This window comes from Prenolepis imparis, unplaced genomic scaffold (assembly GCF_030444845.1).
Source record: "Prenolepis imparis isolate NDT839.2.m4 unplaced genomic scaffold, iyPreImpa1.0 SCAF_2, whole genome shotgun sequence".
Lineage (NCBI taxonomy): Eukaryota > Metazoa > Arthropoda > Insecta > Hymenoptera > Formicidae > Prenolepis > Prenolepis imparis.
Window position 1 is genome coordinate 6408813 of NW_028141160.1, and position 144179 is coordinate 6552991.

Below are 144179 nucleotides of genomic sequence, written 5' to 3' on the forward strand. Positions count from 1 at the left end.
CAACATACTTTGTAGCTTAATAATCAATGCGATCTATTCGAGAAGTGGATGACGTAACTTGGCGTTCAAACATTTTATCGAGATTATTACAATGACATATCCTCCACTTCTTGAAGACAAACCTCTTTCATTTACCAAGAGGAATCGAAGAGAGGAGCGTATGTATGTATGTATGTATGTATATATGATACAACAGCTGTCCGACAATACACAAAGAAGACGTTTTCGTTGAGAAACGTCCGTGATGTCTGATGATTATTACGATCGAGACATAATTCGAGTAACGTCAAGGGCCGTCTTCTGCCAGAGGCTTCGAGGCTGATGCGAGAAGATACGTATATACTTCCCTCGTCGTTAGGAACATCGCATACTACGTCTCCAAAGTCGTTCTCTCTCGTCGCCTCGTCGTTCGTCGCCGCTTAGGTGCCAGCACGCGTTAATGACGCGTGTATTAAAAACGCGGGCGACTTAAAATAAACGGTCCCGTGGACGCGGTGATTGATGAGAGTACTACTCCTCGCCCCTTACTTCACCCCCCATTTGGCTGAGGCGGAGCCGGGAAGAACAGCTCGAACTTGGTGCGCGAACAACGAACGAGGCAGAAGTACACCTCGACGATTTGTGCCGCGCTATTTGCACAAGCATGCTGGCACGGAGCTTTCAACGGCGAGAAATTTAATGTTATATAACAGAAAGCGAAGAGTTTTATTAGCTTAGGACTAAACATCTTGAGACAGCCACGAATGTCGCTGCATCAAAGCAGTAATACAAGGTTTTATCAAATCAGTGTTTCACTGATCTTCGATAAAAGAATTCACGCTCTGTTACTCCGTCTTATGTTCTGTAGTAAATTATTAGGTAAGTATAAAATATGAGGTAAATATAAAGTATAAAATAAGGTTTAATTTTTATATTCAGATTTATTGTTTTTTATCTTTTTGTTATTTTTTTCAATATTTTACATATATTATTAATTAGTTTAAAATTTAAAATAAATTAATAATATAAATAATTATAATTTCTTAACCTAAATAGCTTATTGTAGTTAACACATAATAGTAAAAAAATATTTATATTTATATTTAGAATAAAAAATATATTTAATTTATTTTTAGATTTATTTTAATTTATTTTTAATCTATTTTTAGATTTTTAATTTATAAATAAGAAAGTATTATTTGTTTAATGAAAATAAGATATTTTAAATAAACTATATAAATTTTGTAAATTAATATTATATAGATAATTTAAAATAAAATAAATCATTTTTTTTTTATTTATGTTGAATTAGAAGATCAATTTACTTCATTAATATTTTAAATTATTTAAATAATTATGTTTAAATGAAAAAATAAAATTATTTAAATAAAAACCAAGTAATTCAAGTTGATCGTATGTATTTGCAAGATGTAATTTTCAAATCTTTATTTTGGATTGCTATTTTTTTTAGGAGAAGCCTCCACATATACATATACATATCTAAAATAAAGCAAATATTATTATTATTCAAATTCAGATTTATATGGATATTACATTCTTTTAAAATAAACTTTTTTATTAATTAAAGAAGTTTTAAAATAAACTCAAAAAATGAACAAGACTCTTAATCAAATACTCAGATTTTTCCTTTAATAGAAAATGTATTGATATAAATTTATATCTCATACATAATATTATAATGTAAAATTTTTAATTATAAAAATTTAAAATTATAATGTAAAACAGCCACTGGTATTTTTTCAATGTGATTTCATTGCCTTGCAATACTACTATTTATAACTGAGGTCTTCAGTGACTATTCATTGCTTTTCAATGATAATACACTGATTCCATTTAACAGAATATTAAAAACACAAATATACAGGGTGTCCCAAAACTCATAATTAATCTTCCAGGGGCAGATTCCTGGGATCATTTGGAGACGATTTTTCCTCAGCGAAAATGTCGAGGCACCAATAATTTTCGAGTTATAAGCGATTAAAAATAAAGGGTTTTTCGTAAACTAAGCCCTCTAGAAATAAAATATTAACAAAACCACATTCTTCAATTAATTTCAAGTAAAGTTTCTTTTAATAGAATTTTAATTTAAGGCTTAGTTACAAAGATACATAATGACAAAAATTGGGAACATGCAAAAAATGATGGTCTCTCTCGACATTTTCGCTGAGGAAAAATCGTCTCCAAATGATCCCAGGAATCTGCCCCTGGAAGATTAATTATGAGTTTTGGGACACCCTGTATACAAAATGTGTATATGAAATTTAGATTAGAAAATCATGAATGCATGAAACGTCGTGCAAATGTGATTCGATAACTATATACATACAGTGTTGTGGTTAGATGATTTTAAAATTAACTAAAGATAAGATAAAAATATGTAAATTCATCTTGGACAAGATTTTGTTTTAAATATATCTAGATAAAAAAAAATTATATGGCGATTCATCTAGATAACTTCCAGATAATATTATTTTTAAGACCGCTTATAAACACAGCTATAAAAAAATGTAAATTATAAAAGGGATATAAAAATATATTTATACTTTTATTTATAAGTTTCTATCGCTTACTGCTTAAATTTTACTAAGTATTTATACTTAAGTATTTTTATGTGCTATGACTCTAAACCAAATTATCTGAACACATTATTCTAGATAATTTAGTAAAGATTAGAACACTTTTTTCATCTAAGATAAAAATGTAGATACTACGTATTTTTATTGTCTGTATAAAGATAAGATGACGCCAAAATTTCATCTAAATGACCATCTATATAATTTTATTTAGATAACAGCAAACACACTGTATACATGCTTATAGAATAAAAGTAACTAAATTCGAAGAGAAGAAAAGGATCCCGAAATTCACGAGACGTATCTTATTTTCAGACAATTCCAAGAGCATCGCGTCTCGCGACATTTTTATTTTTACGCGCGACACACTTCACCTATCTCTTTCTCTTTCCAAGTGCACGAAAAAGAATTTTGTCGAGCCTCGAATATCATCTGGCCGGGATTTGTAAGGCGCCTCCGTGCATTGCTTCCGGCGCTCGCAGAAGGCACGGATCCGTCAACGTAACGATCTTGGTGACGCGCCGCTTCCTCTTCCCGTGACTGCTGAGGAAAATGACAGGAGGGAGGGCTCGTAAATAAGCTCATGCAACCCGTAATTACCTTTGGATATTTTAACGAATCGCGTGCCTAATTATTTATTATTAATCGCTGCTTGACGAAATCCACTGATCCGCCGTCGATTACTCAAAATTCTGAACAAGTCGTTTGCCTAAAGCGTGTTTGTCTTACTAATTTGTAATATTAATCATTCTCGTGTGAGTGATATTAATCTTCTTGCTCCTGCGCGTTATAATTTATTTATTATTATAATTTATTTATTTATAACTTTTTATTTACTTATTATTATATAATAATTTATCCTTAGATTTGTTATTTATTTATTATTATTATTATTATGATTGTGATGTCTGTCGAGATTGATTTATATTTCTCTTAAAAATTCTTCAATTTTTGCGATAAAGATAGATAAGTTTTGCAACTATGAGAACAAAAATTGCCAAACTTTTAGAAATTGTCAAAGTACCCCACACTAATCTTATGTGAAATGGATAAATAGCTTCAAAGCCAAATAATGGACAGTTAGGAGCTACTAGGATTTCATATAAGTTCAAAAACTACACGACTTCTATATAAAATTGAATCTTGATAAAATCAGCTGGTTTTCTCGTATGTTACAGCTTATAACCTGCTGCACAAAAAATGTAATAGGCTCAAAGCTAAATAATATATAGTTACTGATTTTTTACAGCCAGTCAAACACGAAAAACTCGGGTTCTGCTAGTTGTTTGACTGGCTATAGCTCATTTATCAGTAACTATCTATTATTTAGCTTCGAGGCTATATTACATTTAGCAGGTCATGAGCTACAACATATGAGGAAACCAGCTGATTTAACCGAAATCCTCTTCATATAAGATTAGTGTTGGGTACTTAAAAAATTTCTTTTTCTTCTCAGATACTTATCCTTAACTTTGTTGCAATTTGCCATCTGTTATAAATCAAGGGATCCAGGGAGAGTCTCGCCGGGGAGAGATAGGTCCTCCCGATTAATCTGCGCGCGGCAAAGAAGTCGACGATTTGTTTAAAGGTACCGGAGCAAGACGCGTGTTGTCGAGAACGGCGATGCATCATGCGTAGGGCGCCTAAGAAGCGCCGACATCAAAGGCGGGAGACTGCTTTTGCGCTCGCTCGTCGTTTTTAGGCAAAGTATCGTGCGTACGAGAGAGATAGGAAGAGATGAGAGTGGCACTAGAAAAATATCATAAATCCACTTTGACGCTTCGCGCCTCGACGCTGTTGTGACACACGCCGCGAGTCAGTTCTCTCCTCCCTCCCCCTCTTTGCGAGAGGGTGAGATTCTCTCTCTCTCTCTTTCTCTCTCATGATAAACTCTCATTTATTTATACACCGATCGCGGCCAAGTACTTCAAGAGCGCGCTGGAGGGAGGGGGATGGAAACAAGATCGACGGTTACACGTGGAAAGATGTGATACCGTAAATCTCTCTCCTTCTCTCCGAAATGTATGTATACGTGGAAAACAAACATTAATAGAACGACCGTCAGTCACATCCTCCCCCCGCTCCCCTTCTCCTCGCACCCCCAGCGCTACTAATTACGTTACAATATGTAGGGACTTAGGGACCCGGATTGTGTCACAACAAACTTCTCGGAGCAAACGATCTTTCGCTCTTTCGGGGTTATAAAACTTCAAGTATAAAATCTCTCCGTTATATATTCTCCAGAAAATCAGACCGCTTACAGATAATTAAAATTTTAATTTTGACGGTGAAATACGCATAAAAAGTTGGCGAAAATTAATTTCGACGCGAATGTATCTCGAATATACGAAAGAAAGATCTGTCAGAAAATAATTGCTCTCCTGTCTCTCTCGCTCCAATATTTATCTAAAAATAAATAAATTAAATATTTTTTTATATTAATTAAATATATTTTTTAAATCTAAATATAAATAATATTTATTATATTTACGTATTTATATAATAATATTTATTATATAATTTTATGATTTAATTTTTTAAATATAAATATAAATAATATTTATTTATATTATATTTATATATCTATACATATAATAATTTTTAAATATATAATATTTATATATTTATATAATCTTTTATATATATAAAATGCGCATAACCGGCGAGCGCGAGATTCGAACGAAGACTTTTTCGCCCGGATACTGCCGCCGAAACCCCGCTGGCGTAATTAACATTCGGCACGTTTAGCCAAAGAGTTGGGGTGGGGAGGGAAGAGGGGGGGGGGGAAGAGACCGACAAGCTTCTTGCCCCGGTGGGCCCACTGGAAGTCCAGACACTGATTAAGACGTGACCGCGGTGTGACAGACATCGAAACTGCGCGGTTCTATAGCCGTCCTCGTGTATATATCCTCGGGAGGATGTCTCTTTCCTATTGAAAGGGGTCGATGACACAAGTGAAAACGACTGCGCGAGAGGCCAATATCCCTTTGCGTATACGCAACTTTGATGTTACTGGAAATCAAAGCGTCGACTGTAAAAAGGCTCGAAAAAGCAGTCTGCTGCCGAAGAGAGATGAAAATAGAAAGAGAGAAAGAGAGAGAAAAAATGCAGTGAAAAATTTAATATATTTTTTTAAACAATTTTCTTTTTTAAATTAATAATGTAAGCAACATGGGTGAAACATGATACGTTTCTCTTGCTTCAATTTATTTTTACTCTTCTACGAGTTATAATCAAGCCTCAAAAGATTTTATAAAGAGAGGGGCCTGCAATCCCCCCCCCCTCCCTCTTTCTCTCTCGCATTAACTGTACGTTTCGCGCTTGGAGGAAAAAGCGCGGTCGCATTTCGCCCGGCAATTTTATAAGCATTCTCGCACCGGCATCAATCATAACCCTTACGAGCGCGTTTTTGCCACCCTTCTTCCCCCCTCGTATTCGTCCACTAAAAAGTCCGTCATCGGGCGGACACTGGAACGCCGGCGCGTCCAGTCGATTCTCGATTGACTCGTCATCCATCGATGTTCCCGACGAGATGCGCGTTCGCGAACGAAGAACTCGGTTTTTTGCTCGACGATCCCGTCCGAACTAGCGCGATTCGTGATCGCCATTCTGCATGTCGTACTCCTCATCGCCATTGGTCCCCTAATTAAATACAGTTTTTCATCCGGCCGCTTCCGAATCCGCGACGTCCCGCTGCGCGAACTGAATAAATCGGCAAATAAATAAATTCAGGGGTGGATATATCTCGAGAAAAATCGGAAGTTGTTATTGTTTGTATAAGGGTCTTTCATATAAACATATAATTTTATATCCCTTCCTGAAGAATTACACTTTTCCAAAGAGGGAAATAAAAATTAGATTTCAATTTTTTTTTAACTTTTGGGCAAGTTAAAAAAATAAAATTAAATAAACACTTTCTACTAAAAAATAAAAAGGATACTTATTAATATTTTTTTAATTTTCTTATTATTATAAGGAAATGAAGCTAGCAACCCCTATTCAGTTTTCTATTAGAACTTCTTAACCGGAATATGATCATCTAAAAATATATGCGTTAGAAAGCTTAATTCCTTTAGAAATTTTTTTATTTCTTTTATTTTTTTCGTAAAAGTAATAATTTTCAAAAAAAAAAAAAATAAAACACATTATCATGCACAGCACGGTGCTAAAAATAGACAATAGGTTTTGAATTACGAAAAGTTGAATTTTAGAATAAAAAAAGCAAGCAAAGTAAGATGTCTTAAAACTTGTCCAAACTTGAGAAAAAAATAAAAACTTAATTTTTATCTTCCCCTTTGGAGAAAAAACTCTTAGGATATAGAAGTATATGTTTATATGAAAAACCCCTCCCTTTTAAGTTTTGACAAAAAATCATCTCATAAAATTTTTCGCACTAATTTAGAACCACCCTGCATAATAATCTTCGTGTGATTTCGCGGGAATGCAATCGAGGAAGAAACTATCAAAGAGAGTCACGTTCAGCCCCTTGAAAGGGGGCCCTTTTGATATGAATATTAATTTTAGAAAATGTTAATAAGCAAGATCGTTTTACTTCGGTTCTGATCGATGATATCGCAGATTGGTTTGTATATATAAGTTCGATTTCGATATAGATCCGTCCCTGATTAAAAGGGAAAGAAGAACGATCGACGTTGTTCCGCCGAGCACGTCGCCTTCTCGGAAGGCAAACACAAGTCGTCGATATAATTAGTAGCGCGCGTGTCCACTTTGCCGAAACTCTCGCTCTAAGCTACACACGCTTCTGTTACATGAACCGAAGGACCACTCGCGTCGAAAGAGTGGAGAAGGGGTCGCCGCCCTCCCTTTCGAGGAAAAGTAGCCGATATTAATCCGATACTCTGGCTGGGGAGATTGAAATTATAGAATATTGAGCACTTAATTTTTCAATGTCCGAATAATATTGCACTCTGGATCCAATTTTTTTCTCTACAAATATCAATTTTTAATCTAAGATTTACTTTGATATTTTAAGTGATCAAATTATAGAATATTGAATTCTTAATTTTTTAGTGTTCTAATAATATTGCATCCTAAATCGAACTTTTTTTTTCTCTACGGATGTCAATTTTTAATCTAACATTTACTTTGATATTTTAAGTGCTCAAATTATAAAATATTAAATTCTTAATTTTTTAATGTTCTAATAATATTGCATCCTGAATTGTAATTTTTTTTTCTCTATTAATGTCAATTTCAATCTAACATTTATTTTCATATTTTAAATAATCAAATTATAGAATATTGATAACTAATACTTTAGACTCTCGATTTAAATATCATATTTAAATTTAACGAGGGAAATTTAAGTAGGGGGGATTTAGGGGAGACAGAATGGTTTATCAAAAATAAAATCTCGAATTAGAGATTTATTTAATTTCTTGATATCGTACTAAAAAAAATTGTGCACAACGAATTAGTTTCAACGAAAAAATTAATTCCTTGAAACTGAGCACTGACATTTACATCTGGCTTTTATTTATCTATTGATAAATCATTTATATATATCATTATATATATCATTTATAAATATACATATATAAATATGATTTTATAGAATATTAAGGTTTCTTAAATTTTTAGCATCCAAATAATATTGCATCTTAAATTAATTTTTTTTCTATCAAAGTCAATTCTCAATCTAACATTTACTTCGATATTTTATTTAAGTGATCGAATTTAAGTTCTAATATTGCATTCTGAATCAAAGATTATTTTCTCTATTGATATTAATTTTTAATCTAACATTTACTTTGATATTTTAAGTGAACATGTTACCCATTTTTAAAACTATTTAATTTAACTACAGTTTTACTTCTCTTTCAAATCTCTACATGGACAACTATTCCTTTACTGTTCATTTGAAATACAAAGCAAGAGCTCGATTTCTATAATTAAACCTGTCGAAATCCTCTAAACATATAATAAAATTGAAATAAAAGAGGAATAAAATATTTCAAAATGCGACATATAAACAATGAAAAGAATTCTCTCCCGATCCTTAATAAGGAAATAAATAATTATCCATAAACACGTTTGGCGAAGAGGTTTCAATGTCTCTCGACGACGAAACACTTACAAGTAACACTACTCAAGTGCCATTCGCCGATATTCTTGAAACTTTGCACACACGTAGTACATCGAAAAACATTAAACACGTGTTTTTTTATTTTGGCTAACAAGGCGTTTTAAGGTCGGGTATAGTACCACTATCTTGCCTTCACTGATCGGGTACAGTACCACTATCTTGCCTTCACTGGCTGGGTAGACCTTCCCATTGCCTTCAGTTTCCGCCATTTGGATGCGTCATATTGAATTTTTCATCCGCCATCTCTAGATTGATATAACTGTTGTCAAAATCGTAATCATGTATCTAATAAACTTCGCAAGTGGCGTTAAATAAAGTTTTTGAAACTTCTGCGATTTTGTCCACCATTTTGTATTTGCCATTCTGAATCTCGTTAAACTAATGTCAAAATCGTCATTAGCGATCTCAAAAACACGCAGACAATGGGAAGGTCTACCCAGCCAGTGAAGGCAAGATAGTGGTACTATACCCGATCAGTGAAGGCAAGATAGTGGTACTATACCCGATCTTAAAACGCCTTGTTAGCCAAAATAAAAAAACACGTGTTTAATGTTTTTCGATGTACTACGTGTGTGCAAAGTTTCAAGAATATCGGCGAATGGCACTTGAGTAGTGTTACTTGTTAGTAACATCTCTAACGTCTTACATTTTCGCGTTATGCTCCAATTTCGCGCCTCTCACCCCGTCGTCTTTCTCGTATCGCCGCGCATTGAACTTACGACTGTCGTAAATCGCGCGGCCAACGCCCCGTCGACGAGCGACGGGACGTAATCCCCCAAAACATTCGCGCGAGCGAGCCTCATAGAGGGACATTAACGTTCAGCCCGGGCGATTAAATAAGTCATATCGTCGCGTCTCTCTTAACGAAGCGCCGCGAAGCAGCAGCCAGTTGTCGACTGCCAGAAGCACTTCTTTTTACCTCCCTCACCCCCATCGCGTCGTTCCACCCCCTTCCCCCCTTTCTCTTTCTCTCTAGCTTTCTACCATTTCCTCGGGTTCGTTCTTTTATTCCTTTCCTTGCGCGAGATGCAGTATTTATATAAGCAGGGACGACCGAGAGAGAAAGAGAGGGAAGAAGGATTTCTTCGCTGTCAGTGCAATGATAAGCACACATGCTCCGTCCTTTTCTTCTTCTTTGCCTTCGGGTGAGAAGCAGCGACTCGTCATCGCTCTCTCTCTCTCTCTTCCTCTCTTTCTCTCTCTCTCTCTCTCTCTTTCTCACGCTGTGACAGCCGCTTTGACAGACCGGCGGTTGGCGTGAAAACGCTCGCCAATTAAGCAGCGGTGAATTATGCACCTCCCCGTTACTTAGCCGCGAGTTTAGTAGGTGAGTTACGTGGTACTTGCTAGCCGACAAGCCGCGGACGAATTCGAGCATCTCGGCGAGAAGGATCTCTCCTTCTCTATCCTTCAGCGTCTTCTATCTTCGTTCCCTGGTGTCGTCTCTCTGATGCCTCCTTTCCTCCCTCCCTTCTGCAGGGGTTGGTGCACAAAACGGGTACGGTGTCGCAAGCATAGCCGGACATCCGGTAACGTCGCAGAGGTCCCTTTGATGTCTTTGAGAACGCGAAATTCGCGGGATCGTACGCCGAATGAAATATCGCGATGTGCATATCTTGTCTCTCTCTCTCTGTCTCGCTCTCTCTTTGTCCTCGTCTTCGTTCGCAACACATTGCGCGATACGCAAACGTTAAAGTGGAAAGGATTACGAAGTGCTGAGGAAAAATTTCTACCAGGAAACTGAAAAATTATGGGCTCGCCTCTTTTTTATTTCTTTGCGAGAAATACTTACATCTTTTTTTGCCAAGATCAACTCGCAAAGCTTCCATAAAGACTATTCGTCACTTTGCATGTGTCATAACATATATCGGCACCGAAAAGATTGTATTCTCGAAGTAAGAGGACTGTATGCTATAAAATCCATTTTAACAGATATTTTTAAGTGTTTTCTAGAACATCCTCTAAACTAAGAATATATTCTTTGTTGACGAAGGATCTCATATGTTTTGTCTTATGCAGATCCTTCATTTGGCTTTATATAATCATATTGTTGTAGCAACGTATACAGTTAGTGTTGCAATTTGCAGTGTTTGTCACTAAATGATTTTAGTTTATTAGAAGAATATGGAGTGTATTAATAAGTAGCTCGAAAAAGAAGATTCGAGCGACTTGAGAGAAGATTTCACAAATAAAAAACGTGTAACACAATCTAATTTACTCAGGTCTTGTACCTTATTCTTGGTCTACATATGTTTTTCTTCATGATCTGTTCTTTGTAAAATAATATACTTTTTTGTTAATGTAAAAATCCCATTTTATCTACATTTTTATAAATTAGGAATATCTAATACTATCTTTAGAGGATTGCCATAAGATAAGAGGCTCTTTGATGCCTATCTTAGAATTTTTAGGATATTCTAAAAATAAGAGAAAAATTGTTAAAATAAGAATACAATTTTTTTCAGAAATAATAAATTGAAAAGGCTCTGACATATATCTGTACTTGGTTTTTATCAACTCTTTTCATATCTCAATTTTTTTCAGTACACATTCTGATCGAGAAAGTGCAATTTTGAGAGAGTTCAAGCGCACGGATAATGTCAGCCTCGGTGAGACTGAATTACTATGACTATCATATACCACATATCTTCTCTTCCCCCCCCCCCCTCCTCTTTTGCGAATTGAAGATGAAATATCGTTGTACATTTCAATCTACGTCATTGACCGAAATTACCTTTGTATACATCTGACACACGGTGTGATAAATCTCCGTGAAAAAAAAATACTTACCCAACGAGAATGCTGGAGGACGGACTCTGCTCGTTTGCGGACTTGAGCTGACAATACCCAACGTTGAGGTGTCCCTCGTAAAATTCGAATTTGTCCGCCGGTCGTTAGGTCGGAATCCAAAACCATCTTTCGCTCCCTTCCTTCTCTCTCTCTCTCTCTCTCTCTTTCACTCGGCGCTTTTTCTCTCTCTTTCTCTCTCTCTCACCGCGTCGCGTACGGAATATAATCTACCGCGGCCGTAGAACAATCTATCACTCTCGTACAACGAAAGTTTGACGCAGTGTCAAAACGCGGGGCCCGTTAATTTTTCATGTCGTTTCACCCGGAACTCGTGCTATATAACTGCGCGTCTCCAACCCCCTCCCTCCCACCCCTCTCAACTCTGCTCCTCTCCTCTCCCTCGGTCGTACGTACGCACAACGGATCGACCTGATCCGGCGTCTCGTCGACGCTGGTCCAGCAAGTTGTCTCTCGACGTTGCCATTCATTATTCACCACCTACACCGATACGCTACCTTTCGACAACGCGGGACGTACTTGCGTGGCGATGCGCCAAAAAGAGGAAAAAAGAAGAGAGAGAACGTTGCCACATATCTGTTTTACAGATTGTGTCCAGATGAGTGCAACTCGCTTCATATATTATCGCGTGGTTACTCGAGAGATGAAAAAATCATATTTTCGCGAAATATATCATCTCGCGGCGAAACAGATTGTTTTCACGAAATATTGCGGATTACACGACCGATATATGTATTTTTAAAAATCCTGTTAACAAAAAAAATTATATAACGATATTAAAAGTGTATGTGTTAAACATTGTTGCGTAATATTGATTTAATTTATAAAAATGCGACAGCTAGAGCACTAAAATACAAAATAAAATTTCGATTTTTTTTTTGGCAAAATTGATTGCTTTGAAGTTGAAGTAAATCGTAGAATTAATTAAATGTTTACATACGAATTAATTCAATATTTACTACTATATTACATTTATAATATAGTATATTTTATATAATATATTATATTTTTCTTCTTATATTTATTATTAAAGAATCTTCGTGAAACTAATCAATGTCCATTTATCTGGAAACTTAATAAACTAAATAAATAGTGTTAGCATGAAACACTACGTAAAAATAATATTGCACATCAAAGTATTTTAATTAATTAAATTTAATATGAATGATGAAAATTACATTGGCTATGCGAGCCAAACGTGGATGTCAGTACGTATGCTTCCAATGAAATTAATTTTTTCGTTGAAATTTAATTCATTGTGCACGAGGCACGAATTTTGCTTGATACTTATGCCAAGACTTTATTTGGGAATAATCTCAATTCGAGATTTAATTTCCCGAATCCCATATTAAATTTAATTATATTTTTTTTTAAATATCAAAATCACATTTATTAAATAATGTACATGTATTACATGACGCGTGAAGCTACTTATTTTCTTTCTTTTTCCTCCCCTCTCTCCCTTGCGACGTCTATTTACGAGGCCAACTTTGCTTTAGCACACAGCCCCCGTCAATGTTTCAACTTTATCGCGACCAAAGTATGATTTTACGAGAAGCCGCCGGGCTAAATATGCCCGTGTCGTAAAATTAACGGCGTTTCCATAAAGGAATCCGAGGGTGCTTGCGTTAAAACTCGATAAAAGCCAATAAAGCATCGCGCAGTTTAGTCGAGTTTATCGTCGTCCATTCCTCCTCTTGGAGGTCTCCTCGCAAGGTGTTGGCCTTCTAGTGCTCGTGATTATTCCCCATTTGAGGTGTCTCTCTTCCTAGGATAGGACGCTTTCGCTGGAAAATCCTCGTCATTGTATAAAAAAAGGATTTTAAAAAATTTTGTGCTCGCCCAAGTACAGCATCCCCGCGCAATAAATATATACACACATAGTTAAAACTATTTAATTTTTTAAATTATTTTATTATTATTTTATTATACATAAATATAAATTATTATTTTATTATTAATCGTAACAACGTTGAAAGAGCGCCTATATAAAGAAACGTCCTGATTTATATATACTATAATATATATTTTACTTATGATCTTTCTCTCTTATGAATATTGATACATTTCTCTCTCTAGCAATTTTCCCCCTCTTTCTCGCGACACGTTGTTTTACACAATGACGATAAATTGCCGTGGAAATTGATAAAATCGCAATAAAATCCAGTAGCTGTAGTATGTATTTATAATGGGCGATATTCTAGTATTTCTCGAGCACTAAGAGCTCTCGCTGCTAAGGGGCAAACGAAGGTCGTCAGTTTGTCGTTATTACATCGTGGAAACCTATAACACTAAAAATGACCGTATAACATTTGTGGGCGTTTGTGGAATAAACTAGCTAGTTATTGTTCTTTTCTCCCTCTTCCTCTTTTTCTCAAGATATATACGTCATCCAATAGCCTTGTTGTCCTTAACATGATCATTTCAAAACTATGGATCGGTGTTTATCTGCGACGGAAATCTGCTTACGAAGTTTACCTACTATACATATAACGTTGCCTCTTGCGAACCGATATTTTTTTATCCATCGATATCTTTATACTTTATAGCAACATAAAACAAGTTTTTATATCACGCGATTTAATTGCTATTCAGAGTATCTGCGACAGATTCTAAAGCTTAAATTTTTCATTATTAAGATAATTCGAGTCATTTTGATGGAAGTAATTTTTCGTCTGCTGAAAAAATTGCATGTTTCTTTGCTCTATATTATATTAAATTGAAGAAACATCACTCACGTATTCCCGAAAACATCTTGGCAAATTTGTCTTGATTATTTGTAACAATTTCTCTTCGCTTTTCTAGTCTTCCCAGTGATCTTTCGAAGACACCGGATCACCGGGTAGAAAGCAAAGGGACACTGGTGCCCGCATAACTCTGACGGACCTAGTCGGGGGGAATGCCCCCCTCAGCACAACCCTTTGAAGGTTTATGCCGATTCAGAAACAAGTTGATTCATGAAGACGGCGTGGACCTCCAGTCGATGCAAGCCCAGGCCGTAGCGGGTGGTCCCGCAAGTTGATTTCTTGTTTCCTCTACCGCAAACGCCGGAGAAAGGCGCAGAAAGAAAGGAAGGAAGGAAGGAAGGTAGAGGAGACGGCATTCTCTCTCTCCCCCTCGCTGTCCGCATTGCTATAGCGATTGTCGATTTAAATGTTTACTAATAACCAGGCTTGTCCAGCAACCACCCAGAAGTCCGGTCGCTTTGCATTTTTATAAGTACATCCCGGCCCGGTTCCGAGAATGAGAAACGTTTCATATTCATTCGCTGGATCTCTGAAGGGACGACGATCCCCTACGTCGATTAGAGCTTCCGTGCCACGTGCGCATATTATTGTCTCTGCTGAATCGCGCACGATGCACAATTATTAGGATTGGGATCAGTGTGTGCTTAAAAATCCGAATCAAATCCAATGATCAAGTTTCATTTTCTAAAGGATTCGAATTATATTCATAAAAAATCATATTTCATATTCATACTCTTAGATTACGTACCTGCAAGATTCGAAATAATATTTACACTCCCCATCCAATCCATTCAACCTACCCCCACTTTCAATAAGTACTCAAAAAATTCGAACATACTTGATCCAGATTCGAATGTACTTGGAGATACTTACAGAGAGTTCGAATCTATATCTCGTCCAGGTTCGAGTCTACTTAAAAGTACTATTTTTTTAAGCAATCATAGAGTTTGAAACTAAACTCAAACTTACTTGTAAGATACTTATTATTAATTCCATCGCTAACAATTATGATATATCTCTGAAAGGAAACAACGATTCCTCGTGAAAAGAAAAGAAAAAAAATTGAAATTGCGATTGATGGTGAGAAGCAGCTGGGTGAGAAATGATAACTCGTTTGTTTTCCGTAATGATTCGTTTATTGCGAAAGGAGACACAGGATGCCAATACGACATCAGCGAGTTCGCGCAAAATTTTGGACACGAATGACTAAAAGGTAATGGCGATCGTTCACTCTCGACGTGACATGACATGATATGTTGCAAGCCGTCCGTTGGTGTCCTTCGTACACACAATTTGGAGAATGTTTTCCCTCTTTGCAAGTTCCCTATACGCAACAACACGGTGATAGCAAGACGACGCGACGGAATTATTATACGTTTGCGGTAGATTGCGAAGCGCGTCGGTTCCAATTCGCGATTAAATTATTACGAGCCAATCTTCACAGCGCAATAAATAAGTAAGTAGGGTACACTTATACGAAGAAGAGAAGATTCGAGAACGAATCAACCGTATATTTTCGAGAACCAACGCGCGTCCCTCGCAATCTGTCGTCGCGATTAACGATCCATACCTCGTCATGTTCGCGACGATCTGAATCGACGATGTGAATCGATAATATTATAAACATTGCAATAACAATAATAATCATAATAATCATAATAATCATAATAGTCATAATAATCGTCATTAATATGAATTATGATCTCAGGTATACTCTAGTAATATTATATCTACTCTACATACAATACATACACTGGCCGGACGATTTCTCTTCTACTGGGCCTCTTCCTACTATTTACAAACGCATAAATAATATTAATTATTAATTATTAATTAATTATTAAAGATATATGATAATAATACGAATTATTATCCTATATCTTTATATATTTATAGCATTTTTTTTTATATGTATAATAGTACTGTCACAAGTTGACGTTAACTGTGATTATACCGCGGTTAGAGCCACTATGGGTAGTTGGGTAGTTGGTATACTACGAGTTTCCATTTTTATTCGGAGCAAAATTAGGTATAGAAAATAAACTTTCAAGATCGGATGGTCTCGAGGGCCTGGAGAAGGGGGAGAATGATTAAAAAAATGAATATTTGCGACGATATAGAAAATGAAATAGAAAATAAAGACTAGGAACGAGAAGCGGGTTGAGGGGCAGTATATCTCATCATCACCTTTTTTGTTTTACTGTACACTAATTACAAGATTGTAGTCTCTGATTATTGTCAGCCACACCACACGAAACGCCGCCCGTCGATGCACAGCGAACGCGATAAACGTCTTTTTTTTCAACGATCGGTCGCGTCTTTGAGTCACACTCGTCCGGGAGATTTAAGTTCCTGAGTCGCCGGAAGACCGCCGGCCGCCGGATGGGGCGATTGATCGGATCCGCCCGACGACGTCGTCGACGACGACGACGGTGACAGTCCGGAGGACGCGGTAGTTAATAAAACAGCTCGTCCACCTGCGGCGGCGCCACCGCCGCCCCCCGCGCTGGTGGCCCCGTTGATCGAGAAAGGCTTCACGGTCCCAGCAACAGAGAAGGACGAGGACGAGGACGTCAGTATGCTCGGCGCCGTGGACGGCGGTGGTATCACCCCACCAAGTCCACCCAGGGTCCTCGAGTACGTCTCCAGTAGGGATATGTCGCCGGAGCCGAGATGAGAGGCGCCGTACAGATTCCTGTAAAAGTCCGGATGCGGTCTTACGAATTGCGTGCCCGGATGTATCGCCGGGTGCAGGGGATGATGAGGCGGAAGTCGACTGGCCAGAGGACTGACGAGTTTGCCCCCTGCACCACCGCCACCGCCACCTCCGCCTCCGGTTCCGCCATAGGGTGACGCGAGACCCGTCATAATGGTCGGGTTCGAGTTCTGCTGATCGCCGTCCTTGCTCGCCATGTCCGCCAGCGACCAGATCCGCGGCTTCGTGGTCACCGCGCTGGCCGTGGATGACGCGCTGGTGCTCGGCGGGAGATGATGGTGGTGCTGGCTGCCTGGAGACGTGCTCTCCGGCGACGGGTGACGTAACAGTCGACCATGACTCGGCGCGAGATACGCCGGATGCTGCAGTTGCAGCGGATGCCTCGGCTCCCTCTGATCGTACAGGCACTCCGGACTGTCCGGGCCGCTATCAGCTCGCGATTCGCTCCATTCGCTCTCAGCTCTACCTTGAACACCGGCCGAGCCGCCGTTGCCGCCGTGCAAAAGGTCCATACGATGCGCCGGTCGTTCCCCGTCTTCGCTGGAACCTGTACCCGAGTCTTTCGAATCTGGACCGAGAAGAAGATGATCGAGCTTCGTGATTCGGGACAATATATTCGATTCTTGGAATCTTCAGTCTCATTTAAACTTGCAAATTTGTCCAAAAGTTTTACCTAACGATTTTTAAGCGAAAAAATCTTCGGAAATGTAATATTCAAAGTGAAATGTAATATTCAAGTATTGACTAATGATTCACGCGATGTAGAAATGACTGATTAGCAATGTAATTAGGAAAAGAAGCGGATTATTCAAGGAGAAGCAGGACTCACCTAACCGATCTTTCTCGTCGACGCTCTTTCTCCCGCTATCATCGTCCTCGTTATTGTTATCTTCGTCCTCGACACGGTTCCTCGGTTCCCACGTCATTTTATTTTCCTTTTTCAAGCGCCTTCGCGCATTCGCGAACCACGTCGACACTTGTGTCAGTGTCATTTTCGTAATAATAGCCAGCATGATCTTTTCGCCTTTCGTAGGGTACGGATTCTTCTTGTGCTCGTTTAACCACGCCTTCAACGTACTCGTCGTTTCCCGTGTCGCGTTTTTTCGCCTCGCACCGTTCAGATCCATGCCATAACTACAACAGATCCAAGTAAGAAATATTATATGTAAAATAATCCTCGATACAAGGACCAAGACAGTTTCTCTTATTTCCTGTGTAGAAGACGAGAATATTTTTGTAAACGACATATTAGGGCGAAAGAAATACAAATTAACAAGAAATAGATATGAAAGTTTGCGAGTAAAGAATCATCTACTCTTAAATAACAATTTATGTCTTGCAATCGGAGCAGATGGCCACAATTATGGCCACAGTTATGGCCCATCGTTTATTATCCCGTAACTGATAAGATCAGGAGAGATAGCCCACTGACAGAGACCAGTCGTGTGAGGATTAATTCTACGCCGAGAATGCGTCTTCTTCGCCCGAAGAATACGCGTGACCCAGATAAACGCGAATGTACTTTAAACCGGAGCAAAAATAAACAAGACATCCTCAAAAAAATAGAAAAGAGGGGGTTGTTGCTGTTGCCAGCAGAGCTTTGCGTCGGAAAACTTATCCCATCGCGAGGCTCGTTATGTCTTCCCCAGCGTCGAATATAAAAGTCCGGAGTCCTGCTCGGTTTGAGGAGCGATATAAACGGGTAGGTAGCTACTACTTCCATCCCGAGAGTAGATCTCTATCTAACGGTATAAGCTCCTACCTCCCATCTCTTGGCCAGAGGAATGAAGCGGAAGGAGAGGATGGGGGCGAGGAAGGGAATGGAGAAGAGGAGGCAGGCGACCTCCTCTCTTTGCCTTCCGCCTCGCTCCGTCGGACCGGAGCGACCGACCCTCTGGGATCCCATTACTAAAAGACTAACCCTTATCAAAGATTAAACTTCGGTATAACTGCTGAATCGACGGGATCGAAATTAAATTTTCCACCACCGAGAGGCAACCGGGTAGGATATCTCTCTTCTCTTCTTTCCATTCTCCCTGTCTTTCCTCTCTTGAAGTTATTTCTTTTTTTTTTTTTATTTGTCTTTCGGTTCTTCTCTTCGCGTGTACAATCCGGGCGAGATGTCGCGACTCGATCCGAAGCTCCTGGATATCCAGGGAGGATTTATCGGCGAAATCGCCGATTTAATCGAAACAGTTTTCTTAATGGCATGCATCAGCCATGATTGCAGATGTCGTTGAATTCTATCGCAAAACGTAAATGAGATCGATGGAGTCAATGTAACTCTTCTCGTTAGAAATTATAATATATACCAAAATATAACAGTTGTAAAGAGCCCACATAAAAGTCTTTGTAAAAACAGCGGATAACGCGCGCACTGAAGGACGAATATCGGTTGATTCGAATCTCCAATCGAACCTAATCTTCACCCCGCCTTCTGGGTCCCGTCACGGCGCGCCATTATTGAGCTTTATATTTTCGCCCTCGCACCTCAAACCTTATCCGACGACTAGGAGGATGAGGGCGAAGGGAAGGACGTGTATGGACGCGCGACTGACGTCCCTGATGTTGCATGGCGTCGGGTGGGTAGGTAGGTAGATAGGTAGATAGGTAGAGGTTAGACAGGGATAGAGAGGTAGGTTAGACAGAGAGTGGAAGCGTGGCGGCGGGAGAGATGGGAAATTAATAAAACTGTCACTTATCTACCCTTCTCCCCGAGGCAGGCCTACACGCGGCATTTCTCGCTCCTCTATCTTCGTTTCTCACCCTCTGCCGTCGGCAACCGTCCCCGTTCGTCACCACCCTCTCTATCTATCTCTCTCTTTCTCTCCCTTCCCCCCCCCCTCACTCTTCTCGCTATCTATCCGTCCCGCTTTTTCCGCTTCCATTTGTCTCGCTCTGATTCCGCACGCGGGATTTGAAACAGCTGAAACATTTGAAGCGCTAAACATTTCAATTTGGCATCAGGCACTTCCACGCCGCGCGCGCGCGTGCTTGATACACATCTCTCTGTTGCCTCGTCCTCCGACCTAATCTCTCCTCTGTTCTTGTGTGCTCTCTCTTATTCGTCGCAGACGCCGAGAGAAAGAGAGAGAGAGAGAGAGAGAGAGAGAGAGAGAGAGAGTGATAACAGTGAAGAGGTTCAGGCAAGAGAGAACAGAACGAGCCGAAGGGTGGAGATGAAGGGAGGGTCGTGCGAGATGGACCGACATCGATGGAAAGCAGGGGCAGGAAAAGCGAGAAAGAAGAAGACAGAGAAGAGCCAAGAGGAGGAAGAGGAGGCCGGCGGGGACGGCTTAACCCCCCCGGTCTGTTTGCGAGGAGCAAATGGCGTTCTGCAGTTATTTTAAAATTCAGCCAGTGGCAGGGGGCGCGGATCGGATTAAAAAATCAGAGTGGAAGCTTGTTTCTCATGATAACAGCCAGCCGCCCCGAGAGCGGCAACTGCTACCGCTCTGCTGCTGCTTTCTCCCGATTCTGCACCACCTCCCTGCCACCTCCGCCATCTCTCTATCTTTCTGTTTCCTCCATCCACGTTCCCAACATTCCGTGTTTTCCGTCTCTTTTCTTGGTTCGCATGATTCCACTGTCCCCTCGTGTCGCTCTTTCTCTCTCTCTATCCTCGCCTCCACTCTGCAATTCTCCCAATCTATCTCCCGCACAGCCGCTACCTTTGCTATCACCACCACCGACCATCGCTATCGCCATCAACCGCTTTAAATACGACAGATATATATTGTATATGTGTATGTATGGGGCAGGTAGAATACATGGACGAGCGTTCTGTGTGCACTTGTCGGAGATATGAATATATATGCAAATGTGCATGTAAGTGTACGTTGATACATATACGTACATACGTACGCGTGGCATAGCGCGCATCCTCTCCTCCCATTCTCTCCGACTGATAGCATCAAGTGCTTGTTACCATGGTGATTGCTAATCGGGTCACGCCTCGTATTCTATACTACGCCGTTTCCGTCTTGTAACATCGTTTGCTCTTTTTTTGCGAAAAATATTGGATTTCCCTCATCGATTCGATATATATTTTGCAACTTTTAATGACAGGATTATTTCGCCTCCGTCTCTAGCAAGAATGTTATTTGCGGGATCTCTCAATTTGACAGGTCATTTTTATAGAAGTTTTTATCAGAAGAAGAATACCGCAAACCACAATGCGCTATGATCCATGGTTTTCGAGACATCGATTTTTAAAGGTAGCAATAATGGCAATACTTTCGCCACAACAATTCATGATAGAATATGTACATTTAAGAAAAAATATATTTGGTGAAATAATTTAATATTGTGTGTGTGTATTATATTATATATTTTAAAAAAATAGATGGGAAAGATCACCTCGAAAAAATACTAAACTTATTGTTAATCCAAATCAATTTCTGATTAAATTAACATTAAATTTGTTATATTAAAAAATTTGATGAAAAATCTCTTTGAAAATGACATCGTGTCAAAAATTTCGAAATCTCAACATAAAAAAACAAAATTAAAATTTTGAAATATATAAAAAATCGCATTTCATTCAAAAATCTGTGAATCGGAGTCTTGTCGTAAGGATTTCTTATAAAAGCCTCTGCTCTTATTACATCTCGAAGGCGAATCTTTATTTAGGAATGTACCTTCAATAATGTCACATTCCCAAAGATATTTCCGCTAGTTGAAATGCAATTTTTTCTTTATTTATTCTATAATATATGCGTAATATTTCTATTTCTTACAAGATGTCAATTATAGATATTAAAGAGGAGAAGAGAATATAATCACTTTAATATATCCTCCTAATACACGTAAATTAATTTCCGGAAAGCATAAGTATCGAAGATATATAATACTTGTGAGTAATAAACGCGTGACTCGGCAAGATTATCAATTAGCAGATTATCAGCTGTGAAAGTTATTATTCAACAAGCTCACCGCTGGTCTGCGATTTTAAGAAATATATACGGGTGTATTGATCGGGCAAATGTAAAGCAAATTTGAATACAAACGCGTAACGACGCGTATATATTATCATTAAACGTCCGTCGTACAATGTTTCAAGCATGCTAACGCAACGTGTGTACGAGGTACCGTGTGAATTAATGCCGTCAGGCAATCTGATTAATGCAAGTCGTAAAGGTATTATCGCCGATACGCGTACAACACATTTTCACTGACATAAACTGCATTAATTCTGTCAACATGAATTTTCAACATTTTTTTGCTAAATGATTATAATTTTCGTCTTTTTCTGTCTCTGTCTCTTAAAATATATTATTGTGGGGATTAAAATTGACAATAGATATAAACTACTCCTTTACAGACCTCCAAACTTTGGCTTTCTTTATGATTTTAAGGCAGAATATATCAATTTGTTAATTATATGAAAATGGATAATTATAAGTATAATTTGACGGCTATATATATCAATTAGGTAATTATAAGAATTCCTTAATATTCGATGATTTTAACACATATGTTAAAAAATACTTATGTAGGCAACTCGGTGCATTTATCAAATTTTCCGGCTTACATTTAATATTATGTGGCACTACTCATTATTTTAAAGATTCCAACATTTTTATATAGATCTTTGCATTATGAATGATATGGACATATTTATTAATTTTTAGGAGGGTCAGAGGGGAATATAGGAATTAAAATTCTCGAATTGAGAATTAATTTCAAAAATAAATCTTGGCAACGTACCAAGCAAAATTTTCGTTCCCCGTGCACATTATCAAAGTTGTAGCGAAAAAATTAATTTTCGCTATAACGCACCAACATCCGCGTACGGCTCTCATAGCCAATTTATTTCCTAATATAATATTTAATATAGAGAGCCTATAAACTCTCTTAATCTTATTAATTTTGGTTAATGTGATGTAATTTTTTATCTGCGCACTGTCTCATTAACATATAGATTAATTATTAGCACCTTATTAATTTTTCTTTGATGATGACATGAAACACATGATGAATAATAGGTAGCTTACAGTCTCTATATATTTTTTTAAAGACTTCTTTAAGGCCTTTGATAGAGTACAACACAGCATTTTTATAGAAAAATTAAGAAACAAAAACTTTTCTTCTCTGGATTTTTAACTGGATTAATTCGTATCTAATGAATCGTTCTCAAGCGATCCGAGATCCTTTGAATAGTAATATTTCATCCTTTAGATATTTGAGAAACAGTGTCTCACAAGGCTCTGTTTTGGGACCATTATTTTTATTTACTATGAATCAGACTTCCATAATGTTTTGATGCATTTTAAGTATAATTTTTATGCAAATGATCTACATGCAATGCAAATTTAAAGACATGCAAAACTGCATTATAATAATCAAGGAAGACATAAATTGTACATCGGAATGAGCTTTGCGTAATAAATTTATTCTGAAACTTATTTAACAAAAACACAGGCTATTATGATTAAAATTGTAAGATATATATGTACTGTGGACACAGGTACTATGAAAAAAATATGTTCGACACTTGACTAGCTTAAATTGTGTAGGGAGATTTCGTCGGATACACTCAAACGAAGACTTACTTGTATTGTGTTACTGAGTAATCCATACATAAATAACTGTTGTACTGTTTTTACGGATATATAAATGCGGAACAGAATCTGAGATTATACAGGATTATGAATAAAGAATGTGTGAGAGATTTATTTTCGGAATAAAAAAAGATGACACGCTTTACTACAATGTATTGGGGTCTCTTAAACCGGATGTCAAAAGATATTATTTTGTGAGTTGCTTTGCTATTTAATATATTATTAATATTATTATTTAATATATTATTTAATGTTATTAGTATTATTAAACTAGAATGTTTGACACATTTGTTTGAAAATTTTACTTTCCGAATCACTACCGATAGGAAGACAAGAGCTGCACCTGACGTACTTGTTCTGTCTCGATGTCTTTATTATCATCTTCATTATTATTTTTATTTGCATTATGTGTATGTATACTGAGTGACTGTATTATTCTTAACCTATTATTTATATATATTCTTGCGCTTTAGAGGCTAATATCCCAAAGCTCCTAATAAAAGACGCTTTCTCTCTCTCTTCCTTTATTACTCTCATGTAAATGCACTCAAATTAACATACGTATCGATTATCGTTCTCAGATGTATGAAACGTCGCGTCGTCGCATAATCACTTGTGTTCCGATTACAAATTCGTGTAAGACGATTTGCATATCCCGGACTACGTTATAACGCGACTACTATTTTCGATCCGCGCGATATTTATCCATCAAAAACCGGACGACAACCGCGGCTGACACAGGATGAACCCCTCGCTCTATCGCGAATGTATATTTCTCTCTAGATAAAGAGCAACCGGTTTCGCGTGTGCTTCCAGAACGAAACTTCAAGGTCCGGGTTACGCTTTATTCGCAACGAATTCTCTCGAGTCGACCATTAAAAAGCCGGCCATTTCTTTCGCCCTTTTCCATCAAGATGCAGCCTACGAAGAGGGTGGAAACCGGGGGGTGACCAAGGCCAGTCCACCTCGGGGCAGGTGTGCGGTGACATGACTCCGCCCCTCGTCACCAGTCGTAACTAGGGATGATATCTACTAACTCACCATACATGCACACTCTCATGCATACACACACATACACACACACACACTCTCTCTCTCTCTCTCTCTCTCTCTCTCTAGGACCTACTTGACTAGGACTCCTTTTCAACAGGTATGGTCGTCATACCTTATATTTTACCAGACACGTTACCGCGGCCATTTCGGTGCGGTAGACGCCATCTTTCCGCGGACCGACACGCACGAGAGAGGGTTGCGCGCATCTTTCCATCCAGTTTGTCCCGCACAGCCTCTGCGCACCATCAGAACACACCACTTCCACCGTCGTCTCTCTGTCTCTCGTTCGTGGCCGCGCTTGAGTTTAATCAGCCGCGAAGCCGCGGCTAGACTGGTTTGCGGTTCCCTTTGATCCACCCGCTTTCCATAGCGGCGACCTTGCGAGTCTCCTCGTGAGACAGGTTGAAAGCAACGAAACCGGAGGTTCGTTCAGGTAGAAAAATCGATGTCGCAGACATGTCGAAGACATCAACATCGTTCAGTTACAGTTCATGTGTTTCGCTTATTTATAGAAAAGTGTAAGAAACTTTTCTTCACAAGAGAGAGACTCTGTAAAATTCATTATTTCTTATTCCTTATTAAATCGAGTTCTCCTGTGGTCTGGATCTAGATTGCATCGGGAAGCCGGAGCTTACCATTGGAAAGTAATATTATACGCGAAATTTTTCGGGGCAAAAGTTTTTTCGGACAACGATGAAAAACTTTTCCAAAGTTTCCACGTGTAGTTTTGGCTGGTGCTCGTAAATCAAGCACGCAGGAAAGGGGTTGGGGAGACAGAGAATGGGACTCGCAAAAGGATGATGGGCCAGTTTAACGACTCAGCAACGACGTGCTTCATAAGTTGGAGCACGTATAAATATTTGCGTTGATTAGAGGAATAGAGAGAAAGATGAAAGCATGGGAAGCTAATGAGAGAAAGAGAGTCGACGCTTATTAGCGTCGAGTTACCGCAAAAAGAGAGAGAGAGAGAGAGATGAAGGACACACGATTTTCACTCCCACAGTTTACACGACGGGCGTTTAAGTGTATATGTATATATACCCGATGTCGTCACGTTAAGCTCTTAGAAGCGCTTAGAAGCGCGTCTCCTCGCTTTGCTTCCCGCCCGGGAGGAGGAAGTTTTGTCACCGCGTTGTGTTACACTCGGTTGTTCCGTATCCAACTTTATTACCAGTTGGTCGCAGCGTGACAGATCGATCGTAAACTTCACCGGATACGTATGTGCGTCTCACCGGAAGAGAGTCTCTCTTTCTCTCTCTTCGATGTGTCGTGTAGGTATGTGTACGACGAATATCACCGAGTTTATACAAAATGATACACGATGACTACTTTGTCATACGATCGCTTAAATCCATCCGTGAAATGCACTCTGACTCCGGTCCTCCGATTAAAGTCACGCTGAATTATCGCTTAACCGAGATTATATTATTGCTCTCTCCTCGCTCTTCTCTCGTTATCGTTGAACCCATGAAATTTATTGAACCGGACGAATTCCTTCGTCCCGCAGAGAGATATGCGCGAGTGAGAGAAACGGATCGGCGATCTACAGTTACTACAGCTACTAATTAGTCTGTGCATGTGTTCATTTTCCTGTTTGCTAAATTGCGTGCCAACAGAAGGCATGCGAATGTGTTTCGACGGAGTTTAATATTCTTAGATTGGCACCTCAGGTGCATGTTTATCGCGTGGAGGAATATCACATTTTTTTTTTGTGTGTGACCTAAGTAAAAATATTTACAAAGTTCAAACAAATAAAAACAAGTACCACTTCATTTTTTAGATATTAATTAAAAAATTTATCCACATTTCAACGTTGATGATGCATATATTTCTTTTTCAATTAACCGAAAGTAATGAAAAATATATAATTTACAAGAGATTTCGCTATAATGTATAAATAATTTTAGAAATAATTTTATAAATAAATTTTAAAAATAAGTACCGTTTAATATTATTATTTTATAGTTTAAAAATTCATCTACATTTCCACGTTAAATCTTAGTTTATTTATTTTTTTCAATTAATCAAAAGTAATAAAAAGAATTGGAATAGAATTCACAAGATTTCGCTATAATAATTTTATGAATAAATTTCTTGCTTATATAATTCATTAAATTATTGTTATTTTGATAAAGTATGGAGTACCATAATTTTTTTCATATTACTGTTTATTTTTCTTATATTCTACTCAAATATATTTAATTATAATACATATATACTCGTATGCAATACGACAATATTTCACAAAACTTTAATCGATTATTGCGGGGAATAGTGATAACACAAAAGTACTACTCGATTCGTGATCCATGGAGGGATTATTGGAATAACATCATTCACAAAAAATGTTTATCTTCAATGAGAGAATTCGAAAGCCCTTAGACTGTATTTCGCGCGACTAATCTAATTATAAGACTTGATACGTAAGAAATGTTCTGTGGAGAATGAAACGTGCGAGAAATAATTTATCGCATACACATTAAAATTTTCATCTATCGACATCGACAATTTTTCTACTCGATATTCCTGAATTCGTTTAATCGAGACACCAGGTTCTGATGAATTATTCACTTGATCTGACCGAAATAACTCGTCGTATTAACAGTCTCGCGTTAAATAGACTCTCTCCCTGACATTTTTCTCTAAAATTGACAGACGAGAACCGAACAGCACTAATCTTTCGATCTGCCTGCGATCAGAGTGCAAGATCGCACTATTCGCGACAATTTCGTGTCCGGCCGTAGTCGAAGGCCCAAGGTATCGACGGGAAGAGGGGCGCGGCCGAGTCATTAAATCCCGGCACGCCTATGTAACCCCCGGGCAAGGACTAATCTACGTCCATTAAGCCTAATGGGAAAAGAACGGCGCGCATTCCGCGGGGGCCCCGGGCCTGTCACGTGGTTCGACGAAACGCTGTCATCTGCATGTTTCGTCTGCGAAAGGAGAGCGATCCCTCCGACGAAAAACGACGAGCGTCAAACTGACTTTTCCGCCCGATACGTCCTCTCTCAACCCTTACCGGGCCGAGCAAAAACCATCCCCCCTGGGACCTAAACCGGGTCATTAAACGGCCGTACATCATCCACGCGAGACGTATCTCACGGGAGGGGGCGCCGAAGAAAGGGGGGCGCGCGAGACACCGGTTCCGCCTCGTCTCATTAGCCGCGAATATCTCGAGTCCTATCGGCAGGAGACGCTCTAATAATTTCCAAATAATCACGCCGAACCGGCCTGTGCTTCCAAAGATTATTCCGCCCATCGATCGCGAGACGTTAACACGCCTTTCTTTGTAAAATTATCAATTTTCTTTCTGTTATACAAGGTTATCCGAAATGATTCATCCGATTTCGAATGACTATATTTTTAAAGTTTACAGATACACATAGTAATTAGTGTGATGCTAGAATTAGTGATGATTAGATCAGCTAAAGAAATCTGTCCAAGTTGTGTCTCTCACTTTATATATACTTGATGATACTCGATGGGCTTCTTTTACAAGGGAACATCGCAGATGAGAATTCTAATTTTGATGAAATTTTTACACACATGGAGGGATAAATAAATAAAATTAGAAATTTTCAATTGCTGCTTAAAAAATGATTCTAAATAGTGAAACCACTCCTCATATGTAGAGCGGGTTTTTGCTTATCTCGATATATCTCGAAAAACATTTGAGATATCAAAAAATGTTTCATACAAAAAGTTTATGATAAAATTACCTCTATTTAATAAAATTTTGAAAAATAATTTTTCTTAAGATTTTAAAACAAATTTTTTCAAAATTTTACTAATGTGGTTAAATAGAGGTATTATTATCATGAAAATTTTATATAAAATATTTTTTGATATCTCGATTACTTTTCGAGAAAAGCAAAAAGCCATTTATATAAAAAGTGGTTTCCCCCTTAAAATCATTTATGGGCAGCAACTGAAAATCCCTAAATTTATCTTTTTATCACCCCTAAATGTGTATAAAGTTTCATAAAAATCAGAAATTTCGGATTCGCGAGATTCCCTAATTACACGAGCAACATCGAGAGACGATTGTCAAATTTAATTTAAAAAATGTAATAAAATAAAATAACATAAGTAAATTTCTGAATGAGTCATTTTGAATAACCCTGTGTACTGAAACAAGGAAAAACGACTAATTATCGAGAAATATTGTAGTCGATTTCGCAGCTCCTCAAAGAAGGTATCATTGATACCCGATGACTGATGCGTATCATCTAACTGAATTTCGTTTATCGTTACATTAGGATGCACGTGTCGTAAACATCGCGGCGTGTCGTTGCACAAACACCGTACTTAATATAAAATACGTACGATACCGGACATAGAGAGCTCTCGCGGGGCCTCCTGCCGATATAACAAGAGAATGAGATAGAAAAAGAGAGAAAGAGAGCGAGGGGCCCCGCGCGATATCGCCGCCTTCTTATTGTCTACCCTATATGTCTCCGGAAGCGGGGCCAATCCGCCGGAAAGACGGGACCGTTAACCCGCACGATCCCGAGACCTCGCGGCCGTGCATGCCAACGCTGCATTATTGGCTTTTTGTATGCTCATGTTAAGTGGTCGTCGGGCACGCTCGCGCATAATGTCGGGGATCCTTTGCACCTCCGGGTTCCGATTCGGGCGATAGTTCCGGGCTCGGCGAGACGTTACCGAAATTCTGCGTCGTGAATATGTATTTTTCCCCCCCTCTCCCACACGATGTGTTCACTCACGGGATTAATAATAAATCATCGTGTCGGGATTAATTTAACGAAAGATATGAATCAATGATAGCTGTTGTTTTTTTTTCTATGTAATAAAAATTCGAATAAAAATTCTCTGCAGCGTGTATATACCTTTATAATTAATAATAAGTAAGAAAGAGAGAGAGAAAATTAATTATATATGTATATAAATACACGCTTTACATTCGACGAACACGATATAGACTGCGTAATAATTTCTTGCTCGCTTTTGAGCTCGATGTAAGATGCGGAGAAAGAGAGAGAGAGACATAGCTGTGCGTGACAAGAAGCTATGAAAGGAAGAAAACCGGCGACGTACTACCTAGTATCAAGATGATGAAAAATTATAAAACACACAGAAATAATACTATAATAATTTTAAAGTTAAAAATTAACTTTTGCTTGTGGTAAAAATAGGAATTGCGAAATATTTCAATCCTTTAACGAGAAGATGTATCGATAACGAGTGACACTCGAGCGATGATATAATACTATTATTTTAAACATTGATGTATTTTTTTCTTCGTACAGATATATATGGAAAAGTTTCTTATATTTACGCGGGCACGCACGATATAAGAAATAGAATATGTAGCACACGCAGGTCGAAGAAAGTCTTCTTGTTTTTTGGTTCATTATGCGAATTCGTTCACCTTGAAGAGTTACACGAAAGAACAGGGCGTGCCGTGAAAACGCGAAACTATTTACACAAAACTCGTTGTAGTTAAAATATCTAAAATAAGTGCGTAATATTTCATGAAACATCAATTTATTCCAGTAAGAATTTAATTTAAAATTATCAACATTAAGAAATATTAGGCTCTCAAATATATATATGAATATAAACTGGCTGTCAAGCCCAAACGTGGATGTCGGTGCGTCGGATATAGCGAAAATTAATTTTTTGCTACAACAAATAATTGTGCACGAATTTTTGCTTGGTACACTGCCAAGACTTTAATAGGAATTGTATCTCAATTCGAGATTATTTAATTTCTGTATTTCCCCCTGACCCCTCTATTATATAATTATCAATGTTTAATTATTATATAATTATTAATTTTTTTCATTAATTATTATACCTACATATACATATAATTATTAATTAAAATAGTTATCATATACAGGATGTTTCTAAATAAGTGCGAAAAACTCTCTTTAGGAAATAATTCTTTGTCGAAAAGTAAGGAAGGGTTTTTCATATAAACATATACTCCTCCCTATATTCTTCCCTGAAGAGTATACTCCTTCAAAGGGGGAGAGGTGAAAATTAAGTTTTTAATTTTTTTCTTAAATTTTGGACAAGTTAAAAAAATGAAATTTGGTGAATATTTTCCACTAGTAAAAGGATATTTATTAATATTTCTTTAATTTTCTCATATCGTTATAAGGGGATGAAACTAACAACCCCTATAAATATATTTTTTATTAAAACTTTTTAACTGACCGGAATGTGATCATCAAAAATATGCGTTAAAAAGCTTGATTCCTTTTTTATTTCTTTTATTTTTTTCGTAAAATCAATAATTTTCAAGAAAAAGAAAATAAAAACCTAATTTTCACCTCCCCTTTTGAAGAAGTGTAACTACTCAGGGAAGAGTATAAAAGTATATGTTTATATGAAAAACCTCCCTTAATTTGCGATAAAGAATAATCTAAAATTTTTTGCACTTATTTAGAAACACCCTGTATATATCAAAATAAACGATGTGAAAGGCTATATAGAGTCAGCGCGCGTGGAGCGCAAATAAAGAGGAAAATTAGAATAAAGTTTTTTTATAAAAACAAATTCTATAATATAGATTACAAAGGAACGTACGTTTTGATCCACTTTTTGAACCATCTTCAGCGTTAAATATAAATGTGACAGATTAACAGGTAAAAGTTTAAGGCGCAAACAATAAGAATAAAAAAGAAGAAAACGGACCGCAATCGAAAATATCTGTGATAAGAACGCAAGATAGTTTAATTCCGAGCGGTGTCATTCTCAGCCATACCTTGTATATAATTAATTTCATAATTATTATATCTATAATTATTAATTAAAATAATTATTATATATAATTATTAATTAAAATAATTATTATATATAATTATTAATTAAAATAATTATTATATATAATTATTAATTCAAATGATTGTTTATATAGTTATTAATTTAAATAATTATTAATTTTATTTCAGTTTAGTGAAAAATTAATTACAACTACAATGCTCACCTGAACCTGAACGTCATCCTTGAATAAGAAACACAGGTATAAAAATTTTTCTTCGAATCGCCCTCGATCTGGCTTGCGCAGGTGCACATCTCACTTCTCTCTCTCTCTCTCTCTCTCTCTCTCTCTCTCTCTCTCTCTCTCTCTCTCTCTCTCTCTCTCTCTTTTCCACGCCGCTCGTTAATAGCACGTGTATGTGTTTCCGGTGCGAACGTGGACCAGGAGCGAGAACCCGGTGCGGTGGGTCCCCGCAAAGGGAAGACCTCGATCTCTCAGTCGCGACTAGAGCGAATGGATGCTAAGCAAGCTGTATTACCCGATCGCTTCCTTGCATATAAAGCAGCCACCGCCACCGGAAGTGCGTCACGCACGACAGTATAGGCAGTATAGATTCCACGCATAGATCGCTGTTGTCAACCCGTCGTCGCTTCGCCTTTAGAGGAACATGGTTCCTCTTGCCCCCTCGCGAATATACATACACGTTCGCTTGTTACATATATATTTATTTTTCCGGAGGGCACACACACACAACGCAATCGCACGCAGTGTGTCGGAGAAAATTTTATCAAGTGCTTTAATCGCGGCGGCATTGACGTAATGAGCGCTACGAATTGAATCTTTATCAAGCTTGTTGTGACACGCGTCGCGTTTTGCTTTCGCTAGATATTAAGCGTGGAAGATAAACGTGAAAGAAAGAGCGTATTAAATTTCTCGGGCCCCTTACCGATTTTCGTTCCCCTCAAAATAGAATTTCATCAGTCATCATCGGTATTTGCCATCAAAGTGACATCAACATACTCTCTATATATAAATGTTCTATAAATGTAGGAACATTTCAAAAGCACGTTCAAGCATCAGTTAAATTATTTATTTATTATTTATTTATTAATAATTATTTAATAATAATTTTATTAATAATAATTTCTAATAATTTATTTTATATAATAGAAATTTTTAATAATTTCTTTATAAATTATTAAAAGAATTTAATAATAATAACAATAAGAAATAATTATTATTATTATAAGTTTTTATAAAATTATTATTAAAATAATTATTTACAATAATTATTATAATAATTTGTAATAATTTATATTAGTAATAATTTATAATATTTAATATAATAATTTTATAATAATTTATTTTAATAATAAAATTTATAATAATATATTTATAAATTAAGAATAAAAAAAAATTTATTAATAATTTATTGTAGTCATCGAAATACGCAAGTCGACGTTTACTGAGAGATGAGATGATGTAAAAGAAATTATCGGAATTTCTCGATCTCGCACAATCAGACGAGAATCTTGGAAACACGGACTAATTATCATTAACATATGCGGCTCTGCGCGCGTCAATCAATTTCGCTCGGCCGGGTTCTCCGAATTTTAATCTTCGTCATGTCGCAGTGTTCGATACTAGTACTTATCAAAGCGAGACCTTTCACCGGTCGCGTCACCGCGACATATGTCGCGACCGATTTCGAGCGCACGCGAGGAAAAAGCTTCGTGGCGACAGTCCCGGGTCAGTTAAGCGCTAATTTATTGGAATGTTTATGTGTTTCTCTCGCCGCCTTATCTCTCCGTTCGTGCACAGAGAGTTTATATCATGGAGAAGAGGGGAAAAGAAAGAGTGAGAAAGCGAGAGAAGCCACGTATGTATATAAACCTGATCGTGTCTCTCGCTCTCGCGATGAAAAAACGCATTAAAACGAGTCAGCGTTGAAAATATACGCAGTGTTACGGAGATTACGGGAGGTTAATTAAGATTTGTTCGAACGATCTCGTAACGTTCCTTCGCGAGAGAAACGTTTCGCCAGTTGCTCCATTTGTAAAACATTGTTCCGTCGACATTAAAAACAGAGTTATCGCATCGCGTCTGCTCTCTATAAAGGTTTTTAACTTTCCGATAAGGAGATGAATAAAATTATAGCAAGTGCGTGGTGGCATTTTTCTTATATCTCTCGCGAGAATCTTTCAAAGGAATATTTTTATCAACTTACGAAAGCTATCGAATACACAAACACCTATACCTAACGTAATCTCATTTATACACACACACAAAAGGTGACGCGCGTGATGGGTTATTTTGAGTCTACTTTCCCCCTTTCATACGAATAGACTTCCCTGACAGATGGTATTTGATATTTTGCAGATTTCAATAATTAATTATTAAGTCACACGCTAAACTTTCAACACTTGTAACTTGAATGATGAAAGATACTAGATAATTTGAAAAATATAGTTACACAAAACTCACCCGTTGAAGGGATAACTCGCGAAAGCAGCGTCATAAGGGTGATACACCGAAGGATAAGGCCACGCAGCCGCAGCTCCAGCGCCGAGATTCTCTTTGAGTTCCAGACCAGCAGGCTGTAACAAGGAAAAAACGTGAACGGATAAGCATCTGAATATTCGATATTCCGCGATTGTTCGATATAACGCGGAGAAGACAAGAAACAAAGTGAAATAAAAAATGACAATTAGCGATCAATTAGCGGTATCGATGATAGCATACACACCTGTGCGCGCATGTTTTCGTAATTGCAATATACATATCTAAACGTCGAAGGCATCGTTTAAGCATATCTAGGTCGATTGAAAAAAAAAATGAAATAAATGCTATTTCTCATCTCAGCGTTATTTGCACGCTAATTTGTTTCAAAAACGATCGTCGTGTAAGACACTTGTTGAGAAGTGCAATTCTTTTGATGTCGTCCAGTTTTCTTAGAGTAATTTGTATTCCGCATCAAATATGTTCAGATTATCAGACTCAAACATTTTTACTGTTTTAATAATTTATTTGAGTTTGTTTGAAATAATCTTAATTATATAATATATAGAATACTCAAAATTATATTTTAATATTTAATAAACAGATCACTTTTCTTTCCTAAACGTCAAAATTTTGACGATTGTTCAAAAACACTCTGTATTGTCAAACAACAAGTGTCATTCAATTAAAATAAGATCAATTATTGTGCATAGTGTACACTGTACACACAATTATTCGAATTTGTACAAAAAATAACATCATAAAACCAATCAATATCAGCGATAATATTACACCAACATCATGGAACCGCTTGCTGATGCAATATGGGTTTTCACCACTAAAAAAAGATGTTTGCGAATAATCTCCAGGTCAAAAAATTATAAAGGAAATATAAATAGAAATTATAAAGAAATCTTCGATCTTTTAGAAAAAAAAAAATAAAACTTAAGTACATGTGACTATTAAAAAACGCAAAAAGCATAAATGTAACGTAATTTCAACGCAAAAATGTGTTTGTCTAATAATCTACTGCACATCCTCTCTTGCATATAACATCGATAACATTTGCGATTTCTTCCCACATTGGAGAACGTGTGCACGTTCGCCGATCATTAATTATCGCGATTTTTAAAAATGAAATCGTGCAGAATGCGGTTAATTGCCCGAGAGAGAAAGATAGAGATCCATTTTTAGGAACGCGAGCAATTAATCCGTATCGCCAGCAGAGCCCGATCTCCCGATTGGATCGACCACGATGATGAAAGAATAGCTGGCAGAGCGCTGATAGTAATAATTAGGATCGATGTGTGTGGCTCTCTTGTTTGCTTCTCTAACCTCGCGACCTCGATTATACGACAGGAGGCGGTCGCCATTAAATTCCTACTGTATTTCATCTTGCGGGGATAATAGGTTTATAAAGGGCTCACTGTGTTACTACTTCTCTCTTCCTTCCTCCTCTCTCTTTCTCTTTCATTTAATTATGCTATTTATATGTTTAATTTATGCTTTTTATATATACAATATATTTTTATTACATTTTACTAATTTTTATTATGAGACGGTGGAAAGATAAAATGAATAAACGAGAGATTTTTATGCGGTGACGTTTGACATTTTCAGGAAAATCGATGGCCACGACAGGAGTCAGACGTGATGTAAATTTACAGAATCACGCTCGAAATAATTGCTACAAGTGAAAGCAATCGTTTTCACTAAAAAGTGATGCTTCATGGGCTTCATAAGGGGGATTATCGCGAACGTTGTCTATGCGAAATCACTCGCAACCTGTACAATCTGCTGCATCGTTACGGACAGACACTACGCTATACATTCGCCCCTTAAGCTCGATCATAAAGAGCAACGATAACAGCACTCGGTCTTACTCGGTAATGACGGCACACGACAGTCTTTACAGCAGGACAAAATCCATAAATCCATAAATTTACGTTTCGCCGCTATTTTCTTCACGTGTGACACGATCAAGGAACGGACACGCGCGCTTCTCTTCGACAGGATTCTACAGAGCGTCCAGTAATAATCGCCGCAGCTTTCGTATACAGATAGAGCGGGTTAAACCGAGTAGAAAAGTCCTTTACCGTTTTGCAATCTTCGCAATAATTAATGAGAACTTATTTAAAAAAGATCGACCAATCCGCGCGCTATTTGTAGAATGCTCCTCCCACTTTGTCACGTTTTGTCGCGTGCCTAGCAACCACGTAACATTGGAATGTCTCTATTCGCGCTGATTGGCCGATCTTTTTCAATTGATTTCTCATTAATTATTGCGAAGATCGCAAAACGGTAAAGAACTTTTCTATTCGATTTAATCCGATCTACCTGCACACGAAAGATGCGACGATTATTAACCTAACCTAACCTAACCTAACCTTGTATATTGATATCGTCCATCGTTCATATCGCGAAGAAACAAGCGATGAAAGTTGGTTGCAAATCACATCGGGAAAAATTTCAACGTGACTTTGGCGAAAAATCCGAATAGAGCTTCATCTCCTAAATAAACACGAGCACGCTTTGCGCGAGCATTCGCGAATCGAGAGAATCATGAATATAAAGATTCGCGCGTATCAAGATTTAATCCGCGCGCGCTTGGTGATACAAAAATATAGAGAAGTTCGCCACGCGGGATTTAATCCGCGCGATAAAAATTTTACGGGCGAATATAATGCCGGTACTATTGCCGACTCGGCGAGTCGTTTATCGATATTGGAGAACCGCATCGAAACCGTTTCTACGGTAGCAACGCGATAGGAACGCGGAAGCGAAGATAGAAGTCTCTCGCATCTCCCGAGGTTCCAACGGATTCGACTTCGTTCAGACACATTAACCTCTTGCACTTTACGTCGAATGCGAGTAGCATCCCGAAGTGGTATCAGAAAACCTCATGTTGCAACTCCTCTTATCCGGGGGTATAAAGGTACTCTCTTACATACAAGAATGTAACATTTATATAAAGAATATGGCGTAAAATTTATTATGTTAATATTAACATAACATACACAAACATACAGGGTGTCTTATTTTAAATGACGACCTCAAATATCTCTTGAACAATGCATTTTAATTAATAAAAACGTAATTTGTTACTCATTATACAAGTGAATGCGAGCAAGTGAAATTAATTTGCTGCATGACTTTCTATGGGGAAATAAAAGTTGGATAATGGAAAATTTTCCCGATTACACGATTATCTCGACTATTTGCTGGCATCGTTATATACTGGAATTTCTGCTCGCAAATATTTAAACATATAATATGGTGAAAGAAACAAGGGGGCAAGGTACATCATAAATACGTTATATTATGAGAGATATTTACTAATCTCGTTTTATTAATGCGGTACATAAATGTAAAGTTAACTCAAGGATATAGAATTCAGAGAAAGTTTCCGGGTTACGTTATCATCAATGGTATCGTAAAAATCGCGATACTCTTAGTTTCACGAATTACTTTAGTCGTGCACCGATATTATCTCTCTCTCTCTCTCTCTCTCTCTCTCTCTGTCAGACCCGTTAACATACCGTTCTCTCTCCTATCGCGAAGGAATTCTAGAGACCAAGTATCCCGATGCAAAATATCGCTAGTTGAATCGAACGCTGTCGCATTTATCATTTATCACAATTGAGTTATAAGGCATACACTTTGAACTTATAAAAACTGTAACACGAACAATATTTTCTGTTATAAAAATATTCTGAATAAAAATATCTAGATTATCTGGATAAAGAATACCTTCATCTTGTCTATATCTATATAGATTTAAAATATCTTCACATCTTTATATCTTAGATAAACAAGTATTATCTTCTTCAAATTATATAAGATAATGTTTATATAATGAGTTTAATCTATATCAGTGTAAACATATTTTTTATAGAATTTTAAATATCATATTTATAGAGAAAAATTTTAATTTTTAAATATCTGCAATGTATTCTAACATCATCAGCGTCTGTTTAATTGTAGAGATAGAAAATATATCTAGCAAACTGAAATAATTTATAACGTTTCTATTTTATAATTTAATAAAATAATTTATAGTTTAGTACGTTTAAAAAATGCTTATGTCTGGAAAGTAAAAATTGCTTCATTATTGCTTGTTCTCTTTATCTATATAAAAATATCATCATCTTTATATGTTAGATAAATAAGTATTATCTTCAAATTATTTAAGGTAATATTTATATAATGAATTTTGTTTATATCGATGTAGACATACTTTTATAGAATTTTAAGTATCATATTTATACAGAGAAATTTAAATTTTTAAATATCTGTGCTTTAAACAATCTCTAGCGTCTGTTTAATTGTAGAGATAGGAAATATATCTACTAGCAAACTGATTCTAACTTATAATTTAATAAAATAATTCATAATTTAGCACGTTTAAAAAATTCTTGTGCCTAGGAAATAAAGGCTCATAAATAAAAGTATGAGCATACTGTTTTATATGTTGTATAAATTATTCTTTAAAAGTGCATATTATATATATACAACATTATATATCTATTTATTACATATTATATATGTATATTTATATTATATATATTATATATTATATATTATATATTATATATTATATATTATATACATATACAGTCAAACCTCGCTAATTCGAAAACCTTTACAAATCGAAACAAAATGTTCGTTTTCCTTGAGAAAACCTTTGTAACTCAAAGAAAAATATGAGATTAACTCGAAATTTTTGGAGCGGCGTTTGACCTCTGTAATTCGAATTTTCGAAAACAAAGCTTTTGTAATTCGAATTTTCAGAAACAAAACCTCTGTAATTCGAATTTTCAAAGACAAAGCCTCTGTAATTCGAAACAAACTGTTAATGTTTTGCATGTTCAATGTTTGTTTAAATTTATCTGACATTATATACATTGTAAAAAATATCCTTAAATTGAATGTACTTTTAATGTACAATTTTATAGATTAATTTTATGTTGTAGCTAAATAAACAAAATATAGTAAACCTATAATTCGAATTTTATTCTTATACACCTCGATAATTCGAAAAACTTTATAAGTCAAAACCTCTACAATTCGAAGATTTACTCTTTCCTTCAATTTCGAATTAGCAAGGTTCGACTGTATCTAGACATTATTCTTAATAAGCGTTTTATTTTTCATTTACAATAGATAAATTTAAAAAACAAAATTATCTTCATTTTAGATATATTCTTCTAGATATATTTAAATATACTTTATCTTATCTTTTAGATAAAATCTAAGCGGAATAGTGTGCAGAAATGAGATATTAAAATTCTTCATTTTATATAGAAAAAAAAATAAAAAATAAGATATCGTAGAATGATTTTACGGCTCCGAAAATTTTTAGCCATAATAAAATATTTAATAAAGAAAATCGACTTACCGTAGGCGTGTAGAAGGGTGCCTGCTCGGCGCCCAGGCTGGGAAAGTACGCAGCCATGCCCTCGGAGGCCGCGGCCGCGGCTGCGGCCGCGTACGGGGCGCTGTACATGGAGAGCGCGGCCGTGGGTAGACCACCTAGACGCTGATAGCCGCCGAGCAGCTCGTACTGACACGAGCAGACGGTCTGGCCCGTCAGCGGATCCGTGAAGATGGGCCGGCCGGTGTCGCAGCATCTGGCCGCGGCGGGACCGCCGGCCGACGGCGGCGGGTGACCTTGGGAAGGGCTGACCGAAGCGGTGGGACTCCCCGGCGGTCTCACGATCGCGCTCGTCACCGCCATCCTCGCTTGCGACAAGCCGGCTACGTCTAGGGGATGATTCGTCGTCGTACCGGCGGCTACGCTGCTCACCAGAGATGTCCCGCCCGCGCTCAAGATCGCGACCGTCGGCGGCGAGGCCGAGGACGACGCCAACGACGAACTCACTGTCACAGGACACTGTAACAAAGAATTCTGATCTGTCAGAGGATGCAACTTTTTTAGATTTTTTATTGTTTTCTTCTAGCTATATTTAATAAAATTATTTTGCAAAGTTTTATCTTAAATTAGCTTAAATTATCATTAAATTAATTATATCTTATATTAGAGTAGAAATTTTATCTTAATTAAATAAATTGAAAATTCAATCACACATTTCTAAATATTCTTTATTTTAAATTAATTTTTAATTAAAATTAAATATTAAATATTATAATGCAATTTTCTAACTAAAATTAGAAAATTTGATTCTAAATATTCTTTTTTCTCTTCTATATACTTTTTTAAAATTAATTTTTAATTAAAATTAGAATTAAATATTATAATAAAATTTTCTGACTAAAATTTAAAAAATTTATTAAATTCTAAATATTCTTCTTTCGTTTCTTAATATTCTTTTTTTATTTAACTTCTAATTAAAATTATAATTAAATATTAATCATTATAATAATAAAATTTTCTAATAAAAATTAGAAAATTTTTTAATTCTATTATCTAATTTACTTATTTTATTTTATTTATTAATTGAATAAATATTAATTAAATCTAATGTGTGAAATGTCTGAATTTCACTCTTCCATTCTCTAGATTTTTCTGAGACTTAAATTGTGCGAAATTAGATGTATCTCGTTGAATACAGTGGCATATTTTTCGAAACAGCAAAATATCGAGACAAAGTGTTACGTGTGCAGCTGGCACATCGTAAGAGAGAGCCAAAGACTATCTCTCCGTTATGTGCACTCTGAAAAGCCGAACGCGATCGTAACCATCAGGCCTTCCCCCTCTCCCCCTTTCTTCTCCCTCCACCCTTTTATTTCCACAGCTAAATCGAAAATCTACGGGCCCCGAGCGGCATAATGGCTGGCGGGCCTCATTAATTCCATATCAAACACTACGACTAAATAGATTAGCGGGTTGAGTGCCTTTCGCGCCCGGGCACCTAAACAAACCCTCCGTGAAATATCCCTACTACCCCGGAGCGAGAGACGCTCCGCTTCCCCCCCGCGATTGTTCCAGCCATCCATCCATCCGTTGCCTCGTTTCGGCGGCCCCAAACATATTGTCGAAACCCCCAAATGCATTGTGTCGGGGCGAAAAACCCATGCGCGATACGCATTATGGCGTCGAGAGAAAGAGAGAGAGAGAGAGAGAGAGAGAAAGAGAGAGATAGAATCGCGTTAATGCGTGTCCTCGATGCGTCTCGTCGATGTTTCGAGGGCCAACTGTCGCACGATGACGGTCAAACGCGTGTGCGTGCACGCATGTATACGGTAAATAACGTATCCCCGCCAACAACACCCGTTTCGATTCGAGAAGCACGACCGGGCATTTCGATCGGCGATAAAGCTATGAAATATAACAAAGTAGCTCCATTATAGAATTCCTAATCAATAAGAAGAAGAGTGTGTGTGCCTTGAAATTATAACATCCAGTCTTCCGTAATTTGTTTAACAGACCCAGCACAATCTTTATGGAAATTGGATTTCGATTTAATTGGCTGGTTTCTTCATATGTTGTAGCTTATGACCTACTGAACAAAAGATGTAATAGCCTCAAAGTTAAATAATGGACAGTTACTGAGCTACAGCCAGTTAAACAATTCGCAAAGCTCGAGTTTTTTGTATTTGGTTTTATCATTTAGCTTTGAGCCTATTACATTTTTGTTCAACAGGTCATAAGCTACAACATGTGAAAAAACCAGCTGACTTTATCAGGATTCACAATTTCATCTAGGATTTCATATAGGTTCAAAAACTCTGCACTAATCTTATATAAAATTGAACCTTGATCTTGGTAAGATCAATTGATTTTTTCGTATGTTGTAGCTCATATGATCTACTGAACAAAAAATGTAATAGGCTCAAAGCTAAATAATAGATAGTTACTGATTTACAGTCAGTCAAACACGAAAAACTCGGGCTCTGCGAATTGTTTGACTGGCTGTAGCTTGAGTAACTGTCCATTATTTAGCTGTGAGATTATACTTTCGTTCAGCACAGATCATAAACAAAAAAAAGTTTTTCTCGTTGACGAAAGCGTAATTTTGTGGGAAGAAAGAAAAACCTTCGGTTTGAAGAAAAAAATACGATCGACATTCGCTTAAAGGCGCAAAAACCGGTCCCTTCGCATAACCATACATCGACCATTCTCTCTTTTTCTCTCTCTTGCTCCCAGAAATCGTAAGATTCCGGGGAGTTCGAGGGAAAAGCCGGCAATGGCAAGAATGTGCTCCGGGACTCTGGATCGAGCAAAGGGTTAAACGACGAAGCGTGTTGGCGAGTGTCCGCGACTACGGGTCATAATTCAGCCCTAGTCTCCGAGAGAGGAAGTCAGGCGCGGTGGAGTCAGGAGTTACTGGATGCGATCGCATCGAGAAGCTCCGCCGGCCGCAACCGTGCAAACCAAAGCGACTTCTATATCACCTCTGCAAGGTGTCGCGCAGTCGTGCTTCGTAACATTTTTTTTTTTTTTCTTCGCAGATGAAATCTTGTATTTTTTTCTATGAGATTTCTTCAGTGATAGAATATAGGAAGATCGCATATTAAAAAAAATAAAATTAGAATAAAATTAACCTTAATTTTTTACTATTTTTACTTTCAGGTTTGACGACTATTATTCCGTAATAATTTTATTATTGAAATTATAATTGATATTTGTACCATATATACTTATGTGTGAAATAATTAAATATTGTCTAGCCAAAAATGTGTTATCGGAAATTGGTTAGAGATACAAGAAAAATTATAGGACATATTAAAAAAAAAATAAAATCGTTATTAAAATATAAAATCAATTTTATTTTTTTACAATTTGCTTTCCCGACTATTCAGTAACTTGAAATTATAATTGATATTCGTACTATATACATTTATGTGTAAAACAACTAAATATTGTCTAGTCAAAAATGTGTTAACAAAAATTGATTAGATATAAAAAAAATTAATGGTATAATTTAAAAAAAAAAAGATTGTTATTAAAATAAAATAAATCTTATTTTTGTTACTATTTTTACTTTTCGCGGATTGACAACTATTATTCCGTAACAATTTTATTATTGAAATATTAATATTTGTACCATATATATTTATGTGCGAAACAACTAAATATTGTCTAGACAAAAATGTGTTATCTAAAATTGATTAAGATATACAAGAAAAATTATACAGAATATTTTTTTTAAAAAAGTTAGAATAAAATCAACCTTTTTTTTACTATGTTACCTTTCCACGATTTGATGACTATTTCTGTAACAATTTTATGATTAAGAAATTATAACTAATATTTATATATATATATATATATATATATTTATATAAAACAACTAAATATTATCTAGTCAAAAATGTGTTATCGAAAATTGATTAAGACATACAATAAAAATTATATTGTGGCATTTTTTTGACAATCTACATATCCAACTGACAGCGAGCGACTAAAGCATTCATTATTCGTACACCGTGTAAATTACATTTCGTTATGAATATACCTTGATCAATCATTCTTACGATTAAACGCAGACATCAAGATCGTAGAATTAAGCGAAGAGGTTTATTCGCGTATCTATACGAAATATTTTTTTTCCTCTTTTATACGAAAATTTCGCGTGTCGTTCAGGGCAGTTCTTATCATTCCTCGCACGCCAGCCAGTTTCGTTAAACCTAAAATTATATCATTCGCGTATTTGCGAATCGGATTAAATATTTATGAAGACAGGAAAAAGGCAAAGAGAGACAGAGAGATAACGAGCGTCGACTGGAAAAATAATCAACTCCGGAGCTCGCCCCAGATCGCGTTAATACGAGCGAAAGGATTCCTCTTTAAGTATAATTATATATGTTACTTACCGCCCGAGAATCGGTGTAAACCTCCGCGCAAACATCCGTTACTCGATACGTATATTATACTATAAAAAAACCGGTTAGCGATAAAACCGACGTTCGTTGTGCGAAGCTACCTGGGAATTCATGTCGTCGGATGATACCTCCGAGAAGTTTGTGCGCGAAAAGTTATCCCAACGACGGATGATGGTCGTGTCGTGCGTTCAGGTACACTCGAATATACCTGATGACGACGAGCTACGCTCGCGAAAAACCGATATCACGCTACGTCGGTCGATGATCGATGGATCGTCATCTCTCTATAGCCTGGGAGAAAAAAGAAAACTGGATATTCTCGGATTAAAGCGGTCGTAAATAGCGGGGTGAAAGGAGGGTGAGGGGGAGAGGGGGTAAAGACCAGAGAGAGTACTCGATAGCACCTGGTTACACGCATCTCTTACGTAGTGATCACGTAGACATAGGAAGAAATAACGACGTGATTCGATCGCAAAAGACGGCGATAAGAAAACATTTTGTTATACTGCAAAAATATCGCTTGGAAATAAAATAGAGGACTGGAAATGAGACAAGAGTTGACATTTTTTTTCTTTCGCGCGGTCAAACGTCAAACTTGAAAATTTTTTCCACGCAGACGCGTTCAGATTTATTAGAAACTCAAACACATTTTTATGTTAAAATTACTTTACAGTTATGTTTCTTGCGTTCTTTTAATAGTCAGATTTACTTAAGTTTTTTTTTTTGTATAAGCTTGAAGATTTCTTTATAAATTTCTGATCTGGAGATTTATTAACAAACATCTTTTTTAGCGATGGAAATCCATATTGCATCAGCAAGAGCTACTACACTCATGATACCATATTTGTATATCATATTATCGCTGATATTGATTGGTTTTATGGTGTTATTTTTGCAAAATAACACTAAATAATTGTACATATTATAGACAATAATTTATCTCATTTTAATTTAATTACAATTTTTTGATAACACAGAATGTTTTTGAACAATCGTAAAAATATTGACCTTATTTAGAATACAAGTGATTTGTTTACTAAATGTTAAAATATAATTTTGAATATTCCATATGATATAATTAAGGTTACTTCCTCAAATAAATTATTAAAATAGTAAAAATGTATTTAAGTCTAATAATAATCTCTACACAGTAAATTTTCACTCTAGTATGATATGTAATAAATATGGACATAATATTCTCGTATTGAGAAATATTCGATATTCAACCGAGACGTTTGAAAAAAAATTTAAACTACAAAAGTTTTACGATATAATTATATTGTAAATCGAGAACCATGATATAATATAATTAAATTATATTATAATTAAAAGGTTACTTCCTCAAATTATTAAAACAGTAAAGATGTTGTTTGAGTCTAATAATTCGAATACATCTGTATACAATTACATTTCACTCTGCTGTGACACGCAATAAATATAAGAATAATATTCTATTGAGAAATATTCGATATTCCGAGACTTGGAAAAAGATTTAAACGACAAATATTTTACGCGATATGATTATATTGTATATGAATCGAGAATCGTGATATAATATATATCCGAAGCTCGCCGTATTTCACTTTTGATTAAACTGTGACATAACGCAGGCGCGCAAAACGAGAGGAAATTTATTCAAGTAAAATTCGAGAAGATATACTCTCTCGAATAGAAGCTCAGATTGACGACGAGCGGTTACGACTCGGATGGCTCCGGGTGTCGGATAGCTAGAGAGAAGCGCCCTTGTAAAAAGAAGGTGGATGCTGGATACAGGAGGTGTACGTCGACGAATCGGAAACGTATACGACGGACCTCCGCGACTGCACTTCCAGGATTTATAGGCCATTCGGAAGAGAGAATCGGTTATCCTGTGGACACAGATGCGCCGGTGTTTGCGCGTGGGGCATTTGTCACGCGTGTCCCGTGAGCGGGAAAAGGGACCGAGATCCCGAATCCTCTTTATGCGTGCCGATGATGCCCTCTTTGCAACGAGGCCCAACCGAGTCAATATTGACTCCAAGCCAGATTGATGGACCTTCCTCGCGTGTGTGTTTAGGCCTCGCAGCACTCACTTATGTTCCCACCCCGCACGACTTATCCATATTTTTCTTCTTTCCTTTCTCTTTCTCTTCTCTTTCTTTCTATTTGCTAAATGTTACATTCGGAAAAACATGAAAATCCTCCGCTAATTCCACGCAGTCACATAATATTTCTCAAACTCGAGATCGAAAATCCGATCGATGAATCAAATCTTCTTACAGATTGCGATAGAACTTATAGCTTCTAGAGATTCGTTATGAAAATTAATAAACTAATGCGCTATAATAAAAATAAGTGTAAAATAATATAAAATAATAAAAATAAGTGTCCAAAATAATGACTAAAAATAAAAAGAAAGTAAGCAAAATGATTCAAAATATATAAAGTAAAACTAATTAGAAACGTCGCGAATGTACAAAACAGTTTTAACATTCTTCGTGAATGCGAAAATCGCATAAACTTTAAAAAGAAAAACGTTCAGAAATACCTCTACACAAGTCAAATTTTAACCAGCACGGTATATAATTTAAAATTATAATCCTTTTTATTTTCGTAAATCAGTTATTCCTGCAAATTGAATTTTGCCTAACAAAAAATCAATACACTCTTCCGCACAGTTATATCCCGTATAAATAATAATTATTTTCCTATAATTAATTAATTAGTTAATTAATTCACGCTTTCTTATCTATTATTCCGAGAGAAAGAGAGAGAAAGAGAAAGAGCGCGGAGAATAAATGCTCCCTCGCTAATCGCGACCACGATCGGGCGCGATAATCTATGAAATCGCATTTCGCGCAAAGTATCATCGATAATTTGATATCGCGCGCGATATGCAACTAAATTAATTAATTCCTCCCTGCTAATCGCTTATGGTCACACTCCCGTGCCTCCAAAGGGGAGAGCAAAACGCGGTGTTATCGTTGCCGTGATCGCCCATGAGAGGGATAGCCGTACCAATCGTATCATTCAATGGAGAAGGGGGCAAACTCTCGCTCTCGGGCGAGAGGCTATTTCGACAAAAGCTGAACGGCGAAACTGTGCGAAGTCGTCATCCGACACCCGAGTTTCCCCGTAAAGCGATTACCGAGGACGACGGCGGTGGCAGCGTTATCGGAAGGGCACCCCGGTGCGGCGATATAATAACGTTACGTACGAAGGAAGCGTCTATATTCGGTTTAACATTGTGACGAATGCGAAGAGCACATACACCACCATCGGTAGGGCGATACCGTACTTTCGCCCGCGTCGGCGTAATCGCATTCTCGTCGACGATGCTTACGGAAGAGCGTTACTGTGTTACGGCTACTACTGTGTTACGGGTGACTTATCGTGTGGGAGAGTTATTACGCGTGTAAAACCGCGCCGCGACCGAGGCCGAAAGAGCTTGCCGACGATAAGGGATAGGCTATTCCGGGTATTCGATTAACGTTCAACGAGAGTACATCATATAGGTGTACATATAATGTATAATTCGATATTAATATAATTACCATTATTTCAATTATTAAATTGACGTAAAAATTTTCGGTCGATTAGTATCTCGATAAAGAAGACAGCGTGCACATATTGTGCCACTATCCGTCACTTATTTCTAAAAGATACAGAATCTGATGGGGACGAATGTTTCTAAGTCCATAGAATCTAGGAAAGAGCGAGAGTTCTGAGAATCTAATTGTAAGCCTAATGCTAGGTTCTAGGCTAGATCCAAACATCTAATTACACTGAAAAAAATATTATTAACTTGACTCAAACCGTTCAACTAAATTACTATTTTGTCAATTGAACATATATTAGTATTTAAGCCAAATACACGTTTTGTTAGATTTAACATGTTTAATTTAAATTTTTTGTTTAGTTAGCGAAATATTATTTAGTTGAACGGTTTAGTCAAGTTAACAATTTTTTTTTATCAGTGTAACTACAATAAATCTAGATGTCATCAGACTATAATATGTCAGGACTATAATAGCACCAATTTTCAGTCAAAGAAGACAGTGTGCACATATGCAATTGTCCGTCACTTATTCCTAAAAGATACAGAACTTGGGAATGAATGTTCCTAAGTCCCTAGAACCTAGGAAAGAGCAAAAATTCTGGATCTAAAGAGCCTGGTGCTAGGCTCTAGGCAGGATCCAAACACCTAGCTAACTACAATGGATCTAGGTGTTATTAGGGACTGTAATAGCATCACTTACTATGATCACATTACTACTATTTGATGTTCTGATTAATTAAAACTTGGGAATGAATGTTCCTAAGTCCCTAGAACCTAGGAAAGAGCAAAAATTCTGGATCTAAAGAGCCTGGTGCTAGGCTCTAGGCAGGATCCAAACACCTAGCTAACTACAATGGATCTAGGTGTTATTAAGGACTGTAATAGCACCACTTACTATGATCACATTACTACTATTTGATGTCCTGATTAATTAAAACGGGTCGCAGTATCGATGCGAATTTTCCGAACGTCGTGACGGCTCTGCCATGTGAACGCGAACGTGTCATGGGCGAAAGAGCGAGAGAGACAGTCGAGGGAACAGCGAGAGAGACCGAGGGCGGATCTGAGTCAGCTCTAGAGACCAGCTCGAGTAGCGCCAAGTCAGCGAGTGAATAGCGCTAACTTCTAAACGCGAACTGTCTTACTACCGCTCCGCGTATCTCATATCTATATGTATATATATAATATATATATATATATATATATATCCACCTACATATACAGCCGCGATACGTCGCCGCTCTGCCAACTTGCAATAATATGGCCATTCATAATTTTTATGTCCTCGCCGTGAATGAGGAGTCCCCGCATCCCTTCTGTCCAAATCGCTGTCATCGAACGTTTCTTGGCTCCGAAATGTCTTTCTTTTGTATCGCAAACCAAATATTTTCCTCCGATCCCTCGTATCTTTCAACTATTTTTTTTTTAATTCGAAATAATATTGTAATAGCTCGCGGTATATTATAATATAGCATAGTAATCGTGCATCTTATGATATTTTTATAGTTTCTATATTTTTATAATTTTTTTCAAAATATGACTTTTTGAAACACATAATTGATTGCAAAGTAGTCGATTTGAGGAGGAACGGAACGAAACAGATATAGATACATGTGACACTCTAATCATATCGCGTATTACACAGTGTGTGCTCAGATGAGCAAGATATAATCTAGTTACGTAAGTCATTTACGTAGCATACTCGTCACACTGGCTACTCGATAGCCATCGATTATTATGATTAAATCGACGTATCAGCGTGTCGTATCACACCAATTTCACGAATGCGTCCATCTGTATCTGCGATTAACGAAAAATATTGTAGGTAACGGGTTATTTAAGGCTCGATAAAATCCACTGACGTGTCTTTGTTACAAGAAAACGCAGGAATCTAATTACGACAGAAAAATGTACAATATTAATCCTAGAATGTGCAATATAATTCAATTTAATCCGACCACAAATTTATATTCTGTATTGAATATTTTATGGCAAATCTCTGAGACATCTTGTATTACGACGAGAGAGTCTGATATATCGTATATACAAAATCGCATAAAACAAAATGTCCGTTGGATGCGCTGGTTGATTAAAGAGTTTCTAAAATCTGGATTCTAAGAATTTTTTGTCAGTTAAAAAAGAAAGATCGTTCGAATATACAATGTAATAACTTATCCGCCCATGTCCAGGGATCATCGTACGCGATGATCATCGTCGTAAGTTCAAGTTTAGCGTTGTGTTGTGACACTTTGCGTGTGCTGTTTTGGTGGAGTAACAAATTGTAGGCTTAACCGCGGCATTTCTCGGTTCCTGGATATATACACGCATCACAGACGACGATGAAAATCAGCGCGACAAAAATAGCGCGGCCTGGAGAGTCAAAGAGGATGACGAGTGAGAACAGAATGAGTTGCGAGAGAGCGTTATTTCAATTAAATTGACCGACACAGATTAGCGATATAAATCCCGCATACCGCCGTTCTAAATTTAATGTAACTGCCGCGCAGTTTTTAAAAAAAGACAGAAAAAAAGACACTCGTATATTTATGGCACGACAATTTTTCCAAGCCCAAATTAAACGTCGAGAACCGACTGTCGCCATTTTCGCAGCTTTTTCGTGTCGGCATCAACGCGGATTAATTTAAGGTGTAATGGTCAATGTCAATATTGTGTATTCGCGATCATTTACACGACGGATATTCCAGACGAATACGGATATGCAAAATTGTGGAGAGAATACGGAGATAAGACAGAACGCGGGGAATGTGATAAAAATATAATGGAGAATTTTGCCGTCAGAGATCGATGCCGAAATTTTCACAATTTTGGAATCGTCGAATGATAAATTTATTTTCACGTCCGTCTAATGTCATCGATTTACGGTTTACTTTACCGTTTCCGCAACTTGTGTATTACGTCATCGATACGCGATATAATTATCAAGATCGACGAGCAACTTAATAAGTCGTTCTTAATTGAGAGCTATTTTAAGATAACGCGGATGATTGTACGAGTGTTACACAATTTCAATAAATTTGTGAGAAAATGTTCTCTACTGCGACTTTTTCATGAAAAGCGTAATTTTTCATAAAAACGAACAAAAAACTAAAAATAATTGGGGTGCAATTATAGCCTATCGATATATATTTTACGGAAATGTTGTGAAATACGACGATAAAACATTAAGTTAACTAGCAATTATATTTCTTTTTTTTTTTGTTTCCTGACCGCGTAAATAGAGTGACACTTACTGATAACAGGGCGTTCAATTTTATCTAGCACTTTAACAACACGTGTGTTACGTGTAAAGTGCTTGTAACATAGGCACGTTTTGCACGCGCCGACATTCCTTCTCATATATCTTTGATATTCCTTTTACCTGCACTTACTTGTGTCAACAACACATTCGCCGCGCGAATAGAGGTTTTTTCCTCAAGCCACAGTGTCTCGACGAATTTTATGTACGTCGATAAAAAAAAAGAGATTTATTCCAATATCTACATATATGACAGATAGCAGAAAAAATGATGTTGCATCGGCACTTTTCGAGAAACACTGCGTTGAAACGCGGCGGCAAATGCAGCGAGACGCCGCTATCATGACAAAAACCTTCGTTGTTAGTAAGACAAGATAATTATTCCGCCGAGCGCTCGGCTCTTCGATCATTTAGGCGTGGCAACACATGTTCTCAGTTCAGCGCTCTACCAGCGCGGCGTATATCCACACACGAAGAGAGAGAGAGAGTATATACATACGTACACCTATATGCACCGTGTCCGGACACGTGGTATACGTGAACCTCTCTTGCCTTGTGCCAACGGCTATTCATTTTCGCGATCCTCCCCTTTCCCCTCCGCGAGATTCTTCCTTCCCCCCTACAAATTATTCGATACGCCTTGCGAAAACGGGTTAACGACGCGTCGCGCACACATCGTAATTTCGAATGGCGAAAATTATTTATAACAAGCGTGCACACGCGAGCTTTAAACGCGGATCGCGCAAGCGTGTGACATTAGCCGATCGTAATTTCCGCAAGCGACATCAACGTTGCGTTAGAACCGGGGTTAACTGGGCAAAGTTGCTTTATAATCGCTCTGACAACGTTTCGCTTCGCCCATATCGCTACACAGTAATAAGGACGGTACATTCAGTGAAACCATATATACAGGGTGTCCGGTAATAGTCGCATCAACCGTCGTGTGCAGATTCCTGGGATCATTTGGAGACGATTTTTCCTCAGCAAAAATGTCGAGACACCAATAATTTTCGAGTTATAAGCGATTGAAAATAAAGGGTTTTTCACAAACTAAGCCTTGTGGAAATAAAATAATAATAAATTCACATTCTTCAGTTAATTTTAGGTAGAGTTTACTTTAATAGAATTTTAATTTAAGGCTTAGTTACAAAGATACATGATGGCAAAAATTGAAAACATGCAAAAAATAATGATCTCCCTCGACATTTTCGCTGAGGAAAAATCGTCTCCAAATGATCAGGAATCTGCACACGACGGTTGATGCGACTATTACCGGACACCCTGTATACAGGGTGTTTCTAAATAAGTGCAAAAAACTTTAGGAAATAATTCTTGGTCGAAAATTAAGAGGGGTTTTTATATAAACATATACTCCTTCCTATATCCTTCTCTGAAAAATACACTCCTCCAAAAGGGAAGGTGAAAATTAGGTTTTCAATTTTTTTCTCAATTTTTTGGGACAAGTTAAAATAATGAAACTTGATGAATATTTTCCACTAAATAAAAAGGATATTTATTAATATTTTTTAATCTTCCCGAATCGTTATAAGGGGATGAAACTAACAATCCCTATTCAATTTTTTATTAGAACTTTTTAATCAACCGTGATCATCTAAAAATATGTGTTAGAAAACTTGAACTCTTTTAGAACCTTTTTTATTTTTTTAATTTTTGTCGTAAAATCAATAATTTTCAAGAGAAAAAATATAAGTCTAATTTTCACCTCCCCCTTTGAAGAAGTGTAACTTCTCAGAGAGAGATATAAAAATAGGTATATGTTTATATGAAACCACTCCCCCTTAATTTTCTACAAAGAATCATCTCTTAAAATTTTTCACACTTATATAGAAACACCCTGTACATATATACATATATATATATATATATATATATATATATATATGCGAGGACCAACATATGCACATCACTTAAACGTTTGATCATTAATTACATTTTACTTCCTAACAAGCATCTTTAAATTAAAGCTTCGAATCGAGATTACATTGAGATAAAAACGCGATTCTCGAAATATCATTAACATACAAAGAGATGAGAAGCTCGATAGCAAACTACACACATGTGTACATGTATATCATTTTATTGATAAATAAATTAGTTAATTTTTTAAATTATCAATACAAGAAATTTTAAGAAAGAAAAAATATTTTTGTTATCGGCGTGATGAAATACGTCGTCGGCAAATGTGATTTAGCAGATCGCAGACGGATCTATTGCAAGCCAAGTATAAATAATATCGCGACTGTGCACGTCGATCGTACTTGTGTGCATAAAAAAAAATTTTACAATATTTTTCAGATTTTTTATATTTCTGGTTGCTCACTGGTTTAATTACTTTAGCGCAAAATGAAACAGAAATATCCTGGAGAAAACTGTCTGGCAGAAAATAATATTCGCGAAAACTTGTGCTATATATGCTATATTCTTTATTATTAATTATGCGCTATACGAAATACGTATTAGTTTTATATATTAGTATAGTTAGTATATTATATATTATATATTATATATTATATATTATATATTATATATTAGAGTATATATATAGTTTTACATATTAGTTTTACAAATCATAGAAAGGAACAAAAACCGAATTAAATGTAACGATGTTAACAAAATGGAGTAATTGAAACGCGTTTATACACACTAGAATACGATTCTTTTCGCTAATTTGTGTAATTCATTACCTCGTTGTACAATTAAAGAAATAACACGACACGTCGCGTAAACGTTACAAATACGCAATAAATAATTCTGACCGCGGTCGGAAAAAAAGATTCGTTTCCTATATACGTTCTCGCGTTGTTTTTAAACCGAAACATTAAATGTAGACAGACAATATATACGATGTTTCGCGCACGTGTAGCGCACTATTTATCGCTACAAATTCACTTAACTATTGGATAATTATCGATTGTTTTCCTCATTTGATAACCGTTGAGTAAAATGTGTAATTCTTTACAACGGTATACCGATAAAAAAGAACCAAGATATTTTGGCCCAGAGTGTGAAAACTGAAGTCGAAAAACGTTAACAAAGCGATATCTGACACTATATAACTACTCGATTTATCTAGTCATTTATTACACGTCTTATTATGGTTGCTTATTAACCGTCGACTGCATCGATCTTATCGAACCACCCGCGTCGATCGACGATTTTCTTTTGTACGTGAGATACGACACACGTATCTCACGCGCGATTTGAAATTTCGCGGCCAATCTTAACCCTTCTGTCATAATGAATGGGTAAAGCAATTTTAAATATATTAAAAATGTGTCGGAATATTTTCCGCCCGAAATAAAATACAGAGGAGATCTTAGTACTCGGAAACCTTCTAAAATATAACGGGAATATAACGGGAAAAAATTCGATGCTCAGCAGCTACTATAAAAGAAATTGTCACAGTGCGATGTGTCAAAAACACATAATTGATATCCATTCATTGATAAAAGGCAAATAATTATGAAATTTGTTCTTTTTAGCTGAACTGACTGCACTCAGAGTTTATCTTTTCCCTTTCAACATGGAGTAAAAAAAAATAAACTCTGAACTAGTGCAGCCAGTTCAGCTAAAGAGAACAGACCTATGCACTGACAGAAGGGTTGAGGTACGCACGTGTTCAAGTGTTCAAGTCGAATTTTCGCGCGATCAGTGTCCCACGCGTGTCCCCGCGAAACGACAAAGTCGACACGATCACACAATGGAACTTCGACGAAGAACTATAATATATTCGATCGAGCCGAGCTGTTCTCACCTGTAGATTTGGCGATCCTCGAAAGGAGAACTGTGACATGATGTGTCGGCCGCTCAGGGCCGTGATAGTCAGGCGCCGCTACGCGATCATCGTTTCGAGAGTCCACGGCATTCGCTGAATTCCGTCACTTCCCGACGTTCCCGTCACTTTCGTCGGATCCTCCGTGCGTTTCGCACTCTCTCTCTTTCTCTCTCTCTTCTCACCGTGTCACCCTCGCGAGGGTGCTACTCGCACCGACGACGACGACACTCTCGCGCGTCCCGTTGTCGCGACCCTGTGTTGGTGGTGGTGCTCGACTGCACGCGATTCTGCCGGAATCGCTGGTGGTCCGTTGCCGGCATATGCACACTGTCGGGACACACTATCAACACGCGCGGGAAGAAATTGAAAACAGTCGCGTCAGTTCTCAAATCTTCTTGGTTGGAACTCGGGCGCGTGTCGGACACACACTCGCGGAAGAACAGGCAGAAGGTGACGAACAACTGACCGTAGTATGACGAACAACTGTCGAACGAACACAGTCCGCGTGCACACTCGCCGGGATCACACTCGCGTAGAGCCGAAGGGGGTCACCTCCGGACGCCGGAGGTTCCTCCCGGAGAAAGAGTGCGAGCCGCTGACCGGACGCGCACCACGAGTCGCGCTACCCCTCGGGTAGTCTCGCGGAGGAGGGAACAAAAAAAAAGAAAGGTCGCGGAGGGCACGCGCAGCGCGCGACGCGTGATACTTGTGCACGCGCGCGATGCGGTTAGTCGCGGCGGCTAGTTCACTTGGGTTGATCCGATCGACGCGCCAGCTATGATCGGTCGCGACTATCCTCCGAATCGTCGTTTCTTTTCGATGGAATCCAGTCCTCCGCTCGGCGGATAGGAAGGCGGAGGTATACGTGAGTGCGAGCGAGAGAGCACGGGAGCGCGACGAGAGGGAGCGAAAAGGGTGGACGGAATAGGGGGAATGAGGGACGGGGTGGCGAGGAAGGGGGAACGGGAGGGAGAAGGATAGAGAAATAGAGCGGTAGGTAGGTTGAGAGGGTGTCGGAGGGACACCGCTGAAAAAGGAGAGAAATGACGGAGGAGAGCGAGAAAGGGAGGGAGAGGGGACAGGGGGGGAGAGAGAGAGAGAGAGAGAGAGAGAGAGAGAGAGAGAGAGAGAGAAAGAATGAGTGAGGGAGAGTGGCGAGGATGCGACGCTGAATCACGCGCGCACCGGCCGTCTCTTTTTATCCCCTCGCAGATCCTTCCACGCAGCCGGTCGCTGGACGGCCTGCGCAATCACGCGCTCAGAGAATTCGCGAAAGAACGGCGCGCGCTCGTCTTCTTCTTCTTCTTCTTCTCTCTTCTTCTTCTTCTTCTTCTTCTTCTTCTCGCTCTCGCCGCACCCGCGATGCGCGTACCTGCCGATTCGCCGCGGCAGCTCTCGTGGCGCTACCGATCGCGCGTGCTCCGCGAAAGCGCCAAGTACAAACTGAACGGAGCTGCGTGTTGGCCTCGTGCAACACGCTCGCTGGTCGTTCTCGACACAAGAGCCCGACAGGGACCAGGCCAGTCGTATATGTTATTCCCGCTTCGTCCCTTGTTGTCCCCTTCCTTTCTATCTCTCGCTCTCTTTCTCTTTCACTCCTGGTCTGTAAGACCCCTCCTCTTTTTCCGAGCGATGAACCAACTTGAACCAAGATCCAATCGAGCGTTTTTCTCTATCCGTTATCTATACGTACACTTGGACTGTCACTTGGAGAAGATAACTTGGCCCCACATTCACTCGGACACGGCGACGAACACTGTCCGTTTCAGTTCCCGTAACGCGAGTCCCCCTCGTTCGCGGAAGAACGAAACGTGGCCCCTTGCAAGTTACCCACGAGATTCCGCGAGATGACGGTTGATCGCCGTGTCGTAGGAGGAGGCGATGGGTATAGTGCCGATGGCGCTGGCGGGTAGAATAACGATAGTAACGCGCTAGTGGTGGTGGCCCGATGACGAGGAGAACGGCTCCGACAAGAGAACTCTCTCTCGCCACTGACGGTGGTGGTGGTAGTTGGTGGTGGTAGAGAGTCGTCGCCGTGGTTCTTTTCCTTCCGCGGAAAGGGGAACGATTTTTGCGAGATGGTTTGCCGTCGACGAGACGGGTGGGAGGGTCCAGGTCGACGCGGCGCCCGATCTGGTGGGGGTACCGGCACCACCTCTGCCACACGCTCTCTCGCGGCCGCCGACAATCTCCTTGTCGTACCCTCTCCGCGCGCGCGAATTCATACGCGACCCGTAGCTTCTCTCGTATTAGCGCGTCGTGTGTCGTCGTGCGTTGCACTCTTCTCTTCCCGCGCGCGGATTCCCGTCGTAGGCATTCCCCTACGTGTCTCTCCTCGTCGAACGGAGCGGTTAGCGTCGGCAAACGCGACAATAAAATATAGAGTCGCCCGTGGGGCGCTCGCTGCGTTCTCTCCCTGCGTTCTCCCCTCCCCCTTTGTCACGACGGCGAGTCGGAGTCTCTCTTCCGTCCTTTCCTCTTTCAGTTTTTCGTCTCTCGCTCGTTCGCCCAACGGCCCGAATAGCTCGCCCTCGCTCATGACGCCCCACCGTAGTCACTTTCTTCCCTCTTCGTTCTCGGCTTTCGTTCGCATGGAGGGGATGGGTTGAATGGGACGGACGGGGGACGCGACCGGCGGAGATGCTGCCACGCTCCGATATGTGGTGGTGGTGGGGCGAGAAGAGTGAGCGGTTGGCAGAGGGGACGAACGCAAAAGGGGGGACCCACGGGGGCAATGGGTGGGTGGGTGGGTGGTTTGGGAGGCACGGAGGCAGAAACTACACGACAATTTTAGTTCGATAGATCCCGAAGTTTAGCCTCGGCGGCGCTGCTTTACTTGCCGCTGACTTCTTCTCGGTAGTTTGTTCGTTGCCCTCTCTCCCGTCGACTGATTCTCCACCACCTCGGACACGACCGCACACTCCGATCCGTGTCTCCCACCATCGGACCCCACCGTCTCGTCGTCGTCTTCTTTCTTTCTCTTTCTTACTGCCACCTCCTTCTCATCCTCCTCCTCCTCCTTCATCACGCTAGGACAAGATCGCCGACTACTTCATGCCTCTTCCTGCTTCGTGCTCGGCGTTACCTCCGATGCCGCGCACTCTTCCTTATTCCACGCACTACGCGACACTTGACTACGCCAACTCACCGTTTCTCTCTCTCTCTCTCTCTCTCTTTCCTCCTTCGGTGTCTCTACATCTTCTTTTTCCCTTACCTCTGCGTCCTCATTCGTCTGTCTCTCTCATTTTCACCCATGCGTCGTTCGTGGTCTCGTTTCCATCTCGTCCGTCTCTCTTGCACGCATTTACATCACGCGAAATGTACGATCGTCACTCCGGGACGAGCGTATTACACGGACGCGTTTACGCCGCGTACTACGCTCGTTCCGACAGTTTAACATAACAATGTCGCATGAACATTTCGTCGCACGCGCCCCGAGCGTCAATCATCTCGTCAGAGTCTATAACGTTTGTGGACTTCATTCTACAGCTTCGTGTCATTACTTCTACTCGAATTGATCGACAAACAAATCGAATAGTTTTTTTCACAATTCCGCTATTTAGTTGGATTTATATCCGAACAAAAGATAACGGTGCAATGATGATAAGTTGTCCAAACTAGCTCGCAGGACGCCAGCGTGTGGTAATCGCGGCAAAGACGATAAGAATCTCGACCGCGAGGGTCGTCTCGCGATGATGTTTTGCGCAGTTCTTTCAAAGAAACTCGCCTCCTCGCACGTACTTGTCGCCATCCTGGCGTGACCGCCGTCGAAAGGGGCGGATAGGGGCGGTTGAAGGTGGCGGGTTTCGGTGCGGAAGTATATCCCGTTGTCCACGCTGGTGGGGGATCATTCCCGGAGGAGACGGGGACGAGGGGGAAGGCAGAAAGGTGCACCTGGAAGAGAAAAAGAGACGCACCGACGTATTTTTCGCCAACTGATCGACGATCCGCGCATACACGCTCACCTGGCGGCAACCGGATAACTTCGCGGCAAATACACACATACACATACATACACGAACACATATACACACATACACATGCATACCGGAAAGTTAGTGTATTGGTGAGCCGGCGCGGCGGGTGAGAGACGTCGGATAAATTGTCCCCTTCCACACTTCTTTCGCCTCCCCTCTAACGTTGCCGCGGTGGGTGCGGAGCTCGGCTTTTTTCCCCTCCGTGGGCGCGGACTAACCTCGCCCCGCCTCCTCCGGTCTCTTCTTCGCTCTCGTCTCTCTCTTTCCTCCCTTTCGATGGGTTGTGTTTGTCGGCGAGAGTGACTACCACTGAAACTCGTGACGCCGTCGCCTCTCTCTTTTCGTCGTCATCTCCCGACCGAACGTGCCACGGCACGCCGAGCCGCTACCTCGCGCTCTCGCGCGCCGACAGAGCGACGGAGGTGTTCGTCGACGAGGGAGCGAGATCGAGCCGACGACGCGACGGACTCGGTGGAACCCGGGGCGCGACCGGGAGCGAGGAAGAACGATAAAGGGCCGGCGGGTGGGTCGACAAGGAGGCGGGGGGATCGGGGGGACCAGGTGGGGGGGAGGGGTGCAGAACCGAGATGTGAAACATTAGTGTACCGTTTGTTAACACCGCGGTCTACACACAATCGCGCGCAAACTCTCCCTCTCCGGCCTTCACCTTCCCCTTCGTCTTCCCCTTCGTCTTCGCCTCTCTCGCGCTTTCTTTAAGAGGGCGTTGCTGCTCGCGTGTGAGCGCCTTCCTTCTTTGCGAGTGCATCGCGTAGGAAGTCTCTCTCCAAGTCGTTTTCTCTCTTTCTCTCTCTCCCTTCGCCCTTCAATCTCCACCTTACTGTTATCTCACCCCTTTGTTCGTTCGTCTGTTCGATGCCGATTTTCTGCGAATGCAACGGCGAATTTGTCGACGTGTACAGAGAACGTCTCGACAAAGTAGTCGCTTGAAACTGCAACACCGAGATCTAAGCTGTCTCTCGTAACCGATATTGGATTTTGTGCTTGCACATGTGCTGATCATCGAAACGTCTTCGATTTTGGGATGATATTTGGTGGTGACGACAGAGGATGCAGCACGACGATAACCGTTTGTCCTATAATAATGTCATCATCATCATGTCAAGCTTATTGACGATAAATCAAGATAATAATATCAATGTTGCAGGAATCCCCATCTTCTCCGACGATAAAGAGTGAATTAGAGTGATGTAATAACTCCGACAAGTGCTGCGCGTTTTGTGACAGCAAGTTATCTGTCAAGTGATTCGCAATTATGAGAACTTCAATTCTGTACGAGATTCTGTTACTTCGATAGATTCTTGGAAAAGTGTCCCGAGCATTAATTCATGCTTTTGTCGAAACAGGGTGTCTAGTAAAATTTGGAAATAAAATTAAGGAAATTAAGGACATTTCAAGAACATTTGCACAATCTTCCAATAATATGATCAAGATATACAAGGAACCGAAAACTTAATTTTTTTATCAAGTCGATATAAATTGCATTTTTTATCAAGTTGATATAAATTGCACGTTAATGAAAATTAACATATGCATTACTAATATTCGATACAATATTCTCTTATATTTGAACGCTTAAAATCTATAAATAACTTATGTGTAACACAGATTTTTGGACTCCGTAAAAAAAAATACATTGTATTATTTACGAAGTAAGATGAAATATTTTTTACTCGAATAGTCTCAACTGACTCTTTTAGCTGAATGTTTAGATGTAACGAAAAAAAATCAAGGATCTACGAAAAATTCAAGTACATTTCCATTTTTAAGGATTTTTAAAGGACAAACAAAATTCCAGAACATTTCAAGGACTTCAAGGGATTTCAAGGACGGCTAGATACCCTGCGAGATTTCTTCTTCTGTTTTGAAAAGTAATTGAACATATTTAAGGTTTCTTTTAAGCATTTTTGTCATTATGTGTGTGTCTATGTATGCGTGTCATTATAATTAATTTAATTTGAAACTTGTCAATCATGATATGTGTTGCTCATTCAATTTTATAAGTAGAGATATTTTTATATAAGTACAGATATTTTTTTTATATTTAAAACATTCAATAAGATTTGTAAAGGAATATTTAGTGATATAATTAACAGTTTTAAATTGATCGTCAATCTACATTAAAGGGAATAGGCATGAATTCAATTCTAATATATCAATATTTTCGACATACATACGCACACACATACAAATTCGAGAGAAACCACTATATACAGATGTCAGATTATACGTACAAAAGACTCGCCGGTTAAACAACATCGCCAAAAGGCTCATAATTCGCGCGATATAGACGTTAAGTGGTACGTTTGACAATTTGCCAGAGTAGAATGTTAGATCGCGATGTGGATCAACGATGCGTATCGGCGATGCACGCGAATGTGTAAAACACACTACGACACGTCGTACCATAGATGACACGATACACGCGTGTAAAATGGACGGGTTCTCCCCTGCACCCTTTCCCTATCCTTCTCCTCCGTTTCCGTCTCACACGCGAATCGAGTCGGCAAAGCGCAAGTTGTATGAAAAAAAAAAGCTGTCAGTCCTGACGATAACCTGCAATTATGGATCGCTCGCGCGCAATAAGTGAAAAGTGTGTGCACGTAATACCGAAACAAAAGAGACTCGTCGTGTTCGACGTCGCGCGAGCAAACCGCGTTGCGTTTCGCGACTCGCAATTATTCGCACGGAACATCATCGTGTATTATAGATATGTTAATGCTCAACTGACGATGGCGCGAAAGCGATTTCCCCTTTCGAAGAGGGGAAAACAGATGCACGCCTTGTTACAATTTTACAATACACATGCGACGGATATCCATCGCTATTCCCTTTATTCCCTCCCGATCCTTTAGGGCGATAGGTAATAAAGGGCTGCGAAAATAAAGACAGACTGATTATCAGCCATCCAATCCAATTACAATTATGCGTTTAACGTGTAAACACACCATCAATCGTACGAAATACATAGATAGATATAAATACTCCTCCTCTGTCTTTCCCTGCTTTACGTCCTTTGATGCACATACGTAGCTATTTTTTATAATTGAATATTTGTACCTGAGTGCTAAAAATAAAAATGTCTTTTCCATTATTAACATATAAATACCTGTACATAAGATCTCTAACGCGGACTCTACTTCAGAAGATAAATCACAAGATTCGATCGGGCTAATCATGGTTCTAAGAAATCCTAGAGAGTTCAATATTCTCTTATTATACAGACGTCATACAGGACGACGATCCAAAATGCTCGGCGACCAGTCACGGGCAAGGTCGTTGAAACTGTTGGACAGGTGGCAGCACGACTCGACACAAAGGACGGTTATAGACCGTCCTGGTTGGTATCCGCGACGGAGCAAGAAAAGTGGGGAGCTAGTGTGTTATACTAGAGATTCCCTAATGGAGGGAAGGGGGTGTCGCGTCGTGGCCATTCGGCGGCGGCCACCCCTCCGGTTTCCCTGCTCCCTCACGAGAGGCGGAGGGGAGATCCTCTCGACGGTGTGTGCAGCAACGGTTGTCACCGTGTTGAATTACCCGCAAGGGGATTCTACGAGCGAGACGATTCTAATGCCCGGTGCAACAAGGAAAGAATCACGGACGGGTTCATTCCGTTCTCCGGCAGAGTGCGCGCACGTTATATTTTGCATTAATTCTTTCTGGTTGAAAAAAAAATAGATTTTTCACGTCGGTTAAGAAACATAAACTGTGAAACTTCCGACCTTTCTTGTAGCCTACGATTGAAGCTCTTATGTCGTGCTATATTGACAAATATGCGAATACTTTGGATTTCTTTTGTATTCCATATCCAGTCGATTATCTGCGATTGTTGGGAAAATGGAGAACAGACGATGCTAACTATATTACTTACTGAAAAAATTCTATCAATCGATATATTTTACACGTATTTTATATTTTTTCTTGATGTGTATAATTTTATATAAATAATGGTACGTTGGGCTCCTAGAGAAACGCTCTGCTCAAGTCGAGCAAAAGATTAATGTTGCTTTTCATGACACGGGACTGTTTCGTTGTAATGAAACGGTGGTTAACACAAGGTTTTCCCGGCCTGACACAATGACTCTCCGGATAAACTTTTATTAAGACCACTCGTCTAGTGTAATAGCACGCTGAGCAGACCTACCGCGCGGCTCCACCTCATAAATCAAGAACGTTGCTGATGGTGTTGAGACACGGGAGAGAAGCCCGTTGGAGCAAGGCGAGGAGTACTACTTACAGAGTAAAGTGGATAGAAGAGGCTAGTATAAACTTAAGTGATTAATCTCGCGCGAATTGATAACGCTCCCCTCGCTCTCTCTCGTACACCCTCTCTCGCGCGCCCTCCCATAAATTACATTATAAGGAGCCGCAGTATAATTAATACGCCACTCACGCGGCGTAAGCCTGCCTCCGTTACGACAGGTTGAACCGCGATACTTCCGCGCGCGCCATTGTGTGTGCATGTGATACAAAGATACAAAAACTTGCATTACAAACAATGCGAGATGTTTGTCCGCTATAAGACTTGATTCTTTATACTCTAATAATAAGTCGCTCACTTAATTTAGGATTTAGATGTAGGACAAAAATAGTATACACACACACACACACACACACACACACACACACACATATATATATATAGATACTATTGTTATACATACACATATAGCATAATTTCTTACATATAGTATTTTATATAATAAAAATATTTCAATATCCGTGTACATACAATATATGTGCAGAATGTTTCAAGATTAAATAACTTAAAATATAAACTCAGAATTCCAAAATAAGTAAGAAAATTTAGAAATGTTTTCACAAACGCCTTGTTCAAAAGATATTGATATTTAAATATCTTTAAATATATAATATAGGATTTTATGAAAGTATTATCAGATTATAATAAAAAAATTTAATATAGTGTTTATTTTATCAAATTATACATAATATTAAAATTATTTTATTATTAGAAAAAAATAAAAATTCTAAAATAATTATGAATTTTGTTCAAAATGACGGTCTTAAATACGAAGACAAGCTTGGCTCTTTCTTTCATAACATCAGTGACAGAGTTTAAATCGCTACAATTGTTTGCATAATTTTTCTTCGTAAAAATTAAACAGCAACGCAACATTAGCATTTCTAATACAATAACCATACATTAATATACGGCGTAAATGAATGTTTAGTTCGCTCTCTTTTTTTTTCTCACAAAAACATTGAACAAATTGAGAAATATTTTTCAGTGATATACATATAGTGTTTGTATATGATTATTGTAACATTTTATTGTTTGTATAAACATTGATGTTGTACACAATTGTGTATACAATTACGGAAACAAAATTCATATTAATATACATATAATTTTATTTTAATTGTAACTTTCTGGAGGGGAGTTTATTTTAAGATTCTAAATTCATATTTTACGTTAAGACGTTTAATTCTGAAACCCCATATACATATTAAAACAGTATTTAATGTAATAATATTATATGTAAAAGAATACTCTTTATTTAAACATGAGAAATAACGACATTATATATACATATATATATATATGTATATATGTATATATATATATATATATATATTATTATCATCGATATTTACACGAATGTTTCTATGTGCACACATTTGTGCGTATAACATTCGATAAGATCAATCTATACGAATGACAGGCATTATAATCGCTCAAAGTATGTATCAGCAATCATCGGCCGTTATCACCGACGAACAGAGTGCTCGTCCATGTTTCGAAGTAGATCAAACACCGAGTAGACAGATAGATACGCGATATCTTCAAAGGATTTCGGCCGACGCTTTGTTGACGTATCCGCAATAATCGTGAAATCTGGCACGGGCAAACATCGCAAAGCGAAACATCCTAATATCAGCGCCGCATTAATTACATTACCCAACTTCAATATCAGATGGGATCCGAAGATCAAAAGACCAAGGTCTCCGATTCTATAAATATCTCGATGGGATGTAAAAAAAATGTAAAATTGTAAAGATTCGCAGATAACACAGACATACATGAGTATACTTACAAATTTTTGTCGATTACTAGAATCACTTACTGATTCGCAAGTGCATGCACGTCCGTCATTACATCGCAGCTTTCGCGAGAGAGCGTCGAGTTAAAAAAAAAAGAAAAAAGAAATTAGCAACCGAGTCTTCGACATTAATGGTCGATGTTCCGAGATATCCATAGCCGGCGCCATCATGGCCGATCTCGGAGAAGGATCCGAAGGATGCACCTTGTCGAGCGGCAACATGAAAGATTTACCGCGGTGGACGTCGTAGTTAGATCCACCCATGTGAGTTTCAGCCATGTATGTCCGCCGTTCATGTAAGTGTGCGCGTGTATCCGTGTGTGCGAGAGAGACCCGTAAAAAGCATCGTAGTTAGATCCAATGTGATGAATATGTGACGCCGCGCTCCTCTAACCTGTATGCGAGAACCCTAAAGAGAGAACTACATTTAGATGAGAGAGCGGCGGTTCTTCTACAAAAAAAAAAAAAAAGAGAGGAAGAAGAAGGGAGGAATGCTGCCGCCATTCATTAATTAAACGAAGCGCGAGATTTCCAACCCTCTCCAACGGCTCATCCTCTTATTCGTCGCTCCTCAGCTTGTCTTTGTGCAGGCCGGTCCTCAATCCTGCGGACAATGATCTGAAGAAGCCGCCTCCGACGATCGTCCGTTGAAGAAGAAAGTCGATCAACCGTTTCGTAAAGTCGTCAAAGTGTCGACTCTCGTCGTGTTCCAATCGAGAAGCGAAGGGTTGTTGCGCAAGAAAGACGACGGTCTCATAGAGATTTTTCCCTGATAAAATACAAAAATTGATTATCTCTTCACTTTTTTCCTCTATCCTAATTTCTGATATAATATTTAATATTATTAATAAATATTTAATATCAGAATTTCATAATTTACGAATAAAATTTTACTATAAATATTATTATTAATACAGTGAGCTACTTCGCGATGGAAACATAAAATGCGAGATCATCGCACGCGACAGTATCGAAATAACAATTCATCATTTGTTGTAGACAGGTACGATTTTCTTTCGAATTTGTTTGATCCACCCAGCTGATGGATTGTGATTGAAAGACCGATCGACGAATTTACGCGGGCGTGTCAATCAATCGCGATTGTTTCATGCGTGTCATCGAAACAAAGCGAGTCATGCGTTAATGATCGCTTCGTCTCGTTCGTAGATTGTTATATTGTTTCGCGTTAAGTTAATATACTTGGTCCAAAAATGTCACTCTTTAGATCTATCAATCGAACTTGTATATTTTTTAAATTTTGTATATTTGCGATAAGTCTAAACCTTTTATTATCTGAATTGAAATTTTGCTTTTATTTTCAATCTCAATTTTCTTATATTTATGGACATCCTGAAAGATGTCGATAAGTTTCATTTATATAGAATTATTGAGCTCCTATTTTATGCTTTAAATTTTAAATAAACAGTGAACGAATAGTGTCCCACTTAGAGATTTAAAAAAGAAGAGCTTTCTGCAAAAAGATAAATAGATTATAATTATTATTTTATTATTTAGATAGTTATATATTTAGTAATATTATAGAAAGTTAAATGTTATTTAGTAATATAAAATAAAATAAAAATTAATATTAATGATTTAGTTAATAAAATTTTTATAGATTAAGTTTCAAAAGAGGATGATTATTTAAAAGAGTGACTGCTTAAATGTCAAAACATAGATGTTGGATTGAAAATTAAAGTCTAAAGTAAAAGAAAAATTTCGATTCAGGATCTTATTGACATTTTGGTACAAAAATGCGTAGCACGTCTCCAGGTATACTGTTACAAGAAAAGGAAATAACAACGAGGTTACATAATCAGCGACTCGATTACCGCAACTGGTGGTTTAAGGGAAGCGATAAGCTTCCTTCAAACACAGTTATGCATACACTAATTATTGAACATAAGCCCTTATCTGGAAACGTGTATCATGTATGGAATGCTATCATGTACGGAAATTAGCACTAGTGCGGGCGCGTGTGTTTTGTTCGTTACAAAGTCGACATTGGCAGAGTCGCGCTTTTTGCCAGAAGAAGACGTTGCATTTAAATTCGACAAATGTCGCATCAATTTCTATTATCGACAAAACAATATACGTTTTGCAACGCACTTGCTTTTTTTCCGTCCTACACTAAACACGTATAGAGCACATCATCAGATTCTCTGGTCAATCTGATCATTTTTTGCATGTTCCCAATTTGCCATCATGTATCTTTGTAATTAAGCCTTAAGTTAAAATTCTATTAAAGTAAACTGCATCTGAAACTAACTGAAGGTTGTATAATTTTGTCAATATTTTTAACTCCAAAGTTTAGTTTGCGAGAAGCCCTTCTTTTTCAATCATTTATAACTTGCAAATTATTGGTGCCTCGACATTTTCACTCAGGAAAACTCGTATTTAAATTGGCCAGAGAATTTGATGGTGTGTTCCATGTATGTTTTTTCAGTTACACCCTGTATATCTTTTTTTACGTGTGTGTGTATTATTTAATAAGGAATCTGAACATAATTTTACATTTTTTTTCTTCTGTTATTCGGCAAGGACGAAGAAACATCGCTCGCCCTTTGAATGTAATTAAAAGACGCAATTTACATAATATGCAAAGTATACTTCATAGGAAAGCGATGATTACGCGGCGAGACTGTACTTCCACAACACAACATATCGGCGGCATCTCCGCGATCTTGCCAAATATCCGAAGCAATTAAACACGTTCATTGTGCGCGGTATCGATCTGCATCAGGTGGTGTGCGGGTTCTGACAAGCAGGTGCCCCCCTTGTCACCCCTCGCTCCCCCTATCGTTCCCGCCATTAAACGGCAATTATAGATAATTGCGCGAGTTTGCATCCGTCTGATAACAAAGTAACTATTGTTTCCTGTTGAGTCGCGTTATATGTATATAGAAGGCCGGCAAAAGACTTATTTTTAATATTCATACGCAAAAACACGGCGTGTCGAGAGAGACCGATTCCGATCGATCGCGATCTTTTGAGAGAAAAGCTTAGCACAGTTTGATATCTCGGTAATCTCCGGTGCTCCAAATGGATATACATATTTATGAAGCGGATTTTAAAACCATTATCATCATCCTCATCATCGTGCAATATTATTTTTTCGCCATCACCTGATATACATATGCGCTCATCGTTGAGAAAATAGATACGATATTGTGTAGCGGGTCAAGTTGTAATTATAAAATGCCGCCGCTCGAACTATTAATTTTTTTTTGCTAACGAATTTTGAGGATCTACATTGTACATTTTAATACGAGTCAAAACATTCTCCTTTAAATCTATGAATAGGAAACTTCGTTTACTATTTATACTTGGGAGAAAAGTTACATACAAGTTCAATTTCTGTATAAATTTAATATATCGAAATCATTTGGAACTCATAAACATGAGAAAATTGAGGTTGAAAATAGCAAACTTTCGACTCGGGAGTTTTCAAAAGTACTAAATTGTGTAAAAGATTTAAAAAATATAATATAAATATAAGAAAACTATTTAGCTATAAGATTTATTTTTTAAATTTTCTTTTGGGAAATATTCTTTTATCGTACATATGTATTGTGTGTTGTTTGTTTTTCTTCAATAAAATATTTTGAAATTAATCAAAGTTGTATAAGATGAAGTTTATTGAAATTCGCATAATCACTGGAAAATCATAATGGGAATCCGAATGAAAATTTTCTTTCTATTTTCAACTTCAATTTTCTTACATTTATGGATTTCGACGAGTTTAATTTATATAGAAATTTATTGAGCTTTTTCGATTTTGCACCTCCAATAAGCAATAAACGAACAGTTTTCTCGCTTAGAGAGGTTTAAAAGAGGAGCTTTCGATAATATTATAAATTAAATATTGTTTCAAAAAAGTGATCTCTCTCTCTGACTGTGCTTAAAGTATTGAAATAAAAATGTTAGATTGAAGACTGAGATTGAACGTAGGAGAAAATAATTCCTACTCGTAGCGAATAACCAGAGTGTTGATAACCGAATTCATGCGATAAAAGCGTCAATACTCCCCCGTGAGATAGCACTACCCCATGACGAAACGATATAGCTTCACCACTCCCCAGTCGCCGCAGAGAGGCATGGTTTCTCTCAGGTGAGTTTTTCTCACCTGGTGCACCACCGAGGGATTCGTCCAACCAGGTCGCGCCGATGGTCGGGCCCATAGGCCAATCCCCGCTGATAATCAGTGGTCCAGAGCCACAGCCTCTTCTCTTCCTATCTCGCTCCCCTTCCCTCTTCCTCTCTCGACTATTCCCGACCTCTCTCACCCCCTTTCCTCTCTTCGTCTCCTTGTCTCTCTCTCTCCTCAGATGGGATTCTCCTGGTATCCTCTTCTTCTCCCTCGCGTTACCTCATTAGTGTCTCCTACTCCTTCGACGAGACGCTGTATTCTGGTCCTTATATCAACGACGCTAAGGAAAAGGGAGAGAAACTCCTTCCCTCCCTATAGCCCCTGCGCCGAAGTAACGCCCCTTTCTGATACCTGGTCATGTTTCATTATTTTCCCCTGGAATCATTAAGGCAAGCCGAGTCATCTCCCTCCTAAGAGAGGCGCAGACTGGACTCCCATCGGCCCACCTCCGTGTCGCGGAGGAGATTAAACGCACACCACTATAGAGCACGCACGCATTAACATCCTCCGTCCTCCTCCTATGTGTCTTTGGTTTGTTTACTCCGTCCTTATCGTCGATCCTTTTTTTCGATCCAGTGCTTCCTCCTACCTCTCGTGATGCGTTTCTCTCTCTTTCTCGATCTGTCTCTTTCGCGTCTGGTCCATCTCTCCGCCCTCTCTCGCGCTCTCCCCTTTCCTCTCTCAACCCCTTTGTAATTCGCCACTGATCCTTTCCCTCTTCCCTCTGCCTCTCTCTCTCTCTCTCACTCTCGGTGGCTCTTTTTAATTCCATATGGCGCAGTACGGTGCTGCCACCTATTACTTACGTGAACTAAGCGTTTTTATACGCATGCACTTGCACCGAGTGGTGATTGCGATTTTATGATGGCTGCGATTGTGACCGGCAACTCTGGGAATATAAATGTTATGAGCCCGCACGTCGCGATACACGTCTATTGTATCGAGAGAGAATTCGTGCGGATACGCAATTTCAGTCACTTCACCAACTATTAGTCGCTTAAAAAAATCACGATGATCAGTCATACATCGATCAAAGTAACAAGCGATGAAGAAAATTTAAAAAATTTAAATTTTATTAAAATTCTTAATTCTATCAAAATTAAATTTTCTTTATTACTGTAATAGATGCTGCAACAAGCAAACGTAATTGCAATAAATCACCGCAGTCAGGAACACGATTTAAACAGCCTGTTTCAAGATTGCGATACATTGCGATACATCATATCGCGCGATAAATGTCAAGCGGAAAAAAGAATTCGGTTTCTAAATCTTCCCTCTCATTTTTTTCGCGCATTCTTCGTCGACTTTAATTGACAAGCGCGTAAAACGGCGAGATATGAGATTATTAACTCGAAGCGAAATATTATAGTTTGCGCGTTAGGATAGGTGCCGACAGGTACATGTGTTTATATATGTATATATGTATGTATGTGCGCGAGGTATAAAAATATATCATATAATTCAATCATATATCAAGCTCGCCGTAGGTTGCCATTTCACTGATAATAAATGCCAAAGCAGCCATTATGCTCTTAGCGATAAATGCCACCTTCCCCAACGCTTCTCTTATCAGCAATAAATTACTATGAGTGTACACGGCTGAGATTACCGCGACTGAGATCCAACGATATCGCCACGTTAATGAGCAATGACTCTCGCCTCTCGTCGACGTGTTCGCTTCTCACATACATTGTACGTAGCTAGTACGTAAAGAAGACGAAGCGCGAGTTAAACGCGAGATTTAAATAATCGCGCTATATTAAAGAAGAATCTCATATTCATCAAATATCTGGAAATATCTGAGTCGGAGGAGTGATGCCCCCAAAATGCCTCTTAAAAATTTTTGAATAAAAAAAATTTTATCGAGTAATGTATTATTGGAAAGGTTTTCAAGAGTAGATCATTATTTGCAAATAAACTATTGCGTCTAGTTTTCGAGATATCGTGGATTCAGTTATAAGTTGCCTAATTTACAAACTTATAAATAGTAAACATTGTTTGCCTGAAATATATATACAAAAACAATAATAATAACATTTTTGTAATGTTATTATTAATTTTATAATAGTTGGTACGAGTATTTCTTTAATTCATCATTACACAAATGATGTAAATTATTATGATGCAACAATTAATAATATAAATCCGGTCGAAAAATTGTATTTTATCCAGGGTTTGAAAAAACCCGGGTTTTTTTTAAAAAGCCCAGCCCAGTGGGTTTTTTGGGGTTTATTGGGTTTTATTGGGTTTTATTGAGTTTTTTGGGATTTTGTTGGGTTTTTTAATTTTTTTAATTTAATTTTTTAATTTAATTTGCTAATGATTAAGAAAATTGGCTATTTAATTGGCACAATTCCTTATTATGAATTAATTTTTATTTAATTTTTTTTATTTATTAATGTAATAGACCTTCTATTACATTAATAAATAAGAAAAATTAAATAAAAATTAATTAATATTAAATACTTCATTTATAATATTATTAAATTTTTAGCATTTTTGGATGGGTTTTATAAATGGGTTTTTAAGTAAGTTTTTTAAAGTGGGTTTAACCCAATAAAACCCGGTGGGTTTTATTGGGTTGGGCCCACTTAGTCAAACCCTGATTTTATCAGTAAACAGAAATAGCATAAAAAAAATACAGTAATGTTAATTTCCTTATTACTCTTGAATGGATTTTAGTCATGAAATAATCAACTTTTACTATTTTATAGATTCAAAACGGTTCGTGATAACATGATAAAAATCTATATTTGTAATCAGTAAAAAAATTGGTTTACTCTGATATTTTTTTCACATTTTGTTTATTTCTGCTGAAAAAAGGGATTTTCTGGGCGTCACTTTTTGGCTCCTATTTTCAACATCTTAATTTTTTCACGTTTATAAATTCCAAATAATTTCGATAGGTTTTATTTATACAGGAATTGGGCTTCTATTCTATATCTCAAATGGAAAATAAACAAGTAGGTTTTACCATTCAAATTTGAAAAAGAAACTTTCGGGAAAACTATAGATTAAATAGTTTCAACAAAGAATAATATCTGACTGCAACTGTAAAAGGATAAGATAATAAAGAATAAAATATAAGTAAAAAAGTAAAGAGATGTTAGAATTGAAAATTGGAGAAGAAAATTTCGACTCGGGTTGTTATTCATTTATCATCATTCAAAGATGTTAATCAAACTTTTCTCACTACGTGATTTCATGATACATGAGTGACGCCGCTCTCTTTTCACTCTCGCTTTATAGGAGGAAAAAAGTCGCAAAATTAATTTAAAGATTTTTAATATGGCACGGATGTGATGTATGTATACACATTGCGATATTTCGCCGCAGATTGCGCACACGAGCGCAATAGTGCCGGTCGACAAATCGCAATATTACGTGCAGAAAACTGCGGTGCTGCCGCAAATAATTATAGCGGACGGAGGAGCCGCCGAAAGGTGCAAAGTGTCATTAGGTCATTACCGCGTAATGTCGCGATGCGATCTCATATATAGCATTGTAGCCAGGCTTTTAAAGCCGGTCGTTTGCGCGATTATGAGCGTTCGTGTCGAGAGCGCTTAGGACACACGAAATCGTCAAATTTTTATTTTATTTTTTTTCCTCTTTGCTTTCATCACGCGTCCACTTGGATTGTACCAATTGGTACGAGAAAAGGACTTGATTGAGCAATGACTCTGACTACCTGCATTCTCGCAACAAAGCACGAGTTCTTCAGTTCGAAAACTCTATAAGTCCTGCGAACTTTATAAGTAATACATAGCAAATTGCTCACATTGGAATAAATAAATAAATCCAGCGTGCAACTTGGCAAGGATATTGCAAGTTAAGCTTTGGAGGTCAATCGCAACTCAGCGACTGTATCTTACTCTATACAGATCCAATAATAATAATCAATTTCGTGAAAAGGTATGAGTTGAACCGAATAGAAAACCTACCTACCTCTACCATTTTGCAATCTTCATAATAATTAATGAGAAATTAATTAAAAAAGATTGACGCGAGTATAAGCGAACAGAGACAACCCAATGTTAGGCGGTTACTAGACAAACCGATCTTTTTTAATTAATTTCTCATCAATTATTGCGAGCATCGCAAAATGATACAGGACTTTTCTACTCGATTTAACCCTATGCAAATATAATGGCAAATAAAAAGGAATCGACTCGGATACTATGTTATTAGCGAAATCGTCCGTTCGCTCTTCGAGAGTGTCTCGATGATCAGATATAGATCCCGACGGATTGGGATGGTGCTTTCCCTCCTCTGTATCCGACGGCGCTTCGTAGAAATCACCATCGACGCACCAGGTAATCACTTGCGCGATAATTATTCTGATAGACGTGGGCGCGTAAACAGGTCAAACAACGTGCGACAGCATTAAGAGTGAGATAGATCGAGGCCCGATTGTGCACTCTTGAATGGCTGCTTAAACAGATTTCTTCTCATTAACATTTCGTTAATTATTATATTATTTTCGATTTATCATTATTTTTCAATTTAACATTAATTTTAATATATAATATATAATAATTAATAATTTATATAATAATTAATATATTATATAATAATTAATATATAATATATAATAATTAATATAATATATAATAATTTGATATAATTTTAATTATTAAAGAAAGAGAACGTTATTCTTCATAACATTCTTAAATCGATACGAAAAAAATATAAGATAAAAAATATTAAAAAATAAAAATATAAAAATATAAAAAATAAGTTGCTTTGTTGATGTGTCGCGTATACATCTTTCTATCATATCGAGAAGAGAGTATTCCGAGAAAAAGTCGAGGAACGAGGAACACGAAGATGAATTCCCGCTCCTCTTTTTCGCACACGATGAGATTTGACCGAAATTCGCGCCCTGGCGTCAACTCCCTCAAGAGTTTAGCCTCTCTTTCCTCCTCTTTCCCTCGAACGCGACACGCGCACCAGCCTCCGATTTCTTCTTACAAACTGCCTTACGCTCCGTTTCCGCGCGACGTTATGTTCCGTCGAAGAACGGGAGTTTCCGTCGCGCGCAGCAGCCGGCTCTTTACTTCGCTTCTTTTCCTCGCGAGCACAAAGTTCAAGACAAGTTTTACCTTTGTTGTACGACGTATACGTCTACGTGTAAGCGTGCTCGCGCTGTCGAAACAGCGTATTGTACAGTTTGTACGAGCGTTTGAAGTTTTGAGGATACATCTCGCGCATATACATATCTACACATGCACGGAATGCATTCGTGAGAGAGATTCGTCCTGATATTATTATGCGCCGTCGAGCGCGAGTTGCGATTCTTTTCCCGATGATTCACGATGCCTACGAAACGATACTTCAATATTTTTGAACGTTCTTTCTCCGATGATCGATGATTAAACTAGTTTACAAAAAATATTTTTTTTATTATTATTTTAAACTAAATAAGGTGTTTCTTATAGATTTTTGGATGCTGAAAATAATGTCGCTAGCCAATTTTCATTAGCACGTTATTAGGTTTCCGAAATAATTGAGGTTTAATATGCAAAAAATGGCTTTGAAAAATGGCATATTTGAGATTTTTTTAATAAAAAAGGTTAACATTATCTGGAAATTCTAATCAGATGTCATGAATGTATTGTTCATCTCCTATAAAATGCATTTTTTTATTTCGATATCTTACATTTTATGTTATGAAAAATTAAAGCTGGGAACTATTTCTCATAATAAGGAATGCCCCTTATGAGATCTCAATTTTTAATTTAACATTTATTTTGATACTTTTAGCAGTCTTATTATTTCTTTTTTTAAAACTATTTAACTTTTTCTTTCTATATATATTATATACATATGTATATATATGTATACAAAACTGTTCCTTTGTGTTTAATTTGAAATACAAAATAGAAGCTAAATTCCTAGATTAAATTCATTGAGATCCTTTAAAATTGAGCCCTTAAAATTGAAAACGTAATTAAAGTCGAAAATAACGTATTTCGAATTTTTTTCTCTGATTACAATTTTTGTTAAAAATTCAAGTCGAATTGTTACGTCGGCTTCATTCCGAGTTTCACCTGCTGTAAATATTATAGGTCTCAAAGTTACTTTGCGACGAAAACTTGAAGTAATAATGCTTTCTCTCTTGTATACAGTATAAGGGCTGTTCCAAATAATCTCGCTTACGTCGTTCGACCGAAAATTTCAACAATGAGGGCCACTGGGGACATGTATTACGTATATAATGGAACTCTCGGAGCCTTCCCTTGCGACGCGTTGCTTAATGCACAGAGAGAGAAAGAGAAAGAGAGCGAGAGAGAGAGAGTGCAAAAGTTTTATCGTAAAAGAGCGCCGGTGAAGAAGCTGAAGTAACGAGCTCGATGCTTCTCTGCGTTTGCAACTCATCTCCACGCTCATCTTACGATCGTAATGGGCGCGTAATATCGTAAATAAAATTCGACGTCATGTTGTATGGAATTTTTTTTATCCATGAAAAACATTGAGACTTGACGAAGGAAAATTTTCTCTCACTTTTGACTTCAATTTTCACTTTAATAAAATATATTATTGTATCAATTTCTAATTAAATTCAATCAAATTAAATATTATTTATTAAATATAATATATTGTCTATTTAATATTTTTAATTTACTTTGAGCAATTAGATCACCTTTTTTTACAAACTATTTAACTTATAATATTGTCGAAAGCTTCTCTTTTAAATCTTTATGTTGGAAATCTTTTATCGTTTATTTAAAGAACAAAAAGTAAAAGTTCTCTTTATCTTTATATAAAGTAAACCTATGAAAATCTTCTATACTGACAATGAGAGAAAAGTATGTAATATTTGAGAGAAAAAGAAGCTATAATTGCAGAGCAAAATAATTTATGGTTGGAATTCTTATTTTTATAGTTATTATTACTATAATATTAATAAAAAGATAATAATCTTATATAATGTTTCCTTTGACAGTTATGTAAAAATTTTACTATAAATTATAAAGTAATTTAAAATATTAATGTTAGTAAAATATCAAGTAACAAATGGTAAATTAAATAAACATTTTTTATATAAATAAACATTATTATCTAATGATCACGATCACATAAATGTAATAAATGTAAATAATGTGATTATACTCTACGGAATCCATAAATGTAAGAAAACTCAGATCGAAAATAGGAGTAAATTTTCAATTCATGAAATCACAAAACACCAGATTCTGGAAATAAATTTGTATTGCTATATACAAGATAATATCTCGATTATGTTATGTGTGTGTGTGTATAATTAATAATATCTTTAATAAAATATACGAAATGCAGGTGAATGTTATTATTTTCATAATATATCATCGTGATTTTCTCTTTCCTTTGCAAAATGCGTGTATACAAATCTTTGATACACTCGAAGATTGTTCAGAGCGGAAAAGGGAGAACCACGAGAGAGAACTATCCTTACAAGAATCTTACAAGTCGTTTCCATTCGTACTCTTTTTTTTTATACTTACGTGGTAACAATACCTAACTTCTCACCATATATCATCGCATTCGAACGCGTACTTTCGAGACTTTAATGCTTGCGGATCGGCGGCGCGTCCTGACCATCTCACGGGCATGTTTATGAATTTATGCCGACTTATGAATTTATCGGGGAGCCATTCATTAGACATTAAGAGAGAGACAGAGTCCCGCGAGCGCGCAGGAGTTTGGAAAAAGAGATACTCCTCTCTCTCTCTCTCTCTCTCTCTCTCTCTCTCTCTCTCTCTCTCTCTCTCTCTCTCTCTCTCTCTCTCTCTCTCTCTCTCTCTCTCTCTCTCTTTCTCTCTCTCTCTCCCCCTGCGGGAGGGACTCCGCGATCTTACTCCGTGAGTCCTTGCGAGAGTCGCCACGAGTATCTGCATAAAACCTATCCAAGTACAGGGGTTCTGCGCAGCACAAAACTGAAAAACGCCGCGGTTTAATTCAATGGTGGAGAGGGAGAGGGAGATTATTGAGACCGATAGTCCCAATGGCGCTTCTACCTGCTGTGTTTACGTTCATAGTGTGACGATTCCGATGGCCTCCGGTAACTTTGTTCACGAAGGAAAAAAAAGAGGAACGAACACGCGCGGGGATACATGATTTACCGCGCGTTGCGATTACGAACACGTTTTAATGAATTATAGCGGCCGTTTACGCGAGAGACAGCGATAATAAGGAGATACATACTATGTTATTAATCCGCGAGTGCTCGAGAAAACACGGGTTGTTTTCAATCCGATTGATTCACATCCTTGTTCATGGGATATATACCTATAACTCGTTGTTTGTTTCTATAATTTATACATTATATGAACTTTTGGTTGTTTTTGTGTTCCTTATCGGTTCCTGAAGTGCGTCCCACATGTTTATGAACATCCTGAACATATATAAAAAATTCTACTTTCTTTCTCTCTTTCTCTCTATCTCCTAGGTATAGCAATAGTAATCATTATGCCCTTATTTTGACATCAAAATGACTACTTTTGCTACCTGATCTTTCTCTCCCTCTCCCTCTCTCTCTCTCCTATCGATCGATCGATCGATTCCTATAAAAATTTGCCGAATCATAACAAAAAGACGGTGCCGTCGCCTTTGCGGATAATTCGCGGAGCGTTATAATTTTATTACAAACCGAGAGAACACGGGGGATGTGGTTGGGAAGGGTGGAAGAGAGCAGGAAGAGAAAGGGAGAAAGAGGAAGGTGAAACATTAAATTAAGTCAGTTTTACGAGGCCGGCATGGAAATGAATACGCCGTGCTCGTAGAGTCTCTCATGCCCACCTCTCTGTATCTCGCGATACCATAAAACCTGCCGTATCGCGACCCCCGATACGCAACACGCTCCGTACGCATCTAAGCCGTATGCACACGTGTTGCAACTTGCAACCACGATACGCGCTGATTCGATCACGCAAGGGGCACGCGGGAATACATTAATCTGAATTTAACGCAAACTCACTGACTTTCATGACACTTCGATCACTACGGAATGATCGATGATGGTTAATGGACTTAAAAAAAAAAAATATATATATATATATACAAGATATCCGAAAATTAAACCCACAAACTTCAGGTGATTATAAAGGACAAAACAAGCCAATTTTGTCAATAAACCCATGTCCACAGATGAGCCGTTTTGACACCAGAGAATCAAAGACAAAGATTATTATCTGACAGAACATTCTGATAGAACATTGTTTAACTAAGACATTGTTTGAAGAAGATATTGTTGACTAATCGTAAGCTCAGTATCATAGCATTCAGTATTTATTCAGCCGTCACACTCAATATTCATTTATTTAGTCAAAAATCGTTTTCAAAATGAACAAGTTTTCTTAAGAAGAACTGGTCGATCTGATTTATAGGAAAGCTAGATGTAATGGAAGAGAAGCTGCATGCTTGTACGAAGAGAGATATCCTCATCATCTAGTGCCAAAACAGCTCATTTATGAACAGGGATTTATTGACAAAATTGGCTTTATTTTAACCTAAAGTTTGTCGGTCTAATCTTGAGACACCTTGTATATAAAGTGCAATTGTTATATTTAAAAGGGAATTTTAACGGTATATTGAAGTATTTGAAGTATCACACATAGTCAAGCGTCATCGCATATAATACATGTGAGAGACCCATCTCGCTCGATTCACGTTCTAGAATTCACGGTCAGACTTCGCCTTCAGAGAGCCTTCCTAGAGAATACTTCTAGATCATCGTCCATCTCCCGCTTCGCCGTCGAGTAATGAGAACAATGCGAGGCATGTGACACAACGCGGCCATTCTCTTATTCGAACTTCTCTCTTATACCTACTCCCTCCCTCTCTCTCTCTTTCTCTCTCATCTTCTCCCTCCGCTCGTTCGGCGAGATAGTACAACGATACGCAACGAGTTATAGCGGCACGGAGCGAGGTAAATAATATATTAATATAAGATACGAGTGGCGGTGCGGTGGTTGGCAGGGCACCAGGAGGTAATGGATGCCCGGGCTCGCTGGAAGTGACGGCTCACCGCTGGTTGCGTGGCCATTCGTGCTTAAATTCCTGCTCCTTCCGAGGAGGCCCCCCGCGGTCCGTGGGCTCCGCTGTCACCACCCCCCGCCAAGGGCCCCCCCTCGAAACCACTCGGGGCCGGCATGCCCGATACGGCACCGCGTTCCTCCGCCACGTTCCATCATCGCGGATATCCTCGACCAAGTTCTCGTCGTTTCACGACCTCATCTCTTCGTTCTTCTCTCTCTCTTTCGGCTTCAATCTCCATCTCTCTCTCTCTCTTTCTCCCAGTCATTGCTGACTCTTTGCGGCATTTTTCTCGATAATCTCTTAATCCTGACGACGAGACGACGTGTTTAGTCGCTTATCTCGCGGCCTAACGTTCCTCTTTCGTACGGTTAAAAATAATATTTGAATGTATATATAAAACTTTCAAGATAGTTCCATCGAGATCCATTCGAGATAAACTTACAGATAGCTAGGAGTGGAAAGAAATGAGAGTTCCATAGTTCTGCGCAAAGTCACCTTGGTACCCATCGTTAGAGCGTGACGACACACACAGAATTATCTCTCCACCGGACGAGACACTCTCGCGAAGGAGCAGGTACGTCTCTTCAGGGTCGAAAATAGCCCCGAAGTAACCGAATCGAGAAGGTTAGATTGTACGAATCTCCATCTTGGAAATAATTAGGGGGATCAAGATCGATGTTCCGGTCCCCGAAAACCGCTCGGCGATAGCATCGGGAACGAAGGTTTGAATGGAGCCCATTGATGCGTCGTCTTCTCTCGTGCTATCAGCACATTCACGGTCCGGTCTAAATATCTTCCTGAATGTTCGACGAGCTCCCTTACTCCCTCTCCCTCCCTCATCTTCCGAGAAATCGTGCGTCCTTTCCGGGACGAATTCTCGAGATAAAAAGGGTCTGAATGAATCAAGGACAGCCGCTCTCGCGTCATAGACTCCACATATACGCCGATTTCCTCTTCTTCTTTTTCTTCTTTTTCGTTTCTCATCAAGCGCGTATTCCTTCGCGACGTGTAGTAGGTATATGTATGTCTCGTGTTTCGTGTGGCTATATGTCGCCGAGATCGTCGTCATTTTCGAACGATTAGATCGCATGGATGTGGAAAGAACGTCACCTTTCTTCTTCTTTTTTTTTTTTACTGCACGCGGAGATACGATTTCACGCACAAGCGGAAGTCGGGATTCTTCCCTGACGCGTCGCGTCGTCCCTTCTACCTGATATTTCTCCGATTCTCCGACGACTGTCTATTTAATATAGGCTCTGGAAATAACGAACAACCGAAGCTAACATAATGGTGATCGACGAGAGTCCGGCGTGACGCGATAAGTGTCGACCGTATTCATCATACGATCCGAGTGTGTGACTCATGTTTTTGTAGGACTATTATGCACCGCAGGAAAAATTAATGTGTCCACAAGATACGCGGTAATAACGATACCGGTAATAATAACGGTAAAATGATGATTTAGTCGGAATACCGAGTTCCGAACGACAATAGTGTCTCTCCCGATACGCGGAAGTGAAAAAGACACAAGAAGTAGAAGGAGAATAAATCGATGATGTACTCGTCTATACGTGACAGGATGAGCTGCCGCGTGTTTATCCCCAAGCATTATTCAGACGAGAGTCTGAATGGCATAACTTTATAAGATCTCTCCCTCTATATAGTCGTAAAATTTTTCTATAATTAAAAATAAGGAGAATGTTATTTCCGGGATCCCTCAATTTGATGTTTAATAGATTTTTTATCGAAAAAAAGAAAGTCCAAATTATGACGCATTATGATCCATAGTTTTATTGATGTTTCAATTTTTGTTTAATATATTCAGATTTCGAAATTTTTGGCAAGAGGTTATTTTCATAGAGATTTTTCATCAAATTTGTAATATAACAAATCTAATTTTAATTTAATCAGAAATGAATTTGGATTAGGTTAAAATTGTTTGAAGGTGCCTGCCTACGCTTTTACTTTATAATACATACATAACACTAATTGTATAAATTATCCCACTAAATATATTCTTTTTTAATGTACATATAGTACTATCATTACATATAGTATTATCAATTATTGTGGAGAAAGTATTGCTATTATTGCGACTTTTAAAACTCGATATCTCGAAAACTATGAAATGTAGCGCATTATGGTTTGCGGTATTTTTCTTCTGATAAAGAATCCTATGAAAATGACTTATCAAAATATAGAGTATAAATAATATTCTTTAAAAAAAACTGACTTTTGAATCCTAGATATTTTAGGTGGCAATTCATCATCATTGCACAACTATTAGACTTGAATTAAATATTAAATTCAAATTTCAATTATTCAGACATCTATGAAACGATACAATTTGTCGTTCACTTCCGATAATTTTTTGTGCACGTGGTGAATATTACCATATATATTACCGGATCAAATATTTTTATCAAATATTATTAATATTAAATTATAATCAAATATTTTGATAAAAATAATAGTCACGCGTGTGACACATTATTATTCCGAATACAATCGACATGGCTAAAGCTTACCTCAAGTACCTCAAAATATAACTAACATTGATTATCCTGAATTTTTTTCAAACGAATTTGAATATTGAGCTGATCGACTTTTGACACACATATTGAGAGATAATAAATTATTTCCTTTCCATAAACAGAAAGCTTCGTTAAAATGTTATATTTGACCATTTAACCCATTTTATATTAAGTAGAATTCGATCAAACTTTACATGTAACACGGTCAAGTGCGATACGCGGATGAAGAATTGACATTTTAACTGAATATTCCATCTTATATAAATAAATGATCGAAAATCGATAAAAAAAGCTCAGTTAACTTTGAATCAATTATCTCAAAATATATTTGCATGCGAAAAGCAATCGTTATACTTGCTAGTCGATGGATCATCGACGTGAATAAAGGTACCGTAGGTACCTTTTTGAAAGGGAAGATTTGTACGTTGGAATTGCGGCGATAAAGTGTCGAAGAACACCGTAGTCGACATATAATGCTCATCTCTCAGGGCGCTATCAAAGCGTAGTTTGAGAATTTGCTCGTAAGGCATAAAAGCCGCATAAACGACGTCCTGCGTTCCAAGGCAATAAAATCAAGTTGAATTTAATTACACGTCCGTTATCTTTTCAAGGATCTAGTCGCTTTATCATCGGACGACATCCGCTGGACGACCCTCTCTTCTCTCCTCCGTCATTAAAAAGTGTTCGGAAATTTATTAAATTTGCAATCGCTCGCGAACCAATAAAACTTGGACAATAAGGGAGGTTTCGATCGACGAATAGTTTTCATTAAAGATCTGAAAAAATTGTATTTTCTAAGAAGAAAACTGTATACTATAAAATCCCTTTTATAACATGTATTTTTAAATATTTCTACATCTTCTAAAACTAAGAATATTTTTTTTTTGTTAATAATAAAAGGTCGTTTGTCTTTTTTTATTCGGATCGTTCATTTGTTGTTATATGGTTACATTGTTGCAACCACATATGTATATGTCCCATTTTAAATAATTGCTATTTTTTTAAGAACAAAAGCTTCCGAAAAATGTTTTATACAAAAGTTATATACGATTTCGAGGATGACGTCTTGTTGTAAGCATAGTTTTATTTCAGGTAAAGGCATTTTTGAGATTTGGAAGTCATCATTACTTCCATAATAAATATTGAAACATAATTGATCTAAGAAAAACATACTCTTGTGATATAAAAAAATTGCGACTGCATACATTTTTTAAAAATAACTATATGTTTTCTTTACACTAATCGATTTATCTCATTCTATGCAGAAAATTATTGAGGTAAAATTATCGAAAAGTATATTACAAGATATTTCATATTTTTTGTCAAAATCTGTCAGAATAAAGCATAAAATATCTCATAAATCATTTATTTTTCGACTATTCGACTCTAATAATTTTTTACACCAAACATTTCGAGGAATCGATCTATGTAAGAAAATTATGATAGTTCTATTTAAGTACTGATCTTTAGAGGATTCCCCTTTTAAGGTAAGAGGCTCCTTTTGGCGCCTATTTTAGAATTTTTAGGATATTCTAAAAATAAGTGGGAAACTTAAAAAATGAGAATACAATTTTTTTTTCAGTTGTCTTCAAATCTCGCCGAGAATTGTCGCAAGAATTTGCGCGGGAAATAATCTCGTCGTAATTCGACTCGATAACAATCTCGATTTTTAAATTCGTCGGGAGGGATTTCGAGAATTCGTACGACCGGATGTGCCTCGGCCTGCGCAGCCGGCCCTCGTAAAGCGCTAAATAATCATCCGGACGAAAACTGGCAATAAAATGTGTCGCCGGGGCCGGTAACGAGGCCCGGAGTCCGAACGGAGCCGACGACGGACCACCCAAAGGATCCCGAATAGATCCTCGGGGTGAGGAGGAGAGAGTCATTCATTATGCATCTCGAATCTCTCCTCGCACCTTTGTTAATCTCTCGCGCTAAGCGTTAATTTAATTAAACCACCGGCTCGTCGCGTCGCCTCGCGTCGACTGCGCGATTTCTTCTATTTAACGGAGAAGCGCTTCTCCTCCCTCTCTCTCTTATGTCACCCTTGTCTCTCCTCCGGCAGCCGAAATTCGTCGCCGACAGATAATGCTCGTGACGATAATTAATGATCGCGATATATTCAAATCTCCGATTCGCCCTTCAGCGCGGACACTACGTTTATCGAGATTTTAGAAGCGAATGTTTTCGTGTATTTTTTTCTCAGATGACACTTATCTAAGCTCTCTTCAAATAAATAATAACCATTCAGATTATTCTATTATTATCTTTCAGATTATTCTATTATTTATTATTTTAATATTCTATTATTTTATTATTTATATAGTTTATTATAGGTATTTATATTTCTCTTATAAATGGCAAATTTCCCCTGCTCGTTCAGCATTTCGCAAACAGCCATTCGACTTATCGGAGGATAATCTTTCGTTCGATGCAAGAGTGACGAGATAATGATTCTAAGATACGGCTTTGATGCAATATTTAAATTCACGAGGATAAAGGAGAAGGTTTCGAAACGAGCTAAAGCGATTTCGCGACGAGAAGTCTAGTCTAAGTACTTGCTATTACGAAAGTTTAGGAAACGTCAATGCAACGAAAAAAAAAGAGAAAAAAAATATTTAAACACAGGTAGAACAGATTGATGATTACTCTAGGTGAAATACAAGGAATTCTGCTGAAAAATCGGTGTTTTCTTCTTTGCAGCACACAACTATACATTAAGCTTATCGTATCCCGGGCAAACATTGCTTTTTTTTAAGTATTATCCCAATTTGATATTAAATTTCCTTCGTATTAATATAACTATTTTCATTATATTATTTTATTCTATTAATATTTGTGTAATTATTTTTTCTATAATCGTAAAAATATTAAAAGAGAGTTCTTTAGCTTATGGAATACACAGTTGGAAAATTTGTGTTTTCTTGTTAAAAACGGTCCCCGTTAAAATTTTTGTGTTAAATATTTAACACATTCATGTGTTAATTTAACATATTGCTGTTATGTTAATCGGACTCAAATGTTAAATTATTAAAACAACTAAAAAAAAGTGTAAAAATAACACAATGTATATCTATTTTTAATTTTACACAATAAATATGTTCGGTATTATTAGTGACAAGATTTATCTGTTAAAATTTACAGAAAAAAATGTTAATTTTACTTTATAATATAAGTGGGGGTGATAAAATGTAAAATTAACAATTTTTTTAGTTAATTTTTACATTAAAACTATGTTAATTTTACACAAAATTTATTTTAAGTTTATTTGAAGTTTGCATTTATTTTATGTTAAAATATTAACACAATATTCGTGTCACCATTTAACATATCCGTATTATGTTAAATTAACACAAAAATTTCTGTGGACCGTTTGGGACAGGTGATATTTGTTAAATTTAACACAAATTTTTCAACTGTGTACCATTGCTGAATATTAGACCAATTATAATTTATTTTAGCTACAGTTAAGTGCTTAACTATTAAAAATGAGTTCTTCAGTTCTGTCACATCTTCTTCAACAGGCAGATGGTTTTCACTGTAAAAATAAAAAAAAATTATAAGCCATTTTCTTAAAATTATATTTATCAACATATGACTATTATTGATATTTACATTCCTATAATGTTTTGTCTTTAATATTCCAATATTTAATATTCTATAGACGTGTTCAAAGAGACTCTATAATTTCAGGGCACGATTACAAAGAAACATTTTCTCGCTCCAGCGTCGGGACCCGAAAACGGCAGGACCGGAGTTGTCATGTCGCGATAGCACCGAGAGAGCCGCAGAAATCGACGCTTACCAGGAGGCCGACGCGAGGACGAGGCACAGAACGAAAGAATATCTCTATCAGAATGTGTTTTACATTAATACTTTAGTGTTTTAGTGGCGATCGCCGGGGCCGTTAATGCCACTCCGCTCCTTGAGTGGTCAGGGGCTCCCGACTTTATAAATTTATACACTCACGACGTTCCCCGTCCGATATGATATCTACGTTCCAAGTTGTTTGACCTTATTCCCGCCGACTTGGGCCGCCGACCTCGAGCGCGCGCTTTCGAAGGAGATCCCGTTGGTTCTCTCGGATTTATACTTTCGATACTCTCTTGAAGTCAAGCGCGACTTCAAGAAACCTCCAGGAACCTCCGTTTACGATTATCGGGTTCCTTGGGGACCGCGGCGGGTCCGATGGCGAAGAAGAAGAGGGGAGGGGGACGCTCGGGCCCCGAGTGAGAGAGGAAGAAGAAGAAGAGAGGAGCGTTTATGGTGACCGTAGAAAATACTCGCCGTGTATAGGAGCGATGATCCGAGGTATGGTAGTGGCGACGATGATGGTGGTAGTAGTAAGGTGACGATGGTAGTGGTGGTGGTAAGTATGGTACCCCTGGAGCGGGTGTCATCATTTATCTCGCACCGGAGATCGGGCCCGCCGATATAGCGGGACGTTTTAATGGCCGAACCATGTTGGAATTAACCAAAACAAAGACGAAGCATCAATTAGGCGACTTTTTCTTCCACTTCTCCTCCTTTCTCTCTCTCTCTTTCGCTCTTTGTCCTTTCCGCTTTGCTCGCCTCTCTTCTTCGACGTAGTCGACTACGTCGAAGAAGAGGAGTAAGGATGCGTATATATGCGTGGTCAACCTATGCCATCCTCTTTGGATCGGCTTCCTCTCGCACACAGAGAAGTTCACCCTTCATCCCCTTCATCTCCCCCCCCCCCACCCCTCGTACACCGCTTCTCTCGCGGCAGCGGACAAGTCGCACGCTTTAAACTGAGTACGCGTCCTTTGGCGCCCAGGTAGCCCCGGCATTGTCTCAGATAATGGCTAATAAATTGTTGGACAAAATCGCGCGCGTTTTGCACACGATTCGACTTGGAACCAAGATTTTTCTCGTATATAGGTATATGTATATACAGGATGTTTCTAAAACTATGTCGGAGATTTTAAAGGCGTATTCTAGGGGTCAAAATAAGAGAAAAAAGGTTAACATGGGTCCAAAAATTGATAATTAACACCCCTCCATAGCTTCCCCTCAAAATTGGACCAAATTGTCAAAACCACATAAAAATGAAACTTAATCACTATTAATTATTATATTGTCACTTTTAATTATTACGCTACGTAAAATTTCAACAATCTGTGAAAAAGTCCATTTTTAAGAGAAATACATTAACAAAGTTGCTTCCTTCCGTTGAAAAACCGTGTCGGATTGACGATCGATCAAATTAACTGTACTGGCAGATGTTTGTGCTGTAAATAAGGCTATCTACATATTCGTAGCGCTTGAAAAGTTTCAAACGAGGAAGAAGATTAAATTACCGTACAATATAGATTAAAGTATAGATGCCAAATATTCTGTGTTTTTTTACTCCAAATATTTAAAAAAAATATGTGTACGTAAAGGAAGAGATATGTATTTTTTTTAATGCGTTTTTATAGAATCGCGATTATTTTAAACATTAGAATTCAATTTTTTTACTTATAAAAATTATGATTTACTTTTACAATTAAAAAAAGAAACTAAATAATTATGTAGAAAATTCAGGTTTATATATTTAGCTCTATAAATAGGTTACCTATACATTTGTGGCGCTTGAGAAGATTTCAAACGAAGAAAAAAATTAAATTATTATACAGATTACAGTATAGATGTCAAATTTTCTTACTCTGAATATTTAAAAAGTATATATGTATACATAAAAAATGTGTATTTTTTAAATGTATTTTTAATAGAAATCGCGGTTATTTAAACTTTTTAAATTTAATTTTTTACTTATAAAAATAGAATTTACTTTTAAAACTAAAAAAATTAAATAATTTGACATAAAATAAATAGAGAATTCAGGTTTACATTTTGTACTGTAAATAAAACTATCTACATATTCGTAACGCTTGAGAAGTTTCAAACGAGAATGGAGATTAAATTACAACAGATTACAGTATATTATAGATGCCAATATTAAATTTTTTTTACTCTGAATATTAAAAAAATATATGTGCGTAAAGAAAAGAAATGTGTATTTTTTAAATATGTTGTTAATAGAATCGCGATTATTTAAACTTTAAAATTCGATTCTTTACTTATAAAAATTATTATTTACTTAAAATCCTAAATAATTTGAAATAAAATAACTATGTAGAACATTCAGATTTATATTTTAGGAATCTTTGGATTTTCATAATTTGTGATATGTGTTTAGAGTAAGAAGTAATGAATTTACGTACGTCATGGATGTAGTCTGCTTCTTTCAGTTGCCGCCATTTTAGTTTTATAAGAAATTTAAAAAATTCTTAAAAAGCACATACATCTTTAAATTAATAAAGAGATTATTATATTTTGAAAAACGAACTTTTTCAAATAATTTTAATTTTAATTTTTGTGTAAACTCATGCGTCCCCTTAAATGCAAGTATGATATTTTGGAACGCGAAAAATATAAAAAAGAAAGTTCATTGTTTAGGAAGTAACGGGACTAAGATTTTTAAGAAATGCGTATTCAATATTTACGAGCAGAGCATTCTATTCTATTTCAGTTTGCGTGAAAGAGAACATATGTATTATAAACGTACAAATCGTCGGGAATGCAGTAACAATCTTTTTAGGTCAGAGTAAAAAAAAATATATTTTGCCCTCCAAGATCTATGCGTATTTTTACTATTATTACAAAAGACGACTTTCAATAAAAAAGTTGCCGACAAAATGCGAATTGGAGAAAACAAAGTATAACTACTTGAATAATCGAGACCTTGGCTGTCACGCGATAAAATTAACGTCGCTCTTACTTTTTTACCTGCCTCAATTAGTTCCTCGATATTTTCTCACGCAAAATTATAATAACAATTTTTTTGTCGCTGTAACAACTCAATCGTGACTAATCTTTGAGATAATAAATAACGAACTGTAGTGTGCATTCATAAAATTCGTAACAGTTCCGTAAAAAAATATATACAGTGAAACCGATATATGGGTCTTTCTTTAAAAAAATTGAACCTAAAAGGTTTCCCAAATCCAATTGTAGATTTTGACATTCTTCTTCCATTATATTTACGTCACAATTATCTGTTGTAATTGTGCCTCAGGATGCCTCGTGTCAAGAAATATTAAAAAAAGACCACTCGACCTCAAAAGAGGATACAACAACTGTAGCACAAAGAGAGTCTAAAAAACTCCGCATTAGCGAAGAACTTTCGGAACTTCCTTTTGACATCAATTCGTTTTCCACAATCTGTTATATTTTTCCTGCAATTTGTTTTAATTGGTCGTAATAAAACTTCCACATTTCTTTGACAGGCCCTAAGTGTGAAACTTGTCTAGGTGTTTCGGATATACGTAGATAACGGACGGGGAATCAGAAGTCAGCATCCGATGATGCTAGAGACGAAGAGTCATTTAGCGGAGGACGAGCGATGATGGATAGTTAAAATCGACCGTCCCGTCCTGTCTGGAATCGCCGCTGCGGTTCTCGATATAAACGAGAGGCTGATCGCGCAGGTGACGCGGCGGATCTCCTCCACTAATCACCATCGGTTTTAGATTATTCTCAAATAATGACGGCTTTCTAACGGCGCGCGGCGGATGGTCGGCGAATGGACGATCGAATCGAGCGGCGACGGTGATAAATCGCAGCCGCGGATGACGTAACGTTCCGTCTCGCCGCAACCAACGTTCGCGTTGCACCGGATGCAACGAGACAGAGACAAAAGGAGGGGATCCAGGTGTCGCGGCAACATCCTTGGGAACGTCTCGCGTCCTCGAAATATTTCGGGACTGCCGCCGTTCGTTTCTCGATCTGTTTGAGGTAGAGATTAATCTTGTGACTCTACACTAAAAAAAAGAACAGACACTTATCTGAATGTTTCAAAGAACGAACGTCCTTAAAAATTCTTTTTTTGAGCAGAAAAGTTTCAAATCGAGTAAAGTATTATTGGAATGATTTTCAAAAGTAAATTATTATTTGCAAATAAACTACTACGACGTCTAGTTTTTGAAATATCGTGGATTAAAGTTCCAGTTTAAGTCATCTAATTTGTAAATAGTAAACGTGTTTCTTTGAGTAAAATGAAACATTGCAGTTATTGTTTGTCTGCAATAAATGTGCAAATAACAATTCTGTAATGTTCTTATTATTTTTTATTACAGAAGGTACTAGTATTTTCTTGATTCAAATCATTACGCACAAATAATATAAAATATTATAATGCAACAATCAAAACAAATAGTGATAATATTAAGCCTGCCGAAAAGTTTTATTCTTTCAGTGAACAAAAGTGATATAAGAATATAATAGTATCAATGTCTTTATTGCCAGTTACAATTGACTTGAATGAATTTTAGTTATACAAGGTGTTTCTAAATAAATACGAAAAACTTTAGGAGATGATTCTTTAATTTAAGATAATGAAAAATAAAAGAGGGGGTTTTTCATATATTCCTATATATATTCCTTCCTAAGGAATTACACTTCTTCAAAGGGAGAGGTAAAAATTAGATTTTTTTTTTTTCTTGAAAATTATTAATTTTACGAAAAAAATAAGAGAAATAAAAAACTTTCTAATCAAGAATCAAGCTTTCTAACCCATATTTTTAGATGATCACATTCCAGTTGGTTAAAAAGTTGTAATAAAAAATTGAATAGGGATTGTTAGTTTCATCCCCTTATAACGATACGGGAAGATTAAAAAAATATTAATAAATATTTTTTTTACTAGTAGAAAATATCTACCAAATTTAATTTCTTTAACTTGTCCAAAATTTGAGGAAAAAATTAAATACCTAATTTTTACCTTCCCCTTTGGAGGAGTGTACTTTTCAGAGAAGAATATAGGAAGGAGTATATGTTTATATGAAAAATTCTCTTAATTTTCGATAAAGAAATTATTTCCTAAAGTTTTTCGCACTTATTTAGAAACACCCTGTACATAGAATACTCAACTTTTATAATTCTATTGATCCCAAACAATTCATGATACAAATATACATATTTGTAATTAGTAAAATATGAGGTTTAATCTCATATTATTTCATATTGTTTTTTTATTTCTTCTCAAATAAAGGATTTTCCGATCATCACTCTTTATAGGTGCATTTTTTTCGCCGATTGATAAACAAAGTTAAATAGTTCATTAATGAATCAAAAACCGCTAAGACTGAGATTGAATACAGGCAAATAAAAATAAAAAAAGTTGAACTATATTCCGCCACGAGATGTCATCTGAGGCGTGATTCTTGGGACCACCAATCTTTCTCTCTCGGCGGTCAGACAGTCTCTTTTCTTCATATTATCTCTACCGGTTTCACACATTCACTCTCGAGACCGTCCGTCTCCGCGATCCGAAGTTTTTTGAGCATGCGAGTCTCATGGGAGTCGTCGCGGAGGGAGTAGTTTATGCGCGGACCTCCCTCGTTACGCTATCCGGGACCGCATAGTTTCTCCTTTGGAGGAGTCACGCTTCTTCCTACGGTCCGTGTTCCAGACTCCAGCGGCATCAATGGAAGGTATGAAGCGTGAATGAACCGATAGCGGCAACACGTATACCTACGAATACCACTCTCACGGTGCCGTCGTTGGTCGTCGGCCCAGAAGGATTAGAGTCGTAAGGGATATAATACTCGTGAAAAAAAGAACTGCTTTCATACGATTCTCTGTGCGAAAAAGAACAAAAGGAGGATCGATTTAATCTAGAGTGGAAGAACCTCGAGAGCATATAATACTCGGAAAAGCGTTTAAAATCTTCTCGTTAATTGGAAACTTTTTACTACTCTGTGATCGGAGTCGCCGACATTTCTTCGGGGCGGTCTATCGTCGAAGCGACGTCTTCGACCTTCGACGGATAATTGCTCGTTAAGTCGAACTAAGCATTAACGAGGCATCGATATTCGATGACGATGAACGTAATTTCGTTTAATGAGCGAGCGCCGAAAGAAGGGGGGATTAGAAGGAGACATTGACATGCAAGACTGGTCCCAAACAATCCCTAACCAAGACCTTGAATACACGCAAATCCTCTCTTCCTCTCTCTTTCTCTCTCTAAGTAGTTCGTTGTCGTCCATGTACGACATCCTTTGTTTGGACTCTATTTTTGACTGCGTCTCAAGTCCTCAAGTGTTACTTGAACTAAAGAAGAAGAAATGTTTGTAGAAACAAATGAATTGAAAGTGTTAAAAAAAACAACTACTCGGTTGATGGCACGTTAAATACCCTCACAAAAAAAAAACTCGCAAATCTCCGTAGAAGTGAATCCTTCGTTTTGTCCCATTTTCACAATGAATGTCTCGACTTCCGCAGAAGTGATCGGCTATTTGGCGTGGCCTGGACCTTCCTCCCAGACAGCACCATGTCCAAAATTGGAGGATAAGACACCTTTAAGAAATCTTTAAAACATCTTTAAGAAGTCTTATGATATGATATCCAAAAGATATGTTACAAATATCTTAAAGATGTCTTATGCGCCGATTTTGGACATGGTGCTATCTGAGCTTCCTACCTGCTTCTCACCATCTTTGTGGCCTGTGCTGTTGCAACTTAAAATTTACCTAACTTTAAAATTCACAAAATTTCGAGAGATGATGGACAAGAAAAATAGAGAAAATGAAGAAGAGAAAACTTCGAGGGTTGCTTTCCTGTTTAATCTTGATAAGATAACATTCTTAAGAAGAATATCCGATGTCTTTTTGTGGCACATCTGACAGTTTTGTACCTATTCATATAATAGGTATTCCACGAGAGAGAGAGAGGGTGGGGGAGGGGGGAGGGAAAAGGGACAAAATTCTTGATCTGACCCAAGGTTGGACTAAACTGGCCAAGATCGCCTATAAGCGGCCGTAATTTGTCGCATCTCATTTGCGAAAACTACTTGACGATGTACTCGAAAACTTTTCATTAGAATTATGAAACCTTAGATAGAGGTTGTAAGGTGATGAGGGATGAAAGAAATTCTGTGGTTGTACCATTATAAATTTACACTTGACTCGACAATTCTCGTCTCGTTCGTTGATATCGATTTTAGATAATATTAATTATGTCCTTTCAAATGAAGCATTTGTAGCTTATCATAAATTATAGAGCAAAGTTATAAAGCATTACTATAGGGAACATCGTTAAAACTGCAATTGACAATGGATCAATTTCGCGGTGCAAGAAAACGTTGTAATTGGATTAATTCGTACTTTCATATGAGTGATATTGATTAGCTGTCAAAAGAAAAAAGTAGAGTTGTCGAGAAGGGAGTTAAATACTTGATATATGTATATTTGAATCGATTTAACAATTCATTTACAATTCGTATTCATTCCTGCGTCTAAATGTGCGCTACGATAATTTTCCAATAATCTCTTATCAGTTTTCATCAAATTATATGCTTTATCAAACACATCGTTCGTTGGATAAAATCAGGGTTGGCAAAAAACTTGTTTTTTTCATTTTAAACAAAAAACATTGATTTTTTTGTTTAAAACAATGTTTTTTTATTTTATACGTGTTTTTAAGTAAAGTAAGAAAAAAACATGTTTTAAAACAAAAAAAAACATGTTTTAAACAAGCAAAAAAAACACTTGATAGCTTTGATCTGTGTAATAGTAATGTAATGTAACCGTAATCGTAATGTAATGTTCGACCACTCGCGTCTTTTTTCTGAGGAATCCATTAAAAATGTTAAACCGATAACATGGTGGCTTGCGTTAAAAGAAAATGTTAATACTGTAACGTTTGACTTAGTAACACAAATTCATACAGCAATTGCTTCTTCTGCTGGCATAGAAAGACTGTTTTCAGCTTTTGGTTTAGTGCACACAAAACTGAGAAACAGATTAGGCGTAGAAAAAGCTTCAAAATTAGTAACAATTTTGAAAGCACTCAATAAAAAGGTTGATCAAACTGAGATTGAAACTAAGTCTATATAATATAATCTTTTAAACAAGTTTTTCTTAGTTGAGTAATAATTCTTTATTAATATATAAAATTATATATTCTTTATTTTATTTTGAGTTATTAATTTTAATTAAATTTATAAAAGTAGGTATTAAAAAAATACCCAATATGCAATGACTGCAATGCAATTCCCAATTCCAATATGTTATTGTTACCGTTCATTTTTTCGTACTTAAATGTTTATTTTTTTAGTTAAAGAAATAACATTATTTAATTATTTGCATAGATAAAATGTAAAATGCAATGTGTTATAATTTAGATTTTAATAGTTTGTGCAAATAGCTTTATAATTTATAAGTAGTCTTTAATATATTCAATTATATTGATTGTTACTTAATATATTTAATATCCAAAAATAAATATTCTGTTAAAATAATACTTATCTTATTATTTTTATTTCATTATTTATATTTATATTTTTATATCTATATATTTATATTTATATTTTTATATCTATATGTTACATATAAATATAGATAAAAAACTAAAAAAATTAAAACAAAAACCTTTTTGCAACATTAGTTTTGCACGTCTATTAGTTTTTGTTTGTTTTTGTTTTTCTTTACAGTTTCTTTTTCAAATAATCATATGTTTTAATTGCAATGTTTTAAACAGTAGTTTAAAACTGTTTAAAACAAAAATGTTTAAAACAGTGTCCACTGTTTTAAACATGTTTTAATCAAACAGTTTTAAACAAATTGTTTAAAACATGCCAACCCTGGATAAAATATATCCTTGTACAATATTTCTTTAAGGCTTAAAAAAAACTTTTTTAAGACTTAATCTCTGTAGCTATCAGTTTTTCTTTTCAAGTCTTGTCTTATCGTAACATATTGACATCATTTAGATATCGTTATCCTTGACTTTGTCATCTTATCGATTGCCCCTAAATGCATCGAATGAGCTTTTGCTTAAAGTCATTTTTGGTACCAAATCATCGCGTTCGATACATGTGTACAATCGTTTCGAATATTGTTATTAAAATATTGTCATTAATATCCCGGCTAAATAATATATTATATATATATATATATATATATATATATATATGTATATAAAATAAAATAATTTTGTATATTGTATATTCATAATAATAAAATAACTAAATTTTTAATTAAATTAATAATTATATAATAAAATAATTAAATAATAAACAATAATTATTAAAAAATAACAAAAAGATAAAAAAATGTATAACATTAGAATGCGTTAAAGTTGAGAAGAAATCAAAAGTTGAGAAAACAATCATAAACAATAGGCGTATATTGATAAAACAAATATATATTAATATTTTCATTATTATTAGCTATAATCACACAGATATATATATATCTAAATATACATTACATTTGTGCTGCAACACAACAAGATGAACATTGTTCCTCGAGAAAGTAATCTCCGTGGTTGAAGGCGAAATCGGGATGGGGCAAGTGGCATCGCGGTCTCGGGGCATAAGTTTTCGATGAGTCGGCAGGCGCGATTGCTCGTTGTAATTTAATTTAAGTTACGAGCGCCGATAGCGCCGGAGCCACAAATCAATTAGAGTACCCCGTTCTTTCGGTGGGGTGATAGCGGCGACGCGGAGCGCGCTGTGTAAACATCTTTAATGCCAGATAAGTGCGAGCGCGCGCATCCGTGGCACATCTGCCTCTTCTCTTCTTCGGCTTATCGGCCGTTATTTTGTACTCTCGATTATTTCGCTCATTGGAGTATTAGCTTTTTGCCCGTCGAGGCGACACAAGCCATTCGCGTCATCGCACGTGTAAATATCGGATTCCTGGTACAATTCAGCCAATCCTCGTGTGTAATTAGCCAAGATAATAATAAAAGTATTAATATATGTATATATTTGTTTTATCAATACACACATATTTATCTTCGATTTTAAAGCACTCTATTATTATACAATTTTTTTTACGTCCTTGTTATTTTTTAAATAATTATTGTTTAAATGATTATTTAATTATTTATTTTATTATCTAATAAAAAAGAAAAAAGTATTCAATTAATTATAACAATTAATTTAAATAATACTCTGTCAGAAAAATCACGTGGTTACAAATAGTCGTCATTTCTTCAAACTTTTCTAACAATAAGTCAAATTGAGAAAAGGATTTATTATAATTAAGTCAGTAAAAAAAATATTAATACATATTTGTTTTATCAATATACGCTTACCATTTATCTGATTTCTTCTCAATTTTAATGTATTCTAATATAACACTTTTTTTCACGTTCTTGTTATTTCTTATAATTAATTATTGTTTAATATTAAATTATTTATTTTATTATTTTATTATGTGTAAAAAAAAGAAGAGTATGCAATTGCATATAAGGATTAATTTAAATAATGCTCTCTGTTGGAAAAATCACGTGGTTTCAAATAATAATTTATTTAAACTTTTTAAGTCGACTCGAGTATAAAGAACTACGATTTATTATAATTAAGTTAGTAAAAAAATATTAATATTTGTTTTAATACACATCTATCATTTATCTGATTTCTTCTCAATTTTAATGCACCTTAATGTTATAAAACTTTTTTGTTCTCATTATTTTTTAAGTTATTGTTTAATTATTATTTATTATTTTAACTGATATTTTTTTTTAATTTAATTATTATTTAATTATTATTTATTTATTTTTAATTATTATATAATAATTTATTTAATTATTTTATTATATAAAAAGAAGAAAGAAGAGTGCTCAATTTGTCACAATGATTAATTTAAATGATGCTTTCCGCTCGGAAAAATTACGTGGTTACAAATAGTCATCATCTCTTCAAACTTTTCTAAGTCGACTCGAGAAAAGGACTACGATTTATTATAATTAAGTCGGTAGAAGGAACATTTGTGTCGTCCACGGTGCAACATTAGGAGTCACATGGACGTGTGCTTCCCGTCGAGTTTGCTCGACGGGAGTGTCGCAGCGGAGGGATGCTACTTAAAGGAAATTCGACATTCCAGCGCAGCTGGAAGCTCGTCCTTACGTAGATACTTGCTCGCGTATCCGCAGGTAGCTTCATCGCTCCGTTGAGAAACTCCTAGACTAGACAATCCCCGTGTCGACGATTCCATCAGCTCTTTCCTGACGGATAATATAGTTTTCGTCCCCGACTAGTTTCCAAGGCGCGCGCGGTTTGTTATTAACTTTCCACGCTCGATTTCTTCGCGGTGGTTTTGCGGCGGCAAGTTGACCGGAAACCATCATAATTACGCTAATGTAGCAAGTTAGGATTACACGGACGCGGTGCTGCGTTTAATTCATCGATACTATCTCTCTGTGTTTACGATCTACATATGAATAAAATAAAGAACTCAAAGATTGTACCCGAAGATATCGGGGGGACAGGGGATATCATCGATTATAAATAAATTTATTGTAATTATTATAACGTACTCCTTTCCCCTCTTTTAATAATGTAAAATAAATTAAAATTTTAATCAACGGAGATTATATACACCGGGGTTGCATCATGTGTTTCCCTTCATAACATAAAGTTATTCTACAATCTTTGTTAAGGGGAGCAATTTACAACATCAACAATTTATAACAGAGATTTGCCGTATAATAAACCGACTTTACATCGATAAACGATTATCCTCACATCGTTGTATATCATAGGAAACGACGCGATATTTTGCATACTACGCGATATCGGCTCGATCCGCAGAGGAGACCGTATTGTGACCGGGGACCCCTCCGAAGGGGTCTCTCCTTGGCGTTCCGATGAAATAATGTTCGTAATCCGGCGTAAGTTAGCGCGGGCCCCGATGCCCCACGGTGAAGAAGAAGACGAGGGGGCCCGACGTGGGGCGCCCGTACCCCCTTGCGAACGCGTGTACTCGTGAAGGGCCCCATTCGTAAGTGCGCGCTCGCAAACGGCCTAACAGTATAAGAGGAACATGACAAAAAGTGAAGAAAGAGAGGGTGATATATAAAATATGATCATCGAAGGCGCAACATTGAATATGTACAAAGCGACCAGTTGACGCGAATATCTTATTTCGATTTGTATTTATTCCCCACACAGCACATTTTATCCAAAGGATATCCTGCAGACATCATTTTGGGATATTGCAATATCAACATCCCAAGATAGTCTCAGTTATCCGGTAAATGTATAAGAGATGCACAAATGTTCACCTATGTGATATCTCACAGATATCTTAAATAACATCCAGAGGATATCTGAATGAGCTCAAGAAATATCGCAAGATATGTTATTATAACACCCCTTACAGCACGATATATTGATGGAATATTGTTTTGCAAGATTGGAATATTCCGTACAATATTCCTGAAAGCTTGCAATAATATAGATATGTCCGCTCCCAAACAATATTGTGCAATATTTCTGCAATGATGCTGATATATTTTCTGCAACGTGAATACAATATTTGTAAAATATTGCAGAATATTTCTTATTTTTTATTTTCTTCATTCATTCAAACATTTATTTGTCCGATTTTTGAACAATCAATTTAATATCTGAGTTTCCTGTGTTGGGATTGTATAAAAAAAAATTAAACTGATAAAAATATTTAATTCTAATAGCCACATTTTGCATGCTTTATATAATTCGCGTGACAAAACTTAAATACGAAATAAATAGTGCGTCGTGCGTCACATAGCGGTAAATAAAGGAACTATATGATTGCATTTATAATATATCAGTAATATTTTGCAATATCTCTAATAAAATATTAACTTATAATATATGCACAATATTGCTGCAATATTTGCAATATGGCGCATTATTGAAATTTTTATGCAATATTTTAGCAATATTTCGTGCTATAGGAGACTCGATATTCTATAAATATCCTATAGATACCTATATCCTGCGATATTCCTTGGATTTGCATAAGATATCTCACGATATCTTATTGGAATAATAAATATCCTGGACATTACTTATCGAGTTGTCTCTGGGATTGTATTTAAAAATCTGGGACAATTTGGGATATCCTCAGGATAAAGTGTGCTATATCTATAGCCAAAAAAGTATCAATCCTTTTCAAAGCTGAACTTTTTATATATATATATTTTTTTTTCAATTTCTTAGATTTATTGGAAATTAATAATAATATTTATTATTTATTATTTAATATTAGAATAATAATTATTAATTAGAAATTAATAATTAATAATTAATAAACAGATTTATTATTGATTATTTATTAGAAATTAATAATAAAATATTAATTTATTAGTAATATATTTTGCGACACACGAAGATGTACACGAATGTGTATACTTTCGCGTTGAGAGAGTCGGGAATATTAAACGATCTTATGAAGCAGAAAGAGAGAGAAGAGGCGGGAGGGGGAGAAATGGCTATGCTCAATAAGGGGGAGTCATTCATAAAAACGCGTACCCGCGCGTTGGAAACGAAGGTGTCCCGTAGAGGGGCCTCTATCTCCTGAGGGAGAAGAAGGCATACATACGTGGCAATGCATCACCGGAGTTGCACCCCACGCGGCCCGATATATTAGTCACCGGAGAACGCGCAGCAACCGTCGCGGCCAAATTGAGTCTTTGCCATAAAATAAGCCGTAAAAAGGGGTGGCAGTCATGGGGAAATGCTCGTGCTCGCACGCAGGAGAGAGAGAAAGAGGGAGAAAAATAGGGGAGGGAGGGAGAAGGCACGAAAGAAATCGCGAAAAGGTCACGAAGCGAAAAAAGAGGGGGTAGAAGACATTCAAATTTATGGTAATGCTCGACCGCTCGGACCCGCGGGGTTATCGATCTTGGTGTCTCTCTTTCTCTCTCTCTCTCTCTCTCTCTCTCTCTCTCTCTCTCTCTCTCTTCCTCTCTCTTATTGTTACCCCGTCGTTATTATTAATATTATTCCTCTTATCGTTATTCTCGTACTATATGTCGCTCGAATATATGGATCAATGCGGATTGAACGAGATTTTACAAAACGCGCAACCGAGGAACTTCGTCAATATTACAAAACAATAATCTACCAGCAAATTATTCTCGACTCAGGTTATTATAAATTATATAAATTATATATATATATATAAATTATATAAATAATAATTTATAAATAATTATGCAATAATTATAATTTATAAGTTTATAAATAATAATAATAATAATAAATTATATTTTATATATATAATAATTTAAATAATAATTTATATATATGTAATATATAATATTTACATATATATAAAAATTAAATATAAATTATATATAAGCTAACGTTTAAATGTAATTTCAAATTGGTTCACCATTAACTTCTATGTAAAAATGATTTTTTGTAAAATGGTCTTCTTGTTGTAAAATTTTTTATTAATTTAGTCTATTTTTGATTTGTAACACTTATGTGTCTGAAAAAAATTATTCTGAAAAAATAGTTCTGAAAAAAATAATTCTTATACAACTCTTTTCTGTTTTTTTTTCTTTATAGTGATATATGAATCATATTTCTTGGCTTAAAGATTGATGCATAAAATCAAAAAAGATCATAGATTATTTAAATATATCATTTTAGCATTTATTTTTTCCTTCCCGATTATAGTATATTTAATGCTTTTAATTATTTCAACATTATATTAATCTTTTTATTATAAAAAATAATAAAAGATAATAAGAGGATGAGGGGCCGTTTTTAATAGCTTATCTACCCACGTCCTTTGTATTTCAAGATTGTCTATAATTATTATGTTCTTCTAATAGCACGCATGTGCATCCAATATGGACCCTGCTAAGAACCGAAGAGCCCTTCGTAGAATAAAAACAGACAAAAAGGGAAAAATATGAAGCGAGTTTTCGGAAGATTTAAGAAAAAAAATCTGCATTTGGAAAATGCTTTAGAGCTGTCTTTCAAAAACAAACTGTACATTGAAACGTCGTTATATGAATCACGCACAAATTGTTATGGAACGAGGAGCAGAATCCATATCTTTGGAAAAACATTATCTATATATCTTCGAAAACATGCGATTAGGCATAGAATTGAATAGAAAACCGCATGCATGCGACGTGTGTAGCTGTTGCTTCTGTATCAAGTACAAATTGAAGCGATACCGTCTGATCCATTCTATCAAAAAACCTTGGTGTTGTACCGTTGACAACCTCTCATTGGCAACCTCTGATAAAAAATATTTATTGTTAACTGTTAGTTAATCATAAGAGACACAATCATAAACACAGTCACATTTGGCCCACCCGCCGCGAAGTATTCTCATAAAGACATACACACATAAACAGTAATAAATTTATTTGAAGATAAGTCCGGACAAGAGATAGAACGTTATATATAGTGCCGATCGTTAAGTTCGTCGTCACAGAATTAGCGATTATACATTTTAACTTCGTTCAAATCAAAGTGAAACGTTAATTAGGTATTATTAAATAAATTATTACGATTATCTTTCAACAATACGTATCTGTGGGAATTTCTGATTCAGAAGAGTAGAATTGGAAAACGTTAAATCGAATAAAATTCTGTCGAGTAAAGAAGGTAAAACAGAAAATGAAGAGCACGAGAAACACGTAGGAAGAGACCAATTATGTATAAATACAATATGGATTGAAAAGAATCTTGCAGAAAAAGGTATATTATGCCCAAATTATTTAAATTTGATATAATTTTAATAATAACTTTGTTTTATAAAAATAATATTTTTTAGATTTTTCGACAATTATTGATAAAACAAAAAAAGATGAAAAATAAGCTTTAATAAAATGCTATTAAGAAAAACTAAATAGAATAACCACGTCAAATAATAACATTCTGTGTAATAATTTGTAATTTTGGAAATTAACATCAAATTTTATTGCAAAGTTTGTTAAACATTTGAATAAGGCCGATTGAAAAAAAATTGTAAGTAAAGAATTCAGAAAATATTTTAAAATTATCAAAACAAAATATTATCGAACAAGTAGACCAAAGATATTTTTGCTTATATCTTAGAGGTTTTAATTGTTTTGAAATATATCTAGCATTGTTCTTTTTATGTGTATAACAACAAATACATTTCTATTGAAAAATATGAAATTCAGTGATTACAATACATTTTGTTGTGCAAGAAAAATATAAGGAATTAATTTCATATTTTGTTTGTTTGATTATACGTTACTTTTATTTAACAGTTATAAAATTATAGATAAGTAATTTATATTCTATTTATTATAACTTCAGTTTCTTTTAATTATTAAAAAATCTGCTTTTAAAGTATAATTTTTTTGCAATATAATTTCTTTTGCACATGTTCATATATATGTATATAAATCAGTTGACATAGCTTAATGGGATAAAAAGCACGTGAAAATTCAAACTTTTCTCTTTAAAATGCGCTTTGGCGGAACTCGATACAATAATTTTTCGCTAAGTTATCTTAATTTTTAAAAAATCGATTTTAAAAATAATTATTAGTTGAGCTATAAATTCTTGAACTTTTACAATTTTTTACTACGTTTTAAATGTACCGTTTTTTTTTTTGGCTGAGTGTATATTTATATATGATTAAGACTAATCCGCGTTCGGCTCTTATAGCCCGTTTATTTCTAATATAGTATATTTAATTTCAAAAGCCTTCAATTCTTAATATTTTATATTTTGTTTGTTTGATTATACATTACTTTTATTTAACAAATATAAATTTATAAATAAATAATTTATATTACACACACACACACACACAAAATTAAGACTAATATCTTTATTAATTAATTTTGTAAATCTAATAAAAAAAATTTTATTATTGATGTATAACTTTATAATCATATATTTAGAAATAAAAAGTAAATTAAGTCCCTTGAAAATACGAAATTTTGTCATTGACAAGATAATCTTATTTTATATTCCGTTGTTAATACGTTTTTTATAAAGTAAACATTGATTGAAGGAGATGAAATACTAATGTAATTAAGATTGTAATATAAAGATTGTTCGATAACTTATCATATAATCCTCTTTTATTTTTTATAGTAAAGAATTAGATTATGCACAACTGGACAACTGACCACAGTTACTCTCGATAAAGAGAAAAGATGCTCGACTAAAAAAAAGTAATAAAATTAATTCGCCTCAAACTGAGAAATTAATACGCTCGACGAAAATTCAAAGTGTGTCCTTTCTTATATATAATATTGCAACCGATCAATCAATGAAGCGTTTGTCGTCTAACATAAATGCATTTTCCAAAATGCGTTTGTCGAATAAATCAAGTGGCATGCAGGGAGACGAAAATAGAAAGGACAAAGGTTCTACTCCTGGCGAAAAGAAACACGTTTGCGACATATGCAACAAAAGTTACGCTCGGAAGGTCAACTTGGAGAAACATCGAAGCTCTCATACCGGTGAACGCCCGTACAAGTGTGACTTGTGCGCCAAGAAATTCTTCCAGAAACAACAGTTGCTGAATCACTGGTCGGTGCACTCGAGTGATAGGGATTACAAGTGCGACATGTGCAGCAAGCGTTTCAAGCAGAAGAGCAACTTGACCAAGCATATACTTACACATTCCGAGGAAAAACCCTATAAGTGCGACGTATGCAGTAAGCGTTTCAATTCCAACAGCTACTTGACCAGCCATAAGCTTACACATTCCAAGAAAAAACCCTATAAGTGCGATGTATGCAGTAAGCGTTTCAATTGGAAGAGCAAATTGACCGAGCATAAACTTACACATTCCGAGGAAAAGCCGTATAAATGCGACGTATGCAGTAAGCATTTCAAGTCGAAGAACAACTTGACCAAGCATATACTTACACATTCCGAGGAAAAACCCTATAAGTGCGACGTATGCAGTAAGCGTTTCAATTGGAGGAGCAGCTTAACCAGACATATACTTACACATTCCGAGGAAAAACCCTATAAGTGCGACGTATGCAGTAAACGTTTCAAGCGGAAGGGCAACTTGACCATGCATATACTTACACATTCCGAGGAAAAACCCTATAAGTGCGACGTATGCAGTAAACGTTTCAAGCGGAAGGGCAACTTGACCATGCATATACTTACACATTCCGAGGAAAAACCATTTAAGTGCGACGTATGCAGTAAACGTTTCAAGCGGAAGGGCAACTTGACCATGCATATACTTACACATTCCGAGGAAAAACCATTTAAGTGCGACGTATGCAGTAAACGTTTCAAGCGGAAGGACAACTTGACCATGCATATACTTACACATTCCGAGGAAAAACCGTATAAATGCGACGTATGCAGTAAGCGTTTCAAGTCGAAGAACAACTTGACCAAGCATATACTTACACATTCCAAGGAAAAACCATATAAGTGCGACATATGCAGTAAGCGTTTCAAGAAAAAGAGCAACTTGACCAGACATATACTTACACATTCCGAGGAAAAACCGTATAAGTGCGACGTATGCAGTAAGCGTTTCAATTCCAACAGCCACTTGACCAGCCATAAGCTTACACATTCCAAGGAAAAACCCTATAAGTGCGATGTATGCAGTAAGCGTTTCAATTGGAAGAGCAAATTGACCGAGCATAAACTTACACATTCCGAGGAAAAGCCGTATAAATGCGACGTATGCAGTAAGCGTTTCAAGTCGAAGAACAACTTGACCAAGCATATACTTACACATTCCGAGGAAAAGCCGTATAAATGCGACGTATGCAGTAAGCATTTCAAGTCCAACAGCCACTTGACCAGCCATAAGCTTACATATTCCAAGGAAAAACCCTATAAGTGCGATGTATGCAGTAAGCGTTTCAATTGGAAGAGCAGATTGATCGAGCATAAACTTACACATTCCGAGGAAAAGCCGTATAAATGCAATGTATGCAGTAAGCGTTTCAAGTCGAAGAGCAGATTGACCGAGCATAAACTTACACATTCCGAGGAAAAACCGTATAAATGCAACGTATGCAGTAAGCATTTCAAGTCGAAGAACAACTTGACCAAGCATATACTTACACATTCCGAGGAAAAGCCGTATAAATGCGACGTATGCAGTAAGCGTTTCAAGTCGAAGAGCAACTTGACCAAGCATATACTTACACATTCCGAGGAAAAGCCGTAAAAGTGTTATGAATGTAGCAAAAACTTCATGCAAAAACTTTTTCTCAATCTTCACGAATCAAAATATTTAGGGAAGTGTACATACTAAGTGCGACTTTTGGGCCACAAAATTCTAACGAAAGCAGGATTTGCAGGATCACATGAAAGTGCACACGGTGGCATGTGCGACAAATATACGACATGCTTCTCAGCACAATGAGAAACAGGCACAAACGTATTGTACACTCCAAGAAAATGCGGTATACTTATCAGCAATGCGGCGAGAATTTTAGTCTGAAAGTTGAACTAACATCACAAAAACAGTAGATCTTGTAAATACTCGCAAGAATCAAGTCGAGTTCCAGTATAAATGCGATCGCTCCGTTCAGAAATTCCGTTAGAATGAGGATTTGCAAAAGCACATAAAAATACACAACGATTTGACGACAAGATTTACAACTGCGGCAATTATTACACGAGTTTGACCGGATGGACAAATAAAACAGGCACAAATGTATAGTTAAATTTTTTCAAGATCGAAACTTGTATATAAGAAACTTTTGAATTATATTTTAAATTTAAACTTTTTATGTGCAATTGAACTTAAATATATGATTTTTGTAATACGCGTTATGTAATTGTGTACAAATATTATATATATGTGACGTAAAATTTTACAATTTAAGAAGATTTTACAATTACAATTTCAAAATCTTGAACAGCGCGTTGCAAGTATAAAGGTGAGACACATTTTTATCATAAAACATGAAATTTTTCTCGTAGGACATGTACTGGCAGTGTAGCATCATTGAAAATTGACATTTTAGATAATACTAAAAATATATTTATATATTAATGCTAAGTCTTCTTTAGTCTGTAGTTACTTTGTATTTTCTATTATTATAAATAACGCAAATGGGACATGTACTGGCAGTATAGCATCATTAAAAATTGACATTTTAGATAATAATAAAAATATATTTATATATTAATGCTAAGCCTTCTTTATTCTGTAATAACTTTGTATTGTGTATTATTAATAAAATTACGCAAATACAGGACGATATTTCAAACCGCAAATTATGTCTTTATTATTATATTAGTAGATAATAAAATAATAGTTTAATTCATTAGTAGATAATAAAATAATAGTTATTATATACAGGGTATTCCGTAAGTCGAGGTAAATCGCTCGGGAGGTGAATGGGGAACCAAAAACAAGAAAGAAAGTTGATAGAAACATAGGTCCGAAAATGCGTTGTTCTCGAGTTATTGCCATTTTTATGTTAAAATTTGAAATTGCTTTGCTTTCGAATTTTTTTGTCAAAATTAAAACATGAGATGGTTTTTATGAGTTTCAAAACATAACTAAAGTCAAATAAAAGTTACGGGCTGCTTTAGCACCACCCAGGATGCACCACGTGGAGGTACAGCCCGCTTAGCATGCCTTGGCAGAGATCAGGACCCCACAGTTCGTCACCTCCTCGAAAACAACGCATTTTCGGACCTATGTTTGTATCAACTTTCTTTCTTATTTTTGGTTTCCCATTCATCTCCCGAGCGATTTACCTCGACTTATGGAACACTCTGTATATATGGGAAAGTCGGGTAAAATCGGGTAGGCGAGTCAAACCGGGTACCTCTATTTCTTCGTGATAGATATTTTTATTTGTGGCCAATTCGTGTTATTAGTTATAAATTGACGGTTATTATTCTAAAATAAACCGTGTCCACATATACACGATACTTCTTTTTTGAGAGAAGTTTGAAGTTTTTGAAACAAAAAAGATCGATATCGGAGCAACAATCAAGTCGTCGTGGATTTTTTCTCTACAAAGCATCTATTTTTATAAGTGCAGAACTGAATTCTGTACATATTAGAAAGTATAGATCGCATTAGTTTTCATCGTTTCTTTTACGTCGAAATATACAGCCGCCGTGTTTATTATTTTCCTCGTTTTGGGGCAAAACCGGATATCTGTGGGGCAAAATCGGGTACAAAAAATGTAGGATTAAAAAATAAAAAAATAAAAAAAAACAAGAAGACAGTTTATCTTTAGAAGAAAAAAAAATGTAGCCTGCAATCTTTGTACTCAACTTCAATCGAAGGCTAGATGCAGTGCGTTACATGCCAAGGGTCGACCCACGAGTTTTGCAACTATGTAGAGCAAGATATTTGTTTTTATTTGTGATTTCTGTTTATAGAATACACACAGAGAGAATTTTTTCTTAAAAATTTACCCTGAAAATCATGGTAATCGTGAGACAATATGGTATGAAAAGAATTTTAAAAATATATTTAATTAATTTTACCATACTTTTAGTGAAACTATACTTTTAGTAAAATTAATCAAACATATTTTATATTTTATTGTGATAGATATTATGTTTTATTGTAATAAACATTAATCAGAGAACTTTTCATAAAATTCTTTCCATACCATATTGTCCCGCGATTACCTAACCATGATTTTTAGGATAAATTCTAAGAGAAAATTTTCTCTGTGCATTTTTGTATTGTATTAGGATTTAAATAAATCAAGATTTCATAATTGCACGGTGATTTATACGCTTTTAAATGAGTACCCGGTTTTACCCCACCCGATTGGGCAAAACCGTGTATTTTGACTACTTCGAAAAATCTTGTCCTTGCTAAGCAAATATTTTTTTTTTTTCAGCAACTAGTCTTATTTTCTCATAGTATAAGGTTCACTAAACACTACTAACGGTCAGTAGATTTTTTGTAGGAAGACAAATCCAAAAAAGTACCCGGTTTTGCCCCACTTTTCCCTATATATATATACTATATATATGTAACAAAACACAATATAATGAAAAAATTTTCAAATAATATATATTCGGAAATAAATATACACACACATATATATTAAATGACTAAAGATAATTTTTAAAACCAAATTGACTTCTTTATAATTAATTTGCACTGTTATTCCTTCTTGAATGCTTTTTACTGTTATCGCGTCGTAATCAATTCAGTTTTCAAATGTAAAATAAATTGTAGATTGTAGATTAATTTTTTTGAAGACTCACGAGTCTAAAATATCTTTTACAATGCTATCATCACCCCCATTTGAGCAAATTATTTAAAAGTAATGTGAATGACAAAGTAGTGTTTCCCTTTAAATTAAAAACAATTATTAATATAACAAATGCTTTTAATATATATCTAATAAAATCGAAATTGACAAAAATTTGCATATATTTCGAATGTTGCAAGAAATAATCTCTTATGTGTGTGTGATAAATAAAACATTATTTATGTTTGAAATATCGCTCCACCACTCCTTGCGCACACATTTCAGGTATGTAAGAGATAGTATTGAAAAAAACCGATATATTCTGATATTCCATATTTATGATGAGCGTTTTTCATCAACGAAACATTCCTACTAATCAGCGATGCCACTTGAAATTACTTTAAGTCATCGATTATTTATTATTAATACTATCTGAACATAAAATGCGTAAGTTTTTCACAATGCCGTAAAGGCTTTTTACAATAAATAAATGTGAATGCGGAATTTATTGTGTGTTTTTCAAAGTATCTGGAAAGCATATATGTATATATTATTGTATTTATAAATTATATATAAATTATAATTATATATATATATAATTATATTATATATAAATTATAATTATAAATACGTGTCACACGATAATCCATATAATGTGGGTTGGAATTTCTCTCTCGGATAATAAAAACAAACCGCCGATACAAATTGCGTATGTTATGTCGACGAAAGAGCGACATTCAAAATTTGTCGCTAAATGACACATCTCTCTCCTCGAAACACGCTGGTATTCCGATATGTATATTCTCGTGCGTTTCTCGAATCGAAACAATTTGACGGCAGATTTGCTCGCGGTGAATTTACGTATACGTTGCACATAGCCGCGTGAGATCCCATATTTCTTGTCAAATGATATAGCACCGTTGTTATATGGCCGAGTCATGTAAACTTGGCTCGCTTGCATCTGCCCCATCGGCGTGGCGTGGTGTAATACGACTCAAGTGGAATACACCGATGGTACTCACGAGGGAGAATGCAATGGAGGGAGGAAGAAGAGTGATGCGGAGAGAGAGAGAGAGAGAGAGAGAGAGAGAGAGAGAGAGAGAGAGAGAGAGAGAGAGAGAGAGAGAGAGAGAGAGGAAGTGAAAATAAAAGAAAGAGAACCGACACGTTATGGCTTTATGGCGTTATATCCTGTCACGAAAATTGGAGGTCCTAATCCTTTGTCTTATATCGTTGCGGCCGCCGCAAGGGGAATTTTTGTTGTCCAATTTATGGTTGTTAGGATTTTTTAACATACGGGTTTATAGCCGTGCACACGAGGTGCGCGATCATAATATAAACCACGAAAAAAAGCTGTTCATCACGCAACGTGATGAGTGAACCGGTGGAGGATCATCTGCGTATGAGGGAATTAAGAAACTTACCGTAATTCCTTAATACATCTGCTCGAATTATTTTTAAATAGATTAAAATACTTTAAAATACTTTTTGAATTCTAAATATAGGTACATACATATATATATATGTATATATTACAGGCGGGGGTGTCCCATTTTAATTATGCAGCTGCTAGTTGCAAATTATATTGCAATTATACTTTTTCTTACAAACATCTATGTGTTTTCTTTATATCAATTGATTCCTTTTATTTATTTGATGCATAAAAGTATTGAGGTTTCAATCGTCTAAAAATCAATATTTCATGGTTTATGTTTATGTCAAATTTAAGTAAAATATATTTAAATAAAATATAAAATATAAAATATTTCGTAAAGTCGTAAACTATAACATTTAAAATTCGTAAAATATAAAATTTAAGTAAAATATAAAATATAAAATATTTTGTAAAGTTGTAAATTATTCATTTTTTAGCCATCTTATCTTTTAACTTTTTATGCCAAAAATTGCGAGAATCAATTTATATAAAAAAATTAGAGTAGTTTTTAAAAAGAAACAAATGACCTTCAAATAACCTTGAAAACCGCCCTTCAGAAAAAAAGTCATCTTCTGTCCCCCTTCAAATCAAACAACTTTTGTCTAAAGCATTTTGTTGTATAATCAAAAATAAAAAAGTTTTTGGGGGGTGGTCAATTAAAATAGGATACCCTGTATGTATATAATTCAAAATGTATATTCTATTTTTAAGAAAAAAAACATGGGGGTTATATACACACACATATATATATATGAAAAATTTCCCATGTTTTTTTCCTTTAAAAAGAATAAATGGCATCAATTATTTTTTGCCATCTATAAAAATGCATATAGATCCATAGGAAAACGGAGGGAGTCTCTCACGCTATTTCAGAATTTTACTTCGCTCTCGTTGCTCGAATTTTAATCCTCGATGGCCGTGCGTGCCGTAAGTGCGTGTCTGTTGCCAGCAGACCGGAAGGACGCGGGTCAGGTGAGAGCGTCGTCGTCTCCCTCGGCGAGCCGGGGAGTCTGGGTGGTCTCGTTTTAAGGTTCGGGGATTTTTATTAACAACAAAAACAAAAGCTTTTTATATTCCAAGCTTTTTAATGCTTAATCGATCGATCCGTTTCATCGCGCCAGCGTTTTTTTTTTTTTCCAAATAAAGAATCGTAACGCGGCTGCCACGTGCGATTTTTGACAGCTGTCAAACGGACACGGATTTTAGAGTAACGTGGATATCTCTCTCTCTTTCTCTCTTTCTTTATATATATATATATATATATATATATATATATATTGGAATAAGTTCCGGTATATATGTATATATATCGGAACTTATTCCAATATTTATCGTCCCTTTCCCTCTTCCCTGAAAACTTTAACCGGCTGCAAACTACCGAGTAAAGTTTATCCTCTCTCCGGAGGAAGAGGGATAGAGAGTAGCGCGATTCATTGTCCCTCCCTCCCTCCCTCTCTCTCTCCGAGAACCATGTATTTTCATTGAAACTCTCCACCCACCCCGCAAAAGTACCATTGTTCGAATATTCAAAACGGAGACGTCCATTGTGGTACGTTAGAATAGGCACAATGTGGTTCCTGTGTTGCGGGCTTTTGCGCGCGTGCTGCGACTTACAACTCGTCGTCCGTGACTTCTTTCTTCTTTTTTTTAAATCCGTGCGATGCCGAAAATAAAGGCCCGGGTAGGATTTCGCAAACAGGTTGCGCGCATTGTTGCGATACCTTCGATACACAACGCAGTCGAATTTTTTGAACGATGCATCGATCGTCTCTCAGACTGATACTACCTGTCGATCTCTCTCTCTCTCTCTCTCTCTCTCTCTGCGGAATGTGTCGAGATCGAGGACGATTTATCGAGTCGGGGATGGCGAAACTTGGGTTTCTCTTTGAACGTTGACATGGTCTCTTTATTCACAAAAATTCGCAAATAGCTGGCGGAAAGTAGTAACGCTGCGATTAAATAACGTGTTAATTGAGGTAGAAGAAAAATATGATGTGTGCACATATACACGTAGAACATAATAATCTTCCTTTTAATGTAATACGTAAATTTATAATGCGATAGACAATAATATTAATAAAATAATAATAATAATAATAATAGCAATAATAATGTCGAAATATTTTTTTAATAATAATACCAATAATAATAATAATAATAATAATAATAATAATAATAATAATAATTATATATATATATTCTGTTTATATTCACATTCAAAGAGCTATGTACAGTTTAGTTACTTTACAATCGAAGTACGAACAAGCGAATGAAACTTGGTAGTCCTATATATAGTATACCTGTATCTCATTATACCTGTACTATATTCACAACAAATAGATTCTCTCACGAGGGTGCGACAATGTACACAAAACGTGCATTTTATATATATTTATATATATATATATATATAATATTTATATGTAATATATTTATATTTTATTTACCCTTCGCCATTGTTAATTATCATTCGCGCAAAGCGGTACACTCGACCCTCGTTTTCTCCGACTCTCTCATTCTTACACTCTCTCTCTCTCTCTCTCTTTCTCTCTTCACTACTGATTATATTTACAGAAAAAAACATTACCATATCTATAATTATACTATGATATACGTGTGTCAGCAAATGCACCGACCGTCCTTGTCAAAGTATACCGATACCGCGAACGCCTTGTATATATGTGTGTGTGTGTATGTGTATATGTTTCTCCTCTCCTTCTTCTTCTTTTACTTCCTCCTCCACATCAAACTCTCTCCCGTTTTATCACAGATAAATAAATGTATTCTTTACAAAACAATGTACAATGTTCCATTCGATGCATCCTCGACCGATGACTCTCTCTACCTTTTCCTCTTGTTTACTTTTACGCACCAAGGTACAAAATAATAAACTTCTTTCTTCTTCTTTTTTTTTGTTTTTTTTCTTCTCCGAAACGCGACAGCAAACTTTTTGAAAAAATATAATTTAAAAAGAATATCAACAATTTCGAGCACCGTGCACGTCGCATTTCGACCTCTCCCTTAATATACGCTAATTCGCAATGTGACTCGTGTTATATTATATATTTTGTACAACTTCTCGAAACTATTACAAAAAAACCTTCCCTTAAAAGTAAAAAGAAACGTTTACACGTTAACTTAACAAAAACTTAAAATTGTTCTTAAAAAGAAATTAATAACTGCAAGAAAAATGCAATATAAAATATAGCATTAAACAACAATCGTAAAACATCTATGTAAGAGTGAAAGAAATACCTATAGTATATTGTACAATCTTCTCCTTTGACTCTTGAGATGCGCGAGTGCACGGCTGACAAGTCGCGCGAAAAGGGACGAATTTGATCCTTAAAGATTATCTCATCTCTTTCTCTCTCTCTTTCTCTTTTACCGGGTCTCTCTCTCTCTCTCTCTCTCTCTCTCTCTCTCTCTCTCTCTCTCTCTCCTCGCTCTTTCTCTCATCAGCTGATAATATTACTACACGCATAAGTGTATCACGTCACATGCATAATCCACTCGTACGATCCACCCATATATTTATACTTATAATGTAGCGATGTATACTTTTTCTCTTTTTCTCTCTGCAAAATTCTCAAGACGTGGATAAAATTTCCTGATGTGGTAGATACAGCCTTAAGATCTACGGCCTAAAGATACTTGCGCGTGTCATCGTGTGTGTAATGCGTAGGTGTATTATTTATCATTCCATCTCTCTATATGCGGGTATTCAGGTATATGTTAATATTTCATTCGGATAATTGAAGGAGTTAGTGGTAAGTTTAACGATAGAGTAGAACTTTGTAATGTATATAATCTGTCTTTCCTTTTTATTTATTTATTTATTCTTTGCCTTAAGCCTACAACAGGTAGATCAAGTTCCTCCTTTTTTTCTCTTTCGACGATATCGCGCGACTATGATGTGGTGGAACTCCGTCCCGTCGAAATCTCTCGGCTGAATTACGAGTGATTTCGACCGTTTAAGAAACATATAACTGTTAGATACAACTTTATAACAAGAAAAAAGTGCTACTTTGCACGTTGCCCGTGTGAAAAAATGCATTACTTGTCCGCGAAACCTCAAACAATCCGCCTTTCCGTCAAAAATGTATATCCTTTATATGTATATCCTTTATTTACAGAATCGACAACTCTACGCGCACTCTAAGAACTCGTCTTCGTAGGAAGACGCTGAATATGATCGAAAATGAACATTAATTTAAAAAAAATAAAAATAAAAATTTGTAATTATACATGTATCTGGTAAACGCACGAGTGTATGTGTATGCGCGCGAATATGTGAAAACGATACACCAATAAACGTCGAGGATGATCGCGAAAAGGTCGTTCGTTGGCCAGCTGACCTAACTGACTTGACAGAAGCGTTTCTTTATAGATGAGCGAGTGTCGTCACTACTTTCTTAAAATCTTAAAAGGATCAGTGAAAATGTCACTGATTAAAACAGATATGACAAGATTTAGAGTAGCGACACAAGAATAGAAAATAATGCTATAATATATATATATATATATATATATTTGTTTGTATCTCAGGTATATGTATTGATTTAACAATTCTATGGCAATTAATACTGCTCATAATTAAATTGAATATAAATTGATTTTTTAAAGCCTTTACATATCTATTAATTTTAATAAATATATAAAGGTTGTAAAAAATAAATTTCAATATTATTATATTTATAAATGTAAAGATGCAAATAATAATACCTCACTCTTTGCTCCTCTCCATCTTGTGTCCCGAATTATGGCCAATAAGACTTCAGATTAGTCACCGACTTTATTATTTGTCTCAATGTCAGTGAAATGTCACCTTTATTTGCAGCTCAATGAATAATAATACACCGATTCCATTTAAGAAAGTACACTCCTCCCCCGCATTCCTCTGTCAACCAGATCGGTCGGTCGGTACCGATCGAAAGTATGGCGGCTCTCTTGCTCTCGCAGCAAAGAGGGAAGAGATCGCGCGTCGGATTCTCTCTTAAATCCAACGCGCGTCCCTATACTTTCTTCTTACCCGGCTGCGGTGTCGCTTCGCCGTACGTAGCCGTGCGTAAGCAGGCACTTTGACGTAATTCTCCTAATTCCTAAATCTCCTCTAAGCCGCTTCCTCTCGCCTCGCCAGGCGCTTCTCTATCCTTTCCCTCCCTTCACCCCGTCTTCCGCTGCTCTCCCTCATATGTCTTTTCCTAGTCGCGCGTTCCAGAGAGGTCGGGGAACGAGATTTATGTATCTCGAAGAGCACCTTCCTTTTCCTTCCTTCCTTCCTTCCTGTGTCTGTGTGTATGTGTGTATGTCTATACTCGCTTCGCGCTTCTATCTCTCGCGAGCTCGAGAGACGCTAATAAATCCCCCGAGACTATACTCTACTCTCTCGGGAGCGCGTGTATTTACAGTCCGGCCGCGGAACTTCCTCGCAGGACCCTTTCCTCAACGGCGCCGCTTTATTCTGCAACAGAGAAATGGAAATGGTCTTAGAGATATCGGCGCCGCCATGCTTCTTCTCCTCTCCTCTCTTCCTCCGCAAAGTTCATGGAAGGGAAAACTCGCGTTGCTACCTGGTTACACCTTGATTATACCCTGGCCTTCATAAGGGATATGTCTATCGCCCTTTTGGGGAGCAATTTTCGAATATACTTTCAAATCGAGCAATCGTGTTTTACACACTATGGTATCAACTGACTTTCAGCTAAGTCACGAAGCCCGATAGTTAAGGCTTATTATCGAGCGCGTAATTGAGATCTGTTTGGAAAAACGAGGGGAAAAGAGGGGACACTAGAGGGGGAGAGGGTTCCAGGCTGACGTATGAACTGATAAGGCCGCGACAATCGCGATTCGCGATTATTAGGTCGCTCAATGAACGGATAACCGGCTTAAGTGGCCGCGATATCCGCGAAAATGCCGCGATTATTCGTAAACTCGTGTGACCGAACTATTAATATATACACGCGTTTACCTTCATAAGGGATCGATAAGTAGGCGCGCGTGTGCTCAATTATCTCGCGCTTGTAAGTTAATTCATAAGTAATAATTTAAAAAATATATAAATTAAAAAATGAATATTATTGAAGAAAAAAAAATATTTGGTAGAATTTTATTTCAGAAAGATAATTATATGAAAATAAAATGGATTTAGAAAAGAAGTAGAAAAAGTTTATAAAGAATATATATTAATTTATTTTAGTTTTATTAATAAATTTTATTAATAATTTTTTTAAATTTTATTATATTAATTTTATTTTATAAAGGATATATATTAATTGAAAATGATTATTGATGAAGAAGGAATAGGCATTAAAATAATTGAAGACTGAATTTTTTAAAATATAATGTAATAAGGTAGAAGATGTAAAAAGAGATAAATACGTTTCATTTAATACTGTCGATGGCCGAGTACTCTAATCGAATATTTTGCGAGTATCCGCTTATTTACCTGGATATTATATAAAGTGTCTTTTAATTCATGCTCATTAAATACACACAAAGTACTATATTTATAGGAAAATATATAATAATATATTAAAATATGTATATATATGTATTTATCGGCAACTTCAAATACATCAAAATATAATACTCGACATAATATAAAAAAAACTCAAATACTCTCCGCAATTTTAATAGTCCGAGTACTCGAGTATTGCCTGCGATTTTAATATCTGAGTAATATCGAAAATAACCGAATAACCGGTTAATATGCGCGAATTTGGATAAGGGGTCAGCGAAGGTATCCGAGTACTCGAGGTAGCCTTGCTTATGCCGATAGCACACTAATTCGACTGGACTCGGATCCCCGGAAACCTGCTCATTACGTATTGCGGGGCTATTCTCCGCGGCTCCGGATAATTGCTAATTCGTGACAACGATTGTGTCAGTGTTAATAAACGATACGTGTGCGAGATAAAATGCGATCGTTATGCAAAACACGCTACTCACCCGACTATTATCGTAACGGGGCACTTATACGCTGCCATTTAATGCGCCCGTAACCGTTCGCGACAATTGTCAACTATCTCCACGTGACGTATTTCTCAATTGACACGTGTATTAGGTAACGATGAGGCTTTTAATGGCAAATCCTAAAACGTTCGGCGAGAGAGAGAGAGATCTATCAGAACATAATCTCCGAACGCGTAAGAGAGTCTTCGCGCGTGAAAATTTGCGCAAGAATTTTATCATTAATCGCGATCGCGTACAGATTGATGATTTTCGCATTTCAAATTGATGAAGTTAGCTCGAGGCGATCAAAATTCCTAGATAACTGGCTATTAACCGGGCTCCAGTGATGGATCGAACGTTTATATACCGATACTCGATTAGTGTATCTCTTCCGGTGGACGCGAGTTCGTTATACAATATGCCAATACGATCGGAATGATCGATATACATTGCTTTTATCGTACAAGATATGAGTATTGAGCGAAATAAACATTTGTCATATTGATCGTAATCGAAACTTCATCGGGACTAATTGCCTTCCTGAGTGCGTGGTCATGTTGACTCTGACAATTCTTTCGAAGACAATGCTTCATTCACTTTCACTTTCCTCGTGTTTAGAACGTTCACAATCGAAAGACTATTGTCCTTACATAATGCGTCCCTCGAATATAAATTACATACGAATACTCAAATTATTAATTATGTATTATTGACTATTTACTATTTACAATTTACTATTTATTATTTACTACTTATTATTTACTACTTACTACTTACTATTTACTATTTATTATTTTTTATTTTAAAAAATATAGAAATTATCTTTTAATCTTAAACGAGCAAATTGAAGAGTTGACAGATAGAGCAGGATTTCAGGGCTTTTTGCAATCGATTCATTTCTGAGAGGAGGTTGAATTTTCAAATGATGTTGATCAGCGATATCTTCAAATTAATCGTGTTTCAACAACATCTACAATAATTATGCGGTTACACGTGATGAGATTTTTACGGTGTGCGATTAATCCTTCTGTCAATACATAATTTTTCACCTTTTCAATGTATGGGTATCAACTGGCGACAATTTCTTTATACAACTATTGGGCATCGAACATTCTTTGTATTTTAGGAGATTTCCAAATAAGGTCTTCTCTTTGTATTTTGTTTCGGGCGGAGAAAAGTTCCGACACATTCTTAACATTTTTAAAATTGCTTTAGCTACCCGTTCATTGACAGCAGGATTAAACGGGATTAAAAAGTAACGCCTAAAGTGACTCTTAAATATCCCCTTTTTGAGCAAAAAAATTTTGAATTGAGTAAAGTATTAAGTACCATCCCAAACAGCACAGTGACGTTTTAAAAACGTATTAAAAATGTACATATTGGACGTTTTGTACGTATTTATAACATCCATATTAGAGCCTTCGACATCTTTAGGACATTTTAGAAATGTCCAGTGTTACTTTTCTGGACAATCGAAACATGTCCATTTTAAGGATTAAACGAACTAAAATTGGACCTGCTTTGAACATTGAACGTATATTTTATAGTAGATAGGTGTAGGTATATATGTAAATTTATATATTTAGAGTTTAGAGTACTGAATATACCTATTTTAGTACACATACAGCATCAAAAAATTGCAGAAATCTTGCAAACATCCAAAAGAAACAAGAAAAAAAATTGTTGAAACTGTGTAAGTTCATTTTGTTTATCCGTAATACTTGGATATTCAGGTATTATAATCTTAATATTCGCAAGCTTTATATATAATTCTCCTAACAAATCTTAAATACGGGAAACATAGCGCCTCGTGCGTCACATAGCGGTAAATAAAAGAACTAATGATTAATGAACTGTTTTTATAATTTTTTTGGAATGTTACAATAATATTTCGTTTAAAATATTACAGTTACATGTTCTTATAATGTCTCTCCAATATTACGTTGCAACTTGTAAAATTATAATATTGCTGCAATGTAAATAAAATGTTCTGTGCTGTATGTAAAATGAATGTTTTTAAAACGTCTAAATATAATATACTTTGAACGTCTAATAATGGATATTCTTAAAACATTCATATTATATCCATGGACATTTGGACTAATTGTAAATAAAAATCAAAACTGGACGTCCATTGGATATTCTGTGCTGTCTGGGATTGGAAAGTTTTTATTGTATTTTTATTATAGACGGTGCGTGCGTATTGACTCATCATTATGCAAATGATGTAAATTATTATAATGCAACAATCAACAACAACGATAATATAAATCCTGTCGAAAAATTTTATTTCATCAGTGAACAGAAGTGACATAAGAAAATACAGTAATATTAATTTCCTCATTACCCCATCTACAGTTGACTTGAATGGATTTTAGTTGTGAAATAATCAATGTTTATTATTTTATTGATCCAAAACGGTTCATGATAACACGCTAAAAATATATATATTTGTAAACAATAAAACATTAGCTTTAATCTGATATTTTTTCATTTCTGTTCAAAAGAGGAATTTTCTAAGCGTCACTCTTTCGATATCCGTTTCGAAACTCGATCAGCGACTCGCTCTGCGAATATATTTCAAAACCCTGTACTTCGAGTTGTCTATTCCGCATCTATTCTGTCGTGTCCTTCTCTCCCCCGTTTCTCCCTGTTCCTTTTTGCTCTTTCGTTCACCGGACCGCGAAATGACATCCGCGCTTTCCTGTCGGCTCGGATGACAAATGTCGCGCGATTATGCGGTAAGTCGTTTCGAAAGTTCTGCAGTGACATCTGGATGTCACATGCACGTTCGGCCACCACTGCGACGAGCGATAAACATTTATGCGATTATCATTTATATGCGATGGCTAAAGAGTCGCGTCTCCGTTTCTACTCTTCGTCATTGGGAAACGCTCGGAGCGATCTATCTGGATGATAAAAAAAAAATCTCGCTTTTATCGATAATTATTATCAGCGCGTAGAAAAGGAGAGAGAATACTTATGATTAGTAATCGATTAGTACTCGTTATTAGTACCCGAGGAAATTATTCTGTCCTGATGAGAAATTGATATTGATATTGATATATTAAATGATTTCTTTTTTGTAAAAATTTAATCTTAAGCAAAAGGAAGAGAGAAAGAGAGAGTATAATTTAACTCGCATTTGTTTTATTATTATTCTAAAATAAAAAATCAAAATATAAAAACTACTACTAATAATAATATTAATAATAATCATCATCATCAAAGTGCCTTTCCTTGTTACAAACGCAAAGCTGCTTCTACCTGCTGATTTTTTCCACTGATTGATGCTCTACAGAAACCTGTTTATCCATTCATCTCTAACGGTCCAAAAGTTATGAAACAGCATTTCACGATAAAATCATTAAGTATTCAAACATCATCTGTGAGTAAACACCTTACACCTCACACATACAAATTGTCTCTCTACAAGCCAGCAAATCAATTGCAGTTGCATCTCTTTAAATAATTTCTCTCTCTCCCTCTCTCTCTTTCTCTCTCACGGATACAACGGATTAAGATTTCAGAATAGCATTCTTTTCGTATAAACTGATGATTTATTTACAATTAGGAGAGATAAGAATCGCACCGATTACAGAAAAAAGGTATCCCAGTGCAAGAGTGTCCGCAAGATTTTTTCCAGGACGAGGGGGAGGGGCATAATTTAAAATATTACTTCTAGAATTAAAATATTTATAATGTTTGAAATTTATACATCTTTTGGTAATAAATGTTCTCATCGCAATAAGATAGGTATGTCGAGAAAGACTTTTTTTTGTGCTTTTTAATTTAAAAATTTTTGTTCTTTTTTAATTTTTTTAAGTAAGTTTTTTTGTATTAAAAAAATATGCAAATAAATTCCAACGTTTATTCAAAGGGAGAGCAAATATTTAATTTTTTACTGATTCCAGGAGAGGGCAAGTGCCCCATCTTGTCCCCCCTTATGTCGTAATTTAATGGTTCGCGGAAAAGATCGGCACGAAAATCTTACATTGTGAAACAAACGGGATTAAAAATCCCGGGATTTAAAAAAATAGGTTCTCTCACTATCTCTCTCTCTCTCTCTTTTGAAAATCGACAGAGCGATAACGCGAATTTCATTGTGCTCCTGTAAAATGGCAACGTGTCATCGGGCGTAATATTATTATTATTATTATTATTATTATTATATCGCTGCTTTCGCGTGGCTGGATAATGCTCGCATAATAAATGCAGAAGACAGATCGGCATGAAATTATAAACATCAAACAATCATTAATTCAAATAAAAGCACCGGGTTGCGGGAATTTTAATAATAACTCACGCTGTGATAGCCTCCACCCTTTTCCTCCCCCCGCCTCTCACTCGCCTTACATTACGCGTTTTTAAATTCCGCTCGCGTATATCGACGCGAATTATAATTTCCTCGGGAAATTATAATAACAACGCGCGTGTGTATATATACGCGTTTTCATAATGATTTAATTATAACGTGACCGAGAAAGAGGAAGAAAGAGAGAAAAATATATAAGGGGGTATGTTTATTTTATAACTTTATTAATAATACGGTTAAACACACATATATATATACACGGGAGAGACGTATAGTATCGAAGAATTTACGCGGTAATACTTAAGGGCATAAGCGATAACGAGCTGTCCGAGGAGATCCTTTTATACGAGGGCGATCATCATATCGAAACGCGTCGTTTTTTTTAATAAGCCGAGATACTATCTCTCGCCATATCTGTCTGGTCTTAAAATTAACATGTTAATTTATTTTTAGAAGAGAGAGAGAGAGAGAGAGAGAGAGAGAGAGAGAGAGAGAGAGAGAGAGAAAGAGTTGCGATTTTATTCCCAATCAATAACATTTGCATCGAACCGACTGGCAAATCACGAAATCACATGAATGATAGCGACGCCTCGTCTCATCAGGGTCGAGAAGGCGACGATGCGCGGTCCCAGATTAGCATTTCGCGTCCTAGCATCTGGGAACGTAAATAAAGGGGGGCGAAGGGGGGAGAGGCTACCGTTTTCGAGAGAGATTTCGCACGCCGGGGCTACTACTGTACGTGATAAACACTCGAGATGAGAATATAGAGGTCGAGGACAAAGAAGGACGCGACGACGAAGGGGAAGAAGGAGCGCGATGTCGACCTGACCAAAACCGACCGACGACGAAGAGACGACCGGGAATTCCAGAAACGCGCGCGTTTCTCAAAGAGTTCACCGGCGACGAGAGAGAAAGAGAGAGAGAGAGAGAGAGAGAAGAGGGAGAGAAAGGAAACCGCGGCGACGTGTTCGAGGATTTATTAAGGAGACACCTGAATCTCTTCCCGTCCGGAATCTCGAAACCGTTAAAAAGATCGCCTATCCTCTCTCTCTCTCTCTCTTTCGCCTCCGTGTGGCAAGGATGTGCACGGTGGTCGCGAATTTTAATGTAAATACCGTGAGATCGTATAAAATATCGTTTAGCTTAGGAAAGCGACGATCCTTGGAAGACCTAGCCGGGGCCCCTCCACATCCTAATAACGATTAAACATCCTCGCGCTAATTGGCAATTATAGGGCACGAGAGAGCTTCGAATCTTGCCCCCTTCATGCTCTCCCTTCTCTCTCTCTCTCTCTCTCACTTTGCGAAGGAGCGAAGATCGGGTTTATCCCTGATGGTGGATACTACAAAAAGCGTTGCGTCTCGCGCGACTCACACTTTCGTCTACCTGTCCCCCTGTGTGTGCGAAAAGGGAAGAGGCAGAAGGCTCGAGGATGGTCACCGGATGGAGCGGGTGTTGGACCCTTCAGAAAGAGAGAGGAAGAGAAGAGGCAGCATTATAAGCGCGCCCGACGCGTTTGGTATATATAAACACAAACGAAAAAGAAAAGTGGTAGGAGGTGGGGGAGGGGCGGGGGAAGGGGGAGGCGAGGTGACGACAGCGAAAACTAGTTTATTTGGAACGCGGCTATAAATTAGGATCAGATCGCCGCGAGATAAGAGAGTACTGGCCAACACCCGGTTCCCTCTGAAAAGACGACCTTCCCCTTCTCGTCCCTTTATCCTCCACCCCGTTCCTTCCTTCGAGATGGTCCTTCTACTTCGCGTCGTCAACGTCTCGTGGCATCCTACAAAGACAATGAACGGGGACGAACGTTTTTCGCAGGTTCGATTTTGCGCTCCTCACCTCTCGAATTTTTTGTATCACCTTGTATCGTCCTAAGCGATATTTCGGAATAATTTTTTTCACATTTTAGCATCATAAAAATTTCTTGCTTAATTTTTCAACACTTGTTGCATTAAAGTCAAATTGAAATATCTATACTCTTATACAGGATGGGTCATTTTAACATCCCTAAATTTCTTTTTTTCTATGCCTTTGACAAAAAAATGTTTCCCACAAAAGTTGTTTGACCTTAAGGGTGACGCAAGACAATGATATCAATTTGTTTATAGATGATACCACTTTCGAGAAATTCACTAATTATCACAATTATTTTTTTAACAACTTTATGCATTATTTAAGGGTTTTTTTTTCGATTTTTCTATCAGTTACATAATTTTTTAATTTTTGAATATTTATCAATTTTGGATCTTCATCGGCTACAGATGACGTAGAGTCGGAAAAGTTTTGCTCCAAGTGCTGTCAAATTGACGCCGGTTGAAGACCGGGAAATATATTTTCGCAGGAAAAGAGGCTTCGGGGGATTCCCTTACGATTTCGACGAATCAGATAACCTTCAAAAGAACTCACGCTCGTACCGCGAGAAAAGCGTTACGGATACGGGGAGGATTCGCCGAGAAGAATGAAGAAGAGCGAACGAGACCGAGGAGGGTAAAGCCCTGGAGATGAATCCCGCGAATCGTTTGTAAGGAAACGAGCGAACAGCCGTTTCGACCCTCCCTTTATTCACGGCCGCGAATGAGAGGACGAAGACTCCAGCGGCTTTCCCGGAGATGCTTTAACGATCGCCTTCTCGACTAACCGCTTTTCTCTATCTTTCTGTCCGACTTATCGACCATTTCATTCACGAACTATCCTCCGAATGAATTAACGAGATTTTCGTACAATTTATACGCATGTAAATCGTTCGTCCGATATGCGACATATATAATTTTAGATAGAATTTACAACGCGATCAGCGCTGGCACTTCTTTACGACGCTCGAAGGTATCCATCTTAAGCTTAAAGAGACCTAAACACGAGACCGAACCGTCCGAAGTCGTCCGTTCGGTCACCAACGCGACAGGTTGAGGTGTGTCTGAGTATATATTTTCAACACACATATACATATACATAAAAAGCTACGGACGACCTACAGTGTGGTAAGAGAAAGACGCGGTTAGCCAGTGGTGATTCCATTCACTGATTGAAATCTCCGTCCATTTGTCACTGTCAAGGAGGTGGCGATAGCCTCTTTCTCCTTATTCCCCTCTCTCTCTATCTCCCTCTCACTGCCTCTCTTCAGGCTCTCGACTGTGGGCTACCCACACGCGCTGCTCCGATGCGCGATACCATTATTATTTCAACTCGAGTCGCCCAGCTTAACGACACGCCAATCGACACACCGGATATTAATTTCTTATCGATTGTTCCCGAGATATCCGCGCGCGAGTTTGGCATCAACCGAATTCAACAACAGTTCTCGCGCAAGCGAAAATCCTTGTATCGATTTTCGTGCCGATAAGCCGGGCCGGTCATGTACCGTTGCTTCGGACAACTTGCCCCTTTTTTCTGTCCATTCCCATCTCCTCCTTTATTCTTCTCTCCGCTCATCTCCGTCGGAGATTTTTTTTCCTTTACAGTCGCGAAAGTAAATTACGAAAATAACTCATTGTGACGTTAACGTGGCTTTAATGTATGAACCGACCCTGAATTTTTACATCGATCTTTCTGTAGGAAGTTCGAAATCTTTCGACGCATGTGAAAAAGCGAAAAAATAATAAAACTGCGACTTACCTCAAGAAAGACTATATCGCGTTCTGGACCTTCGCTGTTAGCTCTCTTAAACCGGCGACACGTAGCCGTTACCCATTGATTGTGAACTGAAACACAAAAAGAGACGCGTACTTTTTAATTCTTTCGTATATATTTTTCAAGGAGAGAAAATATTTTTTGTTTATTTTGTACACCGAATAAAGATTCACTCGCGATTTATCATATGAATACCCTAACAATATTAACGACAAAATTATATCCGACATTAGACATAGGTCTTCCCTCCACTCACCTTTTGTAAAACGGTTTGAACGCGGTGCTGGCCTCCGTGGGCGGCAAACTGGCAGTGGTTTGATGCTGATGGAGAATGGAATTCTGTCCGACCGGCGAGCTCTGCAGCCGAGAGCTGAAGGACGACGCGCTACTGGCCGAGCCCGAACTCGTCGACAGATAACCCCCGCCACCGGGATGAATCGCCGCGCCATAGGGATTGTTGGGATTGCCGTTAGTCGCGGCTCCGGTCGCGTTACCACCAGGACAGTAACCACCCGGCGGGCCCTGGATCACCCCGTTCGGCGTGGCCACCTTCATGTTGGGCGGCGTCTGGGGTGGAGTGTCCGTGCCAACCTCGGGAAACCCCGCCGCAGCCGCCGCCGAGGAGGACGCGCTCGAGCTGGAGCCCGACGACGAGTTGGGGTTGTAATGGAGCTGACTGCCGGACGAGGACGAGAGCAGACCACCGTATCTCGCGGCCATGCCTGTGAAGGGCGCCGTCGCCGCCGCCGACGGGCTCATCCCGGCCGAGGAGGGTAGAGCGAACGAGCTCCCCAAGTTGCCGCCACCACCGGCGCCACCACCTCCCCCTACCATGCTTGCTGGACCGAGCCACGAATGTCGCGTGTCAGTCTGGATCATATCTTGACGAGGCATGTGATATTGGTTCTGTTGCGGGTAGTGCTGCTGATGATGCTGATGATGGTACTGCTGATGGTGGGGGTGCGAGGGTGGCGGCGGTGTCTTGCACGCCGCCGTATCTGCTAGAGACCAGATTTTCGGTTTCGTCGCTGGGATAGGTACGCCACCCGCGCCACAGTCCGGTTTGATGCCCTCGTCCTTCAGATGATCCTCGCCGCCGAACCCTTGATGGTGATGATGGTGATGCTGCATCGCGTGATGAAACGGATGCTCGTTCCGTCGACGATCATCCTCGAGTTCCAGGTCGTCTTCATCATCGAGATCCTTGTCATGTTGCAGGAGCTCCGCTTTCACATGCCTCATTGGCTCTGGAAACGATATCAAGGGGAGATTATTTGTAGACTTATCAACTGAACGTCTATGTGCGGATTCGGCGAAACGTCAACAAAATAAATACGAGATATTCCGGCACAAAATTGTACGCCGCGTTTGTCATGCCGAAGACGGTTCGCGATAAATGGATACGGGGAATATAGGCATTAATGGTTTATAATGCTCGAAAGCGAGACGTAGAACGCAACGTAACGGGATTCCGTCGTCGTGAAGGGTCGTCGAGCGGCGCGCGAGAGTGGCGGATATCTCCCTTACGCCCCTATATAGTTAAGCTGTAAGGGATGCTGTGAAAAAAGGGGAAGCGAAGCCTTCAACCACTTTGGGGCGCGAGAGATTTCAGTTTCCCTTCGGGGCAGCTGACTGCGGGGAGGATGCGCGGGAGAAAGATGGAGCGTCGTATCCCTCTCTCCTTTTTCTCCCGATCTCCCTCGTCCCGTCTCGTCTCTCGGGGCGCTTCACGAATCGTCCCGAGCGTCTGCCAGCCAGCCAGCCAGCCAGCCAGGCAGCCACCGAGCCAAGCCAGCCAGTCAGTCAGGGGTGAGAATTTCATTAAGAGGTTCGAATGTGTCGGCAGAGGGTTTACTTGATGGGTCGTCAAGCGATAATTCCCAAGTTCGAAGGGCGTGCTGCTATATTCTGGAGTGCAAAAGAGAAAGAGAGAGAGAGAATAGAGGAGAGAGAAAAAGAGTTTCGATTTAGGGCGCATGCACGCCCCCTTATAAAGGGAGCCTTATAGGCCAACTAAATAGATACTACCGTCGAGTCCACAAGTGGCTCTTTAACTTTTGACCCTCTTTTATCAAACGTTAATCTCATAATCTTCACGCCGTGCGGGCAGATTTCCTGTTTAAAATTGAATAACTAAATTATGTGTATTTGTATTTACGGTTTCGGATTCGTTGCTTGCGTACGAGACAAAAGCGTATAATAATAATAATAATATCTCTTTTGCCCAGTGTTGTAATATCTTGCTAATTCGCGAAACAAACCAAACTTTTGCTCATGTTCCGACTTTACGTAAAACAATAGCGAACTCGAAGAGCCAAGAGAGCTCGAATATATTCCGCCTGAATACGAATATTTCAACCTTCCGTCGCATAGGTGGCTGACAGTTCGTGTGACCTATCTTCCTCAGACTCGGCGTAGAAATTCATGAACGTTCCCGAAAGCTCCCCTTTGAATTTCTAAAGGTCACATCAGCACGTATTCATCTTTTCACAACCAAAGTGTCGATACACACACGTATACGCGCATACGCGTTCTCGCTAGTTTTATCTAAGAGGAGAAATACCGCGAAATATATATTTTAGACGTAAGAAGGCTTTCACGAGAGAGAACCGAGCGCGGCAAATGAATTTCCCGTCGGTTCTCGTCAAGCCTTTTCCAAGCCTTTGGTGCGCATTGTCGAAGCGCTGCTCACCTCGGTCTTTTCAAATTACGGGCCATTGCAGGACGCGTGACGCAGCACGACAGGACCTGGATATCCTGGTTATCGGGAGAGAGAAAGAAAGAGAGATCGAAATGACGAGAAAGAGAGACAGAGAGAGACTCGATATTGGCCAATGTGCGGTGGGGTAATGGTGGCTATAGGAGGGTCCGTACCATTCGTCTCGCCGCGGGCGCCGATACATCACCGTACCTCGAACCAGCGCGTTCTCCCGCACGTGTATCTATATACAGTTTGCAGTACATATACCTATATCTATATATATATATATATATATATATCTGTATATATATATATATACACACACACACATACATATATATATATATATATATATATATGGATCCCGTAGCACGGAGTGTATATGGTTCTACGGATGGCTACTCAGCCCGGGCGCACCCTCTCCCTCTTTCGCGCACGCATACAATTATGCGCTCCTCTCGCTGTATGTGCACATATACACAGGTCCACCTACGAGCCTCACAACACGGGCGGGCAGCCCGGGTCCAGAGAGCCCGAGGTACCAATACACCAACGGCCGTCGGCCCGGTCCACCGGGGGACCGAACTGAGGGCCATTAATCTCTTCGCGCGGCAACCCGCAACCTGTCACTGTGTTTACCCACATGTGAACCATTATGTCCGCCCCCGCAATATAGAACTCCGCTCCTCGCTCCGCGCAGCGAATTCCTAACCTTGCCGTTTCCGGCCGCCGCGCCAAGAAATGCAATGTGTGTCTCGATATCGCATTTTGGGAAACGGGCATTAAGCGGAACCCTTAACGAGCGCTTGCGGTGGTATCGAAAACCAGGATGAGCCGAATTATGCAACTCCGTATTTCGAAATCGTTTGCTGTCGCGATATTGGAGCAAAGATATATTTATCCAAAAGTGTCCACACTTTCTCTCGAGAAGGAGAGGGGTTTAAAAAATGTTTAGAAATAATTGTCGCGACTGTCTGACACAAAGTTGTAAGGTCGACTTGTGCATAGTGTGCAATATGCACGCTTGCGCAATACGAGAAATGCCAGCTGATGGGTATTCGATATCGGGGAACCTGGTCACGCGAGGTAAACACGCCATCGACACATTCCGGAGTCAAAGAGATCGGCTCGCCCTGCTTGCCGGACCCAACCTTCGAGAAACGATGCCAACAATACTTTTCGCAATATCGATAATCGGACGTTTCCTAACGATAGAAAATCCCCGATAGCGCCGAATGTTATTATTATCGGTGTTTCTGCCGCTGCGACGTTGACGGACACGCCTTTCTCATTTTATTTTGTTTCACAGTTTGTAGCCTTGTTAGCGGCGCAAATAAGGTATAAGCTGGGATCTCTTGCGTGTCAATCGTCAGATCTCGCAAATTTTCTAAATCGCTCTCGCGAGTTCACGACGTGAAAACATGACTACTTTGTATCTTAAAGCATAAGAAGTCTCGAATAACAATTTTGATAATCCAGGGCGTCCACTTTCTGGAAAAACGTGGAAAACGTGAAATTCTCGAGGATTTAATTTTTGTACCTGGAAAAAATCTGAGAACTGTCGTGGAATTTTACTGGGATTTCTTTTCACGACTTTTTGTACGAGATTCAAGTGAACACCCTGCAATATCGCGCGTGCGCGTGAATGGAGAAGAAAAAAAGACTTACCGGTGTCATCGAGGCCCCGTCTCGCCTCTTCGCCAACTCGGTCGCCTCTATTGTCCGCCGCGAGATCGTCCTTTTCCTTATTATCCTCGGAATCGGAGAGCACCGCGTCGTCGTCGTCGTCCGTCTTGTTTTTGGGTTCCCACGTCATCTTGTTCTCCTTTTTGAGACGTCTCCGCGCGTTTGCGAACCAAGTGGAGACCTGAGTCAGCGTCATCTTCGTGATGATAGCCAGCATAATCTTCTCGCCTTTCGTCGGATACGGGTTCTTCTTGTGTTCGCTCAGCCAAGCCTTCAAGGTCGCCGTCGATTCTCTCGTGGCATTCTTCCGCCGTGCAGCCAGATCGTAACCAGCGCTGTATCTGAAATAAAAAGAAAAAGATGACCGACTTGCAATGAAATCGCTCCAGAAATCCTTTGTAAAAGAATATCGTCACGCGCAGATAAACAGCAGCTTGTAAACAGGAAGCGTCGAGATGCGTAGATAACATTTGCATATCTATCTATCGTGCACATCTATCTTATTTAAAGAAATTTATGAAAAAGGATCACGACACACGTCCCTTAATAAATGTCAATCGCGCGTTATTAACGATCGAATAATCGGCCATTATAAGCAACGTTCGCCGCTTGCCTGCCTGCCGCAGAAGGTAACTATTGTTCCATATTTGTCGAAACGGGCCGCACTCCACTCGAAAAGTGGTATCGTGTCGAGGGTGCGAATTCCCTGCAGATTTTGGCAAGTCCGAAGTGCTCTGCACGAGCCCTCGGTTTTCCTAGATCTAACTCTCTCTCTCTCTTCCTCTTTCTCTCTACATCTCTCTCTCTCCCTTTTCTCTCCGCGCCTTGCTCGACATCAAACCCCACCGGGATAGAGGTAGAGGGAGGGGGCAGGGGGGTATCCTACTGGGTCGAGGGGTGATACTCCGGCAAATATATACGGGGAATAAACTCCCAGCGGCGGCGTGATTCCATCGTGCACCCCCGGCACTCACTCGCCGTAATGGCGATTCGATCGATCTCCTCCCTCGCCCACCCACTCCCTCGTCCCCCTCCTTCCCCCCTCGCTCGGTCCGCCACCCTTCTACCCGGCAAAGAACCCCGGAGTATGTTATAGAGGTGGGTACTGTTATATACTACACACAGGCTAAAATACCTATCGACGGATCCATCGGCTGTGAAACGACGACGGTGGCACAGCGGGTTCAGCGTTGATGGTGGTTAAGCAAGGATGTTTTGCTTCGAGCGGAACGCAGACAGATCTGCCAACGAGAGAGAGAACTGTTGCTCGTAGAAGACAGCCGAAGAAAAATCGAAGGATTAATAATAAAAAATAAAAAAAAATACATCCCGCTGGTTCCCGATTCAATTTATTCAAATGTGTATTTTGTGTGGAGATATAATACAGATGAGGTAGAGATATAATTCACGAGAGACACGATTTGGAAATAATTTAAGCGAAAGGTCTCGTGTCCAAGTGACGCGCGATTGTGACGACATCGATCAAACCATCAATTTATTCAATTTACGATCTGGCAGCTCCCAGATATATGTGTGTTGTATGTTTTGCGTATACGGAAATAATCACAATAGCAGCGGGATTATTCTCTACTTTTGCCGCGGTGAGCGATCGTTATCGAATGGCGATTGAAAATGAACATTAAAAATAAGCGTTGTCAAGTCCCCCTATTTCCATTTTATGTAATCGAATTAGACGAGCGCGCCAGAGCAGATCATTCGGAGAATTCGTTACAGAAAGAACCTGAAGAGAGCGAGGAGAGAAGAAGGAAAAAAAGAAGAAAGAGAGAGGGAGAGAACCGGAAATCGTACGAATGGCGAATGATTAGGTTCTCGCTTTCACTCAACGAGCGCAAGGTTGCGCAACCCCCTTCCCCTTTTCCCTCCCCCCTTCCAGACCAACTAGGCACCGCGATCCGTATCCGAGATTGCCGAGATGACCGAATCGACGGGGATGAAAGCAGCGATCCGCAGGAAGCTGACTCGAAGAAGGTGGAGGACGTTTCACCCTCTATTAAACTCCCTCGTACAAGGGAAAGGCGGCCGCCAGGGATACGCCATACGCCGGTAAAACGAGCCTCTTCTCGACTCTTTCAGGTTTTCTTTCTTTTTTTTCTTTTTTTTCTTCTCATTCTCCTCTCCCGCGACCGTTCGTCCTTCGCTCCTTCACCGCAAGAAAACGACCGTAACGTCCTTAAAAAAGAAGTCTTATCGATTTCGATAGGCCTTCCGTAGTCCGTCGCCGAAGCGATTCGCGCCGAAAGACGAAACAATAAAACGCACGTATTGTAGAACAGGATATATATATATATATATATATATATATATATATATTGCACGTCGTTTCGTTCGAGATATCTTTAATCCTTCCTGCGCGAAGAAAAAAAACAGAACGGAAAAATTTCGTGAGTTTCTCGCGAATTACGAACGAATCTTATTAAAGCGTGACATGAACTTTTACAAAGACGTATGTTCAGATTATTAGACTCACAAACATTTTTACTGTTTTAATTATTTATTTGAGAAATTAATCTTAATTACATATAACATATACAAAATACTCCAAATTATATTTTAATATTTAGTGAACGAATCATTTTTCTTTCCCAAATGTGAAAATTTTGACGATTGTTCAAATTACAATTGTAATTCAATTAAAATAAAATTAATTATTTTACTATTGGATTCCATCATTAAAAAAGGGTATTTTTAAATAATCTCCAGGTAAAAAAATTATCAAGAAATCTTCAGTCTTTTATAAAAGTAAAAATAGAACTTAATTAAGTAAATATGACTATTAAAAAACCGCAAAAGACAACTGTAATTTCAATATAAAAAGTATGTTTGAATCAAAAAATCTGAACACATCTGTACATCTATGCTTTAATTAGACGACGCTAAAAAAATGAAAAAATTTACGAAGAGAAAATAAATATACGTCCGGCATAATCTGTATCTCATCGAATGTGTTAACGAGTATTTTTTTTCAAAACCTTTCCGCGCTCGCTTCGCCGCATCACAACTACTCAAACAATTCTCGCGATGCGAGAAATCGTGACAATCTGGTGAAAAGAAAAATTGTGTCGAATCAGAGGCCCGTCAGACATCGACGAGAACGGCTTCCAGATACAATCAAGCTTCGCCCCCTTCGTTAATATGCGCAATTTCGGCTACCTCCCACACGCGCCGCGCAATTATCTATACATATACGAGTCAGCTCTCTCTCCCTTTCCTTCCCCCTCTCTCGCTCTCTTTTTCTTTTGACATTTACATACTAAGTGTATCGTTGCATGCCGAAAGGGAATCACTGGCATGTGTATCGACGTGATCGTGCGTCTCGTACAAACCCGCGAACGGACGCGATGACGAATGGGAGCGAAATAAAAACTTGATGCGCGGATGCGCGAGCGCGGCCCAATTTCTCCCCCTCCTCTTTTTTTCTCATAACGTTGGTTCGCGAAAAATTTCGCCGTTATTCTTTCGATACTTTCGACGACGTCACAAAAATTTTTATTACATTAAATATGCGCAAATATAAATATGCAGTGACATAAACAAAAAAAGGAAGGAGGGAAGAGATTTATTTATAATGACGAGTATACAGACGTGTTCAGATCATCAGGCTCAAACACATTTCGATGTTGAAATTACTTTACAGTTATACTTTTTGTGTTTTTAAGATAGTTATATTTATTTAATTTTTTTTAAATAAAAATGGAATATTTTTTCATAGTTTGTTGACCTGTAAATTATTCGCAAACATCTTGTTTAGTGGTGGAGAAACCAATAAGATAAAATAATTTATCTTATTTTAATTACAATTATTGATTAATTGAATTATAATTATTATTGTTTGACAACACAGAGTGTTTTTGAACAATCGTCAAAATTTTGACGTTCGAGGAAGAAAAGTGATTTGTTTACTAAATATTAAAATAAAATTTTCAGTAATCTGTATGTTACATAATTAAAGTTACGTCCTCAAATAAGTTATTAAAACAGTTTGAATCTAATCTGAACACGTCTGCACACATGATAAGCGTTTAGGGAGTTTCTTCAAATATCAATAATTTAATAACCTTGGATTTATCCATTCTCTTTTCTTATTATCAATCGATTTGCTCGATCGAAAGACCGAATAATCGAACGTTGACGTCAGACGCATCGCGATATCGAATTCCTGCAAATTGATTTCACGCACTCGACGAGAGATAAAGATCGCGTCGGCATATTTTTTCGCACAGGTCAAGGATCAATATCAATTTCAAAGAGGCACGATACTCTTCGCCGATAGGAGTGAAAGGGAGCGAGAAGAAACGGTATTTTATATATACATATATATGCGAAATGAAATTGGCGGTAGATGATGGGACGAGTGAAGGGGAAGTGATACGGCAGGATCGTCGAATACCTACGACGGCTAATAACGATGTGAAAGGGTGCGTAGAGAAGCGCGTAATACTAGACACTGGCGGCACTCGAGCGACTCATTAGAGGCTTTGCATATGGTGGCGTCAACCTCGAAAGGTTAACCAATATTGGCAGAACGCGCGTAATTACGTCCTCCAGCCTCGTATAGTCCTCTATGTATATATATATATATATATATATATATATGTGTGTGTGTGTGTGTATATATATATATATGTATATGTAGCTTCAATAGTTACGCCCGGCTTTGGATGCGCAAACGTTTCCTATCCGGCCAACCAGCCAACCTATAGTCTCTATCTCTATCTCTCTCTGTTTTCCGTACATAGCATCTGCTTCGTCGACAAGATCCGCCCACGCATTCGCGTTCTACGATGAAGCGATATGCTTTCTGCATCTAATCATCCGAGCTTTCTCCTCTGCATTGTTCCAAGACGAGAAGCGAGGCGGATACTTTGATAGTTCGCAAAACACATTATTGGAAGGAAATTAATATCCTAGTAGCGATCAATTATTTTTGAAATACGAAGACGATATCTCGGAGAGTAATATCTTAACTTTTGTTTTAATCAACCTGTAAACTTGTTTAATCGGACTGTGAGAATCTCAACTGTTTACTTTGTACGATCGATGAAGAGTATCTTGTGTACATCTTCCATATCTCGAGTGATTTTTCTAGAATTACACCGGTTTAGGCATCTTTCTCTCTCGACGGCATAGATAGAAAAGACGCGGATAAGTGATCAGCGTTATGGGAAATCACGAGGAATCGTCGAAGAAAGAAAAAGGCCGGCGCATTTCTACGATCCCAACATATAGTCAATGTCCGTATAAGCGCAATTATCCGCAGTAAAAAGCGGTATCTCCCGATCGGGTGGAAATTAAGTTAGTACCATTCGCTGACGCGATGTCCTATCTTTTAATGGGTGAAAAAAAGAGCGACGGCGTTCAACTCCGTACGGCTTCGTCAAAGGAATACGAGATTGATACTGTATATATTTAACGATCCAAAAGAGAGTAGAAACTTGTGCACATTTGTCACATATTGCGTACTGTGTATTAATAATATTTCGTTACTAAAAAGCAGCACGCGACAAATCTATCCCTGCCATTGAAATTTCCATTGACGTCTTAAATATCTGCTGCATCATCTTATTGCACGGAGAGAAAGAGAGAGTCCAAACGCGCTCGTTCATCATCCAATAAATAAATAACAGGACGTGGAATGAAGCTCGGGTGTGCAACGGCGCGAACGGAGAAGAACAGAGAATTCCATCAATTTACGCGAAGGCAACAAAAAAAAAGAGAGAGAGAGTCACTTCTACCCCCGTTTACCAAGTGTCCCCAAAGGAACCCTTTCGCGGGATAGCCGACGTAACGACGTATTTCTCATTTCCTGTAATCAGAGCGTTCGCGTCCCAATCGAGCCGCTTCAATTTACAGACCTCGACGACCCGGGGAAAGGGGGAGGAGAATGAAGGGGAGCTTCCCTTCCTTGTGTCGCCATGCAACAACAACAACGAAAAGTCCGCAACTTTCAACGCCGCTGATAAAACAATAGCGGTCCGACGGCGTCGAAAAGTGAGCGGGGCGCGTAGTAAACCCCGTTTAAGGGAAGAGAAGAGGAGCAAAACTCCGGGAAGAGCGGGAAGAGAGGCGAACGACAGAGAGTGGCCGTCGTATTATTAAGCAAGTAAATTAATAGAGGCTTGTGTCCGGAGTGAGAAAGAGAGAGAGAGAGAGAGTGGGTAAGGGCGCTGAATTCCACGATAAACAATGCCTACCCGTCGGAGTTTCTCTGGCAGGCGCCGCCGTCGAGCACATGCAGACTATATACACCCCTAAAAGGGGGATGGCCTCGAAGAGGGAGGGAAAGCCTCTCCCGTTGCGTGAGTCACAGCGCCTGCCTATGCGTGAACGTCGTGCGCGAGTGTATATTTGCGTGTGTATGTGTATGGATGTTCGCCAGGCGGACACGAGGGTTGCTAAGCGAAGCAAGTAAAGCACCTGTGGGAGCCGACGTTCGGAGGATACGGAGGAAGGTGGCCGGGGAGTAGTCGAAAGGGAGTAGACGGAGAGCGGGTGGCAAGGGCGGAAGAGAGAGAGATAGGGATGAAGATAGAGCGAGAGGCCGGGCGAGCCAACCCCGGGGAGAAAGCCAATCAATAAACTCACTCACTCGCTCTCCTACGGTGAGAGACCTACTGCTCTCCCTACGCTCGCGATGTGGCGATACCGCTCGCGTCTGTATATAGGTATACATATATATGTATGTATGTATGTATATATATGCATGTGTGCGCGTGTATATATATACACACGCGTCCAATCTGGAAGCCTCCATTATATACGCCCACTCGGCTGCCTACAGCCATTTTGTAGCCGTCCGTCGTGTTTGGCCTAACTCTCGAACGCCGAGGTACCTTCAACCCTAGCTCCCCCTTTCTCTATCTCTCTCTCCTCTCCTTCTTCCTTTTCCCCCTTTCTCCCCCTTTTGGAGTTCGACAGAATCCGGAAATCACGACAGTTAACGACCGAATGTCGATCGGACGATGATTACTTGTATTAATGTACTTGCGTGCGATCACGACTTGTGTAAGCGGCGAATTATGTACCATAAGCTATAATAAAAATATCCGATCGTTATATATTGTATATATCTGTATTATATGGCAGAAAAATTATTCCCCATCGCCGGATGTGGTTTCTCTATCGTCGCTCAAAGCGTGCAGCGTTACAGCTCATCTCAGAAGCCGGTGCAATTTTAACGGTCCATATACTATCTCTCTCTTCTCTTCAGGTGCTCACGCGATGCAAGAAAGAGGGGAGGGAGACGGGCAGATATTACGAATTCGCGCGATAACGATAACCATCGTTGCGGAAACGCTTCTAGCAAAGTATATACGCGGCTACGCGATCGTGTTTTAATGGCGAGGGAAAGAGGGGCCTCCCCCCGGGTGGGATAAGGGGAAAGAGACGACTCTCCGACGCTCTCCCGGTGGTGGTTTAATCTAATGGAGCCGAGAGACCATGAAACCTGGCGATAAACTTACCCATAGGCGGCCAGGGTCGGATCGTAAGGGTAGTAACCCGTGGCGGCAGGTTGAAGGGCGGCCGTACCCCAGGCAGCACCCATGTCCGCCGTCATGCCCATCCCCGTCGCGTCCTTCAGCCCGTACGGATTACCCTGCAAAGAGCATGTGCGATAAGCATTATAATTTATTTTTAGCACGTATATCGTATATTTTAGCGTGTATTATAAAGGACCCACTTTCTTATGTGAAAAACGGCTTCAAATTGCCTGATTTTTGGATATGTTGTTGCTTTCATGACTCTGATCGAGTCTCAATAGGCACGATCTTTGAAAACCTTTTCATTAATAAGTGTTACATAGATTTGGCGCGATCGAGTATATATACACACACAATAACGTGTGTGTCTTTGCTCTTTTTCTACAAACACTTTTCTATAAACACCTCTTATCAGAGCTTTGCTAGAAACAGCTTCAAATAGATCATTTTGGATACTTTTTCGCACGAAGCATTAGAGCTTTTTCATAAAATTTTATTTTCTGTGATATACTCGATCGGACCACTCCAAACCTATGTAACACTTAAAGAAAAGGTTTTCAAAGATTATGCCCATTGAGACTTGATCAGAATCATGAGAGCATCAACATATCTAAAAATCAGGCAATTTGACGGAAGCCGCTTTTCATATAACAAGTGTCCTTTCCCGACGTTAAACGTACATCAACATGCATATCTTTCTTCTAAAGATTCGAAAATTTGAAGGAATTGAATGTGATCGATGATCAATATCATTTTTGAAAGCTATATAGATTTGCGAAAAATTCTAGATTAAAGAGTGACGCTCAAAATGGTCCTTAAAAAGGGCCTCTTTTTGAGCAAAAAAAATTTGCATCGAGTAAATATCATTGGAAAATATTTTCAAAAGTAGGTCATTATTTGCAAATAAACTCTTACGTCGCGACCTCTAGATTTCAAGATATCGTGGATCAAAGTTGCCCAATTTATGTAAAGTTGCCAAATTTATGTAAATAGGAAATGTTTCTTTAAGTAAAATGAAACATTGTAGTTATTGTTTGATTGTAAGATACATAAATAACAACAATAATGACATTTTTGTAATATTATTATTTTTAATATAAATGATACGAGTATTTCCTTGACTCGTCATTATGCAAATGATGTAAGTTATTTATGATGCAACAATCATATAAATCCGAATGTCGAAAAATTTTATTTCATCAGTGAACATAAGAATACGATATTGTCTTATTTCCTTATTGCCGTCTATAATTAACATTAATGGATTTTAATTATGACATAACTTTTATTATTTTATTGATCCTAAACGGTTTATGGTAACGTGATAAAAGTATATATATGTATATTTGTAATCAATAAAAAATAAAAATCTTGCTGATATTTCTTTCATATTTTTTTTATTTCTGGTCAAAAAGGGAATTTTCTGGACATCACTCTTTGCGAAAAATTCTAATTAAATTTCTAATTCGATTCTAGTTAGATAGATTACACTCTCTACAGACTGAGATACACGTGTCTGTGCATTTGAAAGTCTTTCGGAGATTCAATCCCGATCCATCTCAATTTTCGTCGATAGACCGCGACTACAAGGAAATCGTAATGGTCATATAAATATAATGCCCGACCTAAACCACCATAGTATACAGCGAGCGGTTTGTAGCCCTAAGAAGATTATACGAGCACGATAAATGTGTCCCTAAAAGAAATCTCTCAACCATCCTTTATTCCTTTAGTTTACCTCGCGACGCATATTTAAGATTGAAGGAGAAGAGACCTTCCGATGTATCGCGGGTTAACCAGGTCCCTAAAACATTATCGCAGACAGACGTCGACTTGTTGGGCGTATTAATACAACACGCGGTGTAACGTCACAAGGCGCGTTATAAAGGCGCGCTGTAAAAGAGGAGCCACACGGAGAGAAAAACGAGATGGGAATATAAAGGAAGAGGGTGCGCAGAGGAAAAAAAAGAGAGAAAACGCAGGTGAGAAAAGGGGAGAAACGCGGCGGCACGTTATGCGGCTCTAATGGTAGCAGAATGGAGTGATATTATTAGCGCTACGGCTTAGGAGGGACGGTCTTTGGCGCCACGGAGTTTCGTGTTACATCTAGTCGGCGTCCTGATTCTTAATTCCCCGTCCGCCCCCAACCTGTCTTTCGATTTTCGAAAGCCCTTAGAAGTGTCCTTGACTTTCTTCCCTCTTCTCTCTTTCTTTTTCTCTTGCCTCGGCAAGTGTGGCTCTCCTGCACGCATATACATATATCTCCGTCTTTATTTTTCTCTTCTTTTCAGAAGCGGCTTTAATGGCGAACTGCGGGTGGTCCGACGTCGACGCCTCGGACTATTGTTACGACTGCGCAGTCACACCAGGGTCACCGGTCGCTCTCGGTATAACCGATTATACCGAGCTCGCCTGCATTAAGGTGGCAATAATCGTTGCGCGCGCCCCAAATCTTGCGACGCATGCGAGAGCGCATTAGGGAGCGCAAGGTGGCTCTAACTTGACACCCCAGACGAGCTAATGCAACAGCTCTTCTATATAGACTGTCGCAAAAAGCGCGAATATCCATTTTATGCTAAAATACTTTTTTTTATTTTTTTCTACCTATACCGTATATATAGGTATAATATATATATAATATATATATTTTGAATAATTTATATGTATATATATTATTTATTGTATATTACTATATATATTCTAATCGCTAGATCTCGATTCGTCGTAATTTGTTTAAATATTCATGGACTGCATATCATCGATCTCAATCTATATAAATTTATGCAACAATTTATGCAACAATATTTAATACAAGGACGTCTGATGAAATTTTCGTGCAATAGATATTTAAATATTTATATCCGCGCGAAATATGGATAAGGCATTTCATTTTCTTTTTAATAACCACTCTGCGCGCATTGTAAAGGTCTTATAGGAGCTCTTATATATAGGGGTATTTTCGACAACCCGCCGCGCCACCCACTCCATTCAATGCTAATCCGATTCTTATTATATTATAACGCTCGTTAAATCGGACCACGCCGATTTCAATCGTCAGGAGCACGTGCTTCCTGCTTAACTGCCCTATAAAAAAAGACGAGAGAGAGAGAGAGAGAGAGAGAGAGAGAGAGAGAGAGAGAGAGAGAGACAAATATAGCTACAATTTAGCGCAAAAAATATCAAAAAATATAATAAATATAAATTAATAAAATATAACAATTATCACATCGTTGCAATAAAAGTTTTATGCTTTACTTCTAGTTATGCAATTAATATTATTAAAATTGATATTAATATTATATTATAAATTTCATTAATATTATTTAACTATTATTTATTTAATCTATTGTTAATTTTGCAATCATTAAAGTCTCTCTCTCACACACAATATTTTAATATCTTATATCTACTTATTATGTGCACAACTATAATATATAAGTTTTATGTTTCACTTCTTGCGCAATTAATCAAACATCTAACACTTTTGACGATTTTATAAAAATAATGAAAATGTAATTTGATATTATCAAAATTGATATTAATATTATATTATATATATGTATAATAAATTTTATTTGTTATATAATAATTATTTATTTAATCTATTATTAATTTTACAATCATTAAAAATCACAAGTAAAGCATACACATGTCTATGTATATCTCTTATCCGTCTATCATGTGCACAATTACTTTTAAAATTGCAGGCAAACGTTCAAAAAAACATCAATATCCGGGCAATTGTTTCATTTTCCTTTCACTGTTAATTAATGGATATCGGCACATTACATTTTCTGAATCGCCATGAGAATAAACACACATATAAGCTTAAATTATATATGATCTACTTGATATAAAAACGCTATTAGCGAGGAGTTATTGATAAACGAATTGTCACATGACTATTCCCTTTTTCTCTCTTCTCGCATTTTCTCAAATTCGCCAAGAGACATTATATAATTATATAATCGTTAGATGAATATTTTTCCATGATATACTCAAATGTCTTAAGAGTCTAAATTACATGAGGCTTTTTGGAACGAGGAGGCAGGAGCGAGCATTTTCTTATGCTTTTTTACATAAGGGTGAGGGAGGAGGTTGAAGTAGTTTTTACATAAGATTTTTTAAAAATGTTTCCTCTAACAATAAAATAAAATCTAATAAAATTTTTTTTTCGCCAAAAAATCCTGAGTTTTTATTTTCATTCATTGAGTAGTCATTTTTATACAACTAATTTTATAAAAATATGAAAATGTAACTTGATATTTTAGAAAAAACTTCACTTTGGTACAATAGGTATATTCAAATTTCATATACATATCACTCGTGTTTTAATTCTTTATATCTAAAAAGAGTTAGGCCCGTATTATGAGCTCACATTTATCTTTAGATGTACCTCTAAAGTTAGAGGTGCCTTTAAAGTTAGAGAGGCCCGTATTATGAGCTCACATTTATCTCTAGATGTACCTCTAAAGTTAGAGGTGTCTCTAAAGTTAGAGAGGCCCGTATTATGAGCTCACATCTATCTCTAGATGTACCTCTAAATGTACCACGATAATTGTGGCGATATTATGAGCACACATCTATCTCTAGATGTGTCTCTAAACGTGTCACGATAAATGTGGCGGTATTATGAGCGCACATTTAGCGGCGCATCTAGAGGAAATCGCCTAAAAAACCTATTTTGTACCACATTTATAGCACATTTATGCTACTCTCGATAAATGTGCCCTTGGGTACATTTATTTGCGCCTCTAACTTTAGAGGCACATCTAAGAGATAGATGCGTGCCTCTAAAGTTAGAGACGCAGATGAATGTATGACTAAAGTCAGTTTATCTGCGTCTCTAACTTTAGAGACATATCTAAGAGATAGATGTAAGCTCTAAATGTGCGATAAATATATGATTGATTTTAGATGTACATTTATCTGCGCCTCTAACTTTAGAGGTACATCTAGAGATAGATGCGAGTTCATAATACGGGCCTTTAACTATAAAAAAACTTTATTAGTAAAATTGTAGACTATTATGTAAGATACAGCGGGAGGGGTCACATAAAATCTTACGGTCCCTTACGTTAAGGGGAAAGAGAGGGGGGATGTAGAAAATCGTACAAAAAAGCCTTACGTAATTTAGAGATAGTCCCTTATCGCCAAAAGTATCGCGTTTATGCAAAAGTAGGTGCGATTTTTTACGAAATACACAAATAAAATTGAAATTTTTTTTCTTTCTCTCTCTCTCTCGCTGCATTTCAGACAAACGATATGGACAGAAGTGCCGAGAGGGCGGCGCATCCCCTCGTGAAAATGCTCAAAATTCCCGGCGGTGGGAACGCATTATGGCATTCCGGGGCTACATTGTCGTATCAAGCGTGCGCCGGATGGGTCGCGTGCGCCAAATTGCGCCTACAACGTTGAAATTCCACGAACGATTGACCGGCCGGACTGCAATTGAATGAAGATAAAGGTGTGCAAAACTATGACGTCCGCGCGTAGCGCATCGTCCCGCGCGACAAATGGCATTCCTGGGGTTTCGCTCCCGGGGTTTCGAAGGACTATAAACCAATACGCGAAGGGCGTCGCTCTCTGCGTTGTCCTTCGGTTTATCGCGTATATATATCCGCGCTCTCATCGGTCTCAATTACATCGAAATTCGCCGACGACTCGGAGACGACTGTCCCACAAAACATCATGAAAACACTAACACTACGATATAAACTGTTATCCCTAAAATGCCACGCTACTATATAGCGGAAACTATCCAATAGATATGGTAGACGTAAGGAAATTTTATTTCTTTGTCACTTTTACCGAGATTTAAATTTTTTAATATTTTTTATGCGTCCATAAATACGTCAAAAACATTTAGAAATAAAAATATATTTATTACCATTTTATTTATAAACAAGATATAAATAAAAATAGGTATATGAAAAGCACTTTTAATTATAATTTGACCAGAAAGTTTGAATTGTGTGTGAAAAGACATAATTATTTGAAAAAAATAAATATCAAATAAATTTAAATAAATAAAGAAGAGAAACTTTTATTATTGGAAATGTTCACAATAAATTTAAAAAATTGAAGCAGTCTTTGACCTTTTTTCATTTTTCACGCGATAAAAATAAGTGCTTCCTTTAAATTTACTTCAAAATTTAGAATTAAAGATATTAAAAAAATATAAATAGATTTTTTATAATACAAGATCATTTTTATTTAATAACTTTTGTTTCTGAAAATTCTAAAAGTAAGTGACAAGTAAACTATATACCTGGATACGCGATAATCTTTCACTTGTCACTGAGTCTCTCCTTGACATCAAAAGTAAGAGAAACCTTCACCCTTTTAAATCGTTTATAGCTGTCGACTTTCAGAAAATTTAAAAATGCCAATCTTTTGACAAAAGAAAACATCTGGGTTGCTTAAGAGAGAGAGAGCAGATTTTTTTAAATACTGGATTAACATATTCAAATAATTTTGTTTATTTTCTTTTCCATATGTTTGGCTATATATTAAACGATTTTACACACAATCAGTGAGCTCTTTCTGAATTTTAATTTTAATTTTAATTTATAATTTATGATAAAGTTATAGTTTCTTTTTTTTAACTAAACACTCAAATCATAGTTTATTTCTAAAAATGAAAAAATATAATAACACTTGAGTGTCTTCGAGAAAAAAATATATAAAAATCGAAAAATATAATTTTACAGGACAACTTTTAAAAGTTTTGAAATTCTTTTCCTATATCTTTTTTAAAATATATTCAAAAATCATTTTATATAACTTAAAATGTTTCAGAAATTTTTTTTTTTTTTTATGTAAAACATTAATATTTTATTTTGATATCTTTAAGTATATCCGCCTCTTAACTGATAAATATATTTTTATTACTAACTATAAAGATTCTCTCAAGAGCGTACAAATATCTCATATTCATACATTAAATCTTTTCCATCATTAAACGCTGCCTAAATTTCCTATTTTTATACGCGAGTTTTTATATAAATTGACGGATCCATTCAATGTGGAAGTATTTTAATATCGAAAATTAGTCGTCGATCGTCACATAATCGAGAATCCACACGAATCTCGAAAAACTCGTGAATACAAAAATATTCATCAGTTTTATAATTCTCGTATATAATTCGCGAATTGTACAACATGTGGCGATATCGCATGCCGAACGCGCTCAAGTGCCAATTATTTAAACACGTAACAATCTATGATTAAGAAAGTTACGCGTATGTTACGCTTTTCAATGAGCCGTAAAATAACGCACGACATCGTGAATCGGAACATTATATTACGACTCTTGCATTGCGGCGAGACACGCGTCGGATCACGAAATGTCACTATTGTGAGATCCGGTTTTGTGTTGGATGAATTGTATTCGTTTCACGCATAATATCACGCTGTCGTGCTAATATTACAGCATAGCAAGCGCATTTTCGTTATTAGCCAGATCGCTTTACATCTCGCCAAAACAAGTGCCAAGGCGTAATAATGACGGACATTAGATAGGGTATGCTGCTCGCGTAATACTTTGACGTTATTGATGGCACCAATGATAGTTAATTTCTGTAGCGTTTTAAAGAATCAAGAAAATATAATTTGCTAATATTTTAATTATTTGTTGATTTGGATCATCGCTACGTTAGAAATACGACAGCAATGGAATTTCTTATTTGAGTCTCCATACAAGTATATTTTTTTATTTTTTATTTTTATATTTAATTTAACCTGTCAAAAAAGAGCGAATTTTTGCTAGCCACTTCTGTTTCTATTCTAGATCGAAAATTGAAATAAAAGTGAGATTTCTAATTCGCGCGAAATATCTATTTATAATAAAGAGTGACCAGATAAATTCCCTTTTTGAGTAAAAATAAAAAAATATGAGAAAAATATCAGATTAAAGATAATTTGATTACAAACATGTATTGTATATTTTTATCATGTTATCATGACTCGTTTCGGATAAATAAAATAATAAAAGTTGATTATTTCATAATTAAAATCCATTAAAATCAATTATAGATAGCAATCAAGAAATTGGCATTATTGTATTCTTATGTCATTTCCGTTTACTGATAAAATATAATTTTTCAACAGAATTTATATCGCTATTGTTGATTGTTGCATTATAATAATTTATATCATTTGTGTATAATGATGAGTCAAAGAAATACTTGCACCATCTAGAATAAAAATAATAAAAACATTAGAAAAATGTTATTATTATTGTTATTTGTATATACATATATTGCAGTCGAACAATGATTGCAATGTTCCATTTTACTCAAAGAAACACGTTTATTATTTATATTAATCAGCAATTTAATTGAAACTTTGATTCACGCGATATCTCGAAAACTAGACGTGGTAATTTAATAGTTTATTCACAAATTAAGAAATGATCTACTTTTGAAAACCTATCCAATGATATCTCAATCAATTCAATTTTTTTTCTAAAAAAAAAAAAAAAGGATTTTTAAGGACATTTTCTATGTCATTCTTTTAAGATCACTAACTTAAAATGTGAAATTTGCTCTCATCGCCCTAATAACAAACTTTATTCAATCTTTAGAAATTTAATGATTTATTATTACGTTCATTAAATTATATATTTTCCATGATGCTTTTCACAATTGTTTTCTTCAAAAAGGGAATTTTTAAGGCCATTTTAGATCACCCTTTAAACGTTCTAACTATGCTGTATTTGGAAAAATCTTAAAAATTTCTCTACGCGAGCATCACATCCATTGCCTTTTCTCCGAGATAATACAAAACCGTCAAACGATGAGAAGAGGCTTTCGCGTCTACTGTCGCTTCTCCTCCTCTCATCCCTCTCTCGCGTTCGCGTCTCCACAGCATCCCTCTCGGTGCATTTCTGTCCCGTCTCTCTGTGTCTTTCACGGCATATCCCGCGTGTATTGATTCTATAAACTCGTTCGCATTCTACGCGAGAGCGATAAGCTTCCTCCTTGTCCTTGCGGTTGTCCCTCTCTTCGTCGCCGATTCGTTTGACAAGAGAAGATATATGTATATACATAATCTCTCTC

At 37.4% G+C, this 144179-nt stretch overlaps 2 protein-coding genes across 4 annotated transcripts in view; both read right to left on the bottom strand.

Annotated features, from left to right (window-relative positions):
* Positions 1–14177: 14177 nt before the first annotated feature.
* Positions 14178–57139, bottom strand: Mirr (iroquois-class homeodomain protein mirror). The gene is made up of 5 exons (XM_083055496.1): positions 54154–57139; positions 39197–39691; positions 33784–33896; positions 17780–18084; positions 14178–17518 (listed from the first exon to the last, which is right to left on the bottom strand). Exons 1-5 carry the CDS (start codon positions 54190–54192, stop codon positions 16560–16562), a joined length of 1911 nt encoding a protein of 636 aa, XP_082911622.1. The 5' UTR covers positions 54193–57139; the 3' UTR covers positions 14178–16559.
* A 66077-nt stretch (positions 57140–123216) lies between these two features.
* LOC145948954 (homeobox protein caupolican) overlaps positions 123217–144179 on the bottom strand; it is an 84452-nt gene continuing 63489 nt past the window's right edge. For all 3 annotated transcript variants that reach the window (XM_083058578.1, XM_083058576.1, XM_083058577.1), the window contains 4 exons: positions 135100–135233; positions 127601–127959; positions 123488–124478; positions 123217–123302 (listed from right to left, as the gene is read on the bottom strand). In XM_083058578.1, the coding sequence (XP_082914704.1) occupies positions 123263–123302; positions 123488–124478; positions 127601–127959; positions 135100–135233 (1524 nt within the window). In that variant the 3' untranslated portion in view covers positions 123217–123262. The remainder of the gene's footprint in view (positions 123303–123487; positions 124479–127600; positions 127960–135099; positions 135234–144179) is intronic.

What these genes read in the sequence shown, in the direction of transcription:
- Mirr (XM_083055496.1), bottom strand. Translation starts at nt 54,192, where the DNA reads ATGTCACAGTTCTCCTTTCGAGGATCGCCAAATCTACAG. An exon ending in GAGGATCGCCAAATCTACAG is followed by an intron (nt 39,692 to 54,153) that starts GTGAGAACAGCT and finishes TCTTTGTTACAG; the next exon opens with TGTCCTGTGACAGTGAGTTC. An exon ending in GCGAGTTATCCCTTCAACGG is followed by an intron (nt 18,085 to 33,783) that starts GTGAGTTTTGTG and finishes GATCTGTTGTAG; the next exon opens with TTATGGCATGGATCTGAACG.